Here is a 144,179-nt window from a genome sequence, read left to right on the forward strand (position 1 = left end):
CCACTATTCTCTGCTGGTGAAAAGTATCAGACTAACTGTACATGCCTCTTTATACCCATTCAAGAAATGAGGCAGGCTACAAGCACTGACCTCCTGACCTGACAATACAATGTGCTTCAGCTATGATGGGAAGGATCATTTCAGAAGAAAGAGGAGATTGGTTTGTTGAGAACACCAATTACATTTACATTTCATGGTATTTTCCATAAAAAATGGTATTATAGATATAACACTTGTTAAGTGAAAATAATGAAGAAATTTGCAAGAAGTAAAGAGCTGTTCCATAAGCAATGGAACTAATGAAGGCCTGTCTCCTGCAGGTCTGTATTCTGCATCCTTTGCATTCTCCAGCTTGTAACCACCTCTACAAATCCCCACTAATGCTGCAGTCCTGTCACTCCCCGTCCCATAGAGCTCTCCCACTGCTACAGGACTTACCCCAGTCCTCAGCCACTATATACAGTACCTCCAGGTTCCTCCCACCATATTCACCTACATCTCTCAATAGACTTGTCATTGCTCTTCTGTCTCTGGCACTCCTCCTCTACAACATCTTTAATTCTCTCCCGGGTCCACCTACGTACCACCTTCTCTCTGTCCCCTTTGTAGTATCCACAGCTCCTTGCAGCTTCCGAAGCTTCTAGTTAGGTATCTTAGCCACCCTCTTTTCCCCAGCACACTCCTGCTGCCTCCAGTTATCACCAGTTAGACGCGTAAAATGCAGCAAACTCCCATGTGGACTTGCATACAGACCCACGGGCAGGTAGGTGTGCGAGCACCCACACCTAAAAAGGCTAAGTGCTATCATAGAAGCACTTCTGTTGGTCTGTCTCTCCTTATCTACAGCCACTTACTTGTAGAATTGCAGTAGTTTTGAGATCACTGATGTAATTGCTTAACGTTTCCAAGTAGCTTCAAATGTTTCTGGAGAGGACTGGCAGAGCAATTCCATAAGTATCTTTTCTTTAGGAAATCATACTGAAAATTTCTCACTTTTTCTCCTGTGACTGAAGAAGTATGCTGATGAGAAAGACAAAGATAATAATGACATATATCTAAACCGCAATTTTCTTGTGATATAAACAGATATCAAGCTATATCTAGGAGTACATTTATTTACTTCATCCTACTCCTCCCTTAAAAGAGAATCAAGGCCTCCAAATCAAAGCATTAAATTGCCTCCCCCTCCTATTCCTTTGTCTGTAGGTGTATGTTTTCTGTAATCATTCTGCTTAGACAGGAGCCTAGAAGTAATCTCAGGCAAGCAAAAAACCAGATGACTGACTTGTGTAAGATTTGTTGTATTACTTTGATCCTAGTTTCTGCTTTCTTGCACATTCAGTATTTTAGATGCACAAAATTGAAGGCTTCTTGTCCTTACAGCTGCAAAGCGAAGAAAGAAAATATCTCTGCCTATAGGCACAGAAACAGAACATGGGGAAAAAAACAAATTTATTTTCCTTAATTCAGTGTTTATTCAGTTTTCTAATCCAAAATTAAAATTTTGGGGCAGTAGAAATAAGGCTTGAAGCAGATAATATCAATGGTATATACAAACTGAACACAAGCCTATTTTATCTTCTGGGATCTAATAAATGGTTAGCAAGAGGTCTTTGTTGTAAAGGTCAGAGCTTGAAATGGCACATCAATCTGCTTGCCAGCTGTCAGAGTCAACAGTCCAGGAAAGGATGCATTTCTCTGTGGTTCAACAATGAAATGGTTTCATAAAGTAAAATTAAAATGTCACATAGAACTACTACAAACATTAAACGGCTATCGACAGGTTAAAGTTGCTCTTTAGGAAATGGGCTGGTACAGGGCTGGCTGCCATCATGGCCCCAAAAGTTCTTTCTCCTGAATGGTTATCAGTTGCCCCTTAAGGACGATTCTCTAGATGCTTTGCAAATCAGACAGCATGTATGCTTTCTTTTTTTTTTTTTTTTTTTTTTTTTTTACAATAACACTGGGGGAAAGTCATTACAAATTTCTTCACCATAAGTCAGAGCAGCTTAATGAATCTCTAGTTAACTGTTGTGTATCAGTGGTGGTCAATATTCCTTTCCATGCACCACTGCAGAAAAGGGATATCGAACTAGTAGCAGACAAAAACAGAGACTGAATAGTCCCCCTTCTCTTTTCACCCCCCAAATCTGTCGGTGTTGCATATTATTTTGATTCAGCTCCTATACCACTCAACTTCCAAGTCATGAAGACTCTCAACTTCAGTAAAACTAAAGCAATAAAGTTACCAGAATTATAGCATGTACTATTAAAATAATTTAAAAAGAGTCAGAAAGCTAAATTCCTGTATACCAACCAGTGCAAGCAGGGAAATTTCTCAGGTAGTGAGTGAGATAGGATCACACTATCTCAGACACATTACGCATGCTATCAGCTTAGATAAAGTTTTGTCATGTCACAATGAGCAGCACATCTTATTACACAGGTAACAAGCTATTTGACAACTAATTTAATAAACCGATGATTTTAATTTTAGTAAAGCTAAAAAAATAAATTGCTGGCCTTAATTTTTGGAAGATGTAGTCACACATTAAATTTTATACTTCAACTGTTTATAGCAAGAACTATAAAAGCTTCCCATTGTAGCACTGAAAATCCTTTCTGTAACACCTCTTATTTACATCTTTACCTCACTTATGCTGGCCAAGAAGCAACTAACTCAAAAGGATTTGATTTCACGGTGGAGTATTATGCCTCCAAACAAGCCACTGCATATGACTATTACTACCTAAAAGAAGAGATAAAACATTAGTTGCATCATAGAACCATAGTTTTGCACTGCATTGGCAATTTAACAGTGATGACAAGCTGGACTTTGTAGTAGACAGAACCAGATGGAGGAATGAAAACCTAAAAAGGTGCTGGGTTTTTTTTTTTTTTTTACATTCTCCTTCTATACAGTTAACATCTTGTTTAAAATTCATCCAGTTTGGAAACTGTAACAGAATAAATCTCATCTGCTCAGTTCCTCTGCTCTTTAAGGCTAACTCTGCATACTGATCTATGAATAGAAGCTGTTTGGGTTCACTAACACAAAGTCAGAAAGTAATTTCAGTACAGTGACAGACATGGCTGATAAATGCATTAGAATTAACACTGATAGTTTTGAGAGCTACCAAAATAGTTAAACGACTGCAGCAGGTTTTAAGATACTGATTCTAAACATTGCACTTTTGTCCTATGCACAAAGTGTAATGTATAAAAGGCCACTGCTTTCTTCTTTCTGAAGAGATGAGGTGGTGATAGCATGCGTGTAGTGGTGCAAATGCTCCAACTGAAGAGGCCAATAATTGATTGTCCAAGAAAAAAAACATTCACAAAAGTTTTATTAAAAAAATTCCCCTTTCACCTCAAACAAGTGAAGCTTAAGTTCTGTACTACTAGGTTATGTTTAGAAAAATGAAAATAATACAGTAATTTTTGAAGGCTATACATTGTAAAATCCCATAAGTCAGCATAAACTTGGACTGTGCAAGCAAATATAGCAAGTATTTCAGATGTCATTTATTTGGTCCATCAGATGTACAGTATAGTAGTAGTATCTGAGCTTACAAAACATCAAATATAAATAACCTGAAACTGTAACAATACACAAAAATTTGCTTCTTACATTGACATACCAGGCAGTACGAGCTGAAAAACTTGAGTAAATTAACAGTTTTACAGTAATGTACATAGTGCCAGCTGAAGTTTAAGAACACTGTTAAAACATGGCACTAATTTGCTTTGTTGAATTTTCTTCTTTAATTGTTCAGTGTGAAAAATGTTTAGGACTAGGCTAAAAATATTTTTCTTCAAGCAAAAACCAAAAACGTAGTTACAAAATCTGGGCATCAGATGATGACCCTTTCCTAAACAAGAACAGTTTTTTTTGTCCTATTGAATTATACCTAAAAGGTATTTTCACAAAAATAACATGCTTTTTTCATGACTGTTTAAGCAAATACTTATCTGTAAGTATTTATAAACTATGTTTCTACTACATTTAATATATCAATTAATATGGAAAAGCTTCTGAAAAAGTCTACTGAGATGAGAGCTTTATCATCAAGAGAAACAGACACAAATTATTTAAGCCAGTGGTTTGGTATTCACTTTGAACAAAGGCCTTAAAATTAGCCTAGTTCTGGACATTTTTCACACCCCAACATAATATGCTGTTACTGTATTACATTAATCTGAATCATTTTGTCAAGGGGCGTTTGCATGTTCAGTCTAATGCTATAATTTCATCTTGCTCTTCTGTCTGCTCAGTACGCGCTCTCTTTGTACTGATGCACTCTTTATCGTCTAGTTTTCTCTTGCGGCTTTTGTTTTCCATATCATCGTCAACATTGCTTGAAGTACCTTCATCTTCAGAATCAACAATCAGTAGATCGTCTTGATCTGGAGCTGCAAAATATGTTTTTAATTCAAATGGATACTGTAAAGATAGTCTAGTCTCAAACCAAATTTTATACATAAAAATAAGAATGTCTCCAATACAACAAACACATCTTGGAGCACTCTTTATCCATATTCTTTGTCATTCAACTGCATGAGTTTGAATTTCTCTGAAATCAGTATAAAATAGGCTTTTCCCATGGTTATTCCCTCTTCGCTAGAGGTATGGAAAATATTGCAATAACCCAAAAATACGGGAAATGCATTAGTCAGCACCATTTTTTTTTGCATGTACAAAATAGAATTGCATGCTATCTGCAGCAGTCTTTGAGAAAAGAACCTCTACAGTTATCTAATTTACTGTCACAACAAGTATTCAGATTCATACGCTATCCCTATAAAACAGTATGATGTTTCCAGTACATTAGTCTTCAGTGCTTAAGCATCCCATATTCATTTAAGTTAAACTATTTTGATTATGTTCAAAAAACCACTCTACATTAGGAAGGCGATGGTACTTCTTCCTGGATAGCAAATGCTATTTTCTTGCCATGCTTTACTTGACAGGTGAAAAATAACTATTTTGTAAGCAGATAATAAAGATGTCTTCCTAAATTAATTAAATGAAACATTATCAAAGACATCCACAAAGTAATTTTTAATCTGTAGGGAGAAAGTGACAAATTTGGTTGATCCTTTTTTGTCAAGCAATAGGGGGACCACCAGATAGAATGGGTCTAACTTTATTTACATCACTGTGCAAAGGATGCGCTTAAGCTGACACCTCACCAAGCCCTTGTGAGTTAAATAATGTAATTTCAAGGTGTATTTACTGTAAACCTTTTTAACAATCTTAAACATGCATTTTGTAACAGTTGTAAATGTGCGTTTTTCTATTTAATATTTATACACAGAGGCAACTTAAATGCCTTTTATTTCATGTTGGTTAAGTCATAAAACTGAAGATAACTATTTTAATTGGACTGCACTACTGAAAGACTATTTTGTTTTATTTAATATTGATTACTGTTATTTACCTGTTGATGTTGAGGGTTGCGCTCCATCATCACTACCATTGGTAATGTTCTTGGATGTTGGTTCTGATGGTTTAGGGCCAACTTTTTCAGGGGTATCACCAACAACTTCAAATTCTATGTCTTTTTCTAAGTCTTCACTGCAGAAAAATACATATGCTTTTAAACAACCAGGTGAAAATAAAATTTTTTGTCTTTTTCACAAAGAAAGTATGTCATTCAAGTATTAGAGCACCCTGCAACTGTGACAAAATGAGAAAAACATTAAAAAAGAGGAAAATCTGTTCAGTCTTCCTTTATAATTTATGCTTTGTCTATCCATAAACACCATTCCACCCAGTGCCATGTCTTAAAATGCTTAGGCATGAGAAAAAACATTACCTGAGGTTATCTTTCTTCCTCAATGCCATATTCCTATTCTCACCGAAGGTGCAGCGTGTTAATTTACTGTACATAATACGTATATTACTTATCCAGGGTTAAATACACACACCAATCACTTCAAAATTACTTCTATTTGCATTTCTGTATCTGAACACAGGTACTCAAGCAGAGGATCTACTACCCCAGCAGGCTGGGTGTTTTTCTGCCTTTTTAATTTTTTTTTGTTTTTAAACTGCAGTTTCTCGCTTGTTGACTGCCCCAAAAGTAAACTTGGATTTGCACTGTATTTTTATGTTGTGTAATAACAAATTATTCAAATAAACTTTTTCCAATTACTGTTGTTAAAAAAAACCCACGCAACAAAAACCAAAACAAAACCAAAACAAACAACCCTAAACTCTATAAATTCATAAAAAATAACAATTCCTCTTTTACCTCTATATTTTCTTTCCACAGCTTAATCTTTGAGCTTTATTCATGAATTCAAAATTCTGAGTTGGAAATTGTCTGTGGAACTGTTCTACATATATACACAAAAATAATTATTTCAGAATCCTTACCTATGAAGCACGTTGATTAACAGTGTATAGTCCTGTAGGAAATCATCTGCTTGTAGTCGAGTGCCGTTTCGAATTCCAAACTCTGATAATTTCCTGTGGTTATTTGCTACAAAAACAGTGAAAAACTGCAGTGTATACAGCTATTTATATAAAGATCCTTTATACCTGAATAAATATGATGAGATGAGTACTCCAGCAGTTTTATGTAGAAATGTAAGATTAACATTTATTAGCTATACTTAAAGTAAAAGCTGACATTTAAGCCTATCAGGAGTTAAAACTACTTGTGTTTGACTTATTTATCCATCATGCATCATGTTCAAGCACTTCACTACTATTACATTTAGGAACATTTTGGAGATAATATTTGTATCACAATAGTGCCTACAAGCACCATAAAAAGACCACAATCTAAGAACAGAAAATGAACAGGACTTGCAAACAGAGGAAAATAACTGGTGCACTTTTACAGCTGAATACCTATTCTTGAAAGGAATCCTAATGCTCCAGGTGAAAAGTACGTTATATAGGAAAGCTAAACAGGACATGCAGGCTTGTAGACAACACCACTAGCTATTCTCGAGCCACTTAAGTACTTGCAAGTCCAGTTCTCTTTAAATATTAGTCTACAGGATGAACACTAGAACATTTGCTGTACTGCCATTCTGTGTATCTTGGTTTCTTCCTAGTTTTTATCTACTGTTATCTAAAAAGCTTCAGTTATGCATACCTTCTGTTTCTCCTTCTTCTGAAGAGATAAGAATAGTTCCTTTTCCATCATCTATTTGTACATCTGGTGCTACCATAGCAAATTTCTCTTTCACTATCTGAAAAGATGAATATGATTATTTAATCAATATCTGACTTAAAAACACATAAAAGAAAGAACCTTGAATTATGTTGATTTTCTTATCCTGGCTCATTTTCAGGCATCTAATGAAAGCCTGTACTATTTTTTTTTTCCTTCCATGAACAAAATAATTATAGTTTTGCTGTCTGAAACCTACAGGTTCAGATACACTGAAAAATTTTTTAGAATACTTCATAAAATGACAGAATTACAAATCAGTTGTGACTACGCAACTGTTATGTGGCTACTGAACTACTCAACTGAGAGAGAAATTTTGGTTTTTTTTGCTGTTAGATATGAATAGGCTTTAAACCCACCAAAAAGTTACAAAATACAAACAATTATTTCCCAAGATATACAAGCACACATGAGCAAGAAGCATACTGGCTAATTGAGCTCTTCTTGTAGCTGAGAGAAATGCAAAATGTAGAGCAAATATAAACAGCTGATGTTCAGTCAAAATACACTGAGCAAAAACCTAACTATTAATTTATACAGTATTAGAATAAAAATTAAAGCTGTAGCTAATATTCAAGATTTACCTTATCCTGGAGTGTTAACACAGTAACTTTGTGTACATTAAGTTTCACAGTCACTTCTGGCTTACTTGCACATACGTAACAGTTTGGATTTGGTGGATCCAAAGCACAAGGAACCAATAGCTTCTTTCTGGGATTTGGCTGCTTGTTCAGAAAAATCTTGAGAACAGACAAGCATAAAACAAGTTATTCTGTAAGTAACACCACTCATAAAACTTGTTTTCCTACAGATTTATTCTCTTAGTCTCACAGGTTGTCCTGTTCCCTAATCCTCTTTGACATGCCTGCTGAACAGGAGACAGTGTGTATTATGGCCAGTCCGCAATGGCACCTGTGCTGACTGACCAGCTATTGCCAAATAGATCTGCAACATGGAACAACCATGTTTCAAGTGATGTCAGTCTGGTTCTCTCTCCTATCCAGCAGACAATTTTCATTAAATCAGAATAATTTAATGATCCTTGAGACTTCCACTTCTCTTTTCATTGTGGCTAAAAGTTCCCAGCACATTCAGAATCTACTAAAGCAACAACAAGTGAGAGACAGTAAAACTATACAACAGACAAAGCAGGTTGTGACTTTTAAACAAATAATAAATAACAAGAAAGTAAAAGTATCTCATTCCCACTTACCGTTCTACACTGATCTATTTTTCCTGATAAAATCTTCAAACCCTCCAGCACTATCAGACCAGCTATTACTGCATTAGTAGTAGCTATAGCTGGGATAATATTTCCCGCCATTGCTGAAAAATAAGCAAGAGTATGCAGATTTTTAACAGTAAATGAAAATGAGAAGTTTAGATTATTATTTAAATAAAACAATGTTATATTTTATCCTTACACTTGATATCAAATCTGCTCTTCATATTCATACTGAAAACATGCATCCTGAGGTTCGCAGCAGAAGTGACAAAATCCATTGCAGAAGGGTCATCCTGACAAGAAGTTAATACAAAAAGTATTTAAAAATCAGATCACTCATTGGAAAAAGTTTACAACACATGGTTCTTAAAACCTTAAAACCAGCAAGTTTAAAAAAGAAGTCTGTACAATATTCCATTTCAAAGTCAACATACTTTCTCTTTTAGATGGTATGTTTAGACAGAAGTGATACATGTGTTTAGAAATTGTACTTAGTATTTTAGTAGTGAATTAGTATTAACAAAATGCCTTGTATGTTCAAAATAATGTCTAAATCCTAAATCTTACAATGTTTTATGCTCGGTTTCAAAAACTGGTGTTTCAGAAAGAAGTATTTTTACTATCTGTTGTAATACTATTTTACTATTTTGTTCCCCCTATATTTACAAACTGCTTTTTTTTTCTTATGCCAAATGACAACTGATTGCAGGAAGATTACACTGTCTCTGGTGCTAAAAGAGAAAATACTTTTCTTGTTTTTCTTCAGCAAAACTCGGAATTTATCACATACCTATCTACAACTCAGTACAACTCTACCTACAAACCACTGTATAACAGCATGTTTTAAGAGAAAGCCAGAGCAAAGGAAAAAATGAAGTTGCATTATTAAAATATTTCCAAAAACCAAAATACTTCTGAATTTGTGCTTTTTAAAGTTGGTGAATGAAGTTATGTTATTTTACATCACAATAGTTAATCCTTACACTCACTGAGTTACAAAACATAGTGTTTAAAGTATGTATTGTTTACATATGGAAAGTGCTTTCAGTGAGGTGCCAGACATTTTTGTTCTGTGCAGTACGACTTTGGAATGAAACTGAATGAGTCCAATTAATATTTGTACTACATTGGTAGAGTATAACTGGTTCATATGTGTTTGGTAAACGAACCTTATCCCATATAAGCTCTGCTCCATCACCCATCTGAGCCAGGTGAAGTCTCAGGGTTTCAACACTCTTTGAAAATAAGTGTGCATAGCTCTTGACATCGAGAACCTGCTGATCCTTCAAGACTGCAGAGGATTCATTTTGTTGGTCAGATATGTTTTTCTCTTTGGGGAAAAAAAAAAAATAAGATCAAGAATACTTATAAATCCCACAGAAGTTCTCTCAGAGCTAAGAATTTTCAAATTTCAGCAAAATTAAGTATTTTCTAAATTGAAGAACAATATCCTTACAGTAGCCCAAACATTTTATAACAAATCTGCATTTAAAAATGCAGCTATAGCTATACTTATATCAATTGCCTAGACATGCACAAATTACAGCAAATGTAACTTTTCAGCAAAACTCAGCTTTCAGAGATAAATGTATCAGTGTGTATGGTAAGGTCTCTTAGAATAAGCTGATATGTAATTTTATGAAATGTGAATTTTCTACAGCCAATACTGAGTATCTAAAATAACAACTGCAAAACAGTTTTAGAAGAAACATTTTCTATGTAGAGAAAAATTAAAAATCTTCAGGAATCACAAAGAATTAATATGTTTATTATCAGTACTCCACTGTGACAGTGAGAAAATGTATGTATCACAGAGATGCATTAACAAACAGCAGGTATGACTTACAAATATACAGTGTGAGGAGGGACAATTACCTTGATTTTGTACCTCAGCCCAGTCCAGTGGCACTGGAGGCTTTCTTTTCCTCCACAGCTTATCCATTGTCAGCAGATATCTAATGTCATCTTTGAAAAGCTAGGAAACATAAAAAAACAAAAAAAAAACCCCAAACAAACATTAAAATGAAAGGGGAAAAAAAAAGACATACTTTATTTTTACATCTGCTGTGAAATTGAAAAATCAGCATTAGATTTATGAGGTTTTGCTTTTCTCCTTGAAAATATTTTTTACCACATAAATAAAAATCAAACTCCAGAGGAAAAAAAGCCAGATTTGAAAAACTTCTTATTCCACATTCTCTTAACACTGATTGCATAAAGCAGACACAGCTCTGATTAATTTGGGGGGAAGTAAAAATCAAGAAACAATAGTCCAAACAGTGGGTTCATGTGCCTACTGAGGCCATCACTACAGCTATTTGTATACTCTCCCCAAGATATTCTTACCTACATGCCAATGAATTTCCACAGTAAAGTTACTACTACCTATCAACATTATGTTCTATAGTAATTTCCTCTATTTATCCACTTTCAGCAACTATTTAGAAGGAAAAGTCCTAAACCAGTTTGTATTTTCTTATAGCAGAGTCTGATTATACACAGAAGATGTCTCATAGCTTTCAGGTCCTCAGATTGGTTCTGATTATGCCCAGTGAAACTCCTACAGAATTCAAGTTTACCTTTTCATATTAAAAGTAATTCAAATGAATTTTTTTCTGTACAGTATGGACAAGCTGCTGAAGCCATCTGTACAGTCGCAGATGGAATGCCATAAAACAAGCAAGTGTTGTAAAAGACCAACTCTACAGCAAAACTGGTGGGAGTCATAACATAATTGTGTAATTGGTGGCTAGCATTAAGTGTCCAAACTGGGTTTTGACTTAACTTTAACACTTCAAATAGAGACATTTGTTGGGAGTAAAGAAGATACCTTAGTAAAAAGCTTAACTGGATCGTATCCAGTTGATTTAGCCCACTCCTTAGTTGAAACACGTTTAATCTCACCATCTTCATTGGATGCTCGTGCTCTGGCTTCTGCTTCTGCTGGCTCCCCTATTAATAAAGTGTTAACCAAGTATTTTAATTAAAAAAAAAAGGAAAATCACATCCAAATATTTCCCCTAGAGTAAATAATCAAAATTATGCAGGGACCATAAAATGGCTTTACTGTGCACACCAAAAGCTGAGTTAGACACAGTGCAACTGCTCCTGTTTGCTTCTGCAACTGCAACTTACTAACTTGATGTCACCCAATTCCTTTATTGGCAGAAACAGTGAACAATTGTTTCTTACCTCTGGTCATCCCTATATTAAAAAATTCCACGTGTACGGATGCTATTCATTTTGTGTTTCTTTCCCAGTCACATCCAGCAATTGCTATGGTGATTCCTAATAAGCAGCAGGTTGATGTTTTCATAAAACTACCTATTAACATCTCGACTGAACGAGAAAAATCAACTCATAGACCATCATTTTATATGTAGGTTCGTGAATGTTTCCCTCCTTTCACCAATGCATCACTTGCATAATTTCATATTTATCTGCACCAAATCTACCTAATGTCTCATTGCCCAGTCATATTGTATTATGAAGCTTTCTACTACTTTTTGCAGTTAGCCCGCATCTTTATTATTCTGAGTGACTTTGCTTTATCATGTATAGTGAACAGCACTGGTCCCACCCCCAATGTGAGACACTCCTCTAATCACCATTTATCTCTATCATTTAAGTAGTTTATCCACTTCAGGATCCTCATCCTTTTTTCTCCCCATGGCTGCTTAGCTCCTTCAGGTTCCTCACACCAAGTTTTTGAGTGCCCCCTGCAGACTGAAAACAGCATAAACCAGATATGCTTGTCCACAGATTTGCTGATTCCTTCAAAGGACCTGCAGAGCCACGCAAGGCACGACTTCCCTTTACAAAGGTTGCATTGACTCTTCCCTGACACACCATGTATGTCCACTGATTCTAAACAGCATTATTGCTACGGACTGTTTGCTAACTACAGACATGAGGCTACAGCTCAAGCCTTCCTGTAATTGCCCTGGTATCTTTGTTTAAATAAGTGGCATTGTGTCTACTACCTTCCAAGTATTCCAGCAGCTGTCGTTTTTAAGTGAGTTTATACACCACTCTATGAGTTGGAGGATGCTCTAAGCTCCTTCTCCAAAGTCCATTCATTTATCAAAGGATCCAAAAGAAGCAACAAACAATGATGCTTATTCACCTTCACAGTAACTACGGTTACTGTCCATACAGAAAAATACTGAATAGCTACAAAAACATCGCTCAAAACGGGCATATTTCCTATGTAGATTAACATTGAAGTGTTTCAGGCTAAAGGAGTTCAAACACAATCCCTGTACTTCCTTGCAATCCCTCAGCTAGGAGTGGAAAATGCAGAGTGACTACAAATATCACTCAGTTCTCAGTCATCAGTTCAAAAGAATCCTCCCAGCTGCAGGGAAGGAAGCGCCCCATCAAATCCAAATATATAGGGAAAAAAGGTCACCCTGTGAAGATTAGTTATATTTAAGTTGCACTTCAAGCTCACTTTTCCCTTCAAGTTTCTGTGCACACGGGGAAGACTGCTGCAGAGGGAACAGGAGACTCCCAACAGACATAAGCCTATTCATCTAAATCATGTATCTTACACCTGGATGTGTTAACTGGAACTTTATGATTAGCAACTGTATCAATTGTGTTCGTGACAGCTGTTCTACTCACACTATCTGAGAACAACCAGTGAATGCCAGTGACCCATCTTACACTGTATTAAAAAATTTTCACAACAGCTGAAGTAATCATTTTAATAATGTTTTAGGCTGCCCACATGGGCCACATTTCTGACAGGTTAAACTATTAAACTGTTGTCATTTTGAAGAGTATTTTTTGCACATTCTCCATGCAGAAATCTCTGGTATGCACTATGTATCAAGTTAACTAAAAAACACTAAAATTGTTTCTAACAAGCGGTAGTATGAGGGAATTAAATTATGCACAGTGTATATGAAGGTCTGTAAGGGAAACTACTGTTAACACACCCTAAACTCTTGTTGTCCAAGGGTACAGTAAATGGAATCCTCTTAAAAGAAAATGAAGCTGAACTCTCTAACCTTAAGAAATGTACAGAAACAAGTCATAATCTCTGAAATAGAACATTCCGGTAACAGGTAAGCTACCAGTTTATATCACACTCACAGGCAGCTTCAGGATCAGCTCGGTCAGGAGACACTTCTTGATCAGCATCTTCTTCTCCAAACAACTGGCTACATAATAATTAAGAACAGCAACACGACACTAGAATTTCATTGTATCTGGTTAAAGACTGAAATATTTCCTAACTGACATATATCCACTCTAGAATTCTTGCTATCAGAGTGCCACTTCATACATTGCTTTTTAAATTGTTGGGATTCATCACACGTGGACTTAACACTGACAACGCAAAATGTCCAGTACAAAAATTAATTTAGTAAACAGTTCTGTATAACTCCCTCAATAGTTCACCTAGCCTTACACTTATATTTTAGTACTGAACGCATTGCTTATAACCCTCCAAGATCCCAGCAAACTTTACATCTGTTAATAAATGCATTAAACTGAAAAATACGTTAGCTGCACACAAAGGTGAAGAACAAAGTAACCTCAGCCTACATTGCTGTGCCAAACTACTCTGCCAGATTTTCTGTGATATTAGAGTAAGGCCTGAGTACTAACCAACCTTCCATCTTTATATTAAAAGAAAAAAAACCCAACCCAAAACCCAGGTCAAAGAACTGGATGTTTTCACTACAATCCACATTTATTTAAAAAACAAACAAACAAAGAGTGTGCGTCCACTTCATTTCTCTGTCTGTACGTTTAGAGACCAGAAGAGTGAACCACAGTACCTATTTTCTTTTTTAAAAAATCACTCACTTGAACAAATACTTAGCCCACACAATGCAATGGATAGGTTCTGATGGCGTATTTCGGATTGTGCAGCCTGGAAAAGTCTTCTGAGTTGGTTTAGGATGACATTCATAACATTCTGTCACTCCCTGGTGAAAAGTGAAATATTTACTTGTCATATTGTGAAGGCTACTGACAGTATATGCTATTACCAGATGAACTGTAACTGTATCTCAAAACACCCAACTCCCTGTTGTCTAAAATAGCCCATGATTTAAACTTAAAGCGACAAGAGTAATACACAACCTAACCTTTTTAATAACCGTCACTTGTCCAAGGTAGCCTGCAGTTCCACTCTCTATAAGAGGAACATCAGCAGCCAGACACATCCTGTTCACGTGGTTACGGGCAGCTGCAAATCAAAAGTTTTTAAAGAAAAATTTGAATAATTTGGAAAAAAAGTTTTACTTCTCCAAATTCAAACTAGTCTCCTATGCAAACATTTATTCTTAATCTGCCTTATTTCATTATAGAGCACTGCACTTTTTTCACGAAGTCAATTTTCCAATTAACACAAAATATATCGACACCATTAAATATAGCAAACTCAACTGGATAAAGTTACATATGAACACACAACACTCATCAGTTCCCATAAAGCAGCAATATAGCAGTTAATGTTTACTTTCAAAATACCTGTAAAAGCACTAACTACCCTTTCAAGCTTCTAGTAAAGCACACAAGCATTAGTCAAACTACAGATGGGTCAAGAGGATACTTGTTATTTAGCTGACATTGCAGAAATACTAAGAGTAGAACACATTAAAGTTCTGTTTCTATGAACAAGCAACAGTATTTTCATCTCCAATATAAAACCATAGTGAAAACTTCACCTCTGTTATCCAGAGCATTCATAACCAACGTAAACTGGCGGAAGAACTCTACGTTATAGTCAGGGCTACAGAAAAGAAAAAAAATACTCAAAATGGTGTAACGAAGTTGTCGGTTATTATGCCACAACAGAAACTATACACATGCAAAGAGTGGACTGATGTTCGTGTGATAAATTACACATAAATTCACTGCTAGCCTTTAACTGCCCCATTTGTCTTCTGCCCACTTTAAAGCTGGGTGAAAGCATGAATTTTGTGCTGCTGGAAGGAAGCTATTGCAATTAGTACTAATTTCACCAATGAAACAGGCAGACAACGAAAAAGTTATTATACTGCTCTGACCTAACGAGTAAATTGGCTGAGCTGTGGTAACTGACCTTAAAAACCATCAGCTGAGGCTAAAACGTGCACTCTGTAATTACCATAGCTCATCAGACTGTTGATAATTCATTACACTGTGATAGCTCAATTGGTTTTGATCATGCCTCCATACCCTTAGGAGCCAAGACATGGGATTTTAGAACCTCAACACTTTAGTATCTTTACATTGCATTTTTCTGATTTAAAGAAGAAGGTGGCAAAGAAGAGACAGTAAAAAGGAGACTGTAAAAAGGATTAACGGGTTTATAGCTTCAGGAGAAGGATGCAATGAGCCAATGTTTCAGTGACTAATAGCAACAGCAGAGTTCAGACTTTAGTATTACAGAATATCAATTTTTAAGAAACTGTACAAATATAAATTAAAACATGGGAAACAGCTAATGAAAATCTACATAATCTTGTACTCTACTCATTGGTTATTGATAAAGATTAGATTTTAACAGTTTTGAGCATATATAAATGATACTCAGTTACCTACACACAAAGGAGTTAATTTTTTTAATCATGGACTCAACATTCACATTTATTTTAATCTTAATTATTGCTCAAGACATCAGGGCACCCTTACAGTGTAGAAGCTTATATAGTAAATGTTGCTAATAAAATGAAAAACAGACACAAGCAAATGACTACAGCTTACTACCAGAGCTTAAGAAAACTCATGCAAAATCCACACTCCCACTCAGGTGTGTGGTAGTCTTGTATTTACAGCTATTTCTTCTTACTGCAGTAGCTTTATAAAATATCTTAAAGCACACCATAGCAGCATTTAAATAACAGTACTTGCAAATCAAAACATGTAATTAGAGCTTAAAAACAAACATACTTCATGATGCTATCATGGTAAGCTATAATATTAGCTTCTGGATAAAACCGTAACACGCTTTCCTTGGCAACCTAGAAATAAAAAAAACAAAAACAAAAACAAAAAACACAGTTATTATTTCTTCCTTCCTTCTAAAGATAGACTCAATAGCAGCTGAGTATCGAGTAAGCTGACTACCTTTAGAGATTTAAATACTTTTATAATAAATTGTTGCGGATAGCCATGATCAATCAACCAACCAACACTTACCTCTTCACCGTAGAAACAAACTTGTGACATGTTTCTAACACTGTCCATAAAATAATACTGTGTAAGTAAGACTTGAGCTTTGACTTTTTCCTCACCTGTGCTTTTGATCTTCCAACATGTTTCTTTTGAAACAAAAACTGCCTGTTGAGATTGCTGACATCAATAGTATCCAAATCAATCTATAAACACACAAGAGACAGCCATTTCATTTTTACAGAAATAAAAGGAACAAAATCATTAACAGAGTTTAAAGCAAATGAGACTGACGAAACGCATAAACTTTACAGACCTCCTTTCAGACCTGTACACAGGTGTTACATCTGCACTATAGCAACTGTAGAGGCAGAAGTGATCACCTAATCATCTTCAGGAATCCATACATTTTAATTACTAACAATGGACCCATATGTTAAAAATGAAGCGCTATAGGACAACAAACTTTCTGAAGAAAAAGACCCTACTAAAAATGCACATGAATTTTGAGATACGTACGCACAGTAGTTAGTAGGAAGTCAACAACTGATTGTCCTGTTTACGGTAGGATAAAGATTTTAGTGAGAATTCATCAGGAGCACAGCGTACAAACTCAGAGGAGATACTGCAGCATCGGTCTAGATAGGTCCAGTGAAGACTCTACAGGGGACTAACAACCCGGAATGCTGTCTCTGTACCACGCTTCCCCAAGGTCCAAGAAAGGCTACTCAGCAAACTAATTAGTACTTCTACTTTATACTTGAACATGGCTTTGAGCAAATGAATCAGTAAACTGAGGGCTGCATTATCATCTAATTCATACACTGCAGGGCAAAAGCTTTTACTGTTTGTCACCAGGACTAACTGCTTAAGTGCTATTAAAAAATGATGAAGTCTACTTACAAAACAAAAATCCAATCATGCAATCAAGACGTTTAAAAACATATACCACAGAACACCTGTGTTGTACAACCTCAAAGGATGCCACGACTGTAATTCCCCTAAGAGCCATGTTTCTATTTATTAATATATGCACGTGACCATTGTAATTTCAAATGTCTTTAACCCCCACCACAAGAATTAAGATTTAATTAGAACTTTGAGAAGATTTATTCCTACCATTGTTGCCACTACTTTTCCTTTAATTAAACAGTTTCTCTGATCAATCACTCTTTTTAGAAGTCCTCTCCTGTCCCTTACACTTTTAACTAGGAGGGGAGGGAGACAATTATTCTGAGCCTCAGAGATATTTCTCCCAAATTCCCATAGATAATGCTGACATATTCAACGTAGTAACGCTTTCAGCTATATGGAGAGCACTATCAGACTGACTGTGCAGCGTGAAGTTTAAACATGACCTACTGAGGGTGTTCTCATATGCTTTTGATTTTATTAACCAAGCTCGAATAACAAAAAAAGCACGCCACACACTTCTCATTGAAGATCCTTTGCACGCGAGATCCAAGCTCCAAGATTAAACTTCCTGTTTTCTGAAGGGAGTATTTTTAATTTAAGGATTAAGTTTTAATATACTAAGAACTATAATAGCTAAGGAGTTTTATTTAAACACTAAATAAAAGCACCTGTGGATACAGAGCAAACAGAAAATATACAATGCTTTAGAAATGTATTATAAACAGACACTGTTAATCTTTATTACCCATAATACCCTAGTAACTACCCATGGTCTTGTATCTTTTCATGAAAATGGTATTTGCATGAAAACACATTTCTACCCCCTTTCCTTTCTCGTGAGACACACTCAGAGAGCTTGCTTAGTCCAAACCCAAAAAGCCTGAGAACCTCAAGTGACAATGATTAAGTGCATAATTCTGTTAAAACTTCCACTACCCAGAAAGCTTTTAGTATTTTAACTGGAGATAAGAACAAGTGACATAAGCTACAACTAAAAACAGGACTACCAAGACCAAAAGAAGCAAAGGAAGTTTTTCTCCAGAGAGAATACTTGAGGCCATTAGATCTCAGCAGAAGCTTCAATCTAGCTAAGAATTATCAGAATTTAACAGTTCTCTTATTTTAATAACTTTTACACTGCTCTCATTTTTGTAAGTTACAAGGAAAGGCCTCAGAACATCCTAAGAATATATATTTGTGTTCTTAATTCAGACTTGGATTTTGTGTAATTTGATTTTGTTCTTCATTCATAAGGACAACAGCACTGCCTTTCAACAATTTATACTAAAAGAAATCACATATTTGTGAGTTGTCTAGTATTCAAAACTACTAGGTGGGTTTTTTTAGTACTAATATTTTGTTTTAAAAAAATATTTCACAACTTACTTATAAAAATAAAAAGCATGTTCAGGCGTTCAAGTTTGTTAGTATTTAATAACCAAGGAAAACCCTCAACAATATCACGAACATTGACAAAGGCAATTTATTCTCCTAAGAGCAAATTTGCTCTGTGTAACAATTCTCTTTTTGCTCTCGCCTTGTCTTTTGCCCACTCACTCCATACGTTACAAAACATTACCGTCTTGCATAAAACACTGCCAATGACATTTTTAAATGAAGATGGCCCTGATCCAACATGTACTTAAGTTAATGGAGTCCAAACAAATTGGCCTTGAAAGACAATACAAAAAAAAAAAAATCAAACTGTAAGTGAAACAATAAGCATACCCCAATGAGATTTATGCCTAATGACTAACTGGAAAATCAGGAAATATTAAACTCTTTCTATTATAATGGACTGCAGGAATACACAAATAACATAGTAAGGTAGGGGAAAAAAAAAAAGAGGAGAAAATACAGTGCAGAAAATGCAGGCTTCCAATCTTCTGCATATGTTTACTTCACAGGTACAATGTTAAAAGTGGACAGGCTCTCAGTGGCGGACTCAAATCAAAGGGACAATTTGGAATTACACTTAAGCATATCCTACAAGTTCTAAAAAGTATTTCAGCAGAAAGGTCTAAGTTGTATGAACAACAAAGGCAAACCAGTAGCTGTACTCTTCTACAAGCTGATACAGTTTTAGATAAAATCTGTTTCTAATATGCTCTGCTCAACAAGTCTGACTGTAAAAATAAACTTCTTACAACTTATCATACCAAACTCTCAGATGTGACTGTGGGCCAGGCACACACAAGTAAAAAAGTATTCAAGGAAACAGACCTGTGCTCTAGCTGGATTTGTAGTCCCGGGATTTCTTACAACCATGTACTTTTCATAATTACAATAAGAAATTAATAAAGGTCTGGAAACCAGGCAATCAGAGTTTTGCTTATAGTATTTCTCTCTATCCCGTTTCATTAGCACTCTCTCAATTCTGCCCTTCCTATACACACTGAGAGATCAGTATCAGGAAGCAAAAGTGAAAGCAACAGCTCGCGGGAAGCTACAGCGACCGGACTTCTAGAACTGGCAGTTTTACAACTCGGTATCTAAAAAAATACATTTCACCTCCCACATATTTTGCTTTTCGCTGCAATCCATCACTGGACCATTACCCACAATATCAGCAAAGGCGGCACTAGGCAAAACTAAGACTTCAACGAGCAATCGCTGGGCAGCAAACATGGCACACTGCTGTTTCCCAGGAGATTCCATCTGCGGGCTCCCAGAGAGGCGCAGCCGGTCGGTCCTCGGCCAAGCGACGGCCGGACCCGCCGCTGCCCGGGAAGGGCGGCCCGACCCATGGGGGGAAGGCGGCCGACCTCCGGGGGGAAGGCGGCCCGACCTCCCGGGGGAAAGCCGCCCTCTCCTCCTTCCCTGCGCTCGCCCCGGCGGGGAGCCCGGGCGCAGCGGCACCGCCGCTCGGAGCGGCCCGTGGGAGGAAGCCACCGCGGGGCGGCCCCGTCTGAGGCGGGGGCGCGGGTGTGCGCCCCCAGGCCGCAGCCCCTTCGTGGCAGAGCGCATCCCCCGGCGGGGCGGGCAGGGGGCGGCGCGGCAGCCTCGCCCGGCAGCTTTGGCGGGCCGGGAGCAGTTTGAAAACACGCAGACAATGCGGCTGGCGGGAGGGGCCTCGCCGCCACAGCGCCCCCGCGCCCGCCGCGGCCCCACCGCCCCGGCTCCCCCTCAGGCCCCCGCCCCGCTCCGCTCCGCTCCCCTCCCTCCCCCCCCGCCCCGGCCTTGGCTGCGCCGCCGCCCGCCGGCCCCTCATCCGCCCCGGCCCCGGCCCGTACCACGTCGATGTTGCTGAAGCCGGTGAGCACCAGGTCCTTGAGGAGCTCGCAGCCGATACCGCCGGCTCCTACCACCAAGAGCCGCGCCTGGGCCACGGCCTCCGCCAGCTCGCTGCGCAAGGGGCCCGACACCGGCACGGACATGACGGCGGGCGAAGGGCGGCGGGCAGAGGGAGCGACTCCGCGCGCCTCTCCTCTGCCGGGCCGCACTCCGGACAGCGAGCCCAGGCCGAGACCAGAGCGGCGGCCGCCCGCCTCACCCGCAGCGCCCCCTGTCGCTGGGGAGGGCCTCAGCCCTCTCCCGCGCACCGCCCAGGAAGGCGGCAGCGGGGCCGGGGCTCGGGCGGGCCACGGGGTCGGACGGAGCCGCAGGTTCGAGTCCCGCTCCCGCCCAGTCCCGCAGGCCACCTCGGCTGGGGTCTGGCTGCGGGCCCGGCACCGGGGCAGTGCCCCGGCGGGAAAGGCGGCCCTCGCCTGCCTGCTGCCGCCCGGGACAGCTAGGGCTTGGCCCGCAAACCGTGCGCTCTGGGCCACCTGCCATGGCTGGGGAAAAGAGCAGGTCCAGCACCCGCGGGGAGCACCGGCGGTACATAAGATTTTTATGTATGTTAGCCTACGCTAACAGACTCGCCTCTAGAAGCTGACACTGTAAGCTACAACTCTTCCTTAAAACAGTAGTTTTGCAAACACATTCCACCATTTTAGCTCCCCCTCCCTTTTTTTTTTTTTTAACCCCCCACTTTCAGTGTAATGCAGCAGCATTAAACCTGTACAAAAAGCTTTAAGGACACTTAATTTACTCCTCCATTAAGTCAATTAAAACACTGCAATTTAGCCTAAACCAACAGCGAACTCCACAGAAGAATTTAAACTGTTTTAACTAAAGCAGCACAATAGCCTGCAAGCACTAGACTGCGGTAACAAGGCAGGTGCTGTACCTACCCCATCATTCTGTACCCGAGAGAACAAAATCGCTAACAACAACCTCCACCTTTTCCCCATCCAAAGCAATGTGACTGTCAGAGCTCACTTAACCATGCAAACATAACTTATCCTTCATTGGAAAAACATATAGAAAAGCTTCATATGGAAGACTAGTGACAGCAAGGTCCTTTCAGACACTGCCCGCTGAATTTCCCATCTGTGGTCAGAACAAAGCAGATTTGCTTTTTAAAATCAAGCTTACGATAAATTCTTCACCGCTAATAGTTTCTAAAAAACGGGATCCTGTTTAGCTGATGAATGCTAACAGTATAACTAACTGCAATAAGACAACTTTTCTCCTTTACTTTCCTCCCCAACTGTTAAGTGTGACTAGAATCATGAAACAATCTCTACGCTTAAATTGCCATGTGTAACCAAATTATGTAAGCTCTCTGTTGCCACATTTTAGAGGCATGCTAATATATACTTCAATCAGTTATTCTTGGAAATAACCACCATGTCATCAAATGCATGTCATTTTTCATCACATCTGAGGAAAATTCTGTTGCATAATGACACACTTTCATCTGTAGTAAAAAAAAAAAAAACACCATACTTTCCATCTACGCGGAGAAACACAATTTATTTAAATAATCTCTGATCTGGGTCTTCTTGTACAAAAATAAATTCTTCAAGAGGGGTTTGATGATTTGTTGGCCAACAGCTTCTCTCACATGTATAAACTATAACAGTTCCAAATTCCACTGACAGATCTAAAAACAAAACAATAAAGATATGTAATGTAAAGGTATGAAAAATGACATAATCAGGGGCTATTGCTTATTGCTATACTTTAATGTCTGCCAAGTCAGGAGGTATTTTTCACATTCACTCTCCTACAGACACAGCGTTTTCTAATTTCAAAGATTTTAAAGCAAGCTGACTCAGAATTTTCAAAGAGCTTCTTAAGTGTCTGCAATCTTATCTGACAATATTTATATTTTCCAAGGCCTCATTTAAGAGGCAATAAAGCCAAATTACTCCCAGGGTCATGGAATTATCTATATTGCTGTTATTAAAGTTCACTAGTGAGTAAATGAAGTTGCAATCATAGTATCCATAAACCACAGTTATATATTTTGCTTAGTGAAATCTGTAATGGAAACGGAGTGGATTCTATATAAGATGATCACAGTAGTTAAGCACATCAGTGCGTGTGGTTAGCAAGAAACAATCCCAACTGCAGTTCACTAAACTTTCCCAAGACAGTGACTGTTTCTAGTATTCATTCAGCTAAGTCAAAGGTGAACACCTGAATCACTCTGGAGCATGCTGACCAGGGCTGGCATGAGCTGAAATTCAAATATTCTGTTGCTTCCACAGTTACTGCAGGGCGGAATACCTTTGTTAATGTTGGCTGGAGGAGATGTTATGAATAAAGGCTGGCCACCCCAAGAGTATCTAAGAGAAGAAAGGAAAAAGGTAGTTATTTTTTTAAATCTAAATTTAATCAGAATACTTACATGTTGGCAACAATGTTCAGGATTCTCTCAAACCTCTGAACGTGCTTGAAGCAAAAAACATTGTTACGAGCCACAATCCTTGCCTAAGCTTCAGATGAGTCATTAAACAAAGAATGAAGGTGGGGAGGGGGCAACACTAGAAGGTCAACACTTGGAAAGTCTTAAGCAAAGAGCTAGATTTAAGAGAGACAAACACTTTGAACGGACACCTCCAAAACATGCTGTACCTGAACTCATTTAATTAAGCAAACTACACTTTCCTGAAAAATAGAATCCTAACCAGTGGCAGTTAAAGATATTCAATATAGAATAGGTCTCACAACCACTGTAGTTATGACAGAACCGATGTTTTATTTATAAGACCTATCATAGCTCCACAACTAGCAGGAAACCAAGATCAAAGATGGTTTCCACTGAATGCCAAGCAGGGGATTCTGTGCTGTGGTGAAAGCTCAACGGAGATCTGGCAGCCCTGGAGAAACTGGGGTCTAACAGGCATACTCGCAATAGCCGTGAAGCGGAAAGGGAGGGCTACACAAAGACTGTAACTAGTGATAATCACAGGGATCACCAGAGGTGACATTTTAGAAGAATGGAAAATTCAAAGAGCATAATACTGCAAAATGATAGATACACTGAAAAAAAGTTGTCTGAAAATGTTGCCTGCACTCTGCATTAATGCATTTTCTGTATAATCTTTAATAGATAACTAATAAAAGTTTTTAATGTTTCTTATCTGTGTCACCAGTCCCTCAGGCTTTACCTCCTCATCAAAAAGGTACCAGTTAGTTCCACCAGGTTCTGGAAACTTGATAAGCAAAGGTCCTGTCACTACACTGAGACAGCTTGACCAGATAGACTTCGCTGGACTCTCTGGAACAAAGTTGTTAAAAACTAACACTTGGGATGAGCCACGAAAACCATGTGTATTATCTGGTACTATGAATAATTTATGATTTAAACTCTCTATTATACTTTCATTCAGAATTAACTCCTAATTAGGGAAAGCAGCTGCTCTGAGGTGAAATCTGCTTTTGTTCTAGGAAAAGCAATAGCTTTACAAGAACTGAAGACTGCAGGGTCCCAAGGGGTAGTCACAATAAGCTGCAAAAGAACCCAGGCTTTAAAACGAGTGATTTCTTACTTCAGTAACATCTCAAGGACTGTCCTGGTTTGGCCCAAACCAGGCCAATTAGTCTTAGAGAAACCAAGGTCACTGCTAAATTCCTCACTGCTTACGAGTGAAGAGCTGAAGGGGGGTCACACCTGCAGGGAGGAGCAGACAGGGCAGGTGACCCAAGATTGACCAACGAGGTATTCCATCCCATACACGTCATTCTCACTTTCCTATTTATCACTAACCCACTGCCTCCTGGAGGTGGGGCCCAGGAGGGACGGGCCCTCCTGTCTCCCACTGATTGGTACCAGCTTTGCCAATTCTTCAGTTAAAAGCCTGCAGGTGTGATGGCAGGGGGAGCTACTGCATTTTCCCCTCTGCCCGTGCTGGGGGGAGCAACTCTGCCTGAGGAGGATTTCCAAGCTCTCGATCTTGGTTTTGTATATACTTGATTATTTCTATTATTCTTATTACACTCTTTTTCATTACTATAGTTTATTAAAACTGTTTTAACTTTCCAACCCATAAGTCTCTCTCCCTTTTCCCTTTCCCTTGGGGCGGGGGGGAGAGGGTTAACAGAGAACGTCTGCCACCGGGTTAATAGCCGGCCCAGCTTTAAACCGTGACAAGGACTGAGACAAAAGCAATTACAACAAGCTTACAAAACTTCAGAGGAGTAAATAGCCTTGGAAATCTATCACAACAGCATACTACTGTGTATTATACTTTCACTTTAAAACCTCTATGCCTGGATTTCAGCGAGTCTTCAAAGACAGTTTGGGTCTGTTTTCATCAAGTCTTATGCTGAAGAAAGTCTCCAATAGACAGAGATCTGTGGTCTCTGATCCTGTTTGCTTCTCATCTACTCTGACTTTGTATAAAAAAGCCCAACCAGGAACTTAAGTCTGACGACAGAGGCATGGTAACAGCCCTCTTAGCAATTTTTTTTTTTAATTCAGGAGCAAAAATATACATCTATTTCCAATGAAATGGTTTATTTTGATGTACTCACAATCCATGCCTATGCTCTGTATCTCCCTGCTACAACCAAATGATAAGCATACCTTAGAATCTGAGCATGACACGCAGATACCCTTTTCATAAATTTATAGAACGTGTGGTCCCTGCTGTTCACTTCACTCTTCTCATATTTTTCATTATCACCTTCACCTGCAAAACTATGAGAAAACAAGAAAAGAAACAGAATTTCCAATAAGGTTTTCAGTATGATATGCATGCTTTAAATAAGCAATGGTTACTATACATTCACATTAAATTATACTAAGTACACTGAAAAAAACTATACACATTAAGAGGCAATTCCTGTTAGAAGTTGCAAGTGGACATTTTGCTTCTAGTTCTTTGGTTTCTGGTGGCTTACAATTACTAACAGTGTTTAAAACTACCACATGAGATTCAAATGCCCCAGAAACCTGCTTATTCCTTAAAAAAATAATTCCTTTAGTAACTTCTCAAAAGTTTTTCTAGTTTTTAAATTATGATGTTGTCTTCTAAATTTTGAATTAAGTGCAATTAAAATTCTATGATTCTATAAAGGTCACAAAACTCAACGGGAACACCAGTACTAAAAAGCATTCTATGCAGATTCTGCCACTGACAGTAGCTTTAGTTATCAAAAAAATTAAATGTTGTCCACAATTCAGGAAAAGTCACTGTACATGTTAATATAATCAAAAGAGAAATGGTCTGGATATAAGTGCTCACTGCGATCACCTAAAAGTTAATACTAAAAATATTTTCAATAGCTAGATTCAAAAATTGTTTTTCACACAACCTTTACAGAATCTTTGGGAGTCTTACCATCACCCCAGTCTCTAGTCAAAATCCCTAAGTAATTAAACTCTTAAAAATGCAATTGGAATATAAGAAAAGGTTTAGCTTTGTAAAGAAAAAAAAAAAAAAAAAAAAGGACAAATGTTACAGTATAAACTCATGCCATTAGCATAAGATGTTGCTTAAACCACACTGGCTTGGTTTCAGAGATCGACGGTCCACTGCTGTATCTGGAGCGCAAGGACATGCCAACTGCTCAGTCACTCAAAAATAGATGTATCTCTGAATAACTCAAAATTTGACAGAACTGGGTGCATTGTTATGTTCTTCCAGTAAGGTACTACACACCAACGACTCCTGAAGGACCCGGTTACGAACAAAAAACATTCAGATTTAGCAAGAGTCAGATTTAAATTATCCGTCAGCACACAGGAAACTACATAATCCTTTCAGTTTCAGCATGAAATCCAGACCTGTTCTCACCTTTCTGACATCAACTGTTCCAAATCAACACCCTCTCTCTGCTGATACTCCTTCAATAGCTTATCTGCATGATCTGTATCAAGGAAACCAGTGTAGTCTTCCTCATCCACAACACTAATGTAAAAGGGCTGGAACACAGGAGCTGAACTAGACGTCGCCATTACCATGCCCTCACTGACTGGAGGACGTGTATTCAGGGAACCTGACCCATACGTAGCTTCAGACAAGCGAAGCTGTTGGAACTGGGATGCACAGTCCACCTCGCTGGACACAGAGCTGCTCCTCACTTCGTTTAAGCCAAGCAGCTGAAGGGAGGCAGGAGATTCTGCTCCATCACAGACTCCCCAGTCATCTGCTTCATCACACCAATCCTTTGCAGCAAAGTTTGATTCTTGTTTCTGAGAAGAACAAAAAAAAAAAACAAAACCAAAAAAGGAAAAAGAACATTGTCAAGATCAGCCACTGCTTAGTGTTATCTCACGTATTTTCCTCACAGTGGTAGTTAGCAGCACACCCACATTTACTTTTCACAGCAGCACAGTTAGGGCAAAAAAAAATATCACACTGGAGAAACAGAACAAGAATTCACCAGCTTTTTGAATGGCCTTTGTACATCATGTTGCCATACCTTGGCTGCTGGCATGACCACTGATAGCTAGTTTGGGTATGTTTATCTCAATCACAGCTCCTGCACCACAGGTAAGCTCAAAGGGCAGAAAACAGAGGAAAATAATAACAATAACAACAACAATGACGACAATACCACCATCATTTTATCAGAGTAGAAGATCATTTACTACAGACCAAAATTTCATATTGCAACTGCACCGACTGAATAAACACTTTCTGCCTGTCATCACTAGTTTGATAGCCATCCTCTTCTTTCAATCTTCTTAAGCCAACATGCAGTTTTTCTTCAAAATCAAAAATACCTCAAATATATTAACAATAATTGAGTCAGATTAATTGACTATAATTGGTTTTAAATCTATTTAAATTAGAAAATAAAGAAAACATCTTAAAGATTTTATACTTAACGGCTTATACTTAAACAGTACAGCCCAATCATTTAAAGTTGAAAAATAACATTTATGTAGCTCAAGAAATTAAAGTATTAAATATCAGTTTTGACCACACAGTTGGACTACAATCTCCACTTTAAAACAAACCTAACACAGATCACAAACAAGAAGTTAATCTTCTAGTAAAAAATGTGTAGTACTCACAGTATCAAAAATTCCACGACCATGACTTCTCCACATGACCACATACATGACTCAAAACTAGCATATAGCACAGCTGCTTGGGAAATGTTATGGTCACTTAAACAAGTAATGTTATGTGATACTTAAACAAGTATATATAAGGTGCGAAACTCATCCAACTGCATTTTTATTTTAAAACCTCATCAATACTGCACTCCATACAGCACACGGAAACAAAGGACAGAACCCAAGAAGGCAGTTCGCTAGTTATACCTGTTTTAGGCTGTAATCTTGTGCTGCTTTTTCTTGTGGCTGCAAATACTGGGAGCGCAGCACCTTCCAGCTTTAACAAGCCGTGTGGGGGGGAAAAAAAAAAAAAAAAGACATGTAAGGAACAAAACATTTGAGCCGTAGTAACATTTACTATTCCCGTTTCGGAATAAAACCGCAGGGCACGCCCTCACCTCCGGGGCGCTCCCCAGCAGCCCTTCTCGGCACAGGCGAAGACGTTGGCGACGCGGTGGAAGGGGGACCCCCCCAGCGGGCAGTACACCTGCACCAGGTGCGCCAGCGCCCTCCCGCACTCCCCGCAGCAGGGAGAGTCCGGGCGCACGGAGGGCACCCAGTCCTGAAAGGCGAACGGCACAGGCGCGGCTGGAGAGGCTCCGAGGGCGCCCGGCGCCTCGGCCGCCCTCCGGGCCGCCAGCCCCCGCAGCGCAGGGCAGGGCCCCTCCGCCGCCCCGCCCCGCCCCGCCCCGTCCAGGCCCGGCCCTACCGCGGAGCCGCCCAGCTTGTTGGTGGCCCAGGCGGGGGCCTGCCCGCCTCCTCGGCACGGCCCCACCAGAGCGGCGTCGCGCAGCCCCAGCAGCACCGGCGGCCCCGCCGCCATGGCAGCACCACCCCGCCCGCTCCGCTACGGCGGCCGCCAGCGGACACACCCCGCCGGCCGCTGGCGGGGACGCGCGTGTGCGCGGCCAGGCGGGGCCGGGAGGTGGAGGAGCGCTTAGTTGTTTACGTGTTGGTTTTGCTTGGGACGATAACTCAGCTTTCTTAGTATTGACCTGAGGAAATCACCCCAGTGACCTATTTTTAGTTATAATACATAACGCCAAAGGTAACTAAGTTTCAGGCCTCGTTATGAGTTTCTCTCAGATAATTTTAGTACCGCACAAGAGTTTACGACTGAGCGCTCAAGCCAGAGAGTGACTTGTTAACCAATTTCTAACTTCGGCTTCTTAGGGCTGGGTGAGTAACAGAGTCACAATAAGCTTACGTGTTATAACTGCAAAAGAAGGGACAAGGCAGCACAGTGATATGGAAAAACTGATTGTGGCAACGCATAAAAGAGCTACTCCCAGGAGGTCAGCTTTGCAAAAAGAGCTTTCTCAATGACCGTACTTCCTAGAAAGGTTGCTGTATTACTTCCTCCAATATGCAGACCTTCCTTCGTGCACACTGTATTAAAAAATCAGCCAGCTGCTAGGAAATGCCTTGCTGATGACACAAAGAACTGTGCAAAACTGGCCTGTTCCATTTTTGCAATTTTAGCTCTCCTATCTGGTATTCGTGAGCCTGCCTGGTTCACAGCTGTTCCCAGGCGAAGGAAAAAAAATGCATTAATTGTTTATGTTCCTGTGATGAATGCACTTCTACCCTGAAATGCATAAGAACAGGCCACAAGGAGGGCAAGGAATGTTCCTATTCAGGTTTTTCAGGTACAGTATTATTGTTCAAGTGCACTGTTGTGAAGTGCTTCAAAAGCCAAGCAAGTGTCATACAATGATTTTGCTTGAAGTTTTCTTAGTCTTAGAGAAGGACTTACTCAGTCTTATAAAACAAAGTACAGCACTAGCTACCATTTTTAGAGTTATATTTACAATCTCTTGCTGTTTTTTTCTCTTAAGCACTGAACCACTGCAGCTGTATCAGGTTTTTCACAGCCAGTGTAGTGGCAATTCTCTGCAATCAGTGTAACAAAAGACTGACAATTTTCTTACATTAATTATTCTACTTACTCCTCCGTAGGTAGTACTTTCTTCAACAACTGAGTCACAGTGAACAGTCATCAGCTACACTGCGTTGGGAATCCTAAGTGATCTTGCAGAATTCCCTATTCCTTCCATCACAGCTGAAGACCGGAGTCACGTTTCATGTAAAAGCTGTGACATAAATAAGTTACAACAGCATGCACAATACTGAGTATTTGCAAGTTTGAACAAAGCAGTATCATAAATGGGTGTGCAAATGGATTTTTTCCACAGGAACACCAACGTGTGGAAAGCTACAATATTAAAAGGTCAGTAATAATATTGAATACCATTAAAATACTAAAATGTGGAACAATACACATTTTTAAATTAATTACTTCATCTTGTTTTTCAGGACTGTCTGTTATCAGAGTTCTGTCTACAACTCCCTTCTCTGAGATAGCCCTATGGAACAAAAGCTTTGACAGAGGAGAGATGACCTGAGGAGCAGAAATGGCACATTCACAAATTGTGCACTCTTTGCCAGGAAGGGTTGAAGAACAGATAATCACACCACACAACAGTCTGTCAAAACCCTAGAGCCTTGAGACTCGGGTCCTGAAAAGAAAGCTGAAAAATTCATATCTGAAACCCTTTAGGATGAAGAAAGAAACTGGGCACATTTCTAGCTTCTTGGGTATGATTTAACCTCTCGGAATTAGCCTGTATCAGTTAAGCGGAAGAAAAGGAAGTTACAAAAAATTAAAAGCGACATTTATTTATAACAGTTTACAAAACTAGAAAACAAGCAGAGATTTTCTGTCCTTATTTGTGAGATCTCAAGCCCATCTCACTGATGTTTTATGATGGATGCTCTGCTCCCTACAAGCTATTTCCAATTAAAGAAAGTGGAAAGAGGCTGTAAGAATGACAACTGACCATTCTCTTCTGAAAGAAGAGGGGAATAAGCATAGAACATAGTCTGACACTTATGATATATTGTGTATAGATGATTTCTTACAGATTTCAATATATTTGTGAATTTCCCCCCTTATCCTCCCTTCTCATAGGAGCATTATTCAGTTTTGATATCCACTGGGTGGATACCATGGTGTTTTTGAACCTGAAAGATTGCAGGTTTTTTTCTGCTTGCTTCATTAAACAGTGATTTTTAGTCCCACAAACATTCCAAATTTCCCTTGATTCTCTCCTTTCACTGTGATTGTGACAACAGATTACACAATAGTGAGTTAGAAGGTGATTATTAAACTCTTCATCCTGACAAACTAATTTTGTTTGACTTTACTTTGGGTTTTAAAAGCAAACTGTACCCTCCACAACTCTTATAAATCTGTGTGTTCTCTCCTTTCTTTCATCATTTGTTTTGTGAGCTGTGTCCAAAACTCCATTTTGCGTTCTTTCAGCTTCTTTGCTGCCTTTTGCATTACGTCTATTTCCAGGTATCTTTCATCCAGATTGTACTGAGGCCAATGGACCAAGTCTTCTCCGTTGGGATTTCTGGAAATAATATAACGAAAAGTTAGCTTTCCATTTGCCTATCAGTTGTGCTCTGACTGCTCAGGCTGAGAGCATTTCAGAAAACTAACACGAGGTCAGATGATGTGATTCTAGTACCTGAATAGTTGGTACTTTTTATCAAAATGATCATCAGTGGAATAGCAAACGTTTAATAATTGCCATTACTTTTGGATCTAAAACTCCATTGCAGATGGAGTAATAGCTCTTGGATATTTTTTTTTTGGTCTGCAGGTTCATTTAAAAGGTTTTTCTTGCAATCACTAAGAATAGAAACAATTTGCTTCAATGTTTGTCTTAACTTCTGCCAAATTTGTAGGAACCACCATGTAAGTATTGCTATTATGTTTCAGGCAACACAGACAAAACTTGAGCTGAGTTATCATTATGATTCTCACCCATTTCTAGCAAAGTTAGTCCAGTATCTCATAACAGTTCTGCTAAGTTTATTTTCTTCTTCTGTAGCATACCCTGCAAAGTAAGAGATGAATGGCAACATTAAAAACTAAATAATTGAAAAAGTAGCAGCTATATCAACTACAATACACTGTAATCAGTTCTACCTGTTACTTTGACCCATGGGAGTTTTACCTGAGCAGAGCTCTAGGAGAGAACTGCAGATGAATGATTTAATGAAAAGTAACTGCTACTAAAGACAGAAAACATTTATGTTAACTCCGATGTTTCTAGAGAGAAAGTCTATTCTAAAGCCCTCCAGTAAGTAAAATGAATAATAATGATGTTTTAAAAGGAATACTTCAGTAAGCATGGATACATCACCGGCTAAGAATGGCTTTCCAAAGACAAAGGCAATCTCATCTCCGTGATCTGCTTTTACAAACTCTGGTACAACACCTGCCACTGAACTTGGTCGATGTTGAAATTCATAAAAGTAGACTGGGTTGCCAGCATCTAGTAGAAAATATACAGAAGAGTGTTAGTTTGAGAGCTGAAAATACCTGCCACCAAAGATGATAAACTTTCATTACAAGCTATTTTGGCAAAATGAAAACTCTATCAGTTCTTTCGATAATGAAGTGTGATGCATACTGTCCACAAACACACCCCAGGATGAAATTCTAAATTTCTTCTAACAGATGCTGAATTAGAGACTCACCTCTATGGTACCTAGCCACTTCAATAGCCGAAAGAACAAAGAAAGGGTCTCCTATTGCATCAAGAACGCCATCTCGCACCTGAGCACGGTTTTCTGCGTTCCCTATGTATTCATTGTACACCTGATCAACAACTTCAGAAGTAACACCCTGAAATGAACAATAAAAATACTTCTTATAATGGTGATGAATGTTATAAAGAGTAACAGCACTAATTGAGTGTGCCATCTGCACGTCCCTGACTAAATCCCAGACATTACCTTCTTTCAGAGAAAATCCTCAACTGTGCCAGAGTGTGGCTCAGAGCTCAGAACTGGAAGTTACACAGCTACCAGATATAGATGTTCTCAGGGAAAAGAGGTTTGCAAGATCTAAAGATCGAACACCTTTAGATAAACATCAGTCAGTGATGCTGATAAATACAGTAGTCTGGTCTCCCTTCTGTGGAAATAACCCTCAAAAGAGAAAAGAAATCTTGCTGGATTTCATCAAATCCATTTATTGTTGTAGATGGCCATAATTTACTCCCTTTCAGAACAAGCCTGGGCTCTGCCTTTCCAAGTTCACGATGGATGTCTGTGACACTGAATGATCCATTGCAAGTACTGGCCATGTTTATAAAGTCCTTAATTCTTACCTATTGATCTGCATTTTTCTATATGTAGTAGTTTCAGGAGAGCACAAAGGAACCCAGAAGGCTAAGAGGTTTGTACATTATAGGGAAGCAAAAACTCAAGACATCTAAACAAAGGTCTCTCAGTGCCATTATAAACATCTCAGGTTATCCTTTCTAGTCTCCAACTACTGCTTCAGACTGGTGTGTTCTATACGTCTTGTGTCATACCTGCTGGCACCATGTGTGTCTTGGCTAACCTAGGGTATCTAAAATGTCACAAGAGATCTATGTTTAGGTACCTGAATCACTCCTGGATTTCCATAGAACTCCTTTTAAAAAAGAGGGGATTTAGGATAGAAATTTAACGTGTATTTTCAATTGCTAGTGGCAACAGGAATACGCCATGTCTGCTGCCCATTACTGCCCCATGGTAGGAAGCTGCCAAACAGAACAAAGTTTGCCTCTAAAATATACCCCTCCGGAAGTACAAATATAGAACCAGACCAGTGAAGAAGCAGCACTGGGTTATTCTGAAAATGTTCTCTTACCTTAAGTGATAATGCTAAGGCGCTCTGTAAAATTTGATGTGCAACATCTTCATCCAGACCATCTGTGTAAGCAGGAAATTTCATCATCTGTGTGATACACAGAATCATATTTATTAGAAAATCTTGTATTAACAAAATTATATCTAACTAGTGACATTATGAGTCTCTTACCATAGGAATTACCCATCCAAATTCACAGTTATTTACTCCTATTATATATGGGACTGCATTGATCGCTTTTTCAGATAGTAATTGCCTGGGACTCTTCGGAAAAAATACACCATCTGCAGATGCACTGATGAACAGGGAAGGCTGGAGGAAGAAAAAAAAACAACAAAAATCAGATAGCTTCATTAATACATGAATTTAGCTTCTAGAAAAAAAATTTTCAGATTTTTACTGTAGTTCCAAAGCAAAACAAAATGCCAATTGAAAATATAAGAAGTAATTATTCAAGCCCTCTCTAAATTTCATCTGACAGATTCTCTGCACTAGGCAGAAGATTCTGTGAAGATTAGCATTATGTTTTTAATGTTTGTGAAACATAGGTGATCATGTCCAATTTACATCTCTTCTTAGTTCAGTCCTGTTATGGATGTGTGGAGCAGTAGTGGAAAAACTAACTTCTGTGTTGAAACTGCAAAGGAATATGGAAGCCAGCACCGTGATAAGAAATTTTAAGTAGGACATAATATATTACATTAATTAATTTTCAGGTTGTCCAGGAGAACCTGTGACATTTCATACAGTCTTTTCCTTCCCCTGGTAGAACATGACAGCAAAACACAAGTAGCTCAAAGTTCATGCAGAATGAAAGGGAAGTAACCTGTTTGCATTTTTCAAGTGAGGTATAACATAGCTGCAGCGTTGTCAAATCCTGAAAAGGTCAAGAAAGTCAGATGTTACAATCACTTCAAGCTCTCCAAATATTACAACACACAAATAGCATACTCTGTTATGATAAAGTTTGAAATGTCATTTAAATGCAAGAAGTATAATTTCACTTACCATTTCTAGTGTTATCTGTACTATCTCTTCTTCTGTTTTTTCTCTTAAGCATTCAACTAGTGCAGCTGAACTGGATTTTTCACAGCCAGAGGCAGTGGCAATTCTCTGCAATCAATAAAAACAAACCCTCACTTTTTCAGTTACTTCCCATAGAAGGCTCTACGTGACACCGAGCCTGAGAGCCCAGCAGGGGGGAGTCTAAACTTCTGCACGAGGATCACTGAAGCCAGATATGTTCCAGCTGCAGAGGTAAAGAATAGGAAGCCCTCATAACCCTTCACACTGTGGGCTGAGCAGAAGGACAAAACATACTCCTCCAAAATATTTTTATACAGAAATAGACGGAGATAGTCATTCTGGTAAGTAACATGCTGGGCTGAGAAGGCAGGATGACATAAAGGAGTTAGAGTGATGCAGTCAGAATGCAACCATGTAGATGGTATCAAAGAGCACTTTATACCATTCCTGATGATGTCTTATTGGGTGGATTAACAGCTGTCATTAGAGAGACAGAGCTCATTATAATGTTGCCTCTTTTATATCCCAGATTATCAAATCTAGGCTCCTGGAAGTTGTTTCTTGTAGTTGAAAAAAAAAATGGGGTTGAAGTCAGCTCTTCTTTTCAAATATAAACAAATTGAATAAAGTCTTGTTTATTTCACACAACAGGCATCAAACAGGAGGGGAAGAGAAGAGTATTCAGAATCTGGTGCCATTTTCCAGCCAAAAATTATAGCTCAACTTTTCTTGACGACAGTGCATGTTATAGTATTCCTTTACATTTCACACTTTTTCCCTGCCTTCTCTCTTCGCTTCCCTAGTCTTTTGCTTTCACTCAGACATATGTGGATATTTGGGTATTTGAAAAGCAAAGCATCATTAAACATGTACTATTTGCACACAGAAATACCCTCTTTAGTGACTGTGGTTGTAGTTTTACAAGAAAAAAAATCTGTTGCTACATTTTGGAATAAACAGTTTAAGATACGCAAAACTATCTGGAAAAATAATTGAAATTACCACAAAATACCCACTTGTGTTTCCTCCTCAGGCTGGTCAGTGAACAAAACCCTGGCTGCAGTACCACTCTCTGAAATGGCCTTATGGAACAAGCCCTTCGCCAGGGGAGATAAGACCTGTAAAAAAAAAAATCAAGATCAGGCTTTACAAGCATGACAAGCATTATGTTCTGAGCACTGACTTGGAATTTCAATATCAGGAATTGCCATTTAAAACATTTTGAAAACAAATGTCATAAGACTGTTACTCTGTAGCCTCTGATCATAGTTCAGCTCTGCAAAGGGCTTTGGCAGCACTATCAGGGATAGGGAGTTCATGCCTGCCTTTTCCCCTCCCATAGCATCTTGCTTCCAAGAGCTCATGGAACTACACTGCAAGCCAGATATGGCTCGAATATAACTGTGTCCAAGATAGTCTGGCTGTGCTGCAGAAGGGGAATAAAGAACGATTGGCCAGAGGGCAGGAGCTTAGGAAACAGGAATTTTTATCACATGTATCACTGAACCCTGGTTTCACTGTGTGATCTGTACCAAATTGTGAGAGACTGGAGAAGAACCACCTCTTAGCCAATGTGCTCAGTGTTAATGTAAAAATTTTACATTATCACTGGGTCACAAAATACATGTCTAATTCAGCTGTTGTGACTATTTGCCTTGGTTACTTTGCACAAGTGACTGTCAAAGCAAACAGGAAATAGGCAGTACATCCTCTTAAAGGACTTTTCTCACAGGGATAACTTTTTTGGTTTTTGGCACTGCAAAAAAAAAAAACCAAACCAGAATTTAATTTAGTAGATGAGGAATAACATTTTGGGTCTGAACGACAAGATTCGGGTATGAAAAGAACGTTGTCATCAATCAGAAGCTGTATTGATATCACTCTGTATTATAGACCAAGGTGATGTGTCATTTACTACAAAACCATCCCTTTTGTCTCCCTGACTTTTCATGCAGGTACTAAAAATGAATGTGGACAGGGTTTTTTTTCTCCCCTAAGTAATTAAAATTCAGTATTACTGTGAACTTACAAGAGCAGAAACGCTGACTCCTCCTGCAGATTCTCCAGCAATAGTGACGGATCCTGGATCTCCTCCAAAATGTATGATATTTTCCTGAATCCACTGAAGAGCTGCTACTTGATCCAAATACCCCCAGTTACCTCGGGCATGCTTATCACCAGTGCTGCACCAAAAGAATAGATTTGTTTAAATGATCAATGCAAGAAAAAAGACAGAGAAAAATACAATCTGTGGTATAAGAAATCAGCTGCCATTCTCTACACAGAGCTTTTCTACACAACTGAAAAATAAATGGCTCAGAAAGCATTGAGACTAGAGTAGCAATGAAACAAGAACAGACATGGAAGCTGACTTGGGACTTGTAAATTGATCCCAACTGTTGCATATGTAATTAACAAACATATAGTTTCTTTGCATAAGCAAGTATTCTGCACATCTCTTCACAAAGGCTTTGCACACATAATTTTGGAAATCACTTAGCAAAAATTGAGATAAAATTTCTTACCTAAAATATCCAACAATACCTAATCTGTACTGAATTGTTACAACCACCACATTGTCAAAGGCTGCTAATGCTGAACCATCATATGATGAAGCTGCTCCAAAAATCAATCCACCTCCATGGATCCATACAAAGACCTGGAAAGACAAAACCAGGAACAACCCAGCACAGATAAGAGCTCCCAGTGACTTTCAGATTACATTTCACAAATGTTAGAAGTCTTTCAAATGAGGCCTGCAGCCTTATAAAATGGCATTGATTTTATTAAATATTTACATTATACCAGTGCCCCATGACTTTTCAGATTATTCAGAGGAAATCAAACATTATGTAGCTAAAATGTCAATAAAATTTTATTTGTAAAATAGGGTTTTGTGTATCTTTTAAACCCCAGCAAATATTTACTGGGGCAAAGCATGTAACTTTATCATCATCACAAAACTGCAAAGTCTGCATATAGTACAGGTTGTAGGTTTGCTGTAAAATAATTTTGCTAGAGGTTTTATAATTTTGCTTACAGGCAGCATCTCCTGTTTTTCTGTAGCAATGGGTGTATACACATTTAGGTATAAGCAATCTTCAGACATTTGGAGAAGAACTTTTTCTTTTCTATTAGTAATATAGTCTGAAAAAAACTGTCCTTTTACTTTATCCTGTAGACACCTGAATAAATGAAAAAATAACAAACAACAGAAATAACCAAATCAAAAAATAACAAGCATCAGAAATAACTAAAACTTCAAAGCTATGAAGTAGCTTTTTTGTAATTCCATATTGAAGTAGAAACCAGAAACCAATCTCTAGTACATTTCTAGATTGTTGGCAACAGAGAACATAAAATATTTTTTTCACTTTTAATCTACTTTCTTCCTTTGACCTGGCATTAAGGAGATCTGTAAAAAGAAGCCACGGTCTACAGCAGTGCACAGTGACATGCAGATATAATTTTGCACATTTCAAAATATTACAGAAATATACCTGCAAATACATATGGCTATGAATTACTTCAATGAAAATGCAAATTAATTATTTTATATCTTCAATAGCTTTTTATATTGTAATGGTAGATATTAGGCTTAAGGCACTAAAGAAGGGCAGTAGTACAAATGGAGTAAGACATTTACAGTATAGACTGGAACTGGTCTGCTTTCTTATCTTCTTATCTTAAGCATGTGACTCACTCGGCACTTTTTTCTTTTATCTTTTTTCTTATAAAGATGTCTTCAGAAATGCATTCATTGTAACAGTTGCAGATAGTAATGAGATGGCACCAAGGAATTTATCTTTGTGGTTTTTGATTGCCCTGTACATCAGCATCCTGGAATTGCATATAATATAAAATTATTAAAAAGATCAACGGTTTTGTCATTGTCTTACATTGGTGGGTAGGAAGTGGCATCTCTGACACCTTTCCATGGCTCAGGTGGCTGAGGTTCAGAAAACCTCAGTGGTCCAATCGGAGGCTTAGCAAAAGGAAGTCCCAAAAAGACATTTATACTCCTCTCAGCTGCATCTACTTTAAATTGGTACCCTCGGACTCTCCCATATTTAGTCACCACTTCTGGTTGCTCTGCTTTTTGTCCTGGGGGATGTAAGCACAAAATCACATAATTGGTCTATTTGCAAGTAATTGCCAGATTTATAAGAGCTTCAGCTACTAAAATATACATCTTTTGTTTGCTTAAACAATTTATTTTCATACATAAGGCTTCAATAAACTAATCAGTATAGCTTACATTATTTCAGCCTTGATTCTGATTGGTTTGCATGTATAATCTCCCTCAGGTATATCATATGTATTGTCTTACTATCTACACACATTAGTAGTTGCATATAGATCTTAATCCTTTTTGATCCAGGTTGTTAGTTAAAAGTCCAGTAGATTGCTGTCATTAAGAAAAGGCATTTCCTTATTAAGAAAAGATCTGTTAATGCACAAAATATATTCTGGACCCTTGATAGTATGTACAGACAAAAGAAAAAGCTTCTAACATACCTGAAAATAGACTGGCATTTTAAGATCAGCGTTAAAGTTCTCAATATCAAATTACAAATGTGGTACAGTGGTCTGCTCTGCCTCAGCAGACAAGATTTTGGGACAGGAATTTGAGTTCTCCATTTGCAAAAAAGGCAAACAAGACAAATGACTAAAAACATCACAAAAAGAAATTAAGAACTATTTGCTATTCAGACTTAATTTCTATGCAGCAAGGTTGGGTGCCCAGCTCCTCTGATACAGCTGGGGTTCCCCTAGGTGAGCAAGCTGCGCATGTGCTCTATTTCCTTACAGAAGACAATAGATAAAAACCCTTCTGAAGCTTACCAGTAGCTACAAGCACTGTGACCCCGACGGTGAGAATCAAGGACAGCAGTGATGTGTCCTTTCCAGTTGCCATTTTGCAAGCTAGTCACATATTTACCTCCTCACTGTGTTGCCTTATATACTCTGTTAAGTATGACTGTTACGCAAGGGAAACGCTGATTAGGAAAGTCTATTCTCAAGCTGTGAGCCAGCCAGAGGAGCTGCCCTGCCTGTGGGCCACTCCTCCAAGGGGACTGCAGGGCAACTCAGCTGCACGTGGGAGCAGGGAGACCTCCTGCCTTGCAGAGTGGCTCCACAAGTTTCATATTGGGTCCCTAGTGCTCCTTATAAATCTTATTCTCAAAACCTCAGGCATTGACTACGTGCTTTAAAATGCTTTGAAAACAGTGTTCCATTGCACCAGGACATTCGTACTGCTGCCATCTTTCACAATGAAGTTAGGATTTCCCCAGGCTACACAGTGAAGAGACCAGGAAGGGAACTACACTTTTCCTTTATTACATCTGTTTACTTCATTTTGGTATTAATATCTCAATGTAAGGAACACAAAATATAGCCACAAAGAGCAAAATCCAAAACAATACCCCTGAAAAACATGCTTTTGCTGCAGTAAAAGTTGCTGAGTTTTATTCTCACAAAAGGATATTTTTTGACAAAAACAATGCCAGAAAAATCTTAGCTTTTCCTGCAGGGTGGACACTCCACCTGTCACTCAGTCCTGTGTGTTCAGGGTTGTTTGTTTGGTATCTTACACAATACGTGAGTTTTGCTACACTAAAGAGATGATTTCTCAGCTTTTGTAGTGTGGGAACAGTATTAAAGGATTTGGGTGGTAGCTATACATTTAATGCCTCTGAAAAATCAGGAGGGTTTATGGACTTCTGCATGAACTTACATCTGTCATTGGACTCACATCTATCATTGGAGCATGATATGAAAAAGAGAGAAGAGAGAGCTGAATAGAAATAAGAGAGATTTTCTGCCCACATTAACTAAGAGATTGTGTTAGTTTTACGTAAGCTTTGGGCTCTGCTGCCTTTTTTTTTTTTTTTTTGATGAAGGTCAGTAACTCTTGGCCCAGAAAGACTGGTTTGCAATTTTATGTAACAAGAATTCTGAGTTGTCAGAGACAGCATTTCTATAGATTAGTCTACTGTTTGCACCTTTGTTTTCAGCTAAGTGGGCCATAAAGACCCACAGTCATTAAATTAGTTAAGCACATATATTATGCACCTAGTAGTCCTGTGGCTGTGCTTGTGTACTTTACTCCTAAATTCATCTGCACAGGTGCGATTTACAGCCCTTGTAGGTAAATCCCAGTCAACTTTAAACTGGACTGGTTAGACAGCGAACTGTTGGCTGGTAGCTTCAGGTGTACAGGTTTAGTGCATGCTGAATATCTTAAGCATGCACTGCATAAACATTTGCTCTGTTCATCAGGAGACTCCTGCCCTTTGTACTGAGCTCTGTGCTGCAGCGCTACACTGTTAACAACGCGAGTGTTACGCTAGTGTGCTCGTCAGCTGTTTCGGAGTGTATGGTTAGTGTACAGTATACATGGCAAATGGAACAACATTGTAAATTTGAGCTTCTAAGAAAATATTGTGGACAATAACATCATTGCAGAATTTTTATAGCTGTATAGATGTTCTCTGGGAGACTTTTTTCTTGTTTCGCAAGAGTGACATTCACGACACTAAAGGTCAATAAAACTGGTCTGGGATTAGTCTGCCTGTTATGAATGTACAGTCTATACTGTACTGATAGATGTATGCACTGTCAAATGCAATGAATGGAAATAGATGCCTGGGGTACAAGTGATGGAGTTTAGTATAAGCTATCTTCTGCCTTTATCTGAGTGATAAAGGTTTCCTAGAAGCCAAAGGCAGAAGTACTGTGTAGTAGTAAGCTCTGCACTCCTGTTTTCCTGCTTGAATACTGTTGCATATTCTCTCACTATTTCCACTTACCTTGGACTGCTTTGGTTCCTGGCACAGGAAAACTGTTTCCATGCGAGGTGGAACTACAAGAATCCCTGCTTCTGACACAGCTTCCATCCTGATGGGCATGCATGCCCCACTTACTTATGACCCGCAAGCTACAGGAGTCGTCCTTTGCTACGAAGCCAAATGCTGTGTACTCTGCTTGCTGCTCTTTACTTTTGCTGTAACAAACTTCATTTATCTCCATAAACAACTTATTTTCTATCTCCTGATCTTTACTTATTTTACTAAACTCTGTCCTTTCCCATTTGCTTTCCCTTTATTTTCTCCTTCATTTGCTATTCTATTTTCCAAGCCTTACTCTTCAATCTTTGTTCTACTCACTACTTCTCTCTCAAGTACCATTCTGCAAAATATCTCAGCCCACAGCCCATCCACTGTCCCAGAGAAGCAGCCATTCTGAAAATATTACCAGTGCAAACCAGTTTCTGCAAACTCTGCCAATCTTACTTACAATAAGATAATAAACAAATGGGATTTTAGATCCCTACAGCCTTGCCTGTAGATAATTTGTATGGATGTACAAGCATGACCTATATGCTCTGCAAATGTGGGAAGTCTTAACTCTAGTGACATAGACTAAACTTGTAGAATCTGGAGACAGTGCTACGTACCTGGCAAGTGGAATTCTTGAATCCTGTTTCGCACTTAATTTTAAGAGAGAACATTTTGCAGCTTACCCTCAATCAGCGAATAATGCATAAATCAGGGATTAATCAAAAAAATCCTGCCATATGATGACATTTGCCTCTTTATACTTTAATGCACTGCTGCCTTTCTTGATTTCAATAGCTGAAAAATAGAGACAAATATCACATTTACAGGCCCATAATCGCATAAAAGGTCACAATTACATTTTGCCTCAAGTACGTATGGTAGAAATGTTTAGAAGTCTGCATTTAAAACAGGGTCAGTTTGTTTTCCTACTCAGCCCCTCATGAGTATCCAATGAAGCTGGAGTGTATAAAACTTAGAGCTAGAGTCTATGAAGCTAGTGCTTGGACAGCTTTAACACTCTGTCTCTTTAGCATGTGGTAATCTCACATCAGAATGTCTCTGGGATGGGACAGAGTATCAGAGCAGTCACCCCTAAGTAGACAGGTTGACATTTTCCACTGTCATTTATTTTTAGCACTGTGCCTTACTTTTAGCACTGTGCCTGTGCATGAGGTCAGTTCCACTGCACTTCTCTGCGTACACTTACAACATAAGCATATATTCTGTGCACATACATACAATGCTGCCTGTTTATGTCCTTTTAAAGGGAGTGGTTCAGGACCTCAGAGGAACTGTATATGCAATGAAAATGTATCAAGACTATTTTGAGATTATATTCCCCTCACAAAACATGTTAGCTAAAACAAAGGAGAATGGACAGATGCTTACCAGGAATTTCCACTTACCAAAACAGCAATTGTGCTAACAGTCTAACCCTGCCTCCTGAGTTCTGACTGGCAACAGAATTTGGGCAGAAAGAGGTAGGAAATCCCACCCTGTTTCTTTCAATAAAGTCATTCAGAAAGAAGGGATGGACAGTTAGTTGCTGTAGGACATTATTAGCTATGAACAACCTTAAATTCTTCCAGAGATACAGAGCAGAGATGAAAGAAGGGGGGAACAGATGCCTAGTGCCCCACAGGATCTATGGAGCTGCATAATGCTGCTGTGAGGTATCAGTTAGGCCAGGAATATGGTTGGGATAGCTAGAGCAGCCTAGGAGCCAGACAGAGGAAACAAACAAGACGTAGCAGAGAAAGAAGTTCTTGACAACACTGAAATGAGATGTTCAAGACTTGTTCTTGGCAGTCCAATTGCATATCAGCTGGTAAGGGCACTGGAATAATTCTGGCAAACAAATCCCTCTCCAGTGCTAGTAATGAAGGCCTGTGATCCAGTGCAAACAGAAAATCTGGAACTGACTGATGGCACAGAGAACAGCCTGGAGCACAATGAAAAGCACCATGGAAAAGACAGAAAATGTGAAACTAGTATTACCAATGTTGATAATTCTAAGGGAGTTTCTGCTAAATTTAAAAGAAGAAAACGTGTGGGTAGTGGAGACTCTTTCTCCCTTTTCTAACATTTGACAGAAGTCTTTATTCCAGCACTACTGTTGCTGATTATGTATCACAACAGTCAGAAATATACCGTCTCTGTTGTAAAACTGACTTACAAAGCAGAACATTTTTTAGTTCCATTTTTTTTTTTCCACAGAGGACATTTCTGGATCTAAATCAGACCAAAATTTCTGTACCATTGCTGATACACTTGACTTCAAAAGACAGATTTACTTGCAGGTCGAGTCTTTATTGATTTTACTTTATTAAAACAATGTTGCTGACATTCTGTCTTCAGTCATGGGGAAGCGACAGAAAAACCTGAGCAGTGGGGAAATCTGGTACCTATATTTAATAAGTGAGGCTTCTGTTGTAGACATGAATCCAGGAAGAAGTAAATGATCACAAAGGGGAAATAGATCAGTTGGAATTATTGCAGTGAATAATTGCAAGTATGACAACTGTGAAGAAAGGTGAAAAGAAGGGAAACAATTTTATCCTCAAAATTATTTTAAGTAATTTCTTTTACTATCCTAATAGTTTGCCTATTATGTGTGTGTTTAGACTGTAAATTATAACTCTGAATTAACCTTCTTGTTTTCCGTTCTTTTGTTACTTGTCTTTTCAAACATCACCTTTCTCCAGAAGTCTACCTTCTTTTCTTTCAACTTTCTGGCTTTCTTTTGGTTTAGATTTATCTGTAAGTATTCTTCATTCAGGTTATAAGATGGCCAGTCAACCAAACCTTCCCCATTAGGATTTCTGTAAACAACAAGAAAGGAGGAGTGAATGCCCTTTTCAGTCGTGGGGGAATTCAATCACAGCAGTTAAGACTGAATCAACAAAACAGCTAATTCACTTTGGAGTCAGTACAAACCAGTAGTATGTGTACTCAATCTCATGATTCTTACCCATTTCGAGCAAAGTTAGCCCAGTACTTCATTAGAGTTCTACTAAGGTTCTTTTCTTCCTCTGTAACTTCACCTGAGAGACAAAATGCAAAATAATTATTACGTGTAGCAGAAATCAAAACATTGCTACTATAGAAGCAGCATTTCAGTCTGTGAATATACTGTAACAACTTACTGATTAAAACAGAGGCACTGTACCTGCAATATGTTAGTAATACAGCAATCAGCAAGACAAGATTTCAGCACTCTCTATGAATAGAGATTAGCATAATTATCCTTATTCTACAAATCAGGGAATTGGGGTACAAGGAAATAAGGTAATTTGCCTGTAGCTTTTCAGGAAACCAGAAGCAGAACCAAAAAAAAGAACCCATGTCTCCTGAGTCCCATTACAACTCAAGGAATGGGACATATGTTTTAGTTCCATAGATCTCGTTCTAGCTTTGTGGGACTGAAATTCACCCTATTATTCAGAGCATGACTAGGCAAAGATTTCTTCATTCTGATACAAGACGATGTCATTCCATGTCTCAACATTTCAAGAATATTCATTTAAAGATAGTTACACATAAGCCCACTGTATCAGGTAAGTGGAAATAATTTTAGTTACAGTATGTCATTAATTATAAATGCATCTCAATAAATCAAGAAAAATATTTGCTATTTTAATGCTCTCAGTAAATTCAGGGAAATAGAAAAATAACTGTATAGTGTTTTCTAGTGTAGGATAACGTAAGTAAAAAAACGAATATAAAATATAAGCAAAACCAAAAGGCTCTAGTAATAGATTAATGAGTGCTTTTACAACATAGCTGGATTGCTCCAAAGTTCAATAGAGAAAAAGGAAATACTTTCATTTATGTAGGCTTTGAAACAGACTATGAACTACTGTGACAAAAATAAAAGCATAAAAAATGGTGAATTCACTTAAAATAAGTAGAATTTCTGTGTTTCTTTGTCAAAATAAGAAATGCTCCTGATTTGTTTCAAGGGAAAGAAAATACTCCATCCTGGAGTATTATTGTTTTAGGCATATGCAATTAAAGCAAATCGCTGGATTCATAATATTCCTGAGGATGTGGCATCTTGTATCCAACCGTTCAATGACTGGCACTTTCATTTGGACTGTAGCAATGTGGGATTCTGCCTGAAGGAACCAGAACTTCCAGAATCCTATGAGAATGCCCAAACCGACAAGGCCAAGGCAACTTTGGGAGTACACCCTTAATCCTTCTGTAATGGACCAGTTCCATTTTCAATAAAATGCTTAAATATCAATTAAGTCATAGGAGAAAATAGTCTTTAACCTAACCATTAGATCTTCACGCAGAAAATGGAACACTGGAGTTCCAAGCCTTGCTCTAATCAACACAACCGGAACACTATCTGCAAAAGAGGCCGAGTCCCCCATTCTCTGGAGCCTGACAGCCTGTGGGATTTCCTGGAAAGGAGCAGACATTAGCTTAAATTCCTCAGGAAAAGAAGAGAGCCCAGATTTCCTGCTTCCCAAGTACTCCACTAATCCCCTGCAAATTTAATTGACCTCTCCTTCAATTTATTTTTCAGCCAAAGCTGTTTGGCAAATTCATGAACAGTGCTGCTATAGTGACAGTAATGTTTCCTAGCAAATGCCCTATTTGCTAAATTGTTGACAGCATGTGTAACTTATTGTGCTTCAGAAACAGCAATCTGTACGTGATAAAGAATGGAGAAGACAGTAAATTAGTGTTAAGCAAATTCTAACAGGAGAAAGGGTTGTACTTTGGTCTCACTGTTAATATATGCACTTTAGTCTGATTAAAATGGAAGTAGCACTACTGAACAGAATAATGCCAGTGTCATGAGAGTAATTTACAAGTGAATATTAAATGTTCTATTCCTTACTACGTAGCTGAATATCACCGGCCAGATATGGTCCTCCAAAGACAAAGCCAACTTCATCTCCATGATCAGCTTTCACATACTCTGGTTTATTATCCCAGTACGAAGTGGGCCGATGCTGATATTCAAAGAAATAGGCAGGCGCTCCAGACTCTATAAGATGTAACATTTATAGAGTTAAAAAAGAGATGCACAAATTATGGCTGACATCAGCTATTTAAAATATTACTTTAAATATGTCTAAAGCTTTATACTGGGCACATTTTTTAATGCAATGTTGCATTCAAATATGTATTTTTATTTTTAACTCAAAATTAGGAACTTGCAGCACTTACACAAAAAAATGAAAGGTTCACCCCAGGAAAACTTACAGAAAAGAAAATAACATCAAATTACTTTCCAGTTCTGGGTATTTTGGCATGGCTCGTCTACACTTAAATACCAGAAAAACTCCAGGCTACAGAGCTGCTGACTTCCCAAGTATCAGTGGGCCAAAGAGCAAATTCCAGGCTGTTTTAATAAGGTTTAATTTTTAAGCCTGCATACTTCACTTAGCAAACATTTACCCGTGTTATCATGCTCTGCTCTCAATATATTGTGACTATAAGCATAAGTGCAAGACACTATTACAAAGATAAAGGAGTATATACACTTGCTTCGCACAATCCTGCAGACCTATATCAGTCTGCACTCCCATCAAGTTCCCAGTGGGAAACTCAGGAAGGGCTGCCTACACACGACAGGATTTGTGTCATTTGATCCAGCATGTAGTAAGAGGTTTGAATATCCCACTCGTGTTCATTAGCTCACCCCTGTGATAATTCAGTGCTTTAATGGATGGCATGACAACTCCTACATCCCCTAGCAAGTCCAGAAATCGGTCCCGTAGCTCAGCAGGATCATCTGTGTCTCCTAGATATTCATCTACTATCATAGGCAGAAACTCTGATGGTACACCCTAAGAGAAAAAGTGGAAACAAGAAACAAACAGAAAAATTATCACTCTCTGAATTAGCAACTAAAAATGTAATCTTTTAAACTTCAGAGATTCTGCACAGGCACAAAGGTCCAGGGTAGCACCCATATTGATGGGAAACCATGATGGCAAATAAAACCTCTTCAGACTTTTTGTGGGGGGAAAAAAACCCGATACCAAAAACCAAACCAAACAAACCACCTCAGGTCAAATTTGCAACGGATTTGTATGGGTTAAAACTCTACAGGAATCAACGAAGATCCAGCAAATTCTCCTGATAATACCTTCAGCTTCTGTTTTCTTCAGAAGAAAAGAGATGGGAGTATAAAAAGTAAATTCTCCAAGTCCTTCAAAGATTTATTTACTCTTAGAATACAGGGCAAGACCAACAGGGTCTCCAAACACAGCTTACGTTTTTAGTATTAGAATTTGCTGCTTGAAAGATACATTTCAAAACTAAGAGTGCAAAGTAACTACTTTAAAAGGTACATTTAATTTAACGTAAGTATATTGAAAAATCCTGCCTTGAAACCCATCAACCAGGAGATTAGCCATCAGATACCATAAGATTAGGGACACTATTACAGTAATCCTACATACAAATGCATAAGATAAAAATGTTGGTTCAGAGGTCTAGAAGGAAAAGGGTATTTCCCCAAATCCCAGGCCTGACTCAATCCTCTTTCTGTGTAACTCCATACACTGTAGTCCTGTCAACTTTGCTGGGACTCTCCCCAAAGCATAACATGACCTCAAGTCTTAGTAACACTCTGTCTCAAGCAGGAAATTAGAGAACACCAAACTTCACAAACCTGTTCTATGCATTAAAAAGAAATTTCACTTCTCAAATTAAATTAGTGCAACAGTTCTTACCAGCATTGGTAGGAAAAACTCTAAAGTTGAAGTGATTGATTTTTTATCTCCTATTTCCTTCAAACCTGGTATTTTTGATGTCTGCACAGAAAAAAAGAATGTTGTTAGAGCCATTCAACTTTTCCCATATTTTTAACATTGGAACTACATTATTCCACTTTATTCTTACTACTGGTGTTTATTTTTGAAGCATCATATCGTATGCAAAAATGCAGAATGATGCAGCAGCTGTCTTGAAAAGCTTGTATTTACTGCAGCAAATGTTTCCTTGGTGAAGGTTTCTACATAAACCACTCATACTAAGTAGTCTATCCTTACATCAACACACATTGTTAAGAAACTCAAAAGACTAGAAAGCGTTAGGGCAGAATTGAAGCGAAAAGCTGCTTCTATCTCAAATGCTTATTTTCCTTCTGGTAGGGGAGATCTTAAAAGTCACTGGCAGCCTTTCTGTCTCTAGTCCAGCCCTCTTTGAGAGCATTACATAAAATGACTCTTCTGTCTGCAAAATTAATTAGAAGAGATTTCACTTTACATTTTTCTTCTTGGACTCAGTACCAGCACACTCCCAGAGACACACAGTTACTCCATAGATTCAGAACAAGTGCTTTGTACTACATAGATGAACATGAATACTTAGGAAGTGAAGAAAAGAGGACAAGGAAGAGAGAGGACACAAATTCACCTCCTGCAGTTTTGTGCACTGTATAGCAACTGCTCACTTTTTGGAGTTACCCATGGAATTCATATGAGAAAGAATTTATGCACCCACATTATCCCCATACTCTGTCCACAGCTGAGATTTTCAAATGATAGATCTTTCCTCACGGTAAAAAGGAACACAGGGCAATGATACAACCAGCAGACAGAGTTCACAATGACATATGAGGTAAGATGTTTAAGGTGATCAATGCCACATTTTTAAACATTCTATGTAGCAATCTTGAATACTGTGCATGTAACATCTGTGTGTTTTGGGGGAAAGGACTGGTTTTATTTTTCTTTTACTAATAAGCCCTTGACTGTTACATCTTTTTCCTCTCTCTGACTGGATGAGGGACTAAAATTTTAGGATAAGGAAATATGGTATAAAATTGATGTTCCAAGGATGTCCGTGTAGTTTAACTTGCAGGATGAAGCCTGTCTCACTGTTTTGTGACCAACTGGTTCTGGGTCACTACAGAATCATAATGCAAGCAAAGTTTACCGTGTATGTATTTCCAACAATGCAAAGACTTTTGGCCACACTTAAAAGGTGTCCTACCAGCAAATAACTTCTCACAGTTGCCTGAATCAGTTAACACAAACATTCAAAAAAATGAAGAATAGCCACTAAATTACAGATCTAATATTCCAGCCAAATTCATTGTTGGTGACTCCTATCATAAACGGGACTGCGTTAAATTCTTTTCCAGCCAATATTTCTTCAGGTGGCTTATGAAGAAATACTCCATCCACAACTAAGGGTAGAAATGGGATTTCCTGGTGGAAGAAAAAAAAAGATCAAATTACTTGTTAATAGTATTTTCCTTTTTTCCTTCAAATCACATAATAACTTGTCCACATTTAATGTTCCAAGTGCAAAAAAAGGGCTTTAAGAAACCTGAGAATCTACAGACACTGTAACATACATTTACAGTTTTGCACAAGACTATAAAATACTAGCCTAGTTGGGGATATGGAGTAATGTAATGGTTTCCTGATCCTGTGCTGCTTCTAACTGACATTAAAACATATGTCTGCTCAAGTCTTGCTCACAACTTTACAGGTGCTGTAACACTTTACTGAAAATTCTAAAGAGATGTGAAATTATTTCAATTTTTAGGGGTATTTTAATAAAAATTAGGAAAAATCAACTTTGGAACAGGCCAACAATGAACTGTTGTCGCAGGCTGAGCTAAAGTTTTGTAAGTGTGCCATTAAAAAAATCTGTTACTAGGTAAAGTTTCACCTACCGTGTTAAAGACTATATCCTTTACTTCCTGGTTCCTTAAACAGTTTATCACAGAGAGTGAACTGCTTGTCTCACACTTAAATATACTTGCAATTTTCTGAAAATTATTAACAAAGACAAGAACTGTTAGCTATGAGGTGGTCTTTAAGGAATTTATAAACAAAACATTATTATACACAGTACTGTTACCAGTTTTATTTAAGGGCTGATTTAGGTGAGCTTGATAGGTCTTAGAGTATTCTATTTTACTAGAAATACCACAGTTTGATCACAAAGTGAAATCATTCTGATATACTTCTCTTTCTTGCTACATTTCCGTTCACTGTTCTACAACAAACCTTGCTGTAGAGGTAATACAAGGTTGTAACATAAATCAAATAAGGTAAGAAAATTCAGAAGATCAACTTATGAGAAAGATTTATATTATTAGTACCTGCTGCTTCAGGAGGAGAAATGAAAAGGTACTTATAGAAAGGAATTTAATTTTGTAGGTTGGTTTTTGTTTGTTTGTTTGTTTTAACTTACTTTAAATAAAGGCCTTCCATAAAAGATCATGGCTGAATAAAAACTGAATGCTTCTTCTGGGTTCTAATTAAACTTTCCATAATAAATTTCATAGTTACTGTGTAAGTTACAGCATGCATGAAAGTGGACATATGCCTAGCTTGGCATGTATGTAACTGAAAATACCCAACTCGACCCACAGATATTATAATCACATAACTGTACAATCTATTTCCAACACCAAATGAGCACGGTAAGGTTGAAAATAGATAGACTATTTGAATGAAAATTTACTTAGTGCTAATCTATATATGTATAGGTATGCTGTGAGAATAAATTTGATCAACTTTGTTGCATAATATGCAATCAAATTTTCCCCTTTTCTCTTTTAACCAAATTATCAGAGATAAGAAATATCCTATTTTAGGTTATAAAGGCTTTAAAATGAAAAAAAATGAGCCTACCTTAAGATCTGTTGAACGAAGTAAATATTTATCAGGGGGGATTAAAATTCCACTCTCTGATATTGCTTTATGAAAGAGACCCTTAGACAAAGGAGATAAAACCTGCCAAGAAGGGAGGAACAGAAAGTATTTATTATACATTAAAGTCCTTATCCCATAACTTTATGCTTGACTAGACTGCTGGATTCAGTGGGGAATTACACATTTTTATGTGCTTACAGGGGAAGTGTCCAGACTTAGCGCAATGTGCTATTAATCTTACTTTGAAAAAGCAGATTAAGCAAGAAATGTTACACTAATCGAGTTTTTGAAGATTTTTTTTTAAGACTTTACTTTTTAGTATATCTACTGCATGCCTACATGTGCAAAAACAGCGCAAGATCCTGCAGATACACCAAAGAGTGTGACAGATCCTGGATCTCCACCAAAGTGTTCAATATTTTCTTGGATCCACCGAAGAGCTGCTACTTGATCCAAAAATGCCCAGTTCCCACGAGCGTGTTCATCACCAGTACTGAAAGAAAAACAGTATAAGCCAACTTCTCTGGAAGAGTAATAGTTCTTCTAATACCAGAATGAAGTAAACCTCAACAACTTACGTTTTGTGCAAAGTGACATGTTTGGCCAAGGAAAGATCTGTATAGCCTACTGACCTAAAGCTCTTCATAGTCAGATCTAAGCCCCACTGACTTACTTGCCTCTACTGTTTGTTCACCCATACACAGATGGATTCCTGGCCTTTACAGGATATGATTTTTTGCTTTACACACTAATGGATGGAAGCAAAGGCAAGAACAAACATCCTGTCCAGAACCAAATAAGCCCAACTATGATTTGATAGCAGGCTACAATCAAATGACAATGCAAGTCCTGATGTCAGTGAACTATGTACATTTAAACCACTGTAACAGTGGGAAGCGGGTATACAAGTTCAGCTGATTTAGAAAACAAAACTACCTATGCTTTAAACATGATAGGAAGTATTTTGTAAAAAGTGATATAGGTCATCTTACTTGAAGAATCCAAGGAGTCCAAGTCTGTACTGAATTATTACTACCACAATATTCTCGTAGGCTGATAGAGCAGAACCATCATACCTAGAAGCACCACCAAATATAAAATTGCCTCCATGGATCCACACCATTACCTTAGAGAAAAAAGGGTGAGACACACTTTTATACATTGCTTGGCAGATTTCATTTGAAAAATGAAGACAACATCAGAGAATTAGGAACTCCAAATCACCGAAGCTCAATGGGAGCTGAATTTTAGGTTGGTGAACTTTGAATTTTACAAAATAATAATATTTTTGCTAAAGCAGCATCACGTTTTCAAAAGCAATTAAATGACTTAGGAGCTATCATTAGGTGCAAACTTTGTAAGACACAAGTTTGGACAATGGGTTTACGTACAGGTAACTTGTCCTTCTTGTTTGAACCAGCAGGGCTGTAAACGTTTAGATACAAACAGTCCTCAGAAGTTCGGAATGGAAGGTGTTTTTCTTTAAAGTTTTTCTCAGCTATTTTCAACATGGACAGATCTTGAGGACATCTTCACAAAAGAAAGGAAACGTGACTATTAGTAATAAAACTGCAATAGCAACAATGTAACAATGATAGAGAAAACACACTTTCTTTTGCCTCACAGACCAAATTCCCACAGGGAATTAAAGTGTTACTTTATATACAGTTAGAGGTGCAACCTGTAAAAGCACAGCTCTATACTTGTACTTAAAAAGCCGAATCACTTCAGCACAGTATAATGAGAAAACGTGATTTCCAAAGACAGGAATTTCACAGGAATTCTTTGTGGTTCCTAGCCGCACAGTTCTTATGAAATATTTCAGTACTGGCAGCGTATTCGCTACCAGTCAATACAAGCTCCTTACCAAAAATCAGACCTCTGTACCCTAATAAACACGACAACACTGACAAACATGAGCAGGTCCTATATACAAATGATCTGAACAGCTCTCACAGAGGTGGGTAAGAAGTTGCATCTCTCAGATCATTCCAGGGTTCAGGTGGTTCAGGCGGGGAAAACCTCAAGGATCCAACAGGTGCTTTTGCAAAAGGAATCCCAAGGAAAACGTTCACAAGTCTGTCTGTCCCCTTCACATTTGTTTGTCTCCCTTTGAGCCGTCCAAGTGCGATAGTCACTTCTGGCTCAGCATCACTCTGTCCTAAATAACACATAAGGTTAAAAAAAAAATTTAAATTGCATCTTCATAATTATAAGACAGACTTTTCAATGAAGCATTTTTTACTGACTGTTTAATTTAGAAGATTTCAGCTTATTCCTTTCAATTTTGTTCAGTTTTCATTTTGCTTTTGTGCAATGACAGACACGCCCTGCCAAACACTCCCATAGCTGGCTCTGCCAATGACAATTGGAGCTACGTAAGACATAGCTTACTCACTGTGCAAGAGCATAAAGCTTAAAAACAAATTTCAGAAAACAGCAACTGTCAAGATCATTAACATTTTCTAAATTTATCATCCAAAAAGATCTTAAAAATATTTTGTTTAGATAATTCAGAAATGTTTTTGCTTTCATAGAATTGTTAAGATTGGAAAAGGCCTAAAAGATCATCAAGTCCAACCATCGACCTTTCTACCTTTTAAGAAAGAAAGTTTTATTTTCATAAAATCATCACAGAAATTGTTTCATCTCACAAAACCAGTAATTTTTGCATCAAGCTTATTAGGATGCTTTTGCAGGTTGCTAACAAAAGTATAAGAGATGTACTGCCTTTGAAAATCACTACATTGCAACTTGTTAGTACAGTTGCTTTCCCAAGAGCAATAATAACAGATTTTGCATCTCACCTTCTGCTCCTTGAGTGATGAATGCTATACTACAAAACAAGGTACAAAGCAAAGCAAACTGTCTTTGAGGAGACATTTTTCACCTCCGTTTGGACTCTAAATTATTTTCTGGTTTTATGCGGAAGAGAATGGTACAAAGGTCCCTGCTGAGGGCACTCTGAGTAGGGACTGCAGCCAAATTCCCTTTTGAACATGCACTGCATTAAGCCCTTTCAGGGCTGTATGTGATACAGAGCGTAAATACAATCCCTTAGTGTAATGCACCTAATCATTACCTGATCCTGAGAATGGACAATCTGAAAATGACCCAACACCATCTGTGAACAACAACAAAGGGTCTAATCATAGTTAACCTGTTAATCCTACAGAAAAAACAGTGACGCTCTGAAGAGGTTCCAGAGCTGTCAACACTTAAGTTCTTGTAAAAAAAACCCAAAACAACAAAAAAAAAACTCACCAAAAAAACAGGATTGCAGATTAAAAATAACTAGGAAGTAACAATTAAAAAAAGGGAAAAAAAAACAAAATAGTTAATTCTTGCAGAAGTTTTAATGAAGGCTAGCACATCTGTACCATAATTGACTCTGTATGTGCTTTCCAGCAGGGACTGGTCTCCAGCCTCCAAATTATCCCTTCTTGAATAAAAACAGGCCTGATGCATTTTTCAAAATTGAAGGGGAGATTAAAGTTGAGGGTCAGATTAGAGCTTCTCCTCTATGAGCAGCGTCAGAGGAGGTCAGAAAGCAAGCTCTATTTACCAACACCTTATGGGCTATGTACTTCCCTCAAAAAAGTGGGAAAGGGCCACGACCTCACCTTCTCTATAAAACAGCTTCCTACAGTGGAAATCAGCTGGCAATCCAACAGACAGTTTTCGCATGCTGGTTGAAAAAGTCCTAAAAAATGTTGTACTTTGTAGAAGCATAACATCCCTCAGTGTGGATGACTGGCCCTAAGCAAATTAGCCTCAAGGCCTTCTTCATAGTTGGGCCTACAAGCCCAGCCTGCTCCACTAACTCCCAACCTTCAACTGGGAAAACACCCTCTACTTAATGGGTCTTTCCCTTTCCACCTTTGATTTGTCCCACATCTCCGGGATGAATGGTGTCATCAGCATTCAGTTGCACAGCATACTGCCTCAGGCTCCTCTGCACTGCTTTCACTTATTTCACCTCCAGCCTGGACACCCACAAAGCCTGCAAAGCCAACTTCTCCACCACAGGTCATACATCAGGTAAGTTCACCCTGCTTGGGAAACAGGTTTCTCAGAGTCCATCAGTTCTTCCTTAACAAAAAGGGTCGCAAATGAGATAGGTAAAACAAGATTTTCAGTGCAAGAGAATTCAGAGCTACTTGCTATTTCTTATACAGTTCCTGAGTCTCTGGGTTGCCATAGCCTATACAGATCATTTTTTGCAAAGAGAAATGGCAAGGAAGCTAAAACAGATAATATACAGTGTGTTTACATAGGAGTATGTGCTTTGACCCAACTATAAAGGGGTGTATAAAGCCAAAATATGTCATCATTATACTCTATCACTCCAGTTTCTTTAAGTCTGCAGGTTTTTTTAGATGCAGTTTGACTTTTAAAACTAAAATAATTTAAATGAGGAACATTTTGTGTTTAACACGCAATTTAATTCACCCATCCTTCACAGCACTAAGTTCATCTCAGAGGTCCCTCACAGACACTTAGCCGCGTCGCTGGCTCCACTGAAGCCGTTCGTTTTCACTCCTAGACCGAGTTTAAAGCTGTGCAAGCCTCGAGCGGCCGAACGCCGCCTCCCAACGCGCCCGCGGCCCCTCGGCGCTGCGCCCGCAGCGGCACTGGCGCCCGCCCGCGCTCCGCAAACCCGCCCGTTTCGCTCCTTGCCCACAGCAGAGCACCCCCGCCACAGGGAAGCGCCGCCCCAGCACCGCCCGCCGCCGCCGAGAGCCCGCCTCCGCGCCCGGTGCGCCGGCGAATGGCGTCCGGGCTCCTTCCGCCCCGCCGCCAGTGCCGCCGCCAGTAGCACCCACCCGGTAGCGCAGGCGGGGAGCGCTTGAGCGGCCGCCATGGTGGGCCCGGGCGGCGGGGCGGCGCTGGAGAACGCCAACCCTCTCATCTACCGGCGCTCGGGGGAGCGGCCGGTGACGGCGCGGGAGGAGGACGATGAGCTGCCCGACTCCATCGATGACCGGGAGATCTTCGATATCCTGCCGGGAGGGGAGAGCCGGGCCGAGGGCGGGCGGGCCGGGGCCGCGGGGGGTGCGGGGCGGTGCAGCTGCGCCCCGCTTTCCTTAACGCGGCACATCTCATTCGCTCCATCAACGACCCCGAGCACCCCCTCACCCTGGAGGAGCTGAACGTCGTCGAGCAAGTGCGAGTGAAAGTGAGGCCCCGCCGAGGCGCCCTGCCCGTCCCGCTGCGCGGCGGCGCCGAGCGGGGCCCCCGGGGCCGTTAGTGCGTGCTGTGCCGCAGGGCAGTGCTGCCTCTGCCGCCTCATTAACTTAATGGTTTTTTTTCTAACATTAAAATAGGTTTATTATAGCAGTCTACTGCAGCTAAACATAGTATTGTATAAACGTCAGTGAAGAAAATGATAAGCAGCAAAGTGCAGCTTCAAGTTGCATTTCACGTAAAATGCCCCCAGCTAGCCTGGGGTAAAGCCGGGGAGTTTTGTACATGAAAGTGTTTGGTTCTCAACAGGTGAATGACGCAGAAAGCACGGTGGCAGTGGAGTTCACCCCCACCATTCCGCACTGCAGCATGGCGACGTTAATTGGCCTCTCCATAAAAGTAAAATTGATCAGATCTCTGCCTGAGAGGTTTAAGGTGGGTAATCAAATAGCTCTGGAAAGTAAAAGAGGGGGATTGCATTTGAAAAGGAAAAAAAAAAAGGCAAAACCCAAAGCTAACTAACTTACAGTGAAAAATAATTAGAGCTGTTTTCATATTATGGGCGAGGAAACACTCCAGGAACCAGAGAGGGCAGTGGACTAAAATATTGATGCAGAATTACGGTTCTGTGACAGTCATGTCAAGGGCGAGTGGGGTTCTGGAGGGAAGTTACCTGCAGTATTCTATGGCACAGGAGGAGGAGAGATCAGTTGCCTCACCCCCCTGTCTGAAGGAGGCTTAAGCAGATGGGAATGCAGAGTGCTCTGTGATTTTTAGACTACATTTTATTCTGCTATATACAGTAACTGGTATTGGCAAGAATGTCCTTTTTCCCCCTCTTTTTGTTATTGTCTTATTAAATAGTTTGAACTTGAGCTTCCAGTGTTTTGTTGACTTGTCCCCTTTTTCTTTTGTGATGCTTTTTAAGCTGGATGTTCATATAACACCAGGAACACATGCTTCTGAGCATGCAGGTAAGGTTTTTAGTGCTCTGTTGTGTGGTCCTGTTTATTTTTTTTAATTTTGAAAATTAGGAGAGAGACTCCCACACCTGCAGAGCAGCTATTTAGTATCTGGGACTTTACCTGCGTCAGCTTCTGGGCGATGTTACAGAACAGGGATGTGTAATCATGACACATGGATATGTTCTGTACCGTACTTTGAACATCGCAGGCAACCTGTGCTCTCAACTAGTCATTGATTTGCCTGGGTTATGGAGGACTCAGAAAATGGGGAGAGGCTGGGGGGAAATTTCTTCTTGTGTTACAGCTACACACGCGTAGCTCCCTGCTGCTGAATCATAAACAGCTTGCTGGTTTAACTTGTGATAACATGGTAGCTTTGACTTTAGACTGCAGCTCTGCAGCGTACTTAGCATCTGCGGAATTATTAGTCTACCCAAGTACCATAGCAACAGTGTGATTATGTGTCTCAATGTAAAATGCTTTCACAAAGACATGGTATACCAACGTTTTGACCGGTTTCTTGTGGTGTTTTTTTCTGCACAGTTAATAAACAGCTTGCTGATAAAGAACGTGTAGCAGCTGCTTTGGAAAACTCTCACTTACTGGAAGTGGTGAATCAGTGTTTGTCTGCTCGATCATAATTGCCTGATGAGGAAATGGTTGGTATTCTGCTATGTTAAACTAATTTTGTATATAAGTGGTGACGCTAGTGTTACACTATACATCTATGAGCAAAATAAAATCACTTGGATTTTCTTAAAGGACTGTTTCATTACTCTTACAAAAAGTAGTATGTGGGAAACTAGCTCACAGGCAGCTACAAAGATATAATGAAAACTGACTTTTAAATTTTATTATCCATTGCATAGGTAGGGTTTTTCTTTAAAAAGATTTGTTTCAACCTGTTTTTAACTGGTTTCACACTATCCAAAATTAGTTATAAACTGCATTTTAGAAGTGGATTTTGCACACTGGACTTTACAAGTACACCAAGCTAATTGGCCGTTAAAATCTTTACATTCATATGACTGTTTTGGACTGCTAATATAATTTTAGCTTCAGACATCAGTATAAGTTCATGTGTGCAAAGTCGTAACACATTTTAGCAATAAGTGTAAACACTTCTAAATCATCTGCCTAGTTTTTATTATATTAACTTGGATTAGCCAAATATGGAGGGCTCTTTAGACCTGTATAAAACGTGGTTTATTTTTAATTACTTCTTACTTGTGGTAGGAAATACAGTATCTTTGAGGTAAGGTTTTTTTTTTTCATGCACCTGCTGCAATATAGGAGAGAGTGAATCATAGTTTTTGGTACGAACAGTCCAGCTACCCTCTGCGGAAAGACTTTTCTGGCAAAGCTTGACAGCTAAATGCCAAGTTTTGCTTTAAATGTATTGAAATTAATCACAGAATCAACTAGGTTGGAAGAGACCTCTAGGATCATCGAGTCCAACCTTTGACTTAAAACCTTCCGTAATACCTAGGCTATGCTTCTGGTCTGGGAAATGTGGCATTTACTAAACTATTGTCTTTGGCAGAAATTGACAATAAAAAAATTCATTAAGGTAGAATTCCAGAATCAATTTGAACTTTCGTAAAAGATGTTTCTAATTGTAGACCACATGGAAAAATAACAGCCTGTTAAATCCTATCAGGTATTTTGGTGCCTGCACACATGCAATGTTACCTTTATCGTCATCAGGTATCTAGAGAGTAACTAACAATTTTTTAAAAGTAGATTGTGCTCACCTGCTTGATGGTAATGCTTTATTATTTCAGTAGTATTTTCTTTTGGGGGGTCTCAGATGCTGTTTTAAAAGTGATGAAGCTTATGAACACGATGTAAAGCACAGCCTAGTAGTCCAGCCTAGTCTGTTGAGCAGCTGAGGAAACTGAGGCAGTGGTGATCCAAGTGTGACATCTAAAGTCACGTAGCAAAATAGGACAGAAACAAATCCAAATCTTCCCATTTCAGAAATGAGGCACACAGTTTGCATACGGCTTCTACAGAAAGCCAACTCTGCAGCAGCCTTAATCTGCTTATTTGGCTTAGCATCCTTTCAAGTGCTGATCAGCACTTGCTTGGATGTATGAATGAAACTGTAAATAAAGACAATATTTAGGTAGTATTAACATTGGGAAAGGAGCAGAATGACCCAGCTGTTAATACCGTCTTTCCTCTCTGCCTCTCTTGCTGAATCACTGAACTGATTAGTTTTGACATTGCCAATGTATGCACCACAAATGAAACTTCAGCCATGGCAACGCATGCAGGCAGCACATAGGCAACATGCTTAGTTAGTTTGATTTTGTTTTCTGGGTTTTTTTAATGGAAAATTAATTTTGCCCTCCCAGATTTTGTGCCAGGGGGAAACAGAAGGATGACTAAGCTGCCAACAGATTGCTTCAGCCTGCACTCCACATAGAGGAGGAATCAGTAAATTATGCTTTGTTGAATCTCTCTGCTTGGCTTTCACCACTACATAATAATAGTGTTAAATAATCTATTGGGATGTTGGCACTTGCCTCATGAAGCACATTGTACACAGTAACCCTGGGGGTGCACTTTGCACCATTTACCTTTTCAGGGAAGCAACAGTATGTGGTTAGATTGTTTACATTTATAGTGTATAGTCCGGGGATGACTTTTCAGTAAAGGGATTCTGTTCTGAGATATCAAAGAAAAGGTCTGACTTCTGCTACTTAGGGATGGAGAATTCTATCACTTTAGCTTTGGCATGCTTCTTTAAGTGATGTGGATGTTATATTTATGAGATGATAAAAAGAACAGTAAGGACAAACCACAGTTACTTTGTTGAAGATCACATGTCCTCCCGTACCGGCTTCCTCAGCTTGGATACTTGCTGAATGATAAGGTACCACCAGTTCTAGCAAAAATCTTCTGTTCCCTGGTTTTAATGATCATGAGCTGGCTCCTGCTGTATGGAGATAAAGTGGGAGAAGAAAACATTAATTTGTTACAAATATTTCTTTTCAGACTTTTATTTGTCCAAAAAGCTACCCCTAAATTTAGCCTCTGGAATGCTTTGTAATAGGACACATTCCATCAGAAACTGTGACCCTTTAGAGCAGCTGTGTGTTGAATACAAAAAGCCTCATTCAAGTCCAGGAAAAATGCCAGCAGCAGACATCTGTTTCACATTCCTAGGCTCCGGGCAGAGCCTTGCAGGGGTGGCTGAATGGCATTCACTACTCTCAATCTGCAAACATTGCACCAGGAGCTCCCTAGGGCAACCGGCTGCGTTGTGCACTAGAGTAACCTGCCATGTGTTTGGGCCCGCAGACCAACACAGTTCGTGCATCTCGGGTTCCACCACACTGCACAGACTTGGGCCTGCCCACACAGTCCTGCTCCCTGGGAGGAAACAGACTTCTTCCCAGCTGCTCCCATACTGTCATTGCTGCCTAGTACCAGCAATCTGAGACTTTTGAAAACTGTTCATCCCCCAGTTTCATGAGTGGCAGGGAAGCAGCTCAGCAGCTTTGTATCCAAAGACGCAACTGAACTGTACAGGGAAGAGCTTCACATTTCAATGTCAATATTTCCTCTTCTCCTTGGGTGGAGCGATGTGTACCACGCACTGGGAACTGTTAGTTACAAAAAGTTATTTCAGTCTTCTGGCCATGCCTAAGATTGATGTGTTTACATCAATAAAGTGGTTTGATAAAGATCTCTCTCTGGAGTTTTGATTTATAAACTACATGTTTTACAATGGTTTTTTTTTTTAATAGCTGTTAAAAACATTTCCCTTTAGCATGTCAAGCAGACAACTCTACCACTTTCCCTTCCTTTACGAAATGCACTGTTTGGCATAAGTACGGACTGAACAAGTGGCAGAGTCAACTTTTTTCCTAAACAAAGTTTATAGCAAATCCTTTCAAATGTTACTGTGGAAAGGCAAGTATCAGCAAAGAGAATAAAACCAGGGGAAGTTGGGGCTATTACCTGCATGTTTAAGTCTGCTGGTATGTCTCACAACCATCTGCCAGCAACATTTAATAGAAAGCACATAGAACTTTTTTCATTCCACAAAATGCTAAAAATACACCTTTTTATGAATGTACAAATAGCAGAGAGCCCTCATTTTGTTCAACACACTTCAGTAGTTGCAAAAGACATGCTATCACATTCTGTAACCGTCTTACGTATTTCTTATTATCAAGTCATACATTTCTTCTTTCATGTCCTACCTGTAGAGAGCTTTTGCATCCTGCAGCAGGTTATCTCCATTCCTTAACTTTGCTTTGTGAATCAAAGGAGCAGCCCTGCCTGCAGTGATAAAAACATCCTAGTTCGTTGGATGGTTGGAAGGTCTGCTCTTGCAGCTTCATTCCCCACACTCATCAGGGTCGCGGAGTAACTTGCCAGTTGTCTCATCAGTTTTGTTGCTTTTCAGCATCTTGTTGCAGCACACACAAGCTTCAGATGCCAAGGCTATCCTCTTTAGTCCAAAAGTTAAAACAGTCTCTGGTTCCTGCCATTAGGTCAGCTCCCAGCGCAGGGCTGGAGGGAGAGAACAGGGCAGAAGTTAATTTCCAGCAAGTCTACAGAACAAATACAATGTGGAAATAGGGAGCAGCTGCTGCCTGGCAGCACAGGAAGAGAAAGAGAAGGAAATGGCAGGGGCGTACAACACCTCACTGTGCTGCCGCTAGCTGCGGGGTAGCTTCTAAAGTGCTGGAGGCTTTGTCCTCCAAATTGCAGGGGAAATAAGTGAGCTCCCATTACCATATGCTAGACATTTCCCACCCCTCTGGTTTCCTTGTTCCCTACAAGCAGGCTCCCTGAAAGGGAGATTCCCACATGGGGCCTGTAGCTAAGGCATGGCCACAGCGTGGTCCCCCTCTGCCCTCTCTTGCTGGGCTGTTATGCAGCCCATCCCATTACTGCCCTTGCGCTGCTGCAGGTAACAAAAAAGCCTTTGCTGTCCCACTGCAGGTAAGTCACAAACAGCAGGAGGAGACAGTAGGATCAGGACAAGTATCTGCGTAAAACTAATGCTTTAAGTCGACAAAGGGAAATGCACACCTTGCCAGATCGTAAGCGCTGTGGCCAAAGTGTGTGGGCAGCAGCTGTATCCACACTGAGCCGAGCAGGAAGACCCAAGCAACTGGCAAGTCATCACTGCCAAACTCTCTCTGCTGGACGTGATCCTCCCCATTATTTTGATGTAACTTTGAGATGATGGTTTATCATAGCACTTTTTTTCCTAATGTACTCAAATTAGTTTCATCTGAGTTCCCATCAGATGTGTCACACATGGATTTGACCAAAATAACCTCAGTAGATTGTCAGGAGCTTGCTTAACCCCAGGATGCCTGGCAGCTTGATTTCTCTGCACTTTTGCTAATGGAAGAGCTGGCACATGCTCTGTCTAAGGATTATGAAGGTATCTGAACAGCAATACTTTTTATTTCCCCTGCAAAGTGACAAAGAAATCATGCATTAAGTCTGAAATGCTTGCAGAGAAAAACAATAAATGCCAGTAGATTCCAATTTTTTTCCTAACAGTTTTAATAGAACAAAACTAGTTTTATTACTGAAAATCAGAAAGTAGTTTCATTAACACTGCATCCAACTTTTTAAAAAACACAATTACTTTTGAGGTAGACAGAAAATAATGATTAGGAATGAGTCACAAGTTGTTTCTCTTCAAATTGGTACTGACTTATTTTCACAACAATGCATTTTAGACATTGTTTTTTGAAACATAAGTCAATAATGTAAAGAGCCTGTCAAATTTTACTTTATTAATGACTCTTACTAATGACAAAATTGACTAGGAGTTTGAAACAGGGGATGTTATTTAAACAATTTCTTCCCCTTCCAACTCACCATTCTGGATCTCATCCTGCAAACTTAGAGCTTTAATTGAAGTTCGACTCTGGATTACATTTTTAGCATAGAAGTGATGAAGTCTTGTCACGTTTATTTTTGTTGGTAAGAAGAATACTTGGCAATTCCTAGTAAAACAATTGAGAGTTAATTTATTTTTTCAAACAAAAAGTAAACATTGTATCAGCTTTAACCTCAACCATAACTGCCTTCCTTTAAATGCATATGCCATTTGCATGTACACAGTTCATCTGTAGTCTAAGCACTTAACTCCACAGGAGATGTACTTATGCAGTTACCAAGTCATATAATTAATAGTTTTCTGCATTTTATGGCTGAATAAATAAGCACTATACCTTAGATGCAAATTGTATACACATCAGTTAATATATCATACTAATTTAGGACTTGCAACATATTCTACTAATCCTTAAAACTGCAGGAACTTTGCTATGAATCTTATGAAGACCCTGTACCTTACTCTGACGTTTTACTGTGATCCAGTCTCCATCCTCTTAAAAGCTGGTTGAGCCTTTCACTGACTACAAATAAATTGTGTCTTTTTTTGGCTTGCATGCCTAACTGGGCCATTCCTGCTTCGCCACGAAGAATGACAAGACGAAAGAGACCACGTGGTATGAATCGTGCCTCGGTCCAGCTGGGAAGAATGGAAGCCATCCCACAGAAGAGGCTCTGGAACACACAAATAAAATAACATGCCAAAGAGAGGAAATACATACGTGAAAGCTGCCAAGACTGTGATGTAATGTCTCTGATTAACTACATTCAGGTCTGTACCAGAAAAAATACTCGCCACAGAAGCTGCAATGCACAGAGCATGTGCTCTCACAAACACAGACATCTTGAGAGGGACTGCCCTGCTCCAGCACAGATTTTTTCCCTGGCGCCCACAGGTCTCCTGCCAGCGCCATGCACACTCTGTTCCAGCCACGCAGGCTGCCCTGCTGAGCCCAGCCTGGGAAACAAAATTGGAAAGCTCTGCAAGTTAAATATGTTTTTACAGGTACAGACAAATTGTCAGATTAGCGAGATATAGCAAAGGGAATATAGGAGAAATGGGAAACGGGATAGCTGAAATCGTGAGCTGAAATCGTGCGTCCTGGTGTGGCTCAGGGGCTGATAACAGCACCCTGGCAGATGGTGCTACAATTTCACATGGGTCAGCAGCTGTCCTGGGACTTGGCCAGCACAAACCGGGGTGAGAAACAAGGGAAGATGGCTTCATCCAGCATCTCAAAGCTCCTGCTGCCTCTCGAGGCTGGAAAGAGTCCCCCAAAGCCCAGAAGCTGGCCTGGCACCTCCGTCATCCTCTCTTTACCGGGTTCACCGCCCTCATCCAGGGCACCAAGGCATCGATGCCTACGCTGTACCTGCTAGATCGAATCAGATTTTCAGCTTGCACTTAATGGAATCCCTTCACATGCATAAAATCAGTGTTCACCACTCACAACAGCTCTGTCCCTACACATAGTGATGGACTGTACATACAACAGGATGTCTTTTCCACTCATCTCTTTTTTAAAGCTGACACGGTTTCAGCTGAACTGCGATACAATTTATTTCAGCTGACTTGGTAATTATTGAAGCATTCCATTTTAATTAGGATGATGGTTAATGAAATCTGCCATAAAATCATTTCTGGGTTTTAGTCTTTGTAAAAAAACTTACAAATATGTAATAGAGATACAGAAATAAATAGGAACACTATACAATGCATTTTATTTTCTTTCACAGCTAATCAAGGGAAGCTTATATATCGATATGACTTGACAGTGCCAGGTTGACAGACTCATTTCTCCAATGAACTGTTTTCTTCTTATTAGGCAAAAAAAGCACTGCATCTGTATGAGATCATCTAGAAAAGTCCTTCTTCCTGAAAAATACTATATTCTTTTTTGTTGCCTAGCTACATGCTGCCGTTACCTTAGAAGGCTGTAAATTCATCTGAATGATTCTGGTGATGCTGATGTGCTGGAGCAGAGGAGTAATGCAAATATATAACCCTTTCTTTGGTAAAGATTATGAAAAAAAGTGGTGAGTGTGAAAAGAAAGAGCCTTTGCAGAAAAGCAATTTACTGTATTCATCATATTCTTTTTGATATTAGTTGTTGAATAAAGACCATTTCCCCCCCCAGCCCTGTGTGCATGAGCAGGCAATGAAATCACAGACTTGATGCTTTTGATGTGAGAGTGATGTCAAGGAAGCGTTTGCCTGGTTCATGTTAATTATTGCTGTGAGTAAGCATAGAGAAGGGAAAAGACTGTGAAGGCCCGATTCTGATCTCATTTCCAAAGCTGTTAACAGGGAAAAACGCCATGAAATGCAACCAATTTGCTGAATTTCATTACTACCAGAGAATGGGATGGTCACTGAATCCTTCTTTGAATAGAAGTAGCTTTGATGATTTGGAAAATTAAGAGAGTCCACTTAAAATGCCTAAGGCCCAAAGATTTACAATGTAATGTGCCTGTCAAAGAAGCCTCTGACAGGGGACTCTGCCCTCAAGCATGAGACATGCAGAGATTGAGAGCTGAGCAATAATTCCCTGGCACTTCCCCAATGTGATCAGCAGCTCAGCAAGCCACTGCCTCGCCAAAGAGATCAGTACTGCGGTCTTCACTACATGTGGGGAAGTTGCTTGTGGAAGGATAAGATAAACAGGGAAATAAAGTTATTTCTTACCTGCTTCACTGTAACTGGTTTGGGTGTAGAATGTCCTTGATATGTGTCAAGATTTTGCAATTTTATCTTTAGGACTGAGAGATTTTTAGCACTGGAGTTTTGATTCAGCTTTTTCTAGTTAGGGCTGGCTTTGAAACTGAGATCTGTGTTTGGTTTCATAATATAATATTTTTCAACTCTACTGCCTATAACTCTCTTTATGTAAGGTACACATTTCATACCATTCTATTACCTCAGTCTATCCTTGTGCTTGCTCTCTGTATTTTATCATGAGCCTAGATCCTGATCATTTTATATTTTTTTGAGAGAAAGTGGTAGATAATGAAGCATATTATGATTATCATAATAATTATTACATTCTTTCTCAAGAAAAAATCAGAAAGAACCTTGACAATTTAAAGTGAAAATAAGAAAGTTTATTTGATTCCAGTATAATTCTACAATAAGAATTTTGGAGGTCTTCATCAGAATATCTTGTATAGCAGCAGAGGCAAAGCAGGAAATGAGACATTCAGAAGAAGCAGAGATGCCTATTACTGCTATGATGCAAATGTGGAATTTGCCAAACTCAGCACATTCCAACCGGACAAATTCTGAGTTTCTCCTGGAACAGATGATAACATCTCTTACATCTGAATTCCTACACACTTTACATGAACGATTCCATTACATCACTCACCATAGGAAAAGACACCATAAATTCTGCACTGGGTTATAAAGAAGTAAAAAGCCTTTCTAATTAAAATTCATAAGTCTCCCCTGTGACTGTGAGTTTTTGTCCCTGCTTCAAGCTTTCTTTTGTTGAAATGAAAGGGAAACAGAGTTTTCCCCACAAGGGAAATAAGATTAGACTTTATCACCTAAAGCAAAAGGGCTGCTATGTTTTAATTCTGGTCACCACCACTCCCCACCAGGAGCCTTACATAAGGTGCAGTGACTATAAGCATTATAAATGCACATTTGGACACAAAACTAAAGTTCTCTGTGTAAGAAAAGATGCTGAGCTGCTGATCACATTGGGGAAGTGCCAGGGAATTATTGCTCAGCTCTCAATCTCTGCATGTCTCATGCTTGAGGGCAGAGTCCCCTGTCAGAGGCTTCTTTGACAGGCACATTACATTGTAAATCTTTGGGCCTTAGGCATTTTAAGTGGACTCTCTTAATCTTCCAAATCATCAAAGCTACTTATATTCAAAGAAGGACTCAGTCACCATCCCATTCTCTTGGATTTTTTTTCTTATCTGGTACACAGAAGAGGGCAGCACAGTTAAAGTTTCACTTTATATTGCCACAAACACTATAAATTGTGTTTCTGTCTTATGTCCTTCCCTCGGTGATGGATCTACGTGACTCCCTGAATGAAAGTATGTTGGTCATTTCCTCAAAGGACCACAGGTCTGCTCCCACTTATGGGTTTTCACTGCAGGGAGACTTTTCCTTGTTCACCTGTCATATTCATGGAAACATGTACAATGTGATGACTTTATCCAGATTTTCAGACCCCACATCCTCAGATCTTCTTTCCTTTGATATCTCTGTACTATGTTGAAACCTAAGCAATGCCTTGTCACTGGTGCAATCTGCCGTGCCCCTGGCACCCTCACTGTAATCTCTTGCTACAGAGAAGTTTTCCCTTACAATTACACTTTCCTTCTGCAAGTTTCTGCGCTTTTTTCTGCAGTACTGTGTGGAAGATGCTTGCTAACAGGCAACTTTTGAAGATATTGTCCTGCAGGTGTATGGTAGAAATGGACTCTGCAGGTTACCAAGGGCAGCTTTAGGATGTTTTCTACCCAATTTCCTGCCTATTAAATCCTCAGTTCCTCAATAAAAGAGAGCTGCAGTAGGTCCATGAAAGTGTTACTCAGTGCTCCGTTGACAGCATAAAGAGATGCTAGGAATCATCAGGATTAACCAAGAAAGCAGAAAACATCACTGTCCACTGTGGCAGTCCATGGACACATGCAGTTTGAATAATCTGTGTTTCTAATCCATGTGCTTCTTGTCCCCTAACTTCTAAAAAAGATGTATTAGAGAAAATACAGAGAAGGGCAAGTAGGGATCGTGTTTATACAAGGAGTGACTGAATTCCCCAGGCTCCTCAGCCAAGAACGGTAATTACTGAAGCAAGCTATAAAATCATTACGTGTATGAAGAAGACATGAGGGAAATCTTACTCTCTGCTTCAGAATACAGTAAACGGAGGTGTCGCAGGATATTGAAAATCTCCATGGGTTAAAAAGCAATTAGAAAAATATGCAGAAAAAACACAGCAAAGGCCTCTGAGCAAAAGGAATACTTTTAGCCTGGCAGTTGTATGGGGGGGGAGCGTTTCTCATGCTCTTACTGTCCACTCTTTAGATATCTGCTACTGACAGATGCTGGACACTGGCTCTAAGTTGAGTCTGACCCAGTACAGCTCCTTTAATTTGTTACTGCAAATAGATTCATTCCTCTTGCCAAGAGCTACTGCTGGTAAACAGTAAATCTTACATTTGCAATTTGCTTCCTTACCACTATGTACTTCTTAGTAAGACAGACAGACAGCCATTTACTTTGCCCACTCTGTAAATCAAGTGTCTGTTGCAATCTGTAAATCCAGAAACCTTTTCATGGTATCAGAATTCTAGATATTTCTTGTAAAGGGCCTCTGAAATCCACACTAAGGAGTATACATCCCACAGGAATTGTAACAGGATATTTAGCATTCCACTCATGGATGGATGATATATGTCACGCACATTGGCCATGACAGATTTAATACTGAAAAAGAGGAATTAGGGGTGATAAAATAAAATAATTATGGAAATCTCTTAGCTCATGTTCTGATTTTACTCCAAACTTGAAATGCAATAGGAGCAAACAGCTGATCACATGTAGTACGTGCTAATGAGTCCGTTCCGCAGTGACTGAGGAAACTAAGGAGGTATCCAAACTCTGACTCTTGTAGCAGAGTATAGCACGAGCGGTTACTGTGTCAGTAAGAAGTAAACCTGAATCTGAAAATCTAAAAATCAGTGCAAATTTGAAGTTAGACTGAGGCAGAATGCTTTTCCCAAGTATATTCTAACAGGAGAGTTTACTAATAGTGTGGTGTGCTCTGTGAAAAAGAAGTGGGGGAACTGAACAGGCAAAAATGAAATTAGATATGCCACTTGTGCGACTTCTTTTTTTCAGAGCAATGATTCACCTGGTTCAGTTGGTCATGAGGTTATCTAGTAGTAGAAGTCTTTGAGCTTACTCAAAGCAGTGAGAAATTCAGAGCAGCAGGAAGGTGAACCACATTTCCAGTTATTCTTATCCCAAGTTATTTTTTGCACTCTTTCGCAAGAGTTTCAGAAAGACAGAGGCCTTTACTTTATGTTACAAGCAATGGACTGAAAATTTACCTATTTTATCATTTTCTACCTGAAAAACACATTCTTTGCCTATCAGTGACCTTTAGAATTTCTGACCTGAAGCTGAGAGGAAGCACAGTAGCTGTGAGAGGAACCGACTTCTGATTAATTTTGTAGATACAATAATGGATTTAGTTAGGCTTCTGCTTGCATTTCCCCCTTGGCACTCTCTGTGAGCTTTCTAAGCTATGTCAATTTCTATTGACTCCAAAGCTCATATTTTTCACATGTTATTGTTGCAGCCCCAATTCATGGCTACCACTACTCAATCAAAAATATTACCTGTCATTAAATGCAAGAGTAATTATGAGAAAAAGCATGGCTCCTTGGCCAAAGGGGTGTGCTGCCCTCCCTTGGGAGTGTCCAAACACAAGTTCAATGTGGATGCAAGATTTATGAGGCTTTCTGACAAAGGAGTTAGTGCTAAGGCTGAAAGCTCCACTGTTGCTACAGTTACTTGTACAGTTCAAACTGTAGCCTACGTTTAAATCCCTATATATCAACTACAAGATAATGCAATATACCATATGCTACACATTAAAAGGTTTAATATGTATTTGCATACAACCCACAAACTGAACCAGTTGTTCAGCACACACTAATCTGTGATTTTAAGGGTGATAGTGAGGAAAACTTGACACCACATTTGCACTACATCCTACTTTTTATAGGATAAGGAAAAAAGGTGGGGTTTTTTTTCATTTCCCTATACCTCTGTCTCTCTTGCTTAGGTTAAAAAAATCCAACACATTTCCTACTGCTGCCTCTGTCTCTTCTCCCACTGGCCTGAGTCTGTCAGTTCTGTAATTAACATAATAATAAATGCTGCTATTTCTTTTTTAGTCCAGGTATTTGGGAGGTAGCCAGACTCATGCTTCTGCAGGAATAATGCTTCATATAACTTGGCAAGAACAGACCTTTGTGGATATCTCTGCAGTTTATATAGAGATAACTTCATTCACATAATGGCTGATTAATTAGACCTGAGGCAGTGCAGATGAGTTGAAAAGTAAGGAGAGGAGAAACCCACACCTTCCAGTGTAGAGCCACACCGAGAACCATACTTTCTCCCAAACTTCACTGCTGCTAATCCAGTCTTTGGGATGTTCAAAATGTTTCTATTATTCCTAATCAAATGTGAAACAATTCCAATGTAACACAGCAGTAAAGGCGAGAACTAGAATACAGTGATAACATTAATTTGACGTAAAATACATAAGCACTATTTATAATATGGCATTTGACCTTGAACAAACACTAACACATAGTTAATTCAACCCCCCAAATTCTGCTTTTTTATGTGAAAATTCAAAGGGGAGGAGGTTAGGTGTTAGGTTATACATGCTTAGTTATCACTGCACCCCCTGCAAAGCCTGTGCTTGTCATTTAGTGAAATGCACTCTGCACCTAATATAGCATAAAAAAACTCCAGGCACAAGCTTTATTACCCCAGGAATAAATAACTGGAAAAAACAGGATTGGACTGCATGTTTTACATTTTCCATATGACGAAAAGTACTCAGGCCAAGAGAGTGCACTAGAAGTGAACACTGACACTTCTTAAAAGCTAGAGGAAAACTGAAAGGGATAAAAAAGAGAGAGAGAATAAGACGAGATAACAGAAAAAAAAGAAACTGGATATGCTACAATAATAAAATAGAAAGAAAGGCACCTTAAGTGAAAAGCATATGAAATAAGGAAAATGAAAATCATATGAAGATGAAATGAAACTGGAAAGAAAAAGTAATCCCTTTTTAGAGACCTTTGAGCTCAATTCCAGACAATATAGGACATCAGTGTTCCTTTCCTTCTAAGTCTGATCAAATTCTTCCATGAGAACCACAGGACACACATCACAGATGCTGGGCAGCCAAGCGAAAGTGAAGCTTTTGGATTGATTCACAAATGGGAGGTTACAGTGGCTCTGCCAGGATCCCAGAATACCCTGATAATTAGGATGTGGTTGATTGGGGTCCCTGAGACCAAAATGACCCAGTGCTTCTGGCCTCACCAGAATCTGCTTGTTACTTTTGTTAAGACACATCTCCTCATGCAGCAAGGATCTGGGTTAGACAGCAGTCCCTGGGCTGCAGCTCTGCTGCTGGTTATATGACACAGCCACTGCAGAGGCCAGGCAACCTGAATTGCTCTGGAGTCACCCATGACTCAAGAACCGCAGACGGTACCACTGCTACCGTCATAACCCTGATGCAGTGCACTTACAATCTGCCATGCAGGTTGGAGTGGACTCTTCCCTTCAACATTGATAGACGCTAGGTCTGGCTCTATGTAAAATCCAACAAAATTATACAATTTCCAGTTTCCATTTCAATACGTAAGGAATGGTATATCAGGCTTACTAAAAATATCAAGTCTACAGTATGTGTCTGAAGCAGTCATTTAATTAAACTCTAGACCAGTAGAAGCTAGAACAATAGAAAATAAGAGTAGAAAAGCAAGACACAAAAATCTCTTTTAAACAGAAATAAATGACAGTTAATATATCTGTTAGAAGCACAGTCACATTGAAGTGGAAATAGAGGGCAGGTGAGAAAGGAGACGGTCTGAAAATCCTTCAAAGAAACTAAAAAAAAAATCAGCATTTCAAGCCTGTGGTCTCATATGCACCCCACTGAAATCAGCAGATGTATACATGAATATATAGCAATAACTAACAGCAAATAGAATTACATGCTGTGTGAAGAAGCACATTAAGTGTCTCAAGTGATTAACCTGAATTACCTGTTAATTCCTTCCAACTTCACAAAATAGCTGGACCTATTAAGATCAAAGGAGATAAACCAGCCACATGACCCCTGTGATCTCCCGCCCTCTCTGGTTCCAGGCACAAATCCTGCAGCAGATGGATTTGGCACAATGCTCCTCTGTGCAACTTGTACTCATCCCTCTAGGAACAAGTGAAGCCCCGGGGACTTAATCCAAGGCCATCTCACTTTCCGTTAAAGGACAACTCACAGAACCCCGTGCCAGATCCTGAGTAGTATCCTGTAACCGTGGTGGTATTCTATAACCATTAATTCATTAGTTGTAACTGGGTGCTGGCACAAAACAAGAATTTGCCACACAGATCTGAATTTTTTGTATGATTTCTATTAGATACTATTTCATTTTCAGTTGCTTTTCCTCCTGAAACATTGTTCTCTCAAAGTTTTTATTTAGCACTTTTACCTATGCCTTTCCTGCTATTTTTCGGCTAGCAAGGGGTCTATCTTGCATTTACGTCATTACAATACTCATAATTCTCATCAGCAAAAGGCCTGGAATAAAATATGGCTTCTTCAAGTCCTGTCAATGAAGCTCCCATTTTTAGTTTGGTTCCAGTCAGTAGTGCTATATGTGGCACCAAAGTGGCACTGTATCTTTGATTCTGATGCTTCTCAGATTTCCCTTTTTTTCACACAGAAAAGAATTAAAAATACCCCCACTTTATCTGTCAACATCTAAAGTTTGACCCTGACATACACAGTAAAGGCATGCAAGAAAGACTGGTCCCAAGACTTATAAACCCACTCAGAATATTTTCAGGCGAGAATTTTAAGCAGAAACATACAGATTTTTAAAAAGTTAACTGAAGACAAACCATTTCTGGAACTTTATTTACATAATTAACTGTATATAAATACAGATTAATCAAGATGGTTTGGCAGATTTCAGTTTATCCAAGTTAAGTAACCATGGCTTACTTCAAATGCTAACCATAATTTATTTAAATATGATTTAAAATGCTAAGCAGAGGTTTATAATTCAGTTCAGTTAACTGAAGCACTCACTTCGTTTCACCACCAAACTCTGACTATTTAAACTGACAAGGCTATTCTGGTTGCTATTTTGTGAGACAGGCAGAGAGAACTTGCTGCAAGCACTTGGTGATCTTTAACCGCCACATTAACACTTCAAACTGCAGTTATCAGGGTGATGGGGCCAAAACCACCCCAAGAGCATGGACTGGAGAATTATAATTAGCTCCTGAGAATAAATTCACTCTCTTAATTTCATAGGAAAAAAATCCATTCCCTGTGGTCAGTCCCTTCAAAGTATTTTTCATGGTTTATCTTTGTTGCAGTTAAGTAGCCTGAGAAGTTTAACATATTATAAAAAAGATGTGTCTGAGCCAGTATGCTATATTTTATTGGCTATACAATCCCATAGCCCAATCCCACAGATTCTTTTCCTTCCCTTACTTTAGTCCCTATATCTATAACTTCATTCCCATCACCTCCCTATCTCTTGCCTTCTTTAGCCTTGTTTCTGCAGCTGATTTGTAAACCCTTAACACTTTCACGAATGCGATGGGCCACTATCCCTATACAGAGCCACAGGGATTTTCCTGTACTGATCAGGCTGTAATCTTTTGGGAGCAGGAGCCAGAGTTATTTTGGCTGTAAAATGTCTAACATGTTTCGGTTGCTAGGTAAACAATAAACTGTATACACGATGCCTGGGTGAGCCATTCAGAATACAAGTATAGTTATCTGGTTAGTCGTTTCTTCACCCGATCACACGGTAATGACTGTGCCACTTAGGAGATAAGACTTTCACTGTCTCGCTGCTCAAGTGAAACCAAGAGAAGAATTTGACCTTTATGTTTCGTATTGACCTCTTAAACCGTTAACACTGCATGTGGACACATGGGCAAGCTCGCTATGTAAGTGCAACACCTAGCACAGGTGCTTTCTCATAACCCACTCCTAAACATTAAGTAAAGCAAGCACGAAGCAATGCAAATATTGCAAATTTGCAAATATTTTTCCTAACACTACTGTAGACACCAGGACTGTACCTAAACTCCTGGACAATGACACAGAGCCTAACAAGCCAAGGAAACGTTATCTGTGTACGAGACGCGCGCTCTCACGAGGGGCGGCGAGTGGAAACAAGGGCCATAGCAAATGCTGCCTTCCCTTCCCCCCGGGGGAGCGTCAGGAAAGAGCAGCCTCCCGGGCCGGGCAGGAGCCGGGCCGCGGGGCAGAGCCGGCCGGCCTGACCGCACGGCCTTGCACTCGCTACGCGTGACGGTATTGCCCACCGAAACTCCCCCCGTCCGCCCCTCGCCTCCCCACGGCGCTCGCCCTGCCCGGCCGGGCCGCGGCCTCGGCGGCTTCTCCTCCACGACAGGAGGGCAGCCCCGCCGCCGCCCCCTCCGCTGCCCCCAGCAGCCCAGGCCGTGCCGCCCCGCGGCGGGGCTCCCCGCGCCGGGCTCCCCGCCCCCGCCGAGCCGAGCCGAGCCGAGCGGCGCGGAGCGGAGGTGCCGTGGGCGGACGGCGCTGCCCACGGCCGCGCTGGCAGGGCGCCGAGCTGCGCGCGTCACGGCGGGGAGGGCCGGGCTGGCGGAGCCATAAATAGGGGCGAGGAGCGGGTTGGCGGCAGCACTCGCTGAGGGAGCTCCCGCGGCGGCACGGGCGATTAACGGCGGGGAATCCCTCACTGCTTCTCTCCCTCCTTCCGCGGAGCGCCCCGAGGTAAGCGCTGCTCCACGGCGCGGCACGGCACGGCGGGGCTCTCCCGGGCTGTGGCGGCTAGGGCTGGGGCGCTCCAGGGGCGGCGGGGCTTGACAGCTCTTCTCTCCCCTCCGGCCGCAGCCCGGCACCCTCATGACTCTGAACCGCGGCGACAAGCTGAGCTACCTGGACAAGCGGCGCGGCAGCATGCCCTTCTCCGCGCACCAGCACCTGCACCGGCGCAGCATGCCGGTGGACGAGCGGGACCTGCGGGCCGGCCTGCCGCAGGGCGAGCTCTCCGGCATGGTGCGATGCACCTCGTACAGCCCCGGCGAGGCGCACCGGGAGAGCTGGGCCTCCGACTCCTCCGACTCCGTCATCTCCTCGGGCAGCGACTCCGACAGCAGCCTCTACAAGGTGATCCTGCTGGGCGAGCACGGCGTCGGCAAGACCAGCCTGGCCCGCATCTTCGGCGGCGTGGAGGACTGCGCGGACGCGGAAGAGGCCGGTGAGGGCGCGGAGCGGCGCGGGGCACCCACGGCAGCAGCCCCGCGGAGTCCCGCTCCCGGGGACCCGCGGCGTTACCAGCCGGAGCGCCTGCGGCCGCACCTCCCCGGGCACCCCCTACGGCCACCCCCTCGCAGGCCGCCGTCAGGGATGGAGGAGAGTAACTTCTTTTTATCATTTTTTTTTTTCCCGTAGGAAATACATACGACAGATCAATTATAGTTGACGGAGAAGAAGCATCTCTCGTGGTGTTTGATATATGGCAGCAGGTACTTACAGATTTAAGATGTTTTTTCTGTATGGTTTGGTCAGTGGTTTACTTTTAAACAAAGTAGAAATGGAACAACTACGTCTGCCTATTGATTCGATAAGCTCAGTGACATTAAAAAAGTGACGTTAAAAAATTACAATTTATACTGCCTTTGTTCTCTCCTGCAATTAATTTCTTGCAGCTAGGCAGGCAATTTAAAAACCTGAGTAGAGCTGGAGTGTGAATCCCTTAATGCTTTGAATAAGCAGCATCTTACATGAGCAGCCCAGGGAATTACTGTAAAATCAGAGATTCACGATCTGATCAGGGCAGACCTGATATTATTTCTGGAAGCGAGAATTTTGTTTTGTAATATATTTTAAATAACAAAATCTTTAAAAAATTATTGTGAGGTTGGCTTACTTTTACTGACTCTATTATAAAGCTGAGAAAAATATCTTTAATGTGCTTACAATAATTAAATCATTGATCAGACAGTGTTGAATAGATTTTTCAGCGCAATAAATCTATTTCTTGTTTTTTGTTCTAGGATGACAGCCAATGGCTTCAGAACCACTGTATGAAAATGGGAGATGCCTATATTATTGTGTATTCAGTGACAGACAAAGTTAGTTTTGAAAAGGCCTCTGAGCTAAGAATCCAGCTAAGAAGAGCAAGGCAAACAGAAGACATTCCTATTATTCTCGTGGGCAATAAAAGCGACCTGGTCAGGTCCCGGGAAGTCTCAGTTGATGGTAAGAGACACCATTTATACAGTAATGTCTAAATTAGTAGGCAAAGGCTATGGAGGATCATGGCCAAAAGAAATGCTCTGGTTTTGATGTAGAAAGATGTCCAATTCAAGGCACACCGGAGAAATCAAGCCAACTGGTTCATGCTGAGGGACTTGGTACCACAGAAAACAGTGGAGATGGTGGTGGGGGAAGATTTGTGGCAGCGCAGAGCAATGCTCTGAACTGCAGTACAACAGAAAAAATATGTGAGAGCTGCAGCTTTAGCATACTGTTTTGTGTATGATTCATTTTTGGTCAGTATTAACTGAAAGGGTTTAATTGTAGGTTATGTGTGCAGCAGCACTTGCTAGTCTCAAGATATGATAGCTTGAGCTATGCTTTTTAAGGGTCAGGAGTGCCATCTCATAGAACCCAGGCAGCCTTTGAAAAGGGTGATCCCGTACAGCCTGTACAATCCTCTTTCTTCTGGAAGTGATTCCATCCCGGTGGGACCAGGCTCACACAACTTAAAGTCTTTTTGTATATGTTTTCCAGTTGTGATCAGTGAGAATTTTCCCAGCTAGCATTTCGGTAACTAGAGCACAGTAACCACTGTCAACACCACAGTATTAATTTCACTTATTTAAACATTTGGTGCTTTTGTTTTTTGTTTTTCACTGGGAAGAACACTCTGAAACATCGGTGCCTTGGTGATGATGAACCATCTCTTGCTGTCTGGTCTTGCCATGTTCCCTGTGTTAAATGCCTGCACAGGGAATTGGCTGGAGTTCATCAGGAGATTATCACTTTTTTCAGGCTGGTGACAGTGCATGGCTGACCTGTCCTAGCTGTGACATCAGTACTTTGCTCAGGTTTACAACTTTGACGTTATTTACCACAAGTTGAACGTGGAAATTTGCACTGCAACAATGTTGCAGAGTTACATGCTGACATCTGGAACACTGAGCATCTTGCATTTTGAATGCAGTCCTAGTCAAATCCAATAGTGTACAACTTAAGGACCTCTAGTGATCTGTTCAATGACTTGACCTTGTGGACTGTATCAGCTTCATTTGTAGCTAGTGTGGAAAACTCTCACTTGTTACAGCAAGGCAGAGGTACATAATTGCTCAACAACTTCCCGAAGAAATAAAAACCATTTCTTTCTGTACCTCACACTGTTTCCTATCAAACAGCAAGCATGCATCCAAATGCCTCTCCTATATCAGCTTTAGCTCTTAAACAATACTGGGATGGTCTGCCCTTAGAGGACTATTGGTGACCATTGGTCAAATGAGATTTCTGACCATACCACAACAAACCCAAGAAGAGTAAGGGGACAAAACCATGAGAGCAAATTTGGACTTTCCTACCATGTAGTAAAGCTCTTTCATGGCATTAAAGGCACTTTCCTTACTTAAAGTCAATTTTATTTTGGTTTTGTGCCAGTATATATGAAGAGAAAATGTCAGTCTCCACTCATCTCCCTTTTTCTCTTTCCATCCAGAGGGACGGGCCTGTGCCGTTGTGTTTGACTGCAAATTCATTGAGACCTCAGCTGCTCTTCATCATAATGTCAAGGACCTGTTTGAAGGTATTGTTCGACAAATTAGACTTCGCAAAGACAGTAAAGAAGATAATGCTAGGAGAATGGCCAACACAAAAAGAAGAGAAAGCATAGGCAAAAAGGCAAAGCGATTCCTTGGGAGAATTGTGGCAAAGAACAATAAGAAGATGGCTTTCAAAGCAAAATCAAAGTCTTGCCATGACTTATCTGTGCTTTAGAAGCTTTCGGCAAGGCCAGATGTTGCACGTGGGTGATGAACAAGCATTTGACTGTTACGAGAAGTGCATAGATGATCCTCATGGTGATAACAAGAATGACTTATCAGTTGAGACTCTCGCTAATGCCTTAAGCTGCACAAGCAAGTCTGGAAGTTACACTACAATGTCTGCTTCATTGATAAGTGGTTTAAGTTTCAATGTGTGCAAGTAAATGAACTAACTTTAAATAAGTGGCTTGACACGCCCACATTTTCACTGTGTACATATGTTATATATCCTCTTGTCCTGTGGATACCAGAGATGCAAAGATAAGAAAGGATGATAATAAGTATCACCATAGACTTGTCTCGTTTGCAGAGCAAATCTTGAACTTGTACGCAGGCTCGTACACTCTTTTTAGTATAAAGCAAGCAATGATAAATCTTTTTAAACTTAAATGTGGGGAGGGGGGAGCAGAACCACATTAGAATGGGAGAAAACAAATTATATATATATATATATATAGTTAAATACAGAACAGGTATCATTTTATGAAATTAATTTGCACTTCCATTAACTGTTATTCAATTAATTTGTTACTTGTTTACATGCAGATTTTATAATAAAGTATTATTTCCTGTTACAATAAACTGTGCTTTTCTCATAGTATGGATAAAGAATGAGAGCGCAATATTTTTGTACTGACCTTTTTTCACTGTACAAAACGTTATACACAGACTATGTGGATTTACATGTGATAAAGTTCTGGAACAAGATGAATCAGGAATGTCCTGTGTCCTTCTCTTTAATAGACAGTTTCTTTAAGAAGTAAAAGAACTGTTTTTATGAACACTCTACTACAACAGCCCATATTGGGAAGGGGTGCCTTGACCCTTCATATTATTGTTTGTCTTCAACCTCGTTCTCGTCAGCTCTGGCAGGAACACGCCTCTATATAATGCCTTTAGTTTGAAGCCTGCAATATTCTACTTTTTAAGTCCTCTGCTGGCTTGAAGGTCGTGTGTTACAGCCAATAAGCAAATGTGGGGGGGTTGGTTTTCATTTTCTTTATTATTTATTTTCTTTATTATTTTCTTTTTTTTTTTGGGGGGGGGGGGGCGTTGTTTTTTTTCTTTTCTGGGAGCAGTATAGTTTTCTCATCTACTCACAAGCCTGTAGATACTTTCCAGTGGTTTCAAGAAGTTCAAAGCAGGCTGGCAAGGCTGTTTGAAAGAACTGTAGGCTTCACTTGTAGTGTATGGTGGCCTTCAGTGCTGTTAAAGTTTTCATGTTCATTTTACTGTGTAATAGTCAATGTGTTTCCATAATTTTTCCATATTTGCTATTCATGAAGTTAAAAAGCAATAATGTCTCAGTGGAAAAACTTGGGCTTAACTGCATTTGCTTTACAAATTCCTCTTCATAGCATACATTCTCTTGAAATTAATCCATAAACTCACTTCTCAAAAACAGTAAAACATATGCTCTTCTGTCTCTTTCTACTGTCCTTGCCTGGGTCCAGTTCTTTAGAGAGATTGTTCCAGCTGCCTGGGAGTTCTGTTTGTCTGTGATTTTATAGGGACTGACCTTTCCCATACAGCAGGCAAATTGCATGAGCTGTTACACCTTTCGTTGAGCTTCCTTGAGCTCGAACAAAAAACTCTTCATTGGGTTAGCCCAGTGCTTGGGCACTCATCAGTGAACAGTTAGTACTGGGGGTAATCGCATCTGATTTGCATAGGTAATACTCTGTAGAATTAGTGTCTCCTGATGTGCTTGCTGGTGGACCTAGCACTGATTAGATGCACAGTTTAGCGTACATTCCTCGCAACAAGTCACATTTCTTAGGAAGAGAGGTGTTTATTTTGTGTCTTAAGTGAAGTCTAAAGTGAATAATTCTATTCTGCTGCCAAAACTCACGTTTACACGATGATACATTTTAATTTGATTTGGCTTTTTTTTACTAGCCTTGCTTCCTGGCAAACTATTATCACTGGAACCTCTAACCGCTGTCAGAGTGTGGCACCAGGAGTCTATTTACCTGGAAGCTTTTAACCGTCAACACCAAAGCAATTGCTTTAGTCCTGAAACTACAGCAAGAGTGTCCAAATTCATGTGCATAAATTTGGCAAATACCTATTCATGTGCATGCTAAAGTTACTGACAAAACTACACAGTGTTCCATGTACGTTTGCAAAGCTTCTGTCTTTTGGTTGCCCTGTGCTTTCAGAATGATCAGGAGACGACTGACATGTTTGATTGACATGTGAGATTTAATTCTGTCCATAATAAATACATGGAACGGGATGCAAACCCAGAATTTAAGATACAGTATTTCACAAAGTGCAAAATGTTACAAAGATGTGTCACTCAATGCTGCAACATAACTGCAGCTGCAAAGCCTCTTCAAGGTCATGGTTAACAGCTGTGCTTTTTGCACACTGACCTACAAATCAGATGTTTTACTGTGTTCATGAATTCAAAGGTTAGGTTTGGACAACTCTTAAGCCTAAAATATTTCTGAGGTGCTCTAGCGCATTGCTAGAGGTTCATTTAAATTGTGGAAAATAATTTGTATTTTGAAAGTATGTCACTGTGAGACAATAAACTGTGAATCACTCTAAAACTTGGGCTAATCTATAATTATTCTATCAGTTAATAGTGTACAATAAAATACTTATTCAAATTCTCATTATACTAACTTTTTCATTCATTTCTTTGTACAGGGATTAGCATGATTCAGCCATGGTTCATGAAAAGGGGGAGGGTGTGTTGTTATTGCAGCTCTGACAATAACCTGCTCTAGACCAAGATCATATTCTATGCTATAGAAGTATTACCAAGAACACTATTTTGCAGAGATTGTGTAGCTCCTGGAAGATTTTCTACCCAGAAAAAAATTAATTTCTTGGATGTCATTTAGTGGAATTTCCAAGCAGTCTTTTTGGAAGTACATGAGCAACACCAGCTAAAAGTCAGTAACAGGCACCTAACTGACAAATGCCTCTAAAAATCAACATTCTTCAAAAGGTTATTTGTATCCTCAAGCATTTGAAAGTCATCTATAGGTTTTTGTAATTTGAGATGTTTTATTGATACGGATACTCAGATTCTTGTCATTAATGGGGTGAATCTATGTCATGTGAAAAATAGTACATCCCAGACAGTGGTATTTTCTCTAATTATTACCAGAGTAGAACAGAGTGTAAGGGGTAACAGTGGTGTGAGTTTTCTTATTTTTCATCAATGTACAACAATTTTAATTTGGAGGGACAGTTCACACAGTCATTTAATCTTTACTGCCTTCACTGCTGCTGCCAGCTGAAGTTCCTACTACAGCTAATTGTGGTGGTGGATTTTGTGTTGGCACAAATCCATTTGGAACAGCTAGTTATGAACAACTACAGTGGAAGGACATTGCCTTTATACGTGACACATACGTTAGGTAAACAAATCAAAGCCTCCTCCGCTTGCTATTGCTAAACTAGCTCCTATAAATTCTTCACTGTATGAAAAATGTGAAGAAAATCATTCCTCCATCTGCCAAAACCACAAAGCGTAAAGTCTTGTCACATAAATATAGTCGAAATGTTAACTGCTGGGGGAAGACTTAGCATCACCAAAAATGTAGTTTTACTCAGATCTATTTTCTCAAAATAGGACTAGAAAAAACAGGGCACGATCTACATAGTAACATTGCATAACATCACTGTTCTTTACTGAAAAGGAAAGTATAGTGAGTTGACAGTGATTAAGAATCCAGTGTATAATAAAAGATTGCTAAGACGTAGTCTAAAAAAGTGGGGTAATACTTATATTATGCCAAAATTTGCTTTAATACTCTTAATTTTATTCAGAGACAATGTGCAGGTTTAATTGCATGTGCATCATAGAGACCTCACTGAATTGCAGTCACAGCTAAAGGTGATGTCTGTGCATTCCAGGACCACCATTTAATTTATAATTTACCACATGATCTCTAACATTATAATGTACAATTTGACTCCCTCTTTGCATAAAGGAACATCTGAACTCCAATACTATTGAAGTTATTAATTTTTAAAAATGGAAATAATAAATTATGTCAACTGCCCTTGTGCTCTATGACATGGAAGTTGAACAGAGAAGTAGAAGATACAAAGAGAGAACAAACGCCCATTGCTTATCTGCAAATAAGCTTTCTCTAATCTACTGTGTAGAATCCAAGGGGGAGCACAACATGGTTTAACTTTAAAATGTACTAAGGATTCTAGAACTAGAAGGTAGGAAGCAGGATAAGAAATTTACTTCAACACTGAGTTCTTCACCAACAAAGTAGTATTAATTATGTACCACAAAAATGTTCTGGCCACTGGATAAAATGGGTAGTGTATGTTCTCAAGACTCCTCTCTCTTGTTCTCTCCCCCACTCTTTTTTTCCTATTTATAAATTTGCTGTCTGAATGAATCATTGGAAACCAATTAGGAGCCTACAGATTTTTTCCTAATACTTCCCATATTTGTCACAGGAGCTGAAGAAAACATTAATCTGAACTAAAATTTAGCAGATTAGGAGACTGAGATAAATGGAATACATTTGAAAATACTAATTTTCTCACCCTCCTAAAAAAGCTTCTCTAAGGTCCGAAACAGGTGCTGGAGAAAGGATGGGATTTGGAGAGCAAGTGCTCCTGCTCAGAATAGTCTAGTCAGACCCATAAAAAATCTCCTCAGCTTGTTTCTGGCAATAAGTCCCACTTTCATCAACCTCATTACACTAGCATAAATAATTACACTACTGTTAGGCTTGCAGTCCCGCTGAAGGTTGTGACCCTTGTTCAGTGCTGTAGAGGCCTTAGCAGAAAAACAGTAATTTTTGTCCCATCTAAAATGGATTATTGTAATGCATTATGCTTAACAAAGAGCTTTCAGGAGCTCCAGGTAGCAAAAAATATAGCTATGTTAATTAAGCTGGCTAGGTCAAAATGAGCATATAACTTCTGTGCCTAGGCCTGGGTTCCCATATGTTTTTAGGTGAAGTGATAATCTAGAAAAGCTGTAAATAGCATCAGACATGACTAATGTTGAAAACGCTTCACTTCATTTCATGTTTCTTGGCTGGCTAGAAAGCTTGTTGAACTCGCTATAAAGTCAGTAGCATTGCTTGATTTCGGATTGCTCAACAAGAACAATCTTTGCATTTCTAATTGCCAGTATTCAGGTATCTTATTACAGGTATTCAGGTCACAACACTTCAGTGTATTTGACACTGCAATGGTAACTGCAAGGGATCACACCCTATCTATTACTTTTGCAGATCAAGGATGCAAAAAGCATAAAGCAACAGAAATACATCTTAACTGAACTAGAACATACGGTGAATTTTAAAACTCTGCCAACTCGCATCAGCTCCGCTTCATTACAGACCTGCCATTGGAATTTATTGAGGAGTGTTCACCAACCTTCTTCAGTTAAAAGAATAATGTAACTCTCTTTGGGTATCAGCCAGCTGCTCAACAACTTTCTCACAGATTTTTCAGCTATGGGTATCTCAGTTGTAGGGGTTCTCTGTCACACGCTTTTCATGTCAACTTCAATTTTATCTTTCCAACCTCTATTGTTACACATTGTCACCCTTGCAGCAATGGCTCAGCAGTACAGTGGGAACGGGAAAGTGGCACTCCTCTGCTGCTGCATGACTTACTGAAAAACAGTAGCTGTCAACAATTGTAACATGAACCTGGTCCCCCAGCTCATTGTTTTACATACTATAGTCTAGATAAAAATGTCAGATTTTTCTGCACACAAGTCCCTGCTTAAGACATCATAGCAAATTAAAATACTGTCTCCTTGAATGTCAGAGACACTGTTGCATTTGCAAGGCAGAAGGGAATGGAAGATTTTTAGCTAATCTGCACATGGAGAAAAAAAGAAAAAGACTTATGCAATCTGACAGCCACCTCTCATTTTTACCCTATAGTAATTTTTTCAATGGAAATCTTTTCGGCTATGGAGTATTGTTGAGTATGCTCTTCTGCCCTCTGCCTATTCATAGAGTTCTTGGATCTCTATCCTTCCTACCCAGTCCCACATAGAAAATATTCTTAGAAGTCTGACACATGAGCTCTCAAGGAAAACAAGTTAGGTGAAAGATATGAGCAAAGGAAAAGTTTCCATCATTTTGAAAAACACTAATGAAAACATTTTATTCAACAAATTAACATTTTATGCAGGGTTTACAACTCATAGTCCATAGCACTGTGGTGGTCCATTAAATTCAAAAAAGAAAAACTGTTTAGTGAAGCAAAGAAAACACAGAACTCCTTAGTCTTTATCAAGAATAAGTATTTTATGTGTTTATCTTGATATTCTGCAGCAGATCTAAAGTCACTGTCTGTAATAAACTGCAAAGAAGTAGACAAAACAGAAACCACACGACTAGGCTGTTTTCACTCTACTTTTTTGCTATCACCAATAATAAGCTTTCACTTGGGCAAATAAAGACACTCAATTCATATGTATGATAAATACACAACAAATGCATCTATACACAGCTATTACCTGCAGAACTGTTTTTCTTTCCTTTTTTCTTACGTAGTGATTCAAAAGACAATACTAAAAATCTAAGTTATAGCATAGAAGTGAAATAAGTACAAAAATAAAGCAGCAGACAGCACTGAGTAAGCAAATAATTTCTCCTGCAGATCTGTCTCTTATTCACCATTTATTTTTTCAAGATACTAGCGAGCTAAAGTATCCATGCATGTCTGCACAACATTTATTCAAAAGCTGAGCTATTCAAGTGTCAAAGCAAAACTCTGAATGGCCAAGACCTCAAGAACAAAGACTTAGGATGCATATATGCACCAATGTACCTTCTACCTTCCAAGAGATTTCATTAGCAGAATGTCCAACTCCCTTTAGATTGGTTTCAAGGGCTCTAGAAAACAGCACACGTTGTATTCTAAAAACGTTCAAAACTAAAAAAGTGTTAAGAGCTTTTTAGTGAACAATTTTATACTCAGCCTTCAGAAAATGAGTTGTAAATTAAATTCTTAGTTAAATTCTACGGATCCTGACTTAGTAATTGGTTCATTTTTAATTACACAGTAAATAATTAACTAACATGTCTTTATTATTTCACTCCCAAAGTAATGTTCTACCCTTCAAAAGTAAGATGGATTAAGGAGCATTTTCATTTTAACCAGAGAAATTGGGAGTTTGTTGACTTTTTATCTTTTCTACTGGCTTGGACTGTGACCCCTTTGAACTCACACTGCTCTCACCTATCCCTCCCACCAACATGAATAAGGAGGTCTCCAGAGCCTTTGAAGTGAGCCCTGCAGTCATGAGCGTCTTGCCTGCTTTTCTGCTTTTCCACGTCTTTTTGAAAGACTGTGCTTAAATATCTGCTAATATAGTGTTCATTCGAGGAGTATGATGTAGAGCAGATGTCAAGCCCAAAAGAACAAACCACAGACAAATTTTGACAGGAGTTTGGATGTTGTGAATATTGTAAAGGCAAATTAGTATTCTGGGTAGTAACTTCAGGTCTGTCTTGGCTGAACAAAGATTTTTAATAATCTCATTTAAAAATGTCAGTATTTTGTAGGCTTGTTTTAAAGAGCTTTTGAAGCATTCAGGCACTCTAAACTTTCAGTTTTGTGCTGGATGGGGTACATTTGGTGGTAAGGATCAAAGATAAAATTATGCCTATAACGTCACATTTGTTTTACATTGAGTTTGCTAGGATTTTTTACTTTAGGTATCATAGGAAGATTGACTCTATGTTGGCACCCACAGAAGACACATAAAAGACTGAGCAAAAAGGAAAGCATTGAAATGAAATCTATATGCAGTTTGATATTTCCATCCAAGGGAAGAGCTGGAGTGTTTGTGAAGCAAACCACCTCTGACTTCACTGCTGAAATGGCAGATGGGGGATGGAGCAGATAAACAGGCCAGAGAAGACCTGTAGGTCCAGACGCAATGTGCACTTTTTGATCACCCCCTGCTGCCAACTGTTCCCTTCCCAAACTCTGCAGCCAAATGCAGGGGTCCTCTGGCTGAAGCAAAGAAAGGGAGGGCAATCAGAGGAGGAATAAAAACATCACTTGTACTAACTTCTTGACTCTGAGCTGCTTGAAGAAGAAATGGCAGCATGGGGATTGGTGACTTCAGGAAGGAGCTGTGCCTGAGGAAGATCGAGTGAAAAGTCTCTAAGCTGCCCAAGCAGGAGTTTGTTCTTCCATGTCGTGCTTGGTGGGAAACTTTCTGCATCTGAAACATCACCTCCACCCTTCCTCCTCTCCCCCCCCACCAAAGGAAGGACTATTTTTAATTCACTGATTGTAAAGCTTTCTTTCCCAACAGCAGGATAGAGGTTTAATTAAACCTCCAACTGGTACGAACATAACCCAGCAAAATCCCATCCATTTCAGGGAATAAACACTTGCTGAGGTTGATTAACCAAAGCAATACAGTTCATGCAGTTTTCTCTACTCTTCCTTGAATTTAACTATTTCTGTGAGAAAAGCTGCCAAAACCATTCAAATCTCTAAAACTTTTCATGTGACATTGAAAATGGCTTGTTAATGTCACTTGGTGAATGATGGATAAAAAACACTAACTGCATTTTACTATCTGTGTTTTGCTTATCCTTTATAATTTCCACAAGGATGAACACACAAAAAAAAGCCAGCTGAAATTCCTAATACTCCTTACTTCCATCCCTATGTGTACGGCAGAGAAGGCACAGCACCTTCATTGCTAAACATACACCCAACTTTATAATTCCTTATTCAACTGAGTACTATTTATGCAAATAATGTTAAGATCACAGGACAAATCCTGCTCTTTTCTGTAGAGTCAGCAGATTTAGGCTCTGTTTTTGGAAACACTAACACATGCTTAATGTCAGCAGGGTACACTGAACATGTAAAGTTGAATGAATATGTGGTAGGAAAATGGCTTCCTGCCCAGCCCTGCTGGCAAACACAATGGGTTAAATGTTAACCCTAGTGAAGCCACTAAGTTTTCCCTTAGACCTGAGTGTAGCCAAGAACTCTATTTCCTCCATCACTAAAGACATAGTAACTTGAAAAAGCACAAAAAGGAAAATTAATTCTATTTTTAAGTGGATTTTGTACAAATTAGCAAACTATGCACAAAAAGAATTCAAAGCCTGTACCTCACATAACGTGTTTTGCACAAGAATGTTTTGACAGATGGATGCATTCAGACAGAGAAATTAAGAAAATGAACCCAGTAAAGGTTTCCTTATTATTTTTGTTTCCAACAACTTGAATATTTGAATGACTAAATGCAAAACTATGTTTCTATGTCTGGGATATGTCTATTTCTATGTCCAAATAGAAAATAAATAGCAAATAATATTAATTTAAAAAAGACAACAAAATAATTATTAATTGAAAACTAAGCTCACATTATCAGCTAACATCACCCTACCAAATAAGAATTTGCAAATTAAATAACATGGATTACTCTTATACCTTCTTATCTTACACCTCTTATCCTCCCAAGTGCAGTAAATGCCCCCACATGCTGGCTAATAAGAGCTACAAACTTTGAAAGAGAATCATGGTGCTTACCTATCTCACAGTAACAACTTCATAGACACCTCTTATTTCCTGAACCCTTTCATGACAGAATTGCATCTTATAGCCTATTCCATAAGTAGAATACACTTCTGTGCGTACTTATCCTGAGTCACCTGTCTTCCCTGACACTAATTCAGGCCACACTTAGCAACAAAGTCGCTTTCATCCCCAGGGAGTTTCAATATGAGGTGAAGCCAATAAAAAAATCTGTAGCTGAAGTATTTGGCTATAATGAGAAGTATGCACTGCAACCTCCAAATTAGAAGTTTCTCTGAAGACAGAAAGTGTGCATGGATATGGTTACATTAATGTATACTGGTGACAAGCTGAGATGAAGTGATAGACTCAAACATCCAAAAGGCCCAGTACTGCTCCAGTGGCAATACAAATAAAGCAGCATTCAAGCACTAGATCGCTTCATATTGTTTCTTTCTGGACAACATGTAAGCAAATTGCACTGTGGCCATGCCAAGATAACGAAAAGGATGCAAAAAAATCATCACCCCCTTGTTAACCTGTAGGCAAAGAAAGCTGTAACTCCATACTTCTGTTCCTGAGAAATTACTAGCAGCAATGGTAGGACCTGGAGATCTCAATAGAAGCCTGTCTTTGCTCTCCCAATTGCCTTTTTCCGTGCGGAATATGAGGGACAGAAATTCAGATAAGAGAGAGAGAGGGAGGAAGCTTATCTTCACACCTCGGTTTATTTCTTTCCTCTGTATTTTAAATATTTAGTAGATTTTAAAACTGAACATCACATGCCCTTTATTAGTAGCAACTAATAGAGGTTTTCCTACAGCTCTAGTAACATCTGTGTATTATAAGACATGTTTTTAGATTTGGCATTTGGAAAAGATGAAGGTAAGCATCAAGAATTGAATTCCATGACCATAACCACAGTAGTAAAAGATGAAAAAAGGCAATAGGCCAGTGCAGGCTGAAGATGTTTTCTCTGCAGTTCTTAGCAAACATAGCAAGGTAACATCAACCTTCCCAACTCCTTTCTAAAAAGGCACGTTCTTTTGTCTCCTTCTACATTCAAAGTCAAAGGTTTTAACAGATTACATGTGCTAATATTTGTAAATTTAGTCAAATATTTCATTAAAATAATCCAATTTATATAAATTATATAGTGTTTATACTAAAAAGTTCGGAAGTTATTTGCTCTCCCAGAAAGATGACTAGAACTGAATACCAAAAGAACAAGTATAAAATGCCCTCCCTCCCCAAAGATAATCACAACCATCCATGTGGGAAATAGAAATACCATGCCTTACTCTTTGGGATTAGGGCATTCTTTTAATTTGCCATTTGGCATTATGAACACAGTAAACAAAGAGAGAAAATATAGAAACCATGTGACTGCTTGTTCCATAGCCTTTTGCACACTGCTGCTGTAGACTTGCTTTCAGATGTCAGTACAAAGCTGCCTGCTCACTGATGCTCAGCAAGAAATGTCAGGGAAGAGATAAGCAGGCTAAAAGGAGACTATTTTAGAAACATGGACTGTTCTATCATTAGTTCTATAGATAAACTTCCCAACATATTTTTGAACAGCAAATGTTATTGCTTAGTCAAAGTCAGAAGGAGACTATTTTAATATGGAAGTAGGAATGATTTCAGGACCTTCATATAAGGTGAGATAGTTTAACCTTTTTAGGCTGTTGTTTTAAGCTGCTAGTGTACTTAAGTCTTCTGCTTGTCAAAAAAATGGGGAAAATACAAGCATAAATCTTCAAGACATAAATCAGAAATAGAAAGAGAATTACGTATCTTCAGGTGAGCATTAAGATGTCATGGAATGGTAAATAAGGGCCAAATTCTTGATAATTGTCAGTTTTGCAACAGAAGGAATTCATAGAATGATAGAATCATAGAATAGTTTGGGTTGGAAGGGACATTTAATGGTCATCTAGTCCACCCCCGCTGCAATGAGTGGGGACATCTTCAACTAGATCAGGTTGCTCAGAGCCCTGTCCAACCTGACCTGGAATGTTTCCAGGGATGGGGCATCTACCACCTTCTCTGGGCAACCTGTTACAGTGTTTCATCACCCTCATCGTAAAAAATTTCTTCCTTATATGTAGTCTGGATCTATCCTCTTTTAGTTTAAAGCCATTACCCCTTGTCCTATTGCTACAGGCCCTACTAAAAAGTCCTCAGAAAAAAAAAGCCTTTCCACATAGGAGAGGTGCTCCATACCTCTGATCACTTTTGTGGCCCTCCTCTGAACCCACTCCAACAGGTCCATGTCTTTCCTGTGCTGGATGCAGTACTGCAGGTGGGGTCTCCCCAGAGTGGAGCAGAGTCACCTCCCTTGACCTGCTGGCCCCACTTCTTTTGATGCAGTCCAGGATACAGTTGGCCTTCTGGGAGCACACATTGCTGGCTCACACCCAGCTTTTCATCCACCATTACCCCCAAGTCCTTCTCCTCAGGGCTGCTCTCAATCCCTTCATCCCCCCAGCCTGTATTGATACTAGGGGTTGCCCCCACCCACCTTGCACTTGGTTCACATGGGTCCAACTTCTTGAGCTTGTCCATTGTTCTGAAACACCTTGTAACTGGGACTTGTGGTATCTGATGAGGTACTTTTTGACCACTGTTTCAGCACACGAGCTCTAATGCTTCAAACAGTAAGCAAAGGGCATGTCACGCATCTTTTGGAAACATTCTGGAAAGTTAAACTGAAAGGATTTGCCCAGCTTCCCAGCAACAAGGTCTATTAAATTAGCTCTGGATCTGCTTGGGGTTTACTAATGTCAAAAAGGAGCAAAATCAGGTGCATCATATTTTACTTGACAACAGGGTTTAAAATGCAGAAGGGTGTGTGTGGACCACAAAGGAAAAGTGGTTTTAGACCACCTTAGGTAACACATTATGGATATTCAAAGACTGGAGTGGTGACAGACAAGATAATATGCTGTTTTCTTGAAGTGATCATATAAAGACACACTCAATCTATAGATCACCTTTACCTGCAAATATATATTAAAATGTTCTTTTTTTACAATTTACTTTTAAAGCATGTTAGTTAACTATTTTTAGAAGTTCTCTTAGTCATATCTAAATGCACCCCAATGGGATTTAATTTAGACTGCGATTAATTTTCCTCTCCCCTACACAGCAGGTACAAATGGTGTAAAAAGCTCCTACATGAAACAGGAAGTATTTTAAAGCTGGCACAGATGTCAGGCAGTCATGATGCGAGGCAAAAATCAGCAGAGAATATGACCTATTTGGTACTATATTCCTCTCACATTGTTATAAATCAAGAGTAACTCTACTAAACTCTGGCTTATTATGCTGATGAAAATGAGGTGTAAGCCAGAGATAAGATCCTTGATTAATCACAAAAAGTTTTTCTGTCTGAAATACTTAGTTGTCTTCAGCATGATGGTTTCCTGAGTGTATTCATTTGGCTTGCATTGGTCATGCTCTTCTGCGTCATGTCTCAGAAGGTGGTTTTTAACAGCAATATTCATTGTATTGTAGATGTTATAAAAGGTTTGCTGTGCATTTCCATACGTTTGTAAGAGAGGCAAAAGTTACTTGATGCCACTGCAGCAGAAGGATTCATAGTGTGAAGGCTAAATGAGTTTTAATGGATACTTGTCATTTGCTCCAATCTATAACAAAAACTATTGAGAACAAAGTAAAAAATAGGGGAGAAAAGTAGTGCTACAATCCATAATGCTACATTACTGACATTTAATGTAACAGCGCTTTCCTAACGCTATTTTCTAAATATTACTACTGTTCCAAATATTAACCCTTACATGGCCTGTCTCCACTTTCATGTTAATGGGAATATGGCGTATTGAGTTAGATGCTTTATTAATGCTTACTCCTCAGAACAATCCTGCAAAACGTTGTTGGACCTCTACTGTCCCTCATGAGAAGAGGCACATTTTTGACCAGGCAATTAGCAGGTCCTTTGCGATTCCTCATGCATGTCAAACCATATGATCCTGACAACACCATTCAATTTGCATTTAGCAAATGCTACCTGATTGCACAAGCTACAAACACATGGAAATTCACCACTAGGTCTAGAAAATCCCACTTACATTGGCACATAAACAAAGGTAGAGTTTGGCTATGTTTTGACCATAAAGACAGCTACCTCTAGGGTGGAATACAAAAGCTATTTAGCAGCTGTTTAATGCACATACAAATGTAAAAACTGGACTATTTACTTCAAAGTATGTTTCATTTTGAAAAATTAAGCAACACTGTATTAAAATATAGAAAGAAAAGAATGGACATTGTTCACATCAGGGAAACTCACCGAGTTAGACCAACAAGGCCGTGGCCCCTCTAAGCAATACATCCATTTGGTGTCTACTTCACACTCTTGCTAGAAAGAGAAGATAATTGGGTTCACTTATACCAGATGTTAAAAGAAAAAAGTTTTAGAAATATTGCCACCCCTGAGTAAACCCCTAGTGAGAGGCCTAGGCCTCAACTTATGTTTGATCTGTCGCTGTATTTCTTGGGCCATAACTGATCTCAATGCAAAGCAAAGGAAACATGATCAGTCCGGGAGGAAGTACTCTACCCTATTTGGAGTGGTACAGATGACTACAGACGATGAGGCGCACCAATATCTGGGCCCTGCATTTCCATCATTTGTACAAAACATTGTATTTTCTTTCAGTTTTGTAACTCTGGCAAGCCTGTCACCAGGAGATTTAGCTGACACATGGAGACACACAGGTACCTGAAGACTCTCTCACTCCGCATATGTTCTTACTGTTGACTTCCTTCCGCACATCACACATACAAACATAACATACACCCTAGTAAGTTCTTCAATCCCAAATTCTCAGGTTAGGCTTTCTTTCTGACAGTTTAAGAACAAAACCAGCAAGGGGCTGTCTGTGCCTTCTCCACATGTTTCCAAGACAGAGACCTAACACAAGATACATACAGTCTGTAAAAAACATCTCCAGCTGCTGAGCTGAAGGGTTTAAATAGCAACAAGTGGAAAGAACTTGCGCCTAAAGCCTCAGGCCACACTTTAAAGGTTTTCCGTGCAATCCAAAAAACATGTTGTTCCACTACTAGCCTAATCAAAACTGCCAGCAGATGGGTTAGTAAGAAAGACAATAAATATCATGAGAGCTGACAACATTGAGCCTACTAAATGGGGCTGATAAAAAGTACTGTAAGGCCCTTGAATGACTCAGAGAAAAGGTGCTATAAATTTGTTCTTGCTAGTGTATCTCATTTACAGTAGGTATCTGAGGCAGCCCTAAGATTTAAAAACTTACAGGACATAAGTTTAAGAAAAGAAACTATCAGACAGGCAGTGAATGCAGAATCAGCTTGAACACAGTAACAATGGGAAGGTACACACTGCCCTGTCTTTTCCACCTGAAAAAACACCAAACTCTCATACAAAATACCTGTTAAGTACAATGCATTTAATGTTTTCAGGATAAGCAGATGCTCGCTAGGAAAACAGATGTGTCTATAAAAGATATTTGTCATGCTGAACCTCACTGTGTTTTAGATAAATTACTGTATCACCAAAACTTTTTGCAGTCTTTAAACCTGGAGTATCCTTTGTGCCTGGCTGCACCACTGACTTGGATGACCTTTCCACACCAAATGCGGAGTTACAGTATAAAATCCTCACACAGACTCCAAGCCAACTTTCAGAGCATATGTTCCAGATGGACTCAAGGACATGGGCTATTATCTTTATCTGTAGAAGGTAAGATACAGCTGGGTAGTTCTCCTTTGTTTTGTATTGAAGTGTTTGAACAATTACAGGCCTTAAGCCTTCGGAAACAGAAGTCACTTATCTATTTTGAGACCACGTAGAACACAGACAAGCATGTGAACTAAACAAAGGAATGTTTTTAGAGACTCAAAGATGTACTGTCTCTTTTAGAGTTAGGAATAAGCTCTAGGTTTGGAGAGCTGTTTAGGTGCTGTTACCACAAAAAGAAAAAGTCTTGAACTCCCTATACCACTCCAGTGATAAAGCTCTGAATAACCAAATTAATACATAGTAGAGAAACAAGAGCACACAAGACAGAATCACAGAATCAACCAGGTTGGAAGAGACCTCTGGGATCATAGGGTCCAACCATTGCCCTGACACCACCCTGTCAACTAGACCATGGCACTAAGTGCCATGTCCAGGCTTTTCTTAAACACATCCAGAGATGGTGACTCCACCACCTCCCTGGGCAGCCCCTTCCAATGTCTAATGACCCTTTCTGAGAAGAAATTCTTCCTAATGTCCAACCTGAACCTCCCCTGGCAAAGCTTGAGGCTATGTCCTCTTGTCCTATCGCTAGCAGCCCAGGTTGGAGGCCAACTCCCACTTCACTACAACCTCCCTTCAGGAGTTGTAGACTGCAATAAGGTCACCTCTGAGCCTCCTCTTCTCCAGGCTAAACGACCCCAGCTTTCTCAGCCGTTCCTCGTAGGTCAGACCCTCCAGACCCTTCACCAGCTTGGTCGCCCTCCTCTGGACTCGCTCCAACACCTCAACATCTTTCTTGAAGTGTGGGGCCCAGAACTGAACACAGTACTCAAGATGCGGCCTCACCAGTGCCAAGTACAGAGGGACGGTCACTTCCCTAGACCGTCTGGCTACACTATTCTTAACAGAGACCAGGATGCCATTGGCTTTCTTGGCCACCTGGGCACACTGCTGGCTCATGTTTAGCCAGCTGTCGATGAGCACCCCCAGGTCTCTTTCCACCGGGCCGCTTTCTAACCACTCTTCCCCCAGCCTGTAGCGCTGCATGGGGTTGTTGTGGCTGAAGTGTAAGACCCGGCACTTGTTCTTGTTGAACCTCATACCGTTGGTCTCGGCCCATCTATCTAACCTGTCCAGATCCCTCTGTAGGGCCTTCCTACCCTCCAGCAGATCGACACTCCCACCCAGCTTGGAGTCATCTGCAAATTTACTGAGGGTGCACTCAATCCCTACATCTAGATCGTCTATAAAGATATTGAACAGCACCAGCCCCAGAACTGAGCCCTGGGGAACACCGCTAGTGACCGGCCCACCAGTTGGACTTTGCCCCATTCACTACCACTCTCTGGGCTCGGCCATCCAGCCAGTTTTTAACCCATCGAAGAGTCCACCCATCCAAGCCCCGGGCAGCCAGTTTGTGTAGGAGGATGCTGTGGGAGACAGTGTCAAATGCCTTACTGAAGTCTAGACAGACTACATCCACAGCCCTGCCCTCATCTACTAAGCGGGTCATCATATCATGATGGGACAGCAGCCATCATATCATGGAACTCCTTGTTTTTATATGAAAAAAAGGCCCTTTAGTAATATCTGATGTAAAGTTTGCCATCAGGTTTTCAGTTCTGATTTTAAGTTACCTGAACAGTAGAAATGTAATTCCTTGGCATTACTCACTCTGGGTGGCACTTTATAATGATCTCAGCGATGCTGACATTTTCTGTGACTCCAGGCAGAAAGCTTCCTACCAGATTGTATCCCAATGCACCTACCACCAGATGATGCTGCCCCTGATGACTCCTATCCTCACTTCTTTTGTGAACAAAATCCAATATGCAAAGTTTTATTTTATAGCATTTTTTTCTGAATCTGCAGATTATAAAGCACAGCAGAGAACATGCAAATTGTCATCCTTGAAAAACACTGCCTGATGCTTTGTGTACACCCACACAATGCATCACCAATAATGACAGGTTGGATTAGGTGTTTTTGTAGTGCAGTGAAAGGTCTTTTTGAAGTTCATTTCATGCGCCTGCAATCATTGTGCACTGTATGAAATATTCTCAAAAGTCTAAGTCCATACAAATGCAACAGCCATTGAAAATTTTGGAAATTGCAGCTAAAAGTAGTCAATACTTATGGTAGGGGATAAACCCATAACTTGGAATTGTGTCAACAAAATGTGCATATTATTTTGCATTAGTAAGAAAGAAAAGAGGAAAGGAAAGGGAGCAAAAACACAGAGAAAAATTACTTTCCTTGAAAAAAACTACAAAAAATTAATAATGGCAGATGTTGCAAAAGAGAACTACAAAGGCTAAACATCTTCTCCTCCAAAACAGGATATCCAGCCTGAGAAGTTTTTAATCACTGGTATATCGACTGAAGAATGAATGTCTTGGCTTGGGCTTCAGTGGGCTGGCTCGGTAATAGATTCTCCTGCCTTAGACATTTTGCGAATGACATTTTATACAGAGAAAAATCTCCTGGAAGTATAACAGTAGAACATGACAACTCAAAAGCAATAATGGAATGAATTGGGAAGGCAGAGCAAGCTCATCTTTTAAGAAGTTAACACAGGTTACAATGCTCTGTTTAAATGTACATCACCGCATTGCGTTACAACGGCACACAGAGGTGCATTCCTGATCACCTCTCCATATTCTTTATGCACTAGCATGAAACACATCTATTATTTAATTACAAAATGAAGTATTCAAGTCTGTAAACTGCTCTTCAGTGTATTTTTCACTTATTTTTTACATTTCCAAATGCTATGTAAGGCTGACCATCATAATGGGAAGGACACTTGAAAACAAACTCAAGGCTGAAACAGTAGTTTTAAGTGTTTTCATGGAACTGGGAAGAGAGGTTTTTCCCCCCTGGAAAAACAGCTGGTGGCCATCACTTAAGAAGGTGTTTATGTTTTAGATAAAGGCTAAGGTCAGAATAACAGTCAGGAACAATGACCAATCTGGACAGCTAGTTTATTAGATTATATGAAGGCTGTTTTAACTAAACTATCACTGAAAACGTGTGTCAAATTAAGCAACAAACTCCAAGAAGAAAGGTTCAGATGAAATCAGATCTTTTCCAGCCTTCTAGTCTAATATTGCTCCTCTCATGTCTAAAATACAGCTGTCATTCAGTTGATTTCTTTTGTTCCAAGAACAGTTTAACAGTTAAACACATCATCCACATAACTCTGTTTTGGGTAAACAGATTGAAAAATACCAGGCTTTCTTAACTTCTCTCTCCTGGCTGCTATTACTTTTGTACTGACACAGCAACCTGATATCAATCTCACCATCTAATACAAAAGCAAAAACATCCTCTTCCTCCCTCATGATTACAGAAGAGCACATTTTGCCTCATTCAAAACTTCAGAGAAATTTCTGTGGCTTTCAGGTATTAGTCACTACAGAATCATTACAGAAAGCTGTATCACCAGCTCAACAGAAATGTAGGAGGGAAGAACATTCAAAGAGAAATCTACATCCCCTTTCCAGGCTCCTGTAATACAAGCTTAAGCCCTACCATCCCCTCCCACTCCTGACATTCCCAACTCCAGTCAATGAGATTACTTGTACAGAGGAAGCAGGAAGGTAATCCAGCAAAGTTCTGGAACTAGAGGAAGGGTCCATACAGAGCAGTCTGGGAAGGGCTACCTTCTGCTCACAGAGAAGCCAGGCAGAGCAAAAGGTAGGAGGCAGCCTGCAACTCTGACAAGTTGCTGGGGTTCTCAGGGGTCTGAGACTGCCCTCACTGAGGAAACACTGGTCATCATGAGTCAGCTTGACATCATCTCTGTCCAGCTTCAGACAGCAACACCCATGACATTGGTATGCCAGGCAGATCAGGATGCCTGATGCCTAAGGATTTAGAAGCTGGTGTAGCTATGTTAGCTTGTCTGAATGGGCCCCTTCATTGGAAATGGGAAGCGAGACTTACCTAAATCTAACTTCTGAAATCCTGACTGCCAGCAATAACAAAAGACTGTCCCATGCTGTGTGCTGTGCAGTCATATTGTCATGAAAACAAACATCACCTCAGATAAGTGATAGTGAACACAGGTCAGAGCATTGCCTGGAACAAGATCAGTATGATGTCTAGGTGGCTGTCTCATTTGCCTACATACTCCTTAATCTGTCCCTCAGCACAGCAGCTCTTCCCTCAGAGCCCAGAAGCTGCTCTTCTCTCTCCTGGCACCTCTCATTCAGGGCTGCTTGAAGACCTTTTCCTGGCAATGCTTCATTTCCTTTCCAGCAGCAGATGCTGCAGTCACCTTCAAGTGAATATTTAGCAGCCAGTAACCCAGGATTATCAGCAGCAAGTGATCAGTACAATCATTACAAGCCTCTGATAGACACATAGGTATCATTGAAAATATGGTACAGAACTGTCCCAGAAGTGCCCCAAATTCTTCCCTTCTAGTAGGCTCAGCAGAGGTATCACATCCACCACCTTACTACCATTGGCAGTAACAAAGCTGAATTGAACCTACAGTAAATAAATATAGAAAAATATACAAAATGAGAAATACAGAAATATCCCCATAGCAAAGTAGCTGCTCTAATTATTCAGCAGTGCTTAACAAGAAAGGGATCTTAATTTCATGTTCCTAGATCAGCTGTCATGCTTTTGCAAAAGAATTATAAATGTCTTTGATAAGTTTCTCTTATTTGTAGACAGCTTTGTGCTAGGCACATCCCAGGTCAGCAATTATCATCTAATTGTGCAAGTCAAAGGTTTGGGGAATCAGTCTCTAGGATATTGTACCTTAGCAACAGTGGAAATTGCAATGGTGGAAAACACTCAGGTAGCTTCAGGTGCTGTTTTCCTTCCAGAGCTCCTGAATGTGAGTTATCCTCAGATCATTTCCAAGGTATGTCAGGAGATCCTCATTTTCAAAATAATTCAGTTCAGATCATTCAACCCAGATGAGAAGATTCTCCTGCAATCTTAAATCTACTCTGGGTAATTCCTTTGGATTAGGAACATTGGCTTTGATACTGCAAACCTGTAATTAATTTAGGCTTACAAATAATCCCATTAAATTCAGCCTTCTCTTGTGCATTTACAGAAATGCTGCCATGTGTACAGGTTCATTATGAAAAGCAGATTTGCTGTGTGTTGCACATTGGAAAGCAAAAGGGAAATATGTATAGCAACAGGCCAATTTTAATTAGAAGATCAGGAAATGGAACTCAGGTATATGATCTCTAAGCAACAACTGATGAAAGTGTGTTTCATTTACCTGAAGGTATTCAAAGTCATTTATATGCCCGTGTTTCGGACTGACAGTCTTGTTTTTCTCCCTGAAAGGCTAAGCCTCACACTTCTACGTTCTTACCCTTTCATTCTTAGAAATACCTAAAATTGGTACTGTATTTTCCCAGCTTCTTACTCCAACCCTAACTGCCTGTTCAGCTCGCGTTGTTCGAGCGGTAACAGAAACACAGGGCTATCTTAATGCACAGAGTAAAGCCTACTACTGTTGTTCTATTTATTGGAACTCCAAAGGGAATCCCTCAGGCATGCAAAGATGCAAAACGGGTAGGAAAAGGTCGCTTAAAATAACAATCTTATTTTAAACATGGATTAGAGACTGCACTGTCTTTCCTCATAACAAAGCAAATAACACAGTGAGGGAACTGAGTCGCATGACTGTATCCACATACTTTGGGAATACAGCCATGTGGGTTAAGAGGCACAAAATCTAAACAAAATCACCGAAGAAACACATTAATGCTAGCATAAACAAATGGATGTTTAAATTAGAATGAGGCCTCCATAATGGCTTTGCCTTGTTATTTTAAGGACTGATGAGGCACTGCACACGTCCCATTTATAACAGTCACCTTCTCCTTTCTCCTTGTTAGGAACTGTTCTGCATCCATGGAGTCGAAAGGGTTTAGGTCTTATAAAAACAACTGACAAGCTGTATTTCGTGAGAACTGTACAGTCTAAACACAAGTGTTTGTAGCTACATTTCCATGGTAACAGCAAAAAAATTGGTTATAATTTTCTCAGAGTTTGCTGTCCATTCTTCCTTGGACTATCTGGCATGAAAGTGTTTATTGCTTTTCACCAGTGCAGTACTGCAGAAATATTTTTAGCTCCACTAATTCAATTTCATATTTAAAACAATCTAAAAATGAGTTAACTTGCAGTCTGCAAAGTCTTGCAAATGTCAGGCAAAGGTTTCACTGATTTGATTTTGCTTTGGCTTGTGATGATGGAAAGATTATACCATGTAAGAACAAGGAAATGTGTCCCAAAGTTCTAGAAGAATTTAATTATTTCATTTCAATTTCATTATTACCCCTTTGAATTTATTTGATTTAAAATGCTGCTGTTTGTGAAGCTGGGGGGGCTTGTACCGTCTCATCAAAAGTCTGAATAATAACATACGTATACATTCAAAGGATCACAAAGCAGATTGAGAAAAGTCCTGCAATATTGCAGGAGTCAGGCATAAAGTATTATATTTTACAATAACTGAGGCAGAGATTAGTGGTGTCTGGGTATTTAGATGTTCATTCATAAATCCAGTTAAATTCAATAGAAACTTGTTAACTTCAGAGTCATAAATAGCCTGCCTAATGATACATAGAATGAATCTGGCAGAAATGAAGATCCAAGGCCAGCATTTCTTGATTCCCAGATGCCTCCTCTAGCTAGTAGACCATATCTCAACATTTTTTGATAATATAAATTGTTTAAGAAGCTCATTATGGCAAAACACATTGGCACAGTCTTCAACCACAGCTGCTTTAAGAGCAGACACCATACTGCAGCTAGATGCAAGAGCAATGTTGTCTTCAGTTTCATCCTGAGACCTGTTGCCTCTCTAAAAAGTATAACTGATAAAAAGGATTAAGTTCTTTTGATAAGAACAAATTCTGGGCTGCTAACACCAGAGACGAGCTTCTTGGTTTGTACTCAGGCTAGGTAAGGATGTGGAATGGTAGCACAAAAACTTCCTAATGTCTACCCAAAGTGCCTGGACAGTGCTCCGAGCAGATGATTTCTACAGGACAATTTCATTTCTATGCCTCCTTATTCTTAATAGCAATCTTATGCAGCTGCCAGCAAAAATTTAATGTTTTTTTTGAGGGACCCTTTGTCCTTGAGACTGAACCATTTCAATGTTACTCATATTTTCTTTGAAACTTGGAATATTTCCATTTACATTAATGTTTTATCCATGATTCCAAGTTCAGTTGCAAAGTAGAGGTCCATTACTATTTGAAGGGGAGCACCCCTCAGGGCTTTTTTTTCAATTGATCCAGCTGGAAATACTTATGCAACACCAGAGCTTCACAGAGAAAGTCAGGCAGAGATAAGTATAAATATAAGGAACAATCAGTCTGAAGTTGTAGTATGACTTATTCAAGTAGTGCTCAGAAGATTCCAGTACACAGAGGATTTTCTTAATATGGATTAAAGAAACTTCACATATGTGAAACAATCAGATTCTTAAAGATAAGGCCAGGTAAACAATCTTTTGCCTGCTAGTAAGTCCTTGTCTCACAACACTAGGATTTATGTCCCTGCATGCCACTATGCCACTCTTGATGGATAAGCTCTTCAGCATTTCTGAGTAGTGGGAAAATGCTGTTATTCCTGTTACAGAAGAAAAGACACTAGGTAGAGTCATTTGCCCAAATTCATACAGGCAGCCTGTGACTAACCTAGGAATTATATTCTGTTCAGCCTGTGACTAACCTAGGAATTATATTCTGTTCAGTGCCTTATCCATTAAACTCCTCCCTTGAGGAATAAGCTTCTGATACCAATTGCAGAATGCAGTTCTATTTTTCAGTACAGAAAGACTGTACTGGATTAGGAGAAGGATTTTACCCTCAGCTATAAAAACAGTGATTTCTCAAATGTAACTAACTTGGACTTTAATTCTGATTTGATTTGAAGCATTAACTCTGTTTAGAATTTTACATCAGTATTGCATTCCTTTATACTTCCTCCATAGTTATTTTCATGGGACTAAATCTCATGATCTTTCACTATGTAATTAGTCATAATTCCCCTAAAATACCAGGGAAACCAATTGTAATTTATCTGAAAACATTCAGAATGAAAACTCCAGGCTCTGGCCCAACGAGGACAGAACCAGATTGTGGGCTAAAGGTGCCACACAGGGCCCTCTGAAGGAACGGTGAGCACAGAAAGCAGTTTGGGCGCTCCTGCAGCAAGGCGGGTCTGGCAGCATCACTGTTATTAAGCAAATCTGTGCTTTAAATACTGTTTCCTGTCCTTCTAAACCTGATCCCAGAATCCATCAGCCCGTAACAAACACTATTAAGAAAGAATACTGAGCCAAATGTTGAGTTGGGTAGACATACAGTACAAATCTTATTGTCTACACTGTCTTGTCTTGGATTTTTTGGATGTCCTTACTATGATGCTACTGTCCCGCTTTTCCAAAGGGATGTAACAGAAAAGAGTTTACTGATGTTTCAATGTTGTAGGAACATATGGTCCTAGATATTTATAGAAAGAGCCCTGGGACTTACATGTATTAGGAAAGCCTGCAAGCTGCCGTTTGGGATTCTGAAGTCTATTTTCTGTCAGTGATAACAGATTTTACCTTTACATTTTAGCTTTACATTTTCTCTGGAATATATAAAGCTGAGAACAGTGCATGCAATGAAGTCCTATTTGAAGATCTCTATAGACAAACTCTCATTTGAATTACTGTCATTTGACATGTGATCAATACTTGTCAGAGGAATTTATAAATAGAAAATAATTTTAGCTCTTTGTAGTTCAGTTCATGGCAGAAATTCTCAGCTCCTAGTCAAGACTAACTACTTAGCTTGTTTTGGTGATGCATCACTTCCAAACTAGATAGACTAGCAATTCAGAAGTTTAGAGTATCTACCAGCACAGTCCACATACTGCATGGAGTAGCATAGCAGTCAATTTTTATGCCTCACTCTAGCTGAAGACACAGTTGGCAGAGGGGGAAAAGGAGGATTTTTATTTTTGTTAAACACACTAGTTGTCCACTATTGTATTCTCCTCCCCTCTTTTTGTTTCCATTTGTTCTGCTAATATAACACTTAGGTTTTGTGCAATCTATAAAAAACCTTATTGAAAATTATATAACAAGTTATAAGTAGCCTGTGCAGCTCAACACAGAACTTCAACAATCTTAGCCCCTTTCAGTCCTATGCATCCTTATAATTTTTCCAGATTTTTTTTTAGTATTAAAAGGGAGTTGAATGTTACATCTAATCTGCAGATCATACCAGAATTTTTATACAAATGGAAGTAGTCATGCCAAATCCTACTGAGATTAATAATGAACACTTTAATCATGTTACTTAAATGTTTTTTTCATCAGTTTGAACTGTATCAGCATGAGATTCAGGTTCTTGCTTGGAACAGCAACAGACTGCTGTACAGTGATCCATTTATGTTGCTGATAACAGTGATGGATGAGAACGGCAAGTTGCCAGTATTCACCCAGGAGTTTTATCAGATAGCACTCAAGGAGAATACAGCCAAATGTGAGAACGACTCTTATGCAGTAACACAGGCTGTAAAATTATGATGAGTCCACCACAGTGCTGAGAAAGAATGATGATTTACGTAGGACTCAGATGCACAATCTTTAGTTCTGTGAGGATCTTACCTTAGTAGCTGCTAAATGAGAGAAACCAATTCATTTCTTTTTTTTTTTTTTTTTTTTTTTTTGCACAGGACTTGCAAGAGTACTTGAAAGATTCATAGATTTTGATCTAGAAGAAGCATAATTATTCATGAAGTAACAAATCACCTTTGAGGAAAAGCTTAGGGAGAGCAGTGGGAAAAAAAAATTACTAAAAGGTATGAAAGCCCTCATTAATCTAATTGGAGGTAAATCTATAACACCTGAATGTTCAGTTTCTCATGTCCTTCTGCTTTAACATCATTTTATTTGTCTTTCTGCAAAGATAAACTTGTTATCACATTCTTTATGTAATCTATATTACATAAAAATTGTCTCAAACCACTGAAATTAAAACCAATTGAATTTAATTCTAAACAACTTTTTTCCTGAGTAGCAGTCAAAGCATATATATAACTAAACCTTTTTAACTGCTGTATTAAAGTGGGTTTTTTTTGTTTTTGTTTGTTTGTTTGTTTTGTTTTGTTTTTTTGTTTTTGTTTTGTTTTTTTTTTTTAATTCACTCTCAAGTCAGTATTTTTACTGTTTGCAGGAAGTGAGATCACCACAGTAAAAGCAGAGAATATTAATGACACGAAGACTAAGAACTCTGAAATTGCTTATGAGATGCTGGGCCAGGAGCCTCAGCTATCAAATGGCTTTTCATTTCTTATTGGCAAAGAAATTCAAATGATAAGCAAAGATATTGGAGTGATAACCTTGTAGGATTACAATTTGAATGCCAGTGCTGTGAAGCATTACCGGCCTCCTTGCTCTAGCAGCAGCCCTTTTGAGTGGCTTTGGGTATAGCAGGTTTTCTGTAGTCCATAGGAAAGAGTAACTGCTAACTTCATGTTCATTACACTGGCCATTACCATGATTTTCGAGGATGATGCAGTGATTTCCCCAGTGATACAGCACTATTGCAGCTGAGAACCGAAGACCCGAGAACTGAGACCAACTCCAATAAGACTGACAGCTTTTTCTTGCAATCTCAATATTTCTCTGGGTTTTTTTAGAACAGCATGTGAGGGCTTAAGACCGAGATAAACACAGCACAAAACATAGAAGTGATTCCAAGCATCCTTGATAACTATCTGGCCTGTTAAGATGTTGTCATTCTTATTATAGAAGGTGCAATGTTTGATCTCAGAGGGGACAGATTAACACACCAGACTTGGAAACTTTAACTCTAATAGCTAGCTGTCAAAGGAGTGCTGACATCTTAAAGAATTGCACTCTGGAGTATTGAATAATGTTCAGTTACTCAGCAGCTTAATCACTTCCATATGTAGACAGCTATGAGAAAGGTTAAGGGTGGAACCAACTTTATTCCCACTAAAGTCAGTGATAAATTTTTCATTAATTTCCCTAGGAGAAGAATCTGGCTAATTGTAGTCTGATACTCTGTCACAAAGATTAGTTCATTGTTTTGAAATCTAATTATGCTCACATAAATAGTGCTGGAAGGGAGAAATGGTTGTATTGCATGGTATATTTATTAATCTCAGACATAGAACATTAGTTTTTCTATGCAAAAATACTTCTGTCACCTCTTCTCCCTACTCTGTTTTTCTTTTCTCCTTAATTCACAAGGTAAATTACCCTAAATTGTGATTCTAGGGTTACTAAGACATGGATAATAACTGTACGCATTGATAAAGCTCACAGCACAGCTGGACTTTGACTGCTTCAGCTCCTGTATGTTACAATAATGCTGCCAAAAGAATAAAATACTAAATTAACTAATTCAAATTAAAAAGTGGGAGGAAAAATGTCTATCAGGCACTGTATATAAACACTATAGCAATTATCATAGATTGTACCAATCTCTTTCCTGCTAGTGTAGCTAAAATAACATATTTCAAGATATAAACCAGAAGTACAGTAAAAGTGACTGTTTTTATAATATTTTTCAATGTGAAACAGATGACTCATTTTTCATGAAGATATAGAAGTAGATATACTGATAATAACTATGACTACAACAGATAAAGCTACGATATTCAAAGTTCATTCACTTTTCTGAAGATGGAACCTTCAAAAGTCTAAACAGCCCACAGACTGGCACTGTGAGCACCTGGTCTGTAAAGGTACCATAGCATTTTAGCTGGGAAAGAAATAATTTGAAGCTCGTGAACCAATGGGTTAAAATTGGCTCAAGTTAAGAGGCTATGACACACTAAAATCACTTTAATTCAGCCAGGAGCTGTTTATATGTTCGAGTAGAGTCCCTTAAAAAATGTGTTGTGATACATAAAAAGTTCAAAGTTATGCTAGCATTGCAAAGTCGATATTTTTAGCTAGGATAATTCACAGGTCAAAATGTCTAGCTTAAACTGGTAAATCTCTTCTGCTAACTTCTACATTTAAGCCTCTAGGGTAGATAGCAAGTTCCATAAAAAAATAGAAAGTTCCATAAAAAAACAATCCAGAGTAACTGAATTTTGTGGAGTAGTTCTGAATTTCTCTTGAAACTGAGAACAGAATCTCACTATTTGTGTTTTCACCTCAGACATTAGAGTAATCCAGCTAAGATACTGGTACCTCCAAACTGCACAGCTAGAAAGACTATTTCTAACAGCAGATGCATGGATTACATTTTTATTCAGTCAACTCTGTCCATAGTTTGTTCTTACTGCAGTACCATACAACAAGGTAAGTGTTTTTAATACTGAATTGCCTGAATATGATGGAATCTGACAAACTAAATTATATTCCCAGATATTTACCAGTCTATGGACTAATCTTGTATAGCACTCTTGCGTTTTTGTGATGAAAGATCTAATAATGATTATTTAGAAGTAGTCCAGTCTGACCCGTAAATCTGAAGGTCTTTTCTTCTGAACATTTAAGGTAACCAGGTAACCACAGCTATAAATGTTTTTTCCCCTGACTGTAGGGCAAAGTACATGAGCCTTTCTGAGGTAAAAAAAAGAAAAAAAACTGACACCAAAACCAGTGGAGAAAAGTCACTTTAGTCTTACTGCAAAGTATATTAACCAGAGTTACCACCATGCCCTCACCCACGATGTACTGTATTAAGTTTACCCATCTGTAGAACTAACCCTTAATATGTGAGCTAAATAGGAGGTAGAAAATATAATTACCTTACAATAAAGACCACAAATTTATAGATGTGAAATCAAAATCCTAGAGATTTTTTTACCTGTCCTATTTTTTAAAAAGGATATTTGCGATGTCTAGTGTCTCATGAGAAATATCTGAGAAATTCTAAAAAAGTTTTATCACTATGTTGCTTTTCCTATAGTTTTCTACCTAAGATGAGGATCTACAAAGCAAATGGACAGTAGACTATTGCCAAAAAAAGCAGTTAGAAGAACTCTACTCAAACTTTCCCTATCAATTCTTTTGCAATCAATTATTTACTGAAGTATGTCCCTCCTCTTACTATCACAGTGCAAGTATCAGTTTCATTAATTATTTATAACATAGTAGCACCTAGGAATCTACTCCTCAGACAGGACATTATTATACTAATACTCTGCAAAGACAGAATGGGACAAAAGCTCCCTGTTCCATACAACTTACTGTACCAGTAATTCTGCTGTAGTAGTGTAAATCGGATACTGTCATTGACTAGATTCTTACAATATAGAGATAAGAACTGGATGAAGCTCCAGGATGGAACTCTGCATTTACTAACAGCACTTACAATTTACCTTCTTATCACTAAGCATCTACTGGAATCACAGGCAATCATTATCTCTTTCAATGGAGCTGAAACAGTATTAAAATGAAATAAAAAACCCTCAGTTTGTTGTAATCTAGTTTCCAGCTAACTCCACTTTTCTATGAAAAAGAGACATTTCCCTCTTTTCCCGTCTGGAAAAGCTCAGCATAATGCAGTATAAAGCTACAGAAGAAAAAAAAAAAAAAAAAAAAAAAGAGATACAAACATTTTTTTAAATTAGAATTAAATTATCTCCTTCCTAAAAATATAGCCTTAAGCTCCTGGAAATTAGTGTTTAGTTTTTCCTCGACTTTAACCAAGCAATTTGGCTGTAGTTGAAGTGGCAAGTGACACTACAGAACAAGTAAACGATTAAGTCATTGCACTTGTAAAAATAACATGAGTTATTTCTACAGTCGTCTCCATTAGTATAAAATGGGGCTGTCAAGACCTGGTCTTACACTCCTTACGCTAATCTCATCCCCCCTCTAGTGGGAATCCTGCTTGGTAAGGGCTATGAAATGAGCTATAGGGATCCATTTTTCTTCAGGTTTAAGAGGCAACAATAGAAGTCATTAAAACATAGTGTGGATTTTGTCCTGGGACCACATGAGTCACTAATAAATAAAGGCAGTGAAAAAAAGATATTATCTTTTAGTAATTGTATAATGCAGTACATCCTTATTGGTTTACTTCTGTGTAAACCAGCCTTACCTTTCTACTGACGTCAATGGAAGGGTAAAACCTAGGCTTTTTAGTGTCATCAATGAAAGTGCTAATACCCTTAAGCAGACAGCTATGTAAGTGATAACATCCTTTCAGTGAGGTCAGCTAGAACAGTAGGTTTTTAGTCACTGCATGTCACATACAAGGAAATTTATCTTCTGACAAAAGTGGCATGAGGTAAACCAGAATATTCAAAACCAGGTACCTAGTGAGTTCTCAGTCAATAAACTAATACGTACAGACTTGGACAAGGCTGGCCATTATCAGCAAACATCAATTTTAGTACAAACTCTATCCAAAGCAGAAGTGGAAGATGTTAATTCAGAACCAGGCTTTAAAATTATTTGTTTAAATGTGAAAAGTTCAAATAGTTTTTATCCAGTTTTCAGATTACGAAAGTAAGGAGTTTGGTATTGCCATCTAAAAAGATGTTTTGTCCTTAATACATAACACAACCTATTGCATCCCAGCAGAGACTCCAGAAAATACTCAGAAGTGAAACAAGAGGAATATGGCAACATTATATTTGAGGGACACATGTTGAACTCTGAGCACTTTGTGGGGAAAAAATGCAAACCTGTTTTTATCTGGTGGTTCTGCTTCCTCAGGAGCCAGTACTCTTCAAAGTCCTTAGAAATGGTGGTTACTTGTACTTCATGGGGCCCTCCAGGCTTTAATCTTTCTGTTCAGCTTGAGTACAGATGTCGCTCCTGGCTGCCATCTTCCTTTGCGTACTCTCTCCCTTTCACACGATGAGCATGTCTGGGGAGCAGTAAGTAGCACCACTCACTTCCACTCCACTCCATACAAAGCATCTAGAGAAAACAATGGTGGCAAGAGCACACTAGCAGGTCGTATTTTCATGCGTTGCAAGTCTATACACATTGAATCTGAAGGGGCTTAACATACTGTCAGTGGGAGATGTGTGACCCGAGTCTGAAAACTTGGCAAAGGGAAGAGACTAAGCTGATTTTTAAAAAAAAAAACCAACCAAACAAAAAAACACCCAAACAAAAAAACCACAACCAGCAAAACACTTATAAATAATATAACAGTGATCCAGAAAATGCTGGTTTTGAATTAGGAAAATTCCTGAATGGAATTTAGGTAGATAGATCCCAAAGTCCGCAAAAAATTCCATAGCCCTCTCCCAAACTAAACTAATTTGGTCTTACTATCCAGAGTGCTTAATTCCTCTGATTTCAATGAGCTTAGCTCAGATTTCTGAAGTGTAGAATTTGAAGGGTAAATTCTTAACTTACTAAGAAAGAGACAGGAGGTTTTCTCCCTCTGATCAACGTATTGGTCACATTTCTGGAAAAAAGTTCCATAGGGGAAATGCATTCAAGCTCATCCTGCCGCTGAAAGCTACCAAAATGAGTTCCTTTGTCTCTAGCCAGGAGGTGGAGAGTTGCATGCAGGCAAACAAGGATGACCCAAGTCCTCACACTGTGTAACAGTGATCTGCAGCTCCACACTGCCTGTTCTTCCCAAGTCTCTGTACCCATTGCTGTTATCTTGCAAGACTGCAGAGATTAGTTTAAAAGAAACACACACAAAACACAAGTGCTTACATAACTGCTATTAAAACTACAGCTAAACTAACTAGGGAAGTAAACAAATAATTGTTTCCTACTTTTTCATAAATCCATTTTCCAGAGAGACACAAATATAATCACTTAGGAGAGACCACAGATATTAAGTGCAGCACAGGGTACTGCTTCAGAACATGGATGTGTTTATTTGATCTGTGTTTATAGAGTAGCCCTTAAAGAGTGATGATGATTACATTATTATAATCTCATTTTAAATCTTTGAGATAAATGCTGACTTTTAGTATTTGGTATGCTATCAAAGTTACTAATAATTCTACTCTGTCTCTACAGTTCACTGTGGTTTGTGTACTGTCTTGACGCAAGCCAGGCATGTCTGGAAGTAAATCACCACATCAAAGACAGCTGGAAATTTAAATGTCCATCAAATTATCGTGGTATTCAGGGAAATTGTCCTTATTATTTCTGATCTGGATCCTTCATTTGTAGCCAAAGTTTTGCTTAGGTGGGAGATACTCATCCAATTACTTTACTATTCTTTCTTCTCCTTCAGAGGAAAATTTATCTGGGGAGGATACAGGCTAGATGGAGGGAATGAAGGTGTTTAACTTAATTTGAAGGTTTTAATCCTTAATTGTTATATATGATCTGAAAAAACCCACTAAAAACATTGAATTATTAAAAGTGTAAACTACATTCAAAAATGAAGAAAAATGGCCCAAACAAAAAATAGGACTATAACCTTGGTTCTTCTCTGTAACTGTATCTTGCTTCAGTTTTCCCCTTCAGGAATTGAGGGCAGCTCTATCTACTAAACTCAGATGGTGAGTCTCAGGTTCTTTTTCTCTGGAATGAGTGAAACATCACTAAATGTCAGTCTTTTGACTTCTTGGAGATACTGTGGTGAAAATGCATCTTCCTTTTAACAATTTTGTCCTATCTTCATTATTATAAAGGCCACATGCCAAAACCTCCACAGGATCAGTTTACCATTTAGAGAACAAATTAGGTTCTTAGCAGGAGAAAGCAACGCACACTTCACAGACTGCACTGGGAACTGTGCCCTGGCCAGATAGGGGGAAAAGGAGATTTCCACCCCCAGTGAAATCTTGCATGTAAATCTGAGCTGTGCCTGCTGCACTTGCTGGCCTGCAATGGATGTCTTAAACAGCACTGCTAACAATGTAACAGGAGATCCTTACAAAATAGTCTAGCATATCTGACAGCTGAAGCAGAAGAAATAACTACAGATTCTTGTTATGTGCATAAGAGTACGGGCTATGGAAAGATTTATCCATAGCAAGAACAGCAAGCTTCAAGAGACAAAAGAAAAGGAGGCACCAAGAAATGAGCTGGTGTCCAGATGGATTTAAGGCAGTATTTCGATTTGGCCAGGAAAGCAGGAATCTTACTAGATCTTAGTTTTAAGCTCTATTTCTGAGAAATTTAATGAAAGAACATAAAATTTAATCAAAGAAAAATATTTATAAATGCTAGCTAAAGCCTAAAGCAAAAAAACCCTAAGAGTTTTAGATGTAAACCCTCAAATTGTTCCCTTAGAAAATCAAATAAAACTGACAGCTGTTGTCAGTTTTTGTGCAAGTTTATTGGCAACCACATCTTATAACTGAAGTGAGTGCTGGCTGAAATTTGTCAGCTTTATGTTACTTGTTCATTACTATTTCTAGTCAAAACTATATATCTATTCCATGAACTCTTGGAAAGTTTCAACATTGTATTGAGGTAGAGAAAAAAAAATTACAGCCAAATCCAAAACATTCTTCATAAAGGTTGTCCTGGCAAGAACTGTAACATGAGAATTTTATTCTTATATTGTAGCTGGTATCATTGATTTATTATTTACTCTTTCTTAATTATACTCATATTTACATGCTTCACTGTCAAATAAATACAATAGACAAAATCTATAAGGAATGCTAATTGAGAGATAATTTTGTTCAAAAGGACATGTGGACTTTGTTTCCTTAGTGGTGCTGGAGAGGCTGTCAAATTAACCCAAGAGAATGAACTATATATAATAGCATCTGAATGCTACCATTTGAGGAAAGAGTATGAAAAAGATGTGGATGCTTTGAAAATACTTGTCATTTGTGGTTAACCTTAAAACCTACAGGTTTTTTGATAGCATAGCAGATTGGTATTTCATTTTTTATTCAGAACCTAAAATGGACATTGCAATTATTTAAGGAACATCTGGGGCAAAAGTGAAAATGTTGCCCATGTTGTAAATGCACAAGTCTAGAATTCTGATTAAAACTGAGGCAGTAAATAAGTTATCGATGCCTCGGCACCCTGCCAGCAAGCACACAAGCACTAATAAGCTAATGCATAATTCCTTTCAAAGCACAGTCTACAATTCAAATTATTTTTTATTTGCCTTGGTAATGTGTACCCAAACAACATTAACACAAGAGCATTGATTCTTTTCAAAGTAGATAAACCACTGGTTAATAGGACTGAATACAAGGGAATACCATACAAAGGAACTTAAAAAAAAAATCTAGATTTTTTTTTTTCCACTACTGCTCACAGTACATCTTTTCATGTAAGTTTTGCCACATCTATATCCTATCTCAGGCTCAAAGTTTGTTAGCATTGATGTTTCTTTTCCCAGACTGGTTAGTACAGCTACTTCCTTTTCAAGCCTCCTAATTCAACTTCCTTCTGCCTAATGCACTGATTTACTTTTCTCTACCATTTCAGATATCCTGGACATCTAAGTTCCAGGTAAAAGACGTGGGCATCCCTCCAACGCAGCACAGCTATCTGCTGCAATGGAGCTGTTGTAGCCCTTCACAGTCATTCCCCAGTGCAAAAAATTCCAAGAATTGTAAAAGTTATTTCTATCTGCAAACAATCAAATTATAAGATTGTTTTAAAGCATATATCACACACAACCATCCAGCTTTCAATACCACAATATACAGAGAGCAAAAGTATTTCAAAAGCTAGGACATTTTTAAAAATCAAACTAAAAAAAATGGCCAAGAATGTTATTCTGCCCTGATAGTACACTATCCAAGTCTTCTTCTAATGTTCCCTGTTCCAAAGCTCCTGCTCCATTTCAGTCTTCATGCCTTCAAAGTAGAAAAGCACAAAAGTAGTTCAAGCACAAGGTAACTGAAATTTCTTACACAAAGCCCAAACATTGTCATTGCCTAGATTTATACCCAGACATCACTATAAAGATTAAACAAAACCAAGAAATTATCCACTTTCATGTAGACAGTGAAGATGGAATTTTTCTTAAAATTAAGGCAAAATTATAAGCAGATGAAAATCGTATCTTACAAGTGGAAAACATCAGGAAGCCCTAACAGACACATCTCTATGCTTTTTCACTGCCTCTTTGGCATGTCGGCCCTAGCTAGGTCATATCCCTTCATTCTTGTCAATGAAATCATTACATTTCACTGAGGAGTGAATCACTTTGCAACTATTGTGGAATAAAAGCATAAAGAGTGACCATTAGTGCTTGATGACAACCGATGACTTGAAAGTAGCCTAATTTGATTTGGTCTTTCATTCACCTGCTCACACTCTTAAAGGGGAATTAAAGTTGGCTTTGCCCATCATGAACCTATAAATGACAGTACAGATGCGAAGCTGAATGCCAGGTCCTTCTATTTCTCACTTCTGAAAATATTAAATGAACCTCAGTATAACTCACCACTACATTTCACTTTGCAACTCCTCTCCGAGATATGAGTTGCTGAAGTGGTTTGACATTGATGGGCACTATGGACAGTTTGAGCCATGGAGGGCCTGGACAGGGCAGTTACACAATGCAGGTCATTGCTCAGGATCAAGGTAAGAATGGATTTGGGGTTTGCAGCAGAAAACAGTATCTTCCCATCCATCTCTCTTTAGGACCAGCAGAGCAGACAGCACACCAAATTCTGAGGTGGCACACATGGATATAAGGTGCACATTGGTAAATGATTATGTAGGATAAATGACTGGCAGAAGACATACTTGCTGTGTATTAGGTAATGTCTGGCTCCACACTTGTCCGCAGAAACTGTGTATATTAAAAGAGTGCACCTGTGAAACTCCCATGATTCTGTTATTTTCAAAGGCAACACGAAGATAGATATTTCTGGCCTCAAATTCCTGTCCTTAGAGTTATCAAAAGTGATAGTTCCCTCTTGCCTAATATGAAATATTCTTTCAATAAAACTCTTAATTTGTGGGTCACATTACTGGAAAGGCAGATTGGACCTGTGGAGGGGATTCTGTGGTAGAGTGGATACAGTGGTTTAATCCTTCAAAATTCTTTCTGATTACAGAAACAGAAAATTTACTGTAGCCTAGCAGCGTGTTGAAAATCCTTTCCTTTCACACAAAACAAGTCTTTTCCTGCAATCTTTTTATTTCAAAAATAAAGTTAGCTGTTTCATAATCAAATTGAGAAAGTATCCCTTAATGTCACAACATTACATCATTAAAAACAACATGAACACACCTAAAGAAAAGCTAAACTTCTCTTACCAGGCTTAAGGCCTTAATAGCAATACACTCTGCTTCCAAAATGCATATGTGGCAGTCTTGTTGAAACAGCTGGACTTAAAAATTGACTCAGTTTTGTATGCATCAGGGGGGCTGGCAACCAGACAATCCAGTTTACACTGAGTGTCAAATATCAAAACTTCATGGTGACTTTTCTTCCTCAAAAACTACTTTGAAATCAGCAGACACTGGGAAGTAATCTAATTGTAAAAAATAGCAGGCTATTTCTAATGACCAGGGCTGTTAACTCAAGAGCAGCAGCACAGAGGCACCAGCCATTTATTGCTCTAGAAGCTGCTTCTCTGCAGTGATTCACACTTTGGTGACATCATCAACCAATTTACCTGAAAAAACCCTCCGAGTAAGTTGGACAGGAATGTTTCTTTTTCAGCCTCTGTCTGAATCACAGCTAGCTGTGACAGCAGATGGGGAATCTACTCTTGTCATTGTGAATGAACGAACCGTATGTGAAAGCAAGCGCTGTAATTTAAACATTCATCTGTGTCACACAAGGCTGTAGTGAACTGGCTGCAGTGGATAAAGTTTGGCACTCAAATTGCCTTGAGCCAGCAACAACTGCTGAATGATAAATCACTGAATTAAAGAGGGTAAGGTCAACAAGATGACTGTGATCACATTTCTTTATAGACAATTACACTGAGAAGCAAACGGGATGATTCATTCTTAAATATAAATAGTATCAAGCACTCCAAAAGCCCAGTCCTGAATAGTTTCAAAATCAGGACTGGAAGGAGCTTAGCTTCTCATACGAGAAACTCAATAGCTTCTACTATTAGGCTTTAATATCTTAGCTTCAGATTCACTGGTGTCAGAGGGGCTGCATTCCCAGCCTGTCTCCAAGAGTGCACTCACAATTTTGGGTGCTGGGAACAGGATTATGCACATGGGCCTGACAGATATTGGCTTGTTACTTTTACTAATCCACAACAGTTTGCTTGAAAGATTAATCACAGTCTGAGATTCAAAGGTAAGAAGCACATTACTACTTCCATCACTTGTTAATGTTGTCAAGTAAGAAGAATTCATGGCTTGTTTTCAATCATTTTTTTGTCCATTAGCTTTGGGAAGAGATTTCCTAGCTTTGAATCACTTGGAATTCATGGACTCATGTGGCTGAGACTTCTGTAATCCTGATCATCCTTTCTCTGCCCTTTTTTCTACTTTCTGATTTAATAAAGGGATTTTTTTTGTGGGAGGCTAAAATTATGTGTATTTCTTTAAAGGAAGTTGAATGAATACGACACAAAAAGGCATTATATTGCTTCTGCTTCAAAATCTGTTTTCCAGACGTCACATGAGATCACCTGAGACATGAGCCATATAGACATTGTAAGATTTCTTTTTAGCAGTATTGTAATGACACAGCAGAGGCAGCATTTTCAGCTGCTGCTTCTAAATCTGTGCTTACAAAATACCAGACATTTGTGCATGCAAGTAAGGATGCATTCTTGCAAACTTGGTATTGGTAAAAGACTATTGCAGTATTTTCCTTGCATGCACATGATCTACAGTTTTAAATAATTAGGGAACAGTTGAAAATCTTGCTCTGGAAAGTCAACCTTGATTCCCTATAAGGAAAGGAATTAAGAATTTTTGAATACAAAGCTTCAAATTCATAGAATAATTTAGGTCAGAAGGATTTTCAGGAGGTCATCTCCAATCCCCTGCTCAAAACAGGGCTAATTTCAGAGTTGAATCTAGTTTTTCAGGGCCTTCTCTGGTTGAGTTCTGAGTATCTTCAGGAATGGAGATGCCACAAAGTTCCACATATCCTGCATGATAGAGATACACTGCTTCCTACCATTACTAGGGTCCTCTGATACAGAATGACTTGAATTGTCTTCCAACATGATGGCTGTTTTATGTGGTCTAAAGACTTCATATAACATCTACTGACTTCTAATCTGAAACATTATAGTAGATGTGTTCCCTATGAACCTAATTTCTTTCACGTCTACACATCTGCTCATTACTATAAAATATGCCACTTTACCACATTAGAGTTTATAATTGGTTGCAGACCAAAATGGGGCAGAAGATTCCCCCCCCCCGCCCTTAGATAACTATGCAAGTAAAACACAGTGAAAGTGCATTTGTGACTTACTACCTTAGAATACACAGTACCTTACAGATGTGAGAACTTAGTCAGAAACAGTATTTTTGTTTTGACATCCTCAATCGCACAACTGATGAATATGTTATAGGTGGCCAACCACTCAAAAGCACATTATTTTCTACTATAGCTAGAAGAAAGAGGATATGTCACCATAACTGCAGTTAGAAGTGGAAGTTCTTTGAACACCTCCACACAAACAATACATTGTGCAGCTTTGTTCTTTGTACACCTTTTGGAGAAAAGTGAGTTAAATATTTGTCTATATCATATACAATGGATGTCCAGAGGTGGACCAGGATATTCACAGGAGACTTTGCTAATTTGGCAAACTATATTCCTTCATCCTCCCTGATTAATCTGCACCTGCTCATAAGAATTTAGGACACCATCAGATTGATGATCAGAATGGTGCCTTTTGGCTTTACAATCTATGCATCTATGAAACAAGAGGGGTATTCATAGTGAGCATTTCAGTAATTGTCCAACTTGCCAACTCACGCTAAGCTTCCCAATGTCCACATTCCAAAACAAGATTAAAAGAAAATGGTTTCCCACTTAATTCCCAAAAAGCTGATGAATATTTAGGTATATGCTTGTATATTCAGCAAAAAAAAAAAAACCCCACACACCTTTTTTCAGAGAATTGCATATTATAGCACTGATTTCCTAGCAGCCTTATGTTAAGGTAGCGCCATGCATTCTCACTGATGCTATTTTTGCTACCTTACTCTAAACTGTTCTCCATGCCAAAATACATTTTTAGGAAAAGCAGTTTTGTTAATCTGACAACACATACATGAAAGTTATCTTCTGCCTTGTGCCAAGAACAAAAACTCTTTAAGTTTCTGGTTTGCTGCTGAGCAGTTGTCTCTGCATTTGGTAAGTCACCTGCAATTTCAGCAGGATATAGACAGTAAATTATTTTCTTGTCCTTGTTTCTGTCTTACTACCTGTAACGCAGGAAATAACCGAAGGGAATAAAGCTTTTCCAAGACTGTTTTCCCTTGCACCTCCAATCTGGATTAAGTGCATTCAATGTCCCAACAGTACACCATTCTAATTATCTGTTTAGATACTGTATATTAATTGAAACACACAGTTTAATAATGAAAACTGTTTATAGCATTTATCTGCTCAGTCACTCCCTTAGCAAGCAGTTTCCAAAAACTTTTTTCCATACTATAGACTCAAGTACATATAGTGATAACTGTGTGAAAAAGTAGCTCAAGTATATTTGGAAGAGATTGCTGGCATAATGGCAAGGGTTTCCAATAGTGGTATTCACTTTCAGAGAGGGACTATATAAAAGTGAGTTACTAAATAAGCAGAGAAGGAGAAATCAAGAGTCTACTTTCTGTTTCTGGCTAGATCCTTGACACATTAAGATCCTTGACACATGAATAAGAGATGAAATCACAAAACTAAGAAGAAATATGAGCTGTTAAAAACAAGTCTACATAAATAGTAAATCTTGTTTGACAGACTTAGTGAAATTTATTTAAGGGCTAATGCAGACAACACAGGAGGCTGAACAAGGCAGGAAATAACATAACCCACATGCATGAAGAGAGACCTGCTGCCTTACAGCCTAGTGTGCTAGTAAGTGAAAGTAGCAACAGTGACAATACTGAGCAAATAACACTAAAATGTGAAAAAAAGGAATTGCAGGAGTATGGAATGGGTCATCATCTGGACTTGCACCACAGTAGTTTTCAGCATTTGTATCATGAGTCTGAGGAAAACAGCCTTCAATTTAAACTGTACACTGATCTTTGCCTCTGACCTTGAAGTGCTAAGTTGTTGTACCTGCTATTGAAGAAGTCATGGCATCTTAAAATAGAATTATGAACAGATTGCCAACATATTTCTTTCCTGCTGTTGTCAGTGACCTACAAGATCCATTTATAAATATTGCTCACAAGTTTCTCCAGGCCCTTACTCACCAGTGTGGAAAGGTCAAGGTCCATTACTGCTGCAGCACAACTGAAGAAAATTATTTCCACCCAAAGAAGAGGCAGTGAGCTGCTTTGCTCTTATACTAGCCTCTTGTATTAGCCAACTGGCATCTGCACAGAGCTTCCTTGATTGTCCTTGATTAAGACCTCAGATCTGCTTCTATTAAAGGTAAGATTAAAGTGTAAAATTAAGAAGGGCTGCCAGATAAGTTCATTTTACTTTGAAGGTGGACAATAGGATCCTACCTAGCCACAACCACCTTTCAGATCAGATTGAGCATTGTCCATCCAAAACGCTATTTCCTACATTATTTCCTTGTTCACCTTTCCTTATTTCCAGAGTATCGCTTATTAGTGCTTGGTTTCTCCACATCTGAAACAGTTCACAGAAATGTGCCAGCCATGGAGTCTACTCTCCCTGATGTCCCTCAACATCATGAGGGGCTCAAATCAAAAGAAAGCTCTACCGTGACACCTGTGTGACTGATGCCATCTACCTACTCATGAGATGTAGAATTCCTGTTGGAACAAGGCATGGTTTTCCTCTTCAGATAAGGTGTTTCGGACGCTGTTTTTAACTGAGGTAAACCAGAACTGGTTTACTGCTTCAGACTGGGCACAGTCTGGTACCTTTACTCAGCTAGTATATAACACGCCAAAACCAAAGCTTCTCTTCAATTCCTACTCCCATGCTTGCACCAGACTGAATTGTACATAATATGAATAGTGGTTTCTCTAAAGTGCCTCAGCACTGGTAATACTAAACAGCAAGTATGGCAGGAAGTAAATAAGCATGACCAAGCAATAATTATTCAACCCAGGGCAGCACACATAGATTGAACTTGACGAACAATTTGAACTTCCTTTTCTGGTTTGCAACTCTCAGCTACAACAGTCAGATGCCTGTGAGACATGCCTTCGGGAGTATGTCTGTCTTTATTAAGTGGGCCACTGCATCAGATGTCAACTGTTTGTTGACAAACCTGAACATCAGAAAGTAAGTTATATACTGGGCCTTGTCTGGAACAGCTATGGAGCGATCTGGCAGTATTGGTTGTGGATATCAATAGATAAGGACACCAAAGTGAATGCAAAACACTGACAGAAAGCACAGTAATTACTCAGGGCCTGATCTACAGTAAAGACGCATTAGCTTTAGTGACAGTATTTCTCATGAAATTTCATTATTTCATGATATTTCTTCTGCATTAGGGTCCTGACCCTGTTCCCAGATTCTGCATGAACTGGAAACAGGTGAATTTGCATGATGGTCTAATACACAATTTGCCAGTTTAATAAGTTGGAGTTTTTTTAATAGATAATGCACTGCAGTGTGTTTTGGCTGAGTCCCTAACATGTTTCAAAAGCCAAATTATATCTTATAAGGTCAGTAGGCACTTATTTTAAGTGCCCATGATTCAGTATATGCTTGGGTTCAATGCTCCCTGTAATGTTTTGATGTTTGTTATAAAAATTGCTACAGTGATTCATTTGCATGTATTTCTCCTTTGTTTGAAAGGGAATCATTTAGAGTGGCTATTTTAAGGGTTGTTAAGTGGAACATCCCTAAGTGTGAACACTGAAAAGATAAATGGAAACATTTAATATTTATGCTATGCTATTTTACTGTGTCTCAGTCACGTAAAAATCACATCACTATTCTACAGCTCTTGTTTTAAAAAGACAGCGCTAAGGGTAATAAAATGTAGCAATAATTGACTTGTTAACACAGCTGATGATTTAAAGACAAACAATTCAGAGGCACAATTCTAGCACACTTACAAAGCTGAAAGTTTGCCAAAAGTGCCAAAATAGAGGAATACAAGAGACTCTTCTAGCCTCAGGCAACTGTTTTACAGTGTGCTTGCTTCAGCCATAGCTGCATCTGAAGCAGTTTTGGGTTGCATCAACCTCTTGCTCCTGTTTCCAGTACATCCTGAAGGTGTAGTTCATGCGTTCCGGCAGCAATGACAGTTTACAGAGTTCCCCTAAGTCTCGCTTCCCCCAATACTATGCCTACACAACTGCCTGCAGGGTTACAGTACAAACCTAATCATTGATCCTTGTGCTTGCATAAAGGGGCAGTGAAATACAGCACAAAATCTCCTTGAATGGGCCTTGCTACAGAAATCAGACTGTTGTCAAAATATGGCTTCACAAGACTGCAGGCAAGATATTGATCTCAATTCTATGAGCAATAAAGCTGTGGATATGAATATGCATATTTTACCAAATCAGAGCTGTACTTCATCCAGTACCAACTCAGGAACTGACTCATACTGCTGTTCATGGGGCCCACAGACAGTGGCATAAGGACCCTACAACAGCAAACCTGAGTGACAATCACAGCTTCATGTTTGATGCCATTATTTCTGGTAGGGATTTCTTCAAGCCTTGAACTATGAGACTAAACACACCAATTAAAATTGTCTTAGTGTCAACCAGCATAACTTTATATAGTCTTCTTGCCCATATATGGATCCAGTCCCTTTTTGAATCTAAAGTTCTCAATCCTTAAATTTCAAGGATCAAGATTTACTGTGCTAGACAGTTAAAGGGATTCTTTGTTAATCGTATTTTGGATCAGGCCCACACAGATAGACTGATCAGTGCATTCGTAAAATTTATAGTAAGTGTTCAACTTCGGGCATAACTTGGGTCTCTGAATTCTGAAAGACTATTTTTATGCTTAGAGTTGAAGTTAACAGATATATTAATCATTTCCCTATAGGTTTTGAGTAGTGTTAACAGAGCTATTTTCTCCTCTTACAAAGCATTTGCCAAACTTTTTTGATTGACAGTAAGTTTTTATAAGTGCAGACATTCGCAGACAATATATGAACCAAAATTCACCATTTAATTGTTTCAAGTCATTCACCTACTTCTAATAGTGTCTAGTAGTGTCCCCTATTAGGGTTAAACCTTCATTCTCAGAACTGAAACTTGGCTGCTAAATATAAACTTGAGCCTAGTCTGAGCTCTTCCTTCAAAAATGTTAGTTTATACAGCTGACTGTGCTAAGTGGGGATGGAAAGTTGTTATTGCTGAAGAAGTTCCTTACTATTTTAAAGCAACTTTACCAGCTATTTCTTTGCTGTATCTCTTACTGTCACATTGGTGTTCATAGTTAAAAAAACATGGAATATTTTTTCCTTTCTCCCCAGAGCAGAAAGCAAGAGCAGTGAAATGGTTAGGGGTTTTCACAGTTGACATTGTGTATGTCCATCCACGTATTTGGCTAGGAGCAAGGCTGGGTGAAGAAACATGGGCAAAAATAATCCATGACTATTAAGCTGAAGATAAAATAAACTCTTAACTTGCAAATAACAGTCTATTAGAGCACCAGGAAGACTGTATGTCCCCCCAAAAGAGGGGGATGCACCCACATCACCTGGTATGACACCCAGTCATATCACAGCTACTTTCCTCCTCCTCCACTAGGGTAGAACTTCTTTAGCCTTACCTGTCCTTTAGAGTTTGATCCATCTCCAGCTGTTAATACTCAATACTTGTGTTTGTTTATCCTTCTCATGGATTTCCAAAATGCAAAGAAAGTAAAGCTGAATTTTAGCTGCCAGCTCATGATTTCCTACTCCGAATATTCAGAAACACTTCCACACATTTTCTTCCACTCTATTCCCAAAAAGAGCTAGAAAGTTTTGGTCTTAATATTAAGACTTCCTCAAGTGGGACCCACTTCTGTTAAGAGCTAAGCTTTACATAACAGACTGTTGGCCTGGGCCTCATTGCAGAACTGGAATTGAATCTCCAGTTTTTCAGACAAGAATTCTTCCACATGAGGCAATTTCATCTTCTGCTCTATTTAGTGTATTTGCCCATCACAGGTCCCCCCTCTCCTTTGGAGGAAGTGGTGCTTTGGTCTCTTCTTGGTCTCAGCAACTATCTGCTTGTGTACTAAGGACAGACAATGCAAAGAAGCAGCTGGAAGGAAGAAGCAAAGCCTACAATGATTTCTGCAGTAATTTCAGCATCACTGTTGATACTGTTGGAACTATAGGTATGTAACTGTCCATAAAACCAAAAATCTGAATCTATTTTTCCATTCAGAAATTCTACATCCCTTATTTTACAGCTAATAACATTTCATTGCTGATAATCTCTACATCAAGTTCTGTTTATTTCCCCTTTACTTCCTTAATTTTAAAAAAATATTTAAATGAAAAACAGTGAGGGCTTTGACAAATTATTCTGGTTAAAATTTGTACGTATCTTCAGGTTTTTTTTTTTCTTTCAATTTTATTCCCCCAGCAAGTTTCCTTGTGCTAATTATCTTTGTTCATTTGGTCTTCTTGGGAGTAAATAAAAAAGCTCATGAGACAATGCTGTTAGAGTCCAGAGCATGCCTTCCCAAAATGAGGTAGTTTATTTTACAAAAACTCTTGTGAATGCATGGACAAGCAAAATTGTGCTATATTCACTTCAGTATATAAGTGTGTTATCAGGACATGCAAAATTTAAAAGACAAACTCAAAGTTAGATGTCATCAGGAAATTTCCTTAAGCCAAGAAAACAATGATTAGAACTGTAATTACTTGTCACCCTAGTTTGAAAGTTTGAGTTGGTTTTAAAAGTAACAAGGTAAGAGCCAGAAAAAGCTAGAGTCTGGGTGTTGGCATTTACACCATTTTCAATACAAGAAATGCCACTTTTCAGGGGTCAGATTCCAGAAAGCCAAAAAAAGAGAATGTTTCACTCTGCTCCCATTTAAGACACAGGTAAGACTCCTCTCAACTTGGATGAAAGCATACTTGGGCCAGAGAGAAGCAGCACAAAGTAGAAGTTACTCTGGTCTCCATAGCAGCCTAATTAGGTAGAATTTGTACCTCCTTTTCCCACATAAGGTACCTATTATTAGAAAACAGCCTTGTGCCCCGATGAGAAAAGTAGCATTACTGTGTGTGGTAGTACAATAGAATATCCTGACCACATTGTCTATGGCTAATTCACTGTATTTCTCCATTGTACAGCTGACTGTATTTTTAAATGATTACTGTTAAAAAGTTTGCATCTATGTTTCCTCAAACAGGAACTTCTCCTCCCTACCCCCTAGCTTCTTGCTCCTATTTATCAACTGACAAGATCAACAGCTTAAAAAAATACTCTTCTGCTCTTTATGCCTCATAGTCCAGTTCAAGTGGGAAATAAGGACGTTTGCTTTAATAAAGAACTACATTAAAGAGCTACAGTTTTGCCTGGGAAGGTTTTTAGCAACTTTGTACCCACTGTGAATTTATGGGCCGCAGAGCAATTCAATAGTAACTGGTGATTAGAGCTTATGAGTTTTATTGTTCTATAAACTGTATAAATTCAATAAAGTTTATTCAATATTGCAACTAAATGTCCCTTTGGTTTTATCTGGTAAGCTAAATGATCTATAAGCTAAACTGTTCACTAAAGTATTTCCCTAGTTACTCCTAAACTGTACCCATGGCATGTCAGACAGTGAATAAGCATCGTAAGAAATTAAGGCAGTAGCATTAGCACTCATTTCATATCCCCGTTCTTCAATAATGAAATTCAGTAAGAAGAAACTACTATGGTTCTATATTGTTTTCTATAGCTATAAAACAACAAGCAAACCACCAAGCAGCATGGAAATGTGAGTTTACTGGGGCCATATACTAATCCAAATGTTTAAATGGCAAAGGAATCTCTTCTGTAATTGAAATCCCTCTGTTGGTGCCAGACTTCCACAGGTTTGTTCACCCTTCATCTTGAAAGATTCTGCCTGTCATCTGGACCAACATAAATACTTTGTCTATCCTAACTGCAGAGAAAAGCTAGCAAGGTTAAACTAGCCATTCTACTTTGCAGTAGGATAGAATCCTAGAATGGTTTGGTTTGGAAGGGACCTTAAAGATCATCCAGTTCCAACCCCCCTGCCACAGGCAGGGACACCTTTCCACTAAACCGGGTTGCTCAAAGCCCCATCCAACCTGGCCTTAAACACTGCAAGGGAGGGGGCAGCCACAACTTCTCTGGGCAACCTGTTCCAATGTCTCACCACCCTCCCAGGAAAGAATTTCTTCCTAATATCTAATCTAAATCTAACCTCTTTCAGTTTAAAACCATTCCCCCTCATCTTATGACTACATGCCCTTGTAAAAAGCTCCTCTCCAGATTTCCTGTAGGCCCCCTTCAGGTACTGGAAGGCTGCTATAAGGTCTCCCCGGAGCATTCTCTTCTCCAAGCTGAACAACCCCAACTCTCTCAGCCTGTCTTCACAGGAGAGGTGCTCCAGCCCTCTGATCATCTTCGTGGCCCTCCTCCGGACTTGCTCCAACAGGTCCATGTCCTTCTATGCCAAATTAAATCAATCACTTTGCAACTGTTTAACTGTATCCTATACACCTAAGTTATCAGAAAGGAGGAATGCTCCTCCAAAGTCATAGAAGTGCTTTTAACAAAACATGATGAAATTCACATGGCAGATGCCAAAGATCCTAGGGATCTCTGGATCCAAGGAAAACTTTTGTTTTAGTGGGAAAGGTAAGTGTACCCATGTCTGAAATAGCTCTAGCAAGTACCTTTAAACAAGCTTCAGTTTATGGGAGGTCAGTTTTTCAGCTACATGTACAGGAGCCAGGCTTTTCCAAGGGGAGAGTTTCATAAACCAGCAAAAATTATCACTCTTCCTTGAAGAACAACTAGAGATTCTCATATACTTCCCATCGTGAAGGGAAGAGGCAAACTGGTTTACATACCAGTCTTCCTGTTCCCTTCCACTCTGAACAACTGTGAACTGTTTTGTTTGTTTATATTCTGTAACTGTCAATCACTTCATCTCGTATCTGCTAAAAATATACTGCTTTTGTCACCTGCTACTTACAACTTTCTTAATCAAATAAGAACGTGCTGTCTTACTAGTCCAAGGTAGGAAATATTTTGCATGACTATTTAGAGTTAAGCTGTTTCTATGCCAGAAACCAGCAACTACATATTCATAATATAAGAGGGAAATGAACAGTGAGAACTAACCTTAAGTCAAGCAGCAGGAATTCAAACACCTATTTTCTTTTGCCCTGGTAGCAGTAAGCATCTTCTCATTAGTTAATCCTAAAGTTGAACATGATCAACAGCTTTCTGTAAAACTGCTATCTGTACATTTGATCAGCAGAAAAGTTAGTTTTACTGCCTGATGGAAATGACTTCAAATAAATGCAGTCTGTGCTTACGGTGGCACTTAAGACTAGTGGAATGAAACTTCAGCCCTTTTTTACTGGGTTGCTATCTGAACAATCCTCTTTGGGAACTGAAATACAGCCAGTCAGCTGAGACCACTTTTGCCAATATAGACATCTGATTTATAATTCATAGAAAATAAATACTCACCCTGAGTGCTTTAGAGGAGTGTTTTTATACTTTTGTAACAAAGAACAGAAATTTGTGTGAGGGATTTTCCCTTGTTTTGTAAGAAGAGGAGGGAAGCTTTCTTATAATTGAGGTTGATTTCATAGTTTTGAACTTGTAAAATAATTAAATCAACCACCTGTATATGTCTGGACTTATTTTTAGCAACTCTTAACTGGAAATACATCTGAAATACAGCAGCTGATAAGGCAGGGAGACAGTGGAAGTGCACCCGGGGCATGCAGTACAGTATGTTCTGTTTGGGCTTGGTACTGAACCCTGCACAGAAGCCAAACTGAAAACCAAAAAACCCATGTAAAGTGAAAAGATCATTTTTCAGTCATTTTTGGAACTGAAAAATCCCGTCTAAAAAAACAGATTACTAAAATCAGGTAGAAATATTGTGGGACACAATTTTATAAACCTGTGGAAGCTTGCAGGACTGCTTTGTCCCAAGAGTCTTCCAGACAGATAATGCAATAGAGGACAAGCTAAAATGAGTTAATACATAGGAACTCCTTCAAGTTCATCTAACGAGCTTTTTTGGGACAGAAGGAACTAGACCTTGAATAAAAGCGTTCTGCAAAGTGAACACAAGCTTGAAGAGAAACCTTTCATAAATTTACATTTCGTTTACTGAGAAAAGGACCAAGTTTAATTTAAATATAGAGCATTCAGCAAGAGGGACACTCCTCCTCCTTATCTAGGGATTCATACCCTTTGAAACACAACCTATCATTTATGTCTTTTTTAATGACTTAGAGACAATTTAAACTTTTTTCTAGCATATATTTCTGCCAAGCATGAGTAAAATGTTCAGGAGAATGCAGAAAATATTAGCGTCTTTTAAATGGCACAGGATTCTGAATATGCTACATGTCAAGCAATTAGTTCATCTGATTAGCTTCCTTGCAAAGTTTATTTTAAAATTTGTTCCAGGAAAATTATGTATTTCCCAGCAAAATTATCACTAATGTGCTTAATCAACAGTTTTAATGCAGCTGGATAAAGCTTCCCCTAATAGATATTCAGGGATTCCCTTTTACTTATGAGTATTCATCTCCTTACAATGGTAATGCCTACAAATGAACAAAGTATCTTATTGATATTTGGCACATATTTTAGATGGAGCCCTGAATCCGGTTCCCGCTGCCACCACGTGTTCTCCAGGGCTGCCCCGCGCCTGCCCTGCAGCATCAGCATGGGGAGATCCGTAGCAGTTTTGTGTACAGTTCGTTGTTTATTATACTCTTTCTTTTCCTTGCTATTGTTTATTAAAACTCTTAACTTTCCAACCCGTAAGTCTCTCTCCCTTTTGTCTTTTCCTTTCCCCCCTGGGGAAGGAGAAGGTTAGCAGAGAGCATCTGCCATCCATTTAACCGCCCACCCAGCCTTAAACAGCAACACAGAAGTATCCTCAGGAGCTACTCAGGTCCACTGTTCCTTGCAGTCCTGCAAGGACTTCTTTCCTTGCAAGGAACTCACTGCAAGGATATTAGTGTATTTAGTTGTGAAACTCACAGTAAAAAAAAAATATGTAGCCTTTATTAAATTGTGCAGCCTGGATTAAACAAACACGCAATGAACAGCAATCTCTAATTTGTCATGAAAAATCAAAAAAGACTGAATGATAGGTAAGAGGACAGAGGTAAGTAAGAAGCAAGTTAGGTCTTTATTCTGAAGATCCTTTCTACATAAAATGTAAAGGACCATACCTCAACTGATTGATTTGATGAAACAAAGATAATATTATCTAATAATAGATATTTTCATGGCTCTAGATTTAAGTAAAGCACACTGATTAGTCCTGTGACATTTGCTTTGGGCAGTCAGGTGTTGTTTATTCAAATGTAACAAGAGTTGCCTAAACTGCTTTACTAATGTGTCTCCAGGACATTAGCATTCTACTGAAGTCATTAAGATGAAACTTCCTATTTTTAGCAGTCCAGAAAGCATTTCTGCCCGAATTACCTTAACATTCAAGCAGCAAGCAGTTAAGGGAGCTGAAATTGCATTTAATAAAATCTAAAGCCTGACAGTTCAAATGTCAGATGCTTATAGTGACATGCTGATGATTTTGACAAGTCCTCTCAATCGCCCATACTTAATTTTTGCTTTCATGGTGGCAATGTGCAATACTTACTCAGACCCAGAAATAACACCAGCTAAAAAGGGGCCAAATAAGACAAGTTTCCAGTCCAAAAGCAGCTTAAAAATGAGCAATGAATTATTAAATAAACAAACCAAAAATGAGAATAGAGCCACTAGTGTACAAGGAATGTAAACATGAAGTATATTTTTAAACATTTTTCCATCCCCAGAATGGTGCAACAACTTAAATAAGGCAAATGTTTGCTCTGGAGAACTGAAAGAGAGGTTTGTAAGCATGATCTTCGTCTTTTCAATTGATGTGCAAATGCATCTATATTGACAAAGTTCTGTTAGTCTAATCTGCTCAGTAAACCAGTAATGATCCATGAGTATCCAGTTTGTGGAGTTATAATATATTCCTAGGTGTACACATAGATACACATTTCCATTTTGTATGTACCTACAAAAATATACATATTCAAGTTTCCATTCACAAAGATATGACTAGTTAGCCTAGTAACTACACTCAAGTAGAAATCTAGGATAAGAAAATGCATTCTCAAGTCCTTTGACAAACATATCACCTCTGAGGTTAAATGAAAAGTCCGGTTATTCAAGTGCATCCTAAAGCTGTAGCTTCACAGTCATTTTAGATTTCAATAAAATTTCATTGTCACTGAAAGAACAGATCTTCCAAACATCTCCCTTTTATGCAGAGCAAGCATTCATAGACAAGCAGTGAACAAGATTAGCAACAGTATTTGTCAGTCTGCTTCAGGGAAAGGATGTTTTCCACCTAGACCTGAACTTCCTCTTTTTCCTGAGGCCTGACAGTCAGACATCCCACCTTTTGACTGCTTCCCATCACCTACTTGCCTTACCAGGCAGATCCAACTGCTTCAAGCATCCAGATAGGGCCCACATACCCTAACTGGGTTCCTCATGCTATTTTCTTGCAAATAGTGCCAACTCCAACAGTTCCTATTCTCAGCTGCATCCACATTGCTCCTTCCACTGTGCCAGCACAACTGATGTGCCAAATGTGTGGTGAACAAGTTCAGGGAAATAATCCATCTTAAAATAATGTTAAAAATAAAAGCTTAAGTGTTTTAGATGGTCACAGGTTATTTCAAAGGAGTCCTTCACTGCTGTCCACGTAAGATGGTGACAATTAACAGGTTTTAAAAGATGAAATATTTCCCTAGATTAAGTATGATGAGTAAGTCAGTAGCTCTGCCTGCACTGAGTATCACACATGGGATTAGAGCTCAGGAATTCTTGGATAAAAAGATTAGTAAAAAGCCCATATTTACTAACCAAAGCAGAATTAGAAAGATTAAGAATATACAAAAATAGTAATAAAAAAGGAATCCAGTAAAATGAAACAGATAAGATACCTTGCACTTTAAGGCTGAGAACACATTTTCATTCTGTGCCCGGCACAGTGAGAATCCTAGACCACAGCTGGAGTCCTAACTGGTACAGCACAAATAGAAGTAGCACAGGAATAAAAAGTGATCCCTTCCCATACGTTCTCAAAAATAGCACATCCTCAATAGAACAAAGTCACCTTTTTGGAGAAAAAAAGCAAAACAAAACAAAAACAAACAAAACAAAACCAAAAACATTGAAACACACCCTCAGACAAAGTCTTAATTTCACAATACTTAGCAACCGTAAACCTAACTGGTAAAAATCAGTCCTTGCCTTTGCTCAAGCCACTGAGCTTTTTAGTTTGGAATTCATCTGAAGAAGCCCCAAGAAGCAGACACTACTATGGAGAATACTCCAAATGCTTCAGAGGTACAATAATTATATAAATAGTGTGCAAAGCACCAGAGAATGGGCAGAATTACTATGGTTATTGAAGCAAAGTCTTCTTGTGGCCACAAGAACTGCTCATGCAAGCAATCTGTAAGATAGATCATTGATATCTTTGCATATCATCCGCATGACTGTTGAATGCAAAAAAAAAATCAAAGTCTCTACATTTTGTGCTTTCAAATGTTTACATACAAGTCATAGCAGCACTGCTACAGGAACTGAAAGCTGAATTCACTTATGCATTTAACTGAAGATTTTTTTCTAAATTTTCAAAGATAAAGGAAAAGCCTGCATCTCTGTTTGAAGTTATCAACTGAGGCGTGTCTCTAAAACTGGAGAATCAACTAGCTTGAGCAGACCTTTTTTTATAATAAAAAGACCAACCTCACAGATGATACTGTTAGTAAACCCTGAGTAGGAAAAGCTACCTTTATTCCTTTTCTTTGTCCTGTGCTTTGGCCAAGAATATATAGAGCACACATTTAAAAAAGAAAGCTAAATTGGGAAGGCATTGAAAAGGTAACTGTGAGATTCCCTTCCCTGGTGGCCAGGGCTCCCTGTCACTCACTGAAAGGGCATCAGAACTGCAGAAAAACAGCAGCAAGATGACTGCCAAGGGTGAGTCTAGTTAAAACCTTGCCCTTTGATTCCCTCCATTTGCTGAAACCTTTTCATGAAGGTAGCATTTCTGCGTCACAGCAGCATTGCCACACGCAAATAGCCTCCTTGAGAGGGAAAACTAGGAAGAACCTCAGAAACCAGCCTTTGGCAAGGTGGGACTTTAACATTTAAGTATCAGAATTATTTATCAGCCTACTGCCTTGGAATACCTGGTGCTCCTGTGCTGTCAGGAGAGCTGGCAGCTGCCTCAGGCCAGGCCCATCCAGGTCAGCCTCCTCAGCCCGCAGAGGCAGACAGCCCATAGCGGCCCTGCAGCACCAAGATGGCCACAGCCTCCCCAGAGCTAGGCGCTGGCGGGAAAAACAGCCTCCTCACCAGGCAGGTCCACAGCAAGAAGAGAGGTCTGAAGCCACAGCAGAAAGTCAGTCCACAGTGAGGGCAGCAGATAAAAAAAAGCTCATGGCAGGCACAGCCATGGCTGAGTCAGAGACCGCCACTAGCACCTCACAGCTCAGGGGAAGTAATAACTCCCTCTTGAGCTTAAATGGAGCCCTGAGGCCTGTGGGTAGGGTGTGGGTGGGGCCCCCAGTGAGGCTGGTCACAGCCATTAGGGCCTCAGGGCACTGACGGCTGCAAAGGTCATAAGCTCCAGCCATCCCAGAGCAGGGTGCTGAGGGGAGGATGGCTGCCTGGTCCAGGTGGGAGGGGGTGGTCACAGGCTGTGGCATCAGCTGCCCCATAGTGGGACACTGGTGGGGAAAATGGCTGCCTTGCCTCACTGGGGGTGGTGGCAGGCCTTGGTGCTGGCCTGGCCCAGTGAGCCCTGCATGGCCACAGGTGGGATGCAGGGCAGGGAGAGGAGGCAGACATCTTCCTCCCTGCTGACACCACTTGGCTGTTGTCTGTAGCCCACTGCATCCTTCAGCCCCTCTTCCTTCACGGCACAGTGACAAGGAAAGCAGCCCATGGCCAGGCAGCAGTGGCCATCCCTCTGCCCAGATAGACTGTGTGTGGCCGTCCCCTCAGCAGCGTCGAGCCTGGGAGGACTTCCAGCACCACAGCGGCTGAGCTGCGATGCCAGTTAATATACAGGTATTAAGGCTTTATGAGCTATTCCATGGGATTTCTGGTGAGCAGTTTCAATCTAAGAGTCCTGAAGAGAAGGAAATACCAGCAATAAAAAAGTAAGCAGTAAAAAGCAAATAATCAGACATCAAATTACACGTTAGTAGATCCCCAGTGTAAAATCAGATTTACCCAATTGCTTTTCTTATCAATGCAGCTGGTTTTCTGTTCACAGTAGGATTAACAGGAAAGAAACAATTACTGGTTAAACATGAAGGTTCAAAACTGAGTAAACTAAATTGTAATCAGCAAAGCCCCAACTCAGCCATTGCATTTTATAAATAGCAGTTTAAATTTGTTATTTGGGATTTGTTATTCAAATGGGAAAGGAAGAAGGAATTTAAAAATCAGTGTAAATAGACAGATGAAAAATTTAAAGATAGCATAATGGAAATGTTATATGAGCCGTAATTAAAAAAAAAAAAGCCATCCCCTCAAAATACCTTCATCTATTTAGTTTGTGATACAAGTATGCAGTAGCAGCAACAAATAATTTAATCTATTCTAAAATTTCCCAAACCAAGGCAAAGAGGTTACCCGCATCTCTTACTCATTAGGATAGAGAGATATCCTCTAGGATAGGATAGGGAGCTGGGTCTCTTTAGCTTAGAGAAGAGGAGACTGAGGGGTGACCTCATTAATGTTTATAAATATGTAAAGGGCAAGTGTCATGAGGATGGAGCCAGGCTCTTCTCAGTGACATCCCTTGACAGGACAAGGGGCAATGGGTGCAAGCTGGAACACAGGAGGTTCCGCATAAATATGAGGAAAAACTTCTTTACGGTGAGGGTGACCGAACACTGGAACAGGCTGCCCAGAGAGGTTGTGGAGTCTCCTTCTCTGGAGACATTCAAAACCCGCCTGGACACGTTCCTGTGTGATATGGTCTAGGTAATCCTGCTCCGGCAGGGGGATTGGACTAGATGATCTTTCGAGGTCCCTTCCAATCCCTAACATTCTGTGATTCTGTGATATTGTTTTGTTGTCATTTACAAAAATAAAAAGATTAATTTTGGTTTAGATTTTAGGACAAAGATGGGGATGACAACAAGCAAGGGCTGGCTAATGTCATCAGGCTCTGCTAGTACAGGACCAGATCTCCAAAGTGTGTGACAGAAGGCTGTTAAGCCACCCACAATTTATGCCTCAGCTTTTCTGCCTGTTGGCTCTGAATTCCCCCCACGTAGGTGGGAGTTCCCCCTCTGAGTCACAGGGTAGCCTGGCAGCCTTCCTGATTTCATCGCACCCACAGCTCCTCTCCAAGTGAGCACTCATTGAGCAGCCTCCTTCACCAAGCACAGATGTTACAGTTTTTCTTCAACATACAGCGCCTTCGTGGGTGTAACGCCTCACACAGGAAATGCTCTAGCATGTGTCTGCTTGCAGGTGTTCAGCAGTCCTTGCAAGGCCCTTACAGATTGTGTAGAGTTATGGACTGTAGCTGTGGTTAAACTTCCCATACTGTGCAGGAAAGGAGTACGTATCAAAAAATCCTAGGTTATTAACTTCAAAAGATGATTCCTAATATCCACACACACGAGATCCGTGACTCTGTCTGGGAATGTGTCTCAGTGGAAAGCAGCATTTTGTACTTTATACTTCCCTATGCAGCGCACTGGGTGGCCTCATTTCAGACGACATCACTTCGACCCCAGGAGCTGGTGGAATTAACAGAATGCTCTTGCCAGATTAGCAGAGATGACAGGAACTAAGGAGCTGCAGGACTGTGACAGAGGCAGCTGGGTACAGTACACAGGCTGTACTGTCCTTACTTAGCAGTGATACAGGAGCTCTTAATCTCTATAGAGGCCTCCTTACAACACGTTTAACCAACAGCCATTGATGTCCATGTCTTCTGTGTAAAAAAAATCAGTCAAAGGTTTGGATGCTCCAGGTCTTTGATGAAGATATTTCTAAGTGTATTCCAGAAATAGCGCTAGCTTTTATTTACTCTGTAGCAGTCCACATTAATTTGCCAAGGGCCATTACATAACATCAATTAATTACATTATTTCTTCATTACTAGCTGTGAGCATAGACTGTTTCCACAATGTGCTGAAATATATTTCTGAAGCTCTTCTCAGTAGCTCTGAAGGGAAGATAAATGAGGACAAGCAGAGTGCCTAGATTAACAACAAATGATAAATCCAGGCCCCTTCACTGAAGCCAAATTAAATATTCTGTTGTAGGCCTTGACCTAATTCCAGCTACTTGTTATTTTTCTTGTACATTTTCATTAAACAGATTTTTAAAAATCTCTGGGTCTGCCATGTGAATAGGCTGTGCACTTCCTTTAGACATATGTAGCATCAGAAATTATTCTTGCAAGCTATGGGTAATTTCACATGGCCTCAAAAGTTGCCACTAATTTTTCTGAAAGCAGAATTTATTTCTCTATCTAAAGAGAAAAACTTAGTTGTTAAGAATAGGTTTTTATCTACCTTCTTTTAAATACTACAAGTTATATCTGCTTGCAAACAACTCCAACTGTTACTCTAAGGACACGATTCTTAGTTTTGATCTTAAAAAATTCCTTCCTTTGCTTCTTTCCTTTTTTAACTTTCCTTTGGTTATTCCTACATTTTAGTATACTAATGTGTCCAGAAGAAGTGTGTAAGCTAGTGGTCAGTGTGTTGTATGCTATGCTAACATATGTACTATATACTGTACTATACTATTTCACTGGAATTGTACTGCCTTTCAAGCACTTGTAAATAGCAGCCAACACTGTCTTGAATTACTTAGAAATATTTAATTCCTTTAATCTTGTCTGGTTTTGCAGCCTTAAAATCTTTTCAATTTCTTTTTTTTAGAGCTCTCATATCTCTCTACATCTCCCCTGCAATAACTGATCTCACTGTCCCTAGGATTCGGTCTCCTGTATTAGAAGAGACTCCTGTGTCTCCTACCTCATGGATTCAAAAGCAACCCTAAACTACACTGACCTATTTTACCACTGTATCATTGTCAGAGAGGAGATTTGCCAGATGTCTTAGATGTTTCATTATTCCCTCAAGGAATCTGACCTGTCCTAGAATAAAACTGAGATTGCACAGGATGGACCAAATTCTGATTTCAGGGGCAATGAATTTACTGGACAAATTCAGTCAGAGTCTTGGAAATTAATTTGTATTCATACTGGTGCAACTGGGGTCAGAATCTGGGTAAAGATCTACTCTCAAACTAAAAGTTTTGCCAGCTGGTCACTAGGCTGGGTGCTAAACCTAGTCCCTGTTTGTTACGCTCCTATGCTCTTAAATTGCTCTTGGCCCAGGTAGACTCCAGATATGTGTGTGTGGAGGTGCTCATGACATAAGTGCATTTGCTGAGCAAAAGCTTATTATTCAAATGCAGTGTCAGTTCTGCTCCTCCAGAGGCAAAATTGCAACCATAAGAGGACATAATCATGGAAGTAAATAGGTCCACACATATGCTTGTTAAGTTATTTAACAATACTGTTCTAAAACATCCCAGAGTACCTGTACTGTCAGTGATTTTTGCATGCTCTTTGGGCTTAGGTTAAGGTCCTCCAGAATCCTCCCTCTTTTTCCCTCAGCCCTGATTATCCTCTCCTCCATATCACGGTTTATTTATTTCTTTTGTGTAGCCCATATCTTTTGTTTTTGACTGGTCCCGCTGATTTTATGATGTTCACAAGGAATTCCTTTCTCTTCTTTGGCCCTGATGAAGCTTCTGGTCATCCCTGACCATCACAGGCCTGTGGCCCTTGCAAGCCAGCACTGTCACCTGATTACTCTCTTTGCTCTGCTTTGCTATGTTTGCTGACTCCACACATGCTCAGTGATAAAACAATACTACAACTGGAGCCAGGATAAAAAGAAGTTTCAAACTGTCACAACATAACTTTTGTTTCAGTATTATTTCCTTAGTTCAACTCAAAAAAAAAAGAATGATGCATACAGAAAGAAGAGAAAGTGCATTTTTAATCCTCCCTACAGTCCCAGTTAATAAAAGAAGATACACAGATAAAGTAGTCCTAAGACCTGTACTCAGTCTTGTAAACACAAGCATTGACTATCATACTTCCTGCTATGAAAAACATTTTGTATTAGACCTTTTAAAACAGGAATTAAACTGGCTGCATATTTTAAGTATATGCAAGGGTACACAAAGAACTGTGTCTGCATAACTTTAAACAACCATGTCTGTGTCTCAAACTGCCATCCGGAGGTTACGTTTTAGAACTTTCTACTGATTCATGATAGAGATAATTGAAATATGTGCCTATTCTGATTAAATCCAAGCCGTACCAGAAAAAGCCCATTTGAGGCTCTTTCTGTACTTCAGTTCTTTTTTCCAAAAACAATGTTGTAGTTGACAAGCAAGAACTTATATTGAGTTGTTTTGGTAGAATGGGCAGTGACAGGACAGGCTCAAAGGCAGAATAACCTGATCTTTCTCCAAGATGGCATCTCTAGCAAAGCTTTTAGCATAGGGGCTGACAACAAAGGGAAGGTTATCCTGATTTTTCTCCTGTCACAGAAGTTATTAATCAGACACTAAATACAATTTACCCATCTAATCTAAAGAAAAACAAAAAATCATTTCATAGGTAATCAGCACATTTTTAGGCACGCTTACAGTAAACTATTCTACAAGGTGTTAATTAGATTTCCAGGACTGGAAATAAATATAATCAGATCAGAGTTAGTAGGTCCAGAGCCCAATCAGAACAAACAGAAACTGTAATCTCTGACTATTCCCTGTGGAAAAATTTGAGGTGTCTTAATTTGACATGTCAGTATTGAAAGGAAAAATCCTCTGACTTACGACAGCAATGAATGCATAGTCCATAGTCATAAGGTCTGGAAAATCTGTCCACTGCTCGAGGGGAAAGGAGACAGTGAAATCACATACACTGTGAAGATCCATACAAATTAGATAAGCAGATTCTTATTTTTAGCATTTGCCCGACAGCAAAGACAAGGGAACAGCACATAAACAACTCAGAAGGGAACAAGTAACCTAGGCTAATCCAGGGTACATTGAAACAGCCAACTTCCAGATGCAGGGTGTTCTCATATAACTGAAGAATATGTAATTCATATAATTGAAGAAAAATTGTAATTAAACTCCCATGGAAGTCAAATGGGTTTTAGGAAAATAAATCTCTGAGGATCCAGGCCTTTGGTACCTAAAATAAAGCTTGGGCTTAATTTGAAACCCAGAACCAAAACAGTGATTTTTAATTTTTTTTAACCATCTGGAGATGCCTGACATGTTTAGTTCTAATTTTCCCTGCTTTGCTGATAGGGGCATAAAGATAGAACAACTCTGTAGCATAGGGAATATGGAAATCAGTCTTGAGCTCTTTCGCTCTGACATATTTTAAGCAAAAAGGATGAATAACACATATTTCCATACCTCCTTCCTGAGCAACTGTGTTTACCAGAAAAGGAGATACCACCAATACATTTCCTCAAGGAACTGCTCAAGATAAAAAAGGAAACCCGGCTCTGTTCTGTGAGTGAACAGGCAGAAGTGGTATCATTCGGTAGAGGAATCAGAGCTGTGGAATCTGAATGGACAGAAGATCCTCCCTGACTGCAGTGAATAAAATTGCTTGCAAAGCAGAGTGTAAGATCCATCTTGTCTCCACTACTTCCCTAGAAAACAGCACACAGCTTCCTGCTCAGCATGCAACTCTCCAGATCCCTTCTGCTTTCTCTTCCAAATTCTCCTGTAGCACTGGATTATGAAGTCTACTCCTGAGATCAAGTGTCTAAACTTTAGGAATAGATCTGTTACTGAATCAGGTGTTGAAGGCTAGTCATAATCCCACATAGGTTGAAGCTCTTGTGGAATATCTGGTAAAGCAGTATCATTTGATAACTTGCTCACATGTTTGCATAAGACTTCATAATGAGCTGGGTAAGACTCAGTAGAAATAAGCAGTGTCTCAGGTTGTGTTACAACCCCACCATTTCTACTGTTACTGGTTGGCAGATGTCAGACAGAAGAGGGCTTGTCCAAGAAAAGATAACATTTCTTTGATCACTCATGTACTAAACCCATAATGCTACATATAAGGGACATAGATCCAAATGAGTCATTCCCTGTCCCAGATAGAATAGAATTGCAGTTTATGTTCTGCAATATATAGGAGAATATAGGATATATCTCTGAGGATATGGGAGAATATAGGATATATTCTCCTAGGAGCTTATCTTGTTTAAAATAGCTAAAATATGATCAGGATTTGTTCATACTATAAACCAAACTAGATTGTAATCCTCTCCACTGATTCAATTTTGTTGGTAAGGACAGCAATTAAAGATGCCATTAGCCTAGTGATGAGTATGTTTCCATCCTCCACGTGACTCTTACTTGAGCATCTGTGTTCTTGTGAGCAATCCTGTGATTAAATTCATGATCTCTGTAAAGATAATCTCCCAATTTCTGCTTGCTTATTTTCTCTGAAAAATTATGTTTATCTGTAACCTGAAGACCATACAATTATTAAGTGTACATAGCTTAAAGTAAAGCCACTTTTTTGAAATTATACAAATTGTACCTATTGAATTATGTTCTCTGTTCAAGACAAAGATTTTTGTTAGGATGGGCCAAAGAGATTTTCAAAATGTCATTGCTTCAGGCTCTGTAGGACAGAAGGAAATGCTTTGTATCTCTGCATTCTAAGAAATCTGAACAATAGCAGCCAAACTGAACAGTAAAAATATTTTCCAGAGCAGAATCTCCTGGAATAGGATCTGTTCTTTATATCAGTGTGTGGCAGTATATCCACACACTGCTTGTAAAAAAAAATCTAAGGAAAGTCTCAGTACTTTACTTAGAACAGACAAAAAAATGACAGCTCTGGAAAAGACAAGTGTTTACTAGCTTTTTTCATCACCCTTTTAAAAAAGATCAGTTGCAATAGCATGGGCCTAACAAAATGAGTACCAGTGAAGGAGGGATAAGATCTTAACCGAGAAGAGGAAAAATACAGATTAGGGAGTTTTCATATCAACTGGGCCTGATGAACTTTGTCATCCTAGGATGTCTAAAGAAGTAACTGGAGCAGTTCCACAACTCGTAACAGTTATGTTTGAAAACTGGTACACACAGGTACCAAGTGAAAAAAGAAAAAGAAACGTAGTTCCTATTCTAAGAAAAAATGAAGCAGTTAGCAGCTGAGAGTTATAAATCACACCTCTTAATTAAAATTCCTGGAAAAATACTGAAACATTTTCAAACACCTTATATATAAGCACATGGAAAAATCCCAGGATTCGCAGACATTATAGATTTATTGAGAACAATTTCTGTCAAGACAATCTAATTTCCTTCTGTCAAAGGTAACTGGCCCTGTGAATGGAGAAGAAGCAGTAGGAGTCAAATGTCTTGGTTCCAGTAAAGCTTTGGCCATTGTCTCACGTAACATACATAGAAACAAGTGTCCTTTAGGTGAAGTTGCTCTAGGATGGGTGCAGGGCTGTTTGGAAACTATATTGAGACTGCAGTCTTCAATGATTCCTGGTAAAAACTAAAGGGCTTATCATGCTGGATTCTGCAGCAGTCTGTCCCAGACAAGCGCTGCTCACTGTTCTCAATAATGACTTGGAAGATGTAACAGAAACTGTGCTTATTAAATCTGCAAATGCTAGTAAGCTGGGAGAGACTGCAAATACGTAGTATAAATTTGGAAAGCAGTCTGAAAAGAAATGCAGGTCAATAGGAATAAGTGCTATACTGTTCCAAACAAAAATAGTCAGCTGCAAAAATAAAAGATAGGGAGTAAAAGGTAAGGCAACACTACTGCTGACCCTGGGAGTCACAGTGACTCACAAGCTGGACATGAGTCAACACCGTTAATGCAGTCACAAAAAATGGAAGATAGCATGCTGAGAGGTTTAAATGAAAGTGTTGTCTAGAAGACATACCTGAAGTAACCTTTTACTCTACTTTGCAATGTGCAACTTCGGCTGGAATACATTTGGGGCCCCCGTTTTGGGGGCCATTCTTCAAGAAAGCTGTTGCTGAGATTAAGAAAATTCAGATGAGGGCTAAATGAGGGATCTTTTCATTTCTATGCCAGAATGAACAAAATGGGATTGTATTGATTAAAGCATTGAATACTTGGAAAGCAGTGAAATCCTGACCAGGAGGGACAGGAAAAGAAACAAAAGTCTAAATGGCAGAAAAAAAAATTCGGGTTAGACATTAGAAAAGCTTTCTAATGATAATAGCAAAACTCCAGAACAGTTGACCTAGGAAGACTTTAGTCTCCAGTGCTGAAAGTCTTTAAGGACACTGGTGAGGAAAGGCACAGTATAGTTTTCTTGCTGTGTGGCTGATGATCAGCTGAGGCTTTCTAGAACAAATTTCTATGACTTTCTAGAATGCATTATTCTCAACCTGCTAATAAGTCTCCATTTTGGACTAAAGATAAGCCCATTTGTATCCACATAATTTTTTTTTTATTGAGATACTCCTGTATATATCCATAAGTGCTTGCTGTTGTAGGTTCTGTCTATGCAACTCCCGAACGGCTGTCTCCAGGGCAGTGCTGAGTCTGGAGCGGTTCCTGAGCAGCAGCTGCCTGCAGTGCCCGTTGCCGCACACTGCTGCAGGGCCGGGCTGGCAGGCAGGCATGCTGCAGGCAGCCAGCCCAGGCACGCCAGGCAGCCTACCAGGCTTGTTAAGCCGCTGGGCATACTTGAGTAACTAGTGTCCCTGTGTGATTCAGAGGGTGCCTGACAGTCACGCTCGTGGGCTGATTGTTGGTGTGGTCAGTGAGTTTGGTCTTGATGGTGGTGTTGGGCCACCCTGAAAAGGATAGCATAGACCTGCCGTGGTCAATGAGCATTATCTTTGTGCTTTCACAAGAAACATTGAAAGCCATTTCCAACCTGGCTCCAGACAATTTTTGCATTTGATTTCAGTGCAATAATTCTGAAGAAAACAATAGCTTCCTAGCAATCATGGTTCATTGAGTGAAATAAAAAATTCAGTCTGGCTTGGGCCCTGTTACAAATACAACCTGAGTGAACTACAATCTGAGTACAGCCAGAACTGATAAAGAGCACAGACAAACTTTGCTGTCACCATTGCTATAGACGCTCAGCAAAATACAAAAAGACTCAATATACAACAAATGTGATGAAAACTTCCAAAGCTGGGTATACTAACATTAAAAATAGAGACTTAGTTTCACTAACCCTGTTTAACCCTTGTCTCTTTTAGCAGTAATGGATTTTTAGTGCCCATTCCTGCTTCCTGTGGGAAGTCTCTCTCGTGGTTACGTCAGCCAACTGACCTGCTTTGAAAAATCACATACATGATAAAACAGAAAAGAATATGTTCTAGTTAGATATCAGCCTGTTGTCAGCCATATGCTATTTTGGGAATCACACTTCCAATACTGTAAGTCAAGCCCAGATATTGGCTTCTGTCAAGGGTACAGCTTTATATGAGTTTATAAAGACTTCAGGCTTCTACTAAGATCTTAAAAAACTGTTAATGTAAAGGTACTTGAATCAAGATTATAGTAATTCAGGAGGTTAATTATTCTGTAGTGAAGAATATTACGTGTGCCTTTTTATGGTATTTGGATATAATTCAGCAAGGTACTTGAACAATTGTTTACTGCTAGTATATACTTCAGGATATATGTATGCACCTTGCTGAAGTAAAACCCAAATTACTAAGGATAAACTTCTGGGTCAAATTTTCAAAAGCAACTTTTTATTTTATTGCTTGACCAAATTTGTTTATTGGTAAGAGTCAAAGCATAACACTTTGGAAGAATTCCAGCATCTTTGCAGGTCTCCAAACTTCTAAAGACTCTGCTGCTGGAAGACAAGCTCTTCTGTGAGCACTGGAAACAATGAGAGGCCTGCTTTCTATCAATTTGTATTCTTTATCTCCACAAATGCTCACCTACCTCATCGTATTAACACAGTTTCTCTCTCTGTGTGTTCTAAAACAACCTCAGACAACACTCACCTGTAGATTGGCTAGCTGGCCTCTGCTAAAGGGAGTGTGTGACACTCAGGTTGTACCTTTGCTTCCCTCAGTGATGGCGCTAGTGCAGATTTTCCCTTCTGAACAGCCTTCACTTTTATTGAAACTTAATTGTCAATTAGACTTCCATATTTTTTTGTCAAATTTGGCTGAAATTATCCCATGAGTATAAAACATCTTGAGGGACATAGGACTATGTTATTACTAATAATATGATAGTATAAATCTCATTTTCATAAGAAGCTAAGCTATAAAGAATATTACTGTCAGCATTAAAGAAATGTGCTTTTCAGAGAGAGAAAGTCCTTTCCCAGAATAAATCCAGGACTGCGTTTCAAAAGTTAGCAATGTTTACACCAATAACCTGTAAGCATAAATCTTGTGTACTATCAGAAAGTAAGAATCTGCTTTAGCATGGAGCTCAAAGTAAATAAATAGAAAATAAGTAACCACAGGGTTTCTGTGCAGAGAAGGAAAAAGCAGAGGTATGGGCCAAGAGCACAGGAAGCAGGGAAAGGCAGTATTTATCACAATTTTATTGATTGATTGATTGATTGGTATTTGATTATGGAGACTATATTCTCAGTGGACCAAACCTGCTGTGATTATAACTTCTCTTAGTTCAGTGGAGTTCTCCTAGGACTTCAACTTCTCTCAGAAGGCAAATCTGGGAGAGGATCAATAGCCCCATTTCTTTCCTTGGCTGAGAATATCCAGTGATCGAAGTCACTGTCTTCAAAGAGAGCATTTTTACCATCTTGTCTAATAAATTCCAGAGAGAGTGACCTCCAGAGTATAAGATGTTTCTGCTGCCTGTAGGTTTTCCAGAGGCACCGACAAAAGACAAACGGAAGGGAAAAGTTCAGTGTGTACCATGGGAAGGCCTGGTGAAGATTTTCTGGATCCAGCTCATGTTCTCTTTTCACTTTTTTACCTTTTCTGGATATTGGTGGGAAACAGATTAAAAGTCCCCAGAAAATGTGTGGTTAGATATAAAAACTGAATAGTGCATGACACTAGCAAGTCTCAAACAAGTAAGTGCCTGTTGTCTGCTATTTTTACTGGACTCCTCAAAAATGCTTCTTACAATTCGCATTTGTGTCCTACTGTCCTGGTTTGGCTCAAACCAGGCCAAATAGTCTTAGAGAACCCAAGGTCACTGCTTACATGTAAAGAGCCGAAGGGGGTTGTACCTGCAGGGAGGAGTGGACGGGGCAGGTGACCCAGGATTGACCAGCAAGGTATTCCATCCCATACATGTCATTCTCACTTTCCTGTTTATCTCTAACCCACTGCCTCCTGGAGGTGGGGCCCAGGAGGGAGGGGCCCTCCTGTCTCCCACTGATTGGTACCAGCTTTGCCAAATCTCCAGTTAAAAGCCTGCAGGTGTGATGGCAGTGGAGCGATTGCATTTTGCCCTCTGCCTGTGCTGGGTGGAGCTTTTGCATTTTGCCCTCTGCCCGTGCTGGGGGGAGCTACTGCCTTTTCCCCTCTGCCTGTACTGGGGGGAGCAATTCTGCCTGAGGAGGATTTCCAAGCTCTTGATCTTGGTTTTGTACATATTTGTATATATTTGGTTATTTCTATTATTATTGTTATTATATTCTTTTTCATTATTCTAGTTTATTAAAACTGTTTTAACTTTCCAACCCATAAGTCTCTCTCCCTTTTCCCTTTCCCTTTCCCTTGGCGGGGGGGGGGGGGAGGGTTAACAGAGAGCATCTGCCACCTGGTTAATAGCTGGCCCAGCTTTAAACCGTGACAGATTTATTGGCGCCCAACGTGGGGCTCGAGAGAAGCTCCAACAGGTTACTCTGATAAGTTGAATCCTGGCTCTGGTGGGAGGAGACCCGGAGAGCTCAGCTGAGAGAATATCAGATTTCTTCCTTTGAGATTTACAAGGGTTTGGAAAGTTAAAACAGATAGTGAAGATGGTGATGTCATTTTTGAATGCTGTGTTATCTCATCTTTTTATGGAGTTTCTTTCACAGTTGAGTATTGCAATGATGCCTTACCTGCCGTGGGCACTGTGTTATTGCTTGCTTCTTATGAATGTTTACATGCAGTTTAGCAGTGGGCGCTGGTCGAAATGTATTATTTTGGTATGGGGTTTGATACTGATTTATGCTGTGATAAACTGGGCAGTTAATATTCCGATCTCTTATCTCTATGACACAATGATGGGCAGCTTTAATCGCGAATCAGTAGCAGCAACTTCATCTGCACGCTCCAAGCGTCCTTTAGCTGATTCTGTTAATGATTACACTTCCAGTTTTACTTTGGGAAATAGCACCTTCTCCTTTTCTGCCAAGCTGATTCCACTAGATTTTGCGAAATTAGGATGGTGCTGTCTAGGTGGCATGTTTTTATTTTTGGTTGTCCTGAATGTGTTTCTGATGTGGGATAAGATTAAATATCGGTGCAGGGACAGTTGTAGGTGTTATGCAGCCACCTCAGATCCTACAGTGTGTACTGCTGCTACAGCCACTAAACCCACTGAAACCTCGGCAGCCTGTACCACAGCTGCTACACCCCCCAAGATGGCCACTGCAGCTACTCAGACTCTCAGCACTCCCACGACAGCCACTGCATCTACTCAGACTCCAGCATCTATCGAATCTGTACCAATTGCTCCTGTAACCAGGAAGAAATACCAAAAGAAATCAGCTCGGGAAGTGAAGGATGATGACTCAGAGCCTTCTAAGGCAGAGCCATCATATGACCCAGGTGAGGGCCCTTCTCAGGCAGAGTTAGGGCCTGACACAGATGGGGGTTTCCTCGATCGTCCTTTTAAAGCAGACCCATCACAGAAGAAAGGCCCTTCTAAAGCAGAACTATCACAAGAGGACTCGGACGTAGAGATAACCTACCACTCCTTATCCCTGAAGGACCTGAGAAATATAAGGAAAGACTTCAGTCGTTATGACGGTGAACCTATTATTACCTGGTTGCTCCGATGCTGGGATAATGGGGCAGACAGCATGCAATTAGATGGCAGAGAAGCCAGACAGTTGGGATCCCTGTCCAGAGATGGTGGTATTGATAAGGCGCTCGCAAGAAAGTCAAACACTGTCAGTCTCTGGAGGCGACTCTTGTCAGCTGTAAAGAGCAGGTATCCCTATAAAGATGATGTTATGAGCCACCTAAGCAAATGGACCACTATAGAAAAAGGTATTAACTACCTTAGAGAACTGGCTGTGCAAGAGATCATTTATAGACACCCACGGGACATTGTAGATCCTGTAGATCCTGATGAAGTGGAATGCAACCGATCCATGTTCCGGAAGGTTGTGAAGAATGCTCCACCGACATATACCCATACATTGTCAATATTAGTATGGGGAGAAGATGCTATGGCACGATCTAGTGTGGGCGAAATGGCTAACTGTATGCGACAGTATGAAGATAGTATTTCTTCCCCACTGCAGGCACGCATCTCGGCTGTGGAAAAACTGACTAAGGAGAACAAGGACTCATTTAAACAACTGTCAGACAAACTGTCCATGATCGAGAATAAACTTGACTCTCTACCTACACAGGCGCGCGTTGCAGCTGTTAAGAGAAAACGTTCTCCTACAGGACCAGCTCAAAGGAAAAGGAACACATCACGAGGTATCCTGTGGTTTGCCCTGCGTGGTTATGGGGAGGACATGAGCAGATGGCATGGACAACCTACCAGTACCCTACAGGCACGAGTACGTGAGTTGCAAGCTAAAAGAA

The 144,179-nt window shown here is 39.4% G+C and overlaps 6 protein-coding genes across 7 annotated transcripts; 2 read left to right on the forward strand and 4 right to left on the reverse strand.

Moving 5' to 3' along the window:
- Positions 1 to 3,323: 3,323 nt before the first annotated feature.
- On the reverse strand, positions 3,324 to 20,895 carry UBA2 (ubiquitin like modifier activating enzyme 2). Its single transcript, XM_068411495.1, has 17 exons — positions 20,679 to 20,895; positions 16,653 to 16,736; positions 16,309 to 16,379; positions 15,102 to 15,166; positions 14,520 to 14,620; positions 14,236 to 14,357; positions 13,516 to 13,583; positions 11,246 to 11,367; positions 10,291 to 10,390; positions 9,585 to 9,745; positions 8,615 to 8,708; positions 8,404 to 8,516; positions 7,775 to 7,930; positions 7,113 to 7,209; positions 6,383 to 6,488; positions 5,442 to 5,578; positions 3,324 to 4,413 (listed from the first exon to the last, which is right to left on the reverse strand). The coding sequence occupies exons 1-17, from the start codon at positions 20,820 to 20,822 to the stop codon at positions 4,232 to 4,234; spliced, it is 1,923 nt and encodes a 640-aa protein (XP_068267596.1). The 5' UTR covers positions 20,823 to 20,895; the 3' UTR covers positions 3,324 to 4,231.
- A 1,331-nt stretch (positions 20,896 to 22,226) lies between these two features.
- PDCD2L (programmed cell death 2 like) lies at positions 22,227 to 28,631 on the reverse strand. Of its 2 annotated transcripts, none has more exons than XM_068411379.1 (7): positions 28,500 to 28,631; positions 28,189 to 28,352; positions 27,998 to 28,067; positions 26,520 to 26,917; positions 25,307 to 25,420; positions 23,005 to 23,063; positions 22,227 to 22,375 (listed from the first exon to the last, which is right to left on the reverse strand). In XM_068411379.1, the coding sequence occupies exons 1-7, from the start codon at positions 28,611 to 28,613 to the stop codon at positions 22,245 to 22,247; spliced, it is 1,050 nt and encodes a 349-aa protein (XP_068267480.1). In that variant the 5' UTR covers positions 28,614 to 28,631; the 3' UTR covers positions 22,227 to 22,244. The 2 variants fall into 2 exon arrangements, with proteins under 2 accessions (XP_068267480.1, XP_068267479.1); XM_068411378.1 differs by having other exon boundaries at positions 22,915 to 23,063.
- A 1,812-nt stretch (positions 28,632 to 30,443) lies between these two features.
- Positions 30,444 to 39,514, reverse strand: LOC137669223 (fatty acyl-CoA hydrolase precursor, medium chain-like). The gene is made up of 14 exons (XM_068411201.1): positions 39,378 to 39,514; positions 38,432 to 38,636; positions 37,573 to 37,717; positions 37,058 to 37,191; positions 36,562 to 36,715; positions 35,549 to 35,650; positions 34,515 to 34,619; positions 34,333 to 34,383; positions 33,678 to 33,818; positions 33,507 to 33,593; positions 32,345 to 32,492; positions 32,008 to 32,139; positions 31,626 to 31,698; positions 30,444 to 31,209 (listed from the first exon to the last, which is right to left on the reverse strand). The coding sequence occupies exons 1-14, from the start codon at positions 39,448 to 39,450 to the stop codon at positions 31,035 to 31,037; spliced, it is 1,725 nt and encodes a 574-aa protein (XP_068267302.1). The 5' UTR covers positions 39,451 to 39,514; the 3' UTR covers positions 30,444 to 31,034.
- A 4,472-nt stretch (positions 39,515 to 43,986) lies between these two features.
- Positions 43,987 to 53,904, reverse strand: LOC137669200 (fatty acyl-CoA hydrolase precursor, medium chain-like). Its single transcript, XM_068411165.1, has 13 exons — positions 53,829 to 53,904; positions 52,978 to 53,182; positions 52,413 to 52,551; positions 52,014 to 52,147; positions 51,361 to 51,514; positions 51,001 to 51,102; positions 50,034 to 50,129; positions 49,420 to 49,560; positions 48,079 to 48,159; positions 47,040 to 47,187; positions 46,233 to 46,382; positions 44,349 to 44,421; positions 43,987 to 44,199 (listed from the first exon to the last, which is right to left on the reverse strand). The coding sequence occupies exons 1-13, from the start codon at positions 53,902 to 53,904 to the stop codon at positions 44,010 to 44,012; spliced, it is 1,689 nt and encodes a 562-aa protein (XP_068267266.1). The 3' UTR covers positions 43,987 to 44,009.
- Positions 53,905 to 55,781: 1,877 nt separating this feature from the next.
- Positions 55,782 to 57,934, forward strand: CIAO2B (cytosolic iron-sulfur assembly component 2B). The gene is made up of 5 exons (XM_068411340.1): positions 55,782 to 56,019; positions 56,121 to 56,200; positions 56,518 to 56,643; positions 57,137 to 57,182; positions 57,717 to 57,934. The coding sequence occupies exons 1-5, from the start codon at positions 55,884 to 55,886 to the stop codon at positions 57,812 to 57,814; spliced, it is 486 nt and encodes a 161-aa protein (XP_068267441.1). The 5' UTR covers positions 55,782 to 55,883; the 3' UTR covers positions 57,815 to 57,934.
- A 16,602-nt stretch (positions 57,935 to 74,536) lies between these two features.
- RRAD (RRAD, Ras related glycolysis inhibitor and calcium channel regulator) lies at positions 74,537 to 78,631 on the forward strand. Its single transcript, XM_068411336.1, has 5 exons — positions 74,537 to 74,617; positions 74,738 to 75,104; positions 75,299 to 75,372; positions 75,904 to 76,108; positions 77,595 to 78,631. Exons 2-5 carry the CDS (start codon positions 74,750 to 74,752, stop codon positions 77,870 to 77,872), a joined length of 912 nt encoding a protein of 303 aa, XP_068267437.1. The 5' UTR covers positions 74,537 to 74,617; positions 74,738 to 74,749; the 3' UTR covers positions 77,873 to 78,631.
- Positions 78,632 to 144,179: the final 65,548 nt, after the last annotated feature.

The sequence above is a fragment of the Nyctibius grandis genome, chromosome 12 (genome assembly GCF_013368605.1).
Source record: "Nyctibius grandis isolate bNycGra1 chromosome 12, bNycGra1.pri, whole genome shotgun sequence".
NCBI lineage: Eukaryota > Metazoa > Chordata > Aves > Nyctibiiformes > Nyctibiidae > Nyctibius > Nyctibius grandis.

Bases quoted from the DNA above. Each gene is read 5' to 3' on its own strand.
- UBA2 (XM_068411495.1), bottom strand. From the start codon at position 20,822: ATGTCCGTGCCGGTGTCGGGCCCCTTGCGCAGCGAGCTGGCGGAGGCC. The intron at 16,737-20,678 runs GTACGGGCCGGG...GTGTGTTTATAG, and splicing joins GCTTCAGCAACATCGACGTG to ATTGATTTGGATACTATTGA. The intron at 14,621-15,101 runs GTGAAGTTTTCA...TTTGATTTGCAG, and splicing joins GAATGCTCTGGATAACAGAG to CTGCCCGTAACCACGTGAAC.
- PDCD2L (XM_068411378.1), bottom strand. From the start codon at position 28,613: ATGGCGGCGGGGCCGCCGGTGCTGCTGGGGCTGCGCGACGCCGCTCTG. The intron at 28,353-28,499 runs GTAGGGCCGGGC...TTCGCCTTTCAG, and splicing joins ACAAGCTGGGCGGCTCCGCG to GACTGGGTGCCCTCCGTGCG. The intron at 26,918-27,997 runs GTATAACTAGCG...TGTTCTTCTCAG, and splicing joins AAGATTACAGCCTAAAACAG to AAACAAGAATCAAACTTTGC.
- LOC137669223 (XM_068411201.1), bottom strand. From the start codon at position 39,450: ATGGCAACTGGAAAGGACACATCACTGCTGTCCTTGATTCTCACCGTC. The intron at 31,699-32,007 runs GTGATGTATCCA...CTTACTTTGCAG, and splicing joins TGGAAAGCCATTCTTAGCCG to GGTATGCTACAGAAGAAGAA. The intron at 31,210-31,625 runs GTGAGAATCATA...TATTATTTCCAG, and splicing joins ACTAACTTTGCTAGAAATGG to AAATCCCAACGGAGAAGACT.
- LOC137669200 (XM_068411165.1), bottom strand. From the start codon at position 53,904: ATGTCTCCTCAAAGACAGTTTGCTTTGCTTTGTACCTTGTTTTGTAGT. The intron at 53,183-53,828 runs GTGAGATGCAAA...TGTGTTATTTAG, and splicing joins CATCACTCAAGGAGCAGAAG to GACAGAGTGATGCTGAGCCA. The intron at 51,515-52,013 runs GTAAGATGACCT...TTTTTCTTTCAG, and splicing joins GGACTCCTTGGATTCTTCAA to TACTGGTGATGAACACGCTC.
- CIAO2B (XM_068411340.1), top strand. From the start codon at position 55,884: ATGGTGGGCCCGGGCGGCGGGGCGGCGCTGGAGAACGCCAACCCTCTC. The intron at 56,201-56,517 runs GTGAGGCCCCGC...GGTTCTCAACAG, and splicing joins TCGAGCAAGTGCGAGTGAAA to GTGAATGACGCAGAAAGCAC. The intron at 57,183-57,716 runs GTAAGGTTTTTA...TTTTCTGCACAG, and splicing joins ACATGCTTCTGAGCATGCAG to TTAATAAACAGCTTGCTGAT.
- RRAD (XM_068411336.1), top strand. From the start codon at position 74,750: ATGACTCTGAACCGCGGCGACAAGCTGAGCTACCTGGACAAGCGGCGC. The intron at 75,105-75,298 runs GTGAGGGCGCGG...TTTTTCCCGTAG, and splicing joins CGCGGACGCGGAAGAGGCCG to GAAATACATACGACAGATCA. The intron at 76,109-77,594 runs GTAAGAGACACC...CTTTCCATCCAG, and splicing joins CCGGGAAGTCTCAGTTGATG to AGGGACGGGCCTGTGCCGTT.